At 38.2% G+C, this 144,179-nt stretch overlaps 1 protein-coding gene, 1 long non-coding RNA gene and 1 other non-coding gene across 5 annotated transcripts; 1 reads left to right on the top strand and 2 right to left on the bottom strand.

Annotated features, from left to right (window-relative positions):
* Positions 1-33,667: 33,667 nt before the first annotated feature.
* On the bottom strand, positions 33,668-33,831 carry LOC125249799. Its single transcript, XR_007180652.1, has one exon. It is a non-coding gene; the product is annotated as a U1 spliceosomal RNA (small nuclear RNA).
* Positions 33,832-62,634: 28,803 nt separating this feature from the next.
* On the bottom strand, positions 62,635-66,433 carry LOC125249577. 3 transcript variants are annotated; one of them, XR_007180585.1, is made up of 5 exons: positions 65,900-66,433; positions 65,490-65,586; positions 64,773-64,890; positions 63,038-63,090; positions 62,635-62,658 (listed from the first exon to the last, which is right to left on the bottom strand). It is a non-coding gene; the product is annotated as an uncharacterized LOC125249577 (long non-coding RNA). The 3 variants fall into 3 exon arrangements; XR_007180583.1 differs by having other exon boundaries at positions 62,636-62,658; positions 65,490-65,547; positions 65,900-66,430; XR_007180584.1 differs by lacking the exon at positions 62,635-62,658 and adding an exon at positions 62,829-62,861 and having other exon boundaries at positions 65,490-65,547; positions 65,900-66,430.
* Positions 66,434-69,504: 3,071 nt separating this feature from the next.
* Positions 69,505-132,915, top strand: si:dkeyp-9d4.3 (caskin-1). The gene is made up of 22 exons (XM_048161368.1): positions 69,505-70,132; positions 101,356-101,407; positions 104,656-104,753; positions 105,029-105,174; positions 105,261-105,356; positions 109,722-109,843; positions 111,886-111,994; positions 112,743-112,851; positions 112,950-113,044; positions 115,582-115,696; positions 121,071-121,310; positions 122,387-122,488; positions 123,311-123,510; positions 123,636-123,717; positions 124,170-124,279; positions 125,517-125,627; positions 125,972-126,073; positions 126,457-126,595; positions 127,860-128,806; positions 129,082-129,715; positions 130,015-130,849; positions 130,997-132,915. Exons 1-22 carry the CDS (start codon positions 70,039-70,041, stop codon positions 131,091-131,093), a joined length of 4,635 nt encoding a protein of 1,544 aa, XP_048017325.1. The 5' UTR covers positions 69,505-70,038; the 3' UTR covers positions 131,094-132,915.
* The last annotated feature ends 11,264 nt before the right edge of the window (positions 132,916-144,179 follow it).

Genomic DNA, 144,179 nt, shown 5'->3' with positions numbered 1-144,179 from the left:
TCTGAGGTCTTCTTAAGAGGCTGGATCCAAACTGAAGCTGATGTCCTCTCTAGTCACCTCGGGGCGGGTGTTCCGAGGTAAAACAGAAAAGCAAATGGAGAATAATTAGCGTAGCTGCTGTTCATAACATTAAGCAAAGATAGTCATGTGCAATTGATCTGGTATGAGATGCATTATGTGAATGCTTGGCTAAAGAGATGCAACTTTAATCTAGATTTAAACTGGGTGAGCGAGTCTGAGCCCCTAACATTATCAGGAAGGCTATTCCAGAGTTTCAGAGCCAAATGTGAAAACACTCTCCCTCCTTTAGTGGACTTAGATATCCTAGGTACAACCAGAAGTCCAGAGTTTTGTGATCTTAAAGAGAGCGTGAAGGATTGTAGGGCGACAGAAGATCAGTTAAGTACACAGAAGCCATAAACCATTTAGAGCCTTATAGGTCATTAGCAATACTTTATAACTGATACGGAACTTAATGGGTAACCAGTGTAGAGATGATAAAATTGGTGATATATGATCATATTTTCTTGACCTGGTGACTAACTGTAGCTTATTTATTGAAGAAGCAGGACAACCAGCTAATAATGCATAATCTAGTCGAGACGTCATGAAAGCAGGAACTAACTTTTCTGCATCAGAAATAGATAACATATTCTTAGCAATGTTTCTGAGGTGGATGAAGGCTATTTTTGTAACATATATGATTTTCAAAGGACAAGTTGCTGTCTAATATAACACCCAGGTCTTTAGCTGTCGAGGATGGAGTAACTGTACATCCTTCTAAATGCAAATTTAAATTTATATATGAAGAAGCCACTCTGGCAGTCAGTGATACACAGTTGAAGATAACTAATTCTTATCTCTGTTTATGTGTGTTTACAGGTAAGATGAGTGATGTGACATCACAGTTTGTGTTCACAAGTACATTAGTTATATGTGTTAGTTTGATGAATTTGCATATTAACTCGATAAATTAGCGGTTGAGATGCGGTCGGCGGTGCCCACGCGATGGATTGCGCAATCGTGGCTGGGAGGTGGCCAACCCCGCTGTGCTGGTGGAGGCCGCGCGAGACATCACGACATAATAATAGTGCTTAATGTCGTTAGACAATATAATTGCAATCACTCGCTGTTATAAAAGAGTTGATATTTGTTTATTGTTACGTTTGTGTTCTGTAAATCTGTCATGGGTTAGGGACAACTAAATTGCTGATACAGATCGTTTACAACAGAGCACACAGAGAGAAATATAGCCTACTAAAAAGGAAACAGAGTGCTTATACACAGTTTGTGTATGTTTATTGAGTATTGTCTGTTTGATGTAATGAAAGTGTGTTAGAGACCGTATACAGCAATGTATTCTCATTTTCTTTTGATGTATTGTCATAAGATTGTGCAAAGTGAGTTTATTGAAAGAAAGCTTCATATATTCATTTATATATGAAGAAGCCACTCTGGCAGTCACTGATACACAGTTGAAGATAACTAATTCTTATCTCTGTTTATGTGTGTTTACAGCAATAAAACAATATACGTGCCACCAGAAGTTTCCGCCTCTTCTGTGTGTGCAACAAGTGCATAAGATATATAAAATACAAGTGATTAAAGGGGTGAGAAATCAGATTTTCCTTGAGCTTTTGACATAAAGGTCATCATACTATACGAAGGTCATCATCATACTATAAGAATATCCTGTACATTTTAGAGAAATGAAAAACTTCCTTGTTAGTCCAATAAAAGCTTTAACCCTCTATGGTACGCAATATGATATCAATGAGGAAAAAAATTATTTAATAATTATTATTTCTTTAACTAGACACTTAAACAAACAAATTTATGTAGTTTTTAATGTACTAAAAGTTTCATATTTAATAAAAAGTAACATTTTATATCCAGCTGTTTCCCTCAGGCAACATTGTACCATAGTGGAACGCATGTATTACCAAACCATCATATTTTTATGTTATTATATTAAATTATCATATCCATCTTCATCCTCATCTCAATCTTCTCTCTCACCCTCAGTATCTCCCTGATGGATTGTCACTATGATTTCATCTTCCTCATTACAGTATGACCCCTCATTAACTCCTCATACTTTTATACTACATAACACAGTTTTTTGTAATTTTCTCTAAAACATTTGATGATATATAATGTAAATTACTTAAAAATACTTCTTTACTTGCCAGTGAAGGTGACTAATATTTTTTTGGGTGATTAAATGGTTAGAAACAAGTGAAAAAACACTTTTCAATGGAGAAAATATGGAGTCATGTGATATGTGCACATGTGCTGAAACAGGACACAAAATGGACCCCTGTTAGTCATGTTTTGGTCTTTTTTGCACTTTTATTGATTAGTATTTGAGTTATTCTGTCCTGAGATATGCTTGATCAATCAATTTGTGCTTTATTTTATTAAAAACAAACTAAAATAGACCATGTTGCCTGGAGGCAACACCGTACCATAGAGGAATTGACACCAGACCCAGAAAACTACAGGATTTACAATGTGGGGATCTATGACGTCAAAGGGCAGCAAGCACCTCCTCTGCAGAAGAAAATCAACGCCTACTTCATCACTGCCTGTTTAGCCCCCCCCCCCCCACATGACATGCAATAGTAACATAGGCCTATGTGGTGCTAAACTAGATCGAGCAACCAAGCAATAAACATGCTGTCGAGGATTACAAAATATTGTGCAGTGCCTGAATGCACAACATGTAAGTAACTGTTAAATACATACAGCTGCAGGAGTAGGGACATCCAGTAGTGGTACTCCAGGGACCAGTGACACACAGGCCAGGAACACACAGCCTGCATCAAGTGAGTCTATTTAATAGTATTTATTCAAGCCACATCCATACTTTAAAGTACAACAGAAAAAGGTTAGCATGTATTAAAATACAATAGCTTGTTTTCTTAAAGAAGTTTAACCACATTCATCATTTCACTCACTGCTTGTCTGGCTATACAATATGCTTGTATACAGGTGAAGGTGAAGGGACACCCAGGACCACATCAAGCACTCAGGGCACCAGTGAAAGACAGACGACTGAGACCAGGGACACGCAGCCTGAAGGAAGTTAGTCCTTTGAATAACTAATTCAAGCTTACAACCATCTGACAATATGTACTAGAAGATAATGAAAACACATGGAAATCACAATAACAGCCCATCCCTATGAATCTAATTTCAACCACAGTTTTATTAATTTTCACAAATTTAATTTAGGGATGCACCGATCCGCCTTTTCCGCTTCTGATACGATACCTGGGATTCAGTATCGGCCGATACCGATACCGATCCGATCCGATCTTCAAGTAATAAGAAAAGTGCTAAATTACCTAATAAACTATGCCTCACTTAGGGCTGTGACGGTCGGCATGACAACCGCGCCACCGCGGTCGTGGAGTGTCACCGGCGGTAGTGTGGCGTGTATATAATATATAATCTCAAAGGTCGCGTTAACCGAAAATTTTCCCTCATTCATTTTTTTTTTAGCAGTGACGGAAAAAATCTGCAGCCTGTTTGTCATTTTGACAGATTACTGAGGCTGATATAACTTGTAACTGTAATTCCCACCCCTGTCCAGTAGGTGGTGAGAGCGCGAGTCCAGAACAAAATGAAAAGATGCGTTTGATTACACACACCCAGTTTTTCCATTTTATTACATATTATATTATAATACTTATGCTTACATAATTAAGTTTCTAATCCGTTTTGTTTTAAATAGTTTATTTTTCTTGCTGCTGAGTCTGACTATAAGTTTATGGTCAACGAATGGCTTTTCTGAGGTAAATACGTGACATTGTTTACAACACTGATTGAACTGACGTGATACAGATTTCGGTAAGGTACTGTATCTTTCAACATATTTTTATTTCCTTCTGTAAAGTAGTAAAGAGGAAGAGATGATCGCGTTCACTCACGATCCTCAAAAAGTGTTGAGATGAGATGAAAGATGAAAACTGAAAAGTGACGCAGACTTTAACTTTTTTTTTTATAATAGTCAAGTCAAGTCAAGTCACCTTTATTTATATAGCGCTTTTTACAATGCAGATTGTGTCAAAGCAGCTTTACATTGATAACTGGTACATAATTGGCTGCACAGCAGCTCTTAAATAATAGTGTCAATGCAGGCAGATCAGAAGCACTGTTGAATAAATGTCAAAAATACTGTTGAATATCAAATGTCAAGTGTCCCCAACTAAGCAAGCCAAAGGCGACAGCGGCAAGGAACCCAAACTCCATCAGGTGACATCAGGTGGCAAACAAGTGGCAAATAGGTGTTAAAATGGAGAAAAAAAAAACCTTGGGAGAAACCAGGCTTAGTCGGGGGGCCAGTTCTCCTCTGGCGAACAGTGCTTTGTTACAATCAGGTTGCTATCATAAGTCTGATAGGATCGCAGCAATCAAAGTATTTATTTCAGTTCCATCTAGTTGAGGATCGTATTCATCACGCCGGTATGGACGGTCTGTTGAGGGACTGTGCTACTGGCTGTCGTGTCGATGAGGCCTTCACAATGGATGATCCAGTTGACTCGATCTCTGCTGATACTTCAGGGCTGCGTTGTGGTTGTGTCATGGCACCGGTCCATGGTCTCAGCTGGATACGGCCCGGATCCGGTTGACTACGGTAAACCTCGGGATAAACAGAAAGACTAATATTAGCGTAGATGCCATTCTTTTTCTGATGTAACGAGTACATCTGGTGTTATAGGAAGTGTTCCCGGTTCCGGCTGACCTAATTTATGCAGCCTAATAATCCTTTAACGGATTTGAAAATATAAATTGATAATGTGTTATGTGTATGCCAGGTTAAAGAGATGTGTTTTTAGTCTAGATTTAAACTGACAGAGTGTGTCTGCTTCCCGAACAATGCTAGGAAGATTGTTCCAGAGTTTAGGTGCCAAATAGGAGAAGGATCTACCGCCTGCAGGTGATTTTGATATTCTAGGTATTATCAGCTAGCCTGAATTCTGAGATCGCAATAAACGTGAAGGACTATAATGTATTAAGAGCTCACTTAGGTACTGGGGAGCTAAACCATTTAGTGCTTTGTAAGTAATTAGCAAGATTTTAAAATCTATACGATGTTTAACAGGAAGCCAATGCAGTGATGACAAAACTGGGCTAATATGGTCATACTCCCTAATTCTAGTAAGAACTCTAGCTGCTGCATTTTGTACGAGCTGTAGTTTATTTATCAAGCGAGCCGAACAACCACCCAGTAGAGCGTTACAGTAATCTAGCCTTGAGGTCATAAACGCATGAACTAACTGTTCTGCATTTGTCATTGAGAGCATATGTCGTAGTTTAGATATATTTTTCAGATGGAAGAATGCAGTTTTACAGATGCCAGTAACATGGCCTTCAAATGAAAGATTGGTATCAAAGAGCACACCCAGGTTCCTAGCTGACGACGAAGACTTAACAGAGCAGCCATCAAGTGTTAGACAGTATTCTAGATTATTGCGTGAAGAAGTTTTCGGTCCAAAAATTAGAATCTCTGTTTTTCCTGAATTTAGTAGTAGGAAATTACTGGTCATCCAGTTTTTTATATCAGCTATACATTCTGTTAATGTAGCGAATTGGTGATTTTCATCAGGGCGCGAAGAAATATAGAGCTGAGTATCATCAGCGTAACAATGAAAACTAATGCCATGCTTCCTAATGATATCTCCCAAGGGTAGCATGTACAGAGTAAAAAGCAACGGTCCTAGTACTGAGCCTTGCGGTACTCCATATTTAACTTGTGATTGATATGACATCTCATCGTTTACTACTACAAACTGATAACAGTCAGATAAGTATGATTTGAACCATGCCAATGCAATTCCTCTAATGCCAACATAAATTTCGAGTCTGTTTAGAAGAATATTGTGATCAATAGTGTCAAATGCAGCACTAAGATCCAGTAACACTAATAGAGAGATACAACCACGATCTGATGATAATAGCAAATCATTAGTAACTCTAATGAGAGCAGTCTCAGTACTATGGTATGGTCTAAATCCTGACTGGAAATCTTCACAGATACTATTTCTTTCTAAAAAGGAACATAGTTGTGATGAAACTGCCTTTTCTAGTATTTTTGACAGAAAAGTGAGATTTGAGATCGGCCTGTAATTGACTAATTCTCTAGGATCAAGTTGTGGTTTTTTAATAAGAGGTTTAATAACAGCCAGCTTAAAGGTTTTTGGTACGTATCCTAGTGATAAAGATGAATTAACAATATTAAGAAGAGGATCTATGACCTCTGGAAGCATCTCTTTCAATAGCTTAGTCGGTATAGGGTCTAACATACATGTGGATGATTTTGATGATTTAACAAGTTTAGACAATTCTTCCTCTCCTAAAGCAGTGAATGAATTGAATTTTTCTTTAGGGACACTACAATGCACTGTCTGACACAAGACTGTAGTAGACGGTTGCATGGTTATAATTTTTTCTCTAATATTATCAATCTTGCAAGTAAAGAAGTTCATAAAGTCATTACTGCTGTGCTCTTTGGAAACATCAGAAGTTGAAGCTTTATTTCTTGTTAACTTAGCCACTGTATCAAATAAATACCTAGGGTTGTGTTTATTTTCTTCTAAAAGTTTTGAAAAAATAGGCAGATCTAGCAGTTTTTAAGGCATTTCTGTACTCAGTAATTTTCTCTCTCCACGGATAATATTTTAAAGGATAATATTTTAAAGATAATTTTGTACAATCCAAATAAGCTTAACAGATATTTAGAAAAGGTTTTAACAATGTTTGTCATGTTTTTCAATTATTCACATGCACCTATAGGTCAATCAAGGTCACAGTTACAATAACTTAGGACACTAAAGAGACCTTTCTACTGACTCTGAAAAACACCAGAATAAACATGCCCAGGGTCTCTGATCACCTGTGTGAACGCGCCTTAGTCCTGCTGCAGGAGACAAGAGGACTGCAGATGAGAACAGAGCAATAAACTGCAATGTTCCTAAATGAGGTCTATGAGGGGTGGCACCACCAAAGCAAGCGCCCATGCATAGTTTTTGGAGATTTATGGCCTGATATACACAATTGTGTTCACAAACATTGCATTACCAAAATAAATAACAAGATTTCAATATCCATCATGGCACCAAGTAAAGGCACTATATGAAAAACATCAACAGATTTAAAATGAGTCTGAGCTTGTATCACTAAAGGAGATGAGCAGTTTTATTAATATTACACAGGTTACTTCGATGGCATAAATCACATGTTTAGTGCAAGTTAAAGAACAATAAAAACTTGTTTTTTGCAAACAATTTTTTAGTTTCTGTTATTAACACAGGTGGGAATGTGTGTTCACCCAGAAGACCCTATCAACCACATACTCTAGCAACACCCCAGCAATTGCAGCAAGAGCCTAGCAACCACCCAGAATCTCCTAGCAACCACATAGCAACACTTTAGCATTCACCCAGAACATCTATATTCTGGCCTAACTGACCAAACTATTTATGTTTTTAAACAAGATTTTAAGTTGGCTTTATGACATGCCAGCAAAACTTTGTCTTTCAAACTTTTAATCTAGTTGAAATGAAACAATTCAACATTTTCTCACAACTATATAAACACAGTCTCAAAACTATATCTCTCTCAGAACTTGTACAAACCTCAAACTTCCAGGTCAAAATAAAATGTTTTAGTCAAAAACTTTCATCATCAAACTTTGGCCTCAGATGACACACAAAACTTAACAAATACACAGACTACTGCACTGCCCAGTGAACACTAGTGAGATCAATTTATATAACAAATACCTCTTACTGGGATTCAGGAATTATTTTGCATCTCACTGTCTACTACACTATACAAAAATACATTTACATTTACAGATGCAGTAAAATACAGCAGTGATTTATTATTTTATTTTTTTTTACTATTGTAAATTGATCTGGCAGTAGATATGTATGAACTTGGTATGCACCACAATACAGTATCCTGTCAATTACAGTAAAACTAAATTCAGCATCTTCTGCACATTTGGCCAAATTTTATTACAGTATATAAGGTATTATATCAGTGTATTGGTCTTCTGACACAAGACAGTCATTTCTCAGTTCTGCAAAATACAGTATAACAAATGGCTACAGAGAAAGTTGACAATCAGTTTGAGGGTGTACAGCGTGCTACAGTTTACTGTACATAGTGAAATTTCCCTCATCTAAAGTACTGGTACTGTGTAAGTTTAAAACCCCTGTAAATATTTCATTCAGCTCTCTCTCAGATTTTGACTGGTGTGTGTCATCAGTTTTGCTACCTAATGTATCGTTAGTCATTGTTAAACGTTTTGAGAAATGTGTCATTTGAGAACTGAGCGAATGGTTTGGGAAACTGGGCCAACTGAATCACTTATAATGTGTTAGCAATCGAGAAAAGATAAAATACATTTAGATTCTTACCTAACTAGTTTCTGTGATCGGGATCTTCTTATTGATTTCATGTCACCGTTTCATCGGATGGCAAAAAGACTTTTATCCATGATGAAAGTGGAGTGGGCGGTCGGTGAATCAGCTCGCAAAAAATTACGAAAATTCGAGGACTTCTGAGTTAGCCGAGAAGCAGTAATTTTCCGATTCACGAACAAATGGAAAACAATTCGTAAGTGAACTTGGCTGCGCTGTGTTTTTGACTCCCAGAGAACTGGTTCATAAGAGTCATTTGTTAATGAAGCGGACTACACTGGGCGCGCTGCGTGCGCGTGCAACCGTCATGCAGCTTATTGAAAGACGTGTTTTCTTGCCATTATTTTGCAATACGCTGTCTTTTTTATGTCATCACATTTAAGCGCTGCTGCTGAAAAGCAGTAGTATTTGAAACACTGCTAACATTTATATTTTATTCTCTGATAATTTTGGGGTGGCAGATGGGGTGGCAAAACTTTTTCTTAGGGTGGCAGTTGCCACCCCGTGCCACCCCGGTAGATCCGCCCCTGGCTCTGATGTATCATTATGTTAACTGTTTATCTGAATGCCTGTCCTGTAGCCTACTCAATCAGGCAAAATAGCTCTGACGATTTATCATATTACACAAACAATGCATTGCTTTGAACATGTGAACTGTTGTTTAACACTGAATATTTTATTACCTTTTCAAAATAATCCATTAAACCGATGCGATTTGAGGAGCGTGTTCTAATATTTTCAGTTCCATTCACTTGCGCGTTGTCTCAAGGACACGCCCACAATAGAAGGATATCATGAATATTCACGTAAGTGCCACCCAGTGGAACAGAATATTTCAGGAACCGAATATATTGTAACACCGGTGAATGGAACTGAAAATATTAGTACACGCTCCTCAAATTGCAACTGTTTAATAGATTATTTCGAAAAGGTAATAAAATACACAATGTTAGGTCAACAGTTCACATGTTCAAAACAATGCATAGTTTGTGTAATATGATAAATCGTCTGAGCTATTTTGCCTGATTGAGTACAGGACAGGCATTCAGATAAACGGTTAACGTAAGGATACAGAGCAAACATGAGCCAATAACCTTGTTTTGCACTGATGTGTTTTATGTTTAGCTTTTTTATTATTATTTGAGGCTTTAATTTTTTTTTTTTTTTTTTTTTTTTTTTTTGAATAGTTTGATTAGTCTGCTTTCTGCGTTGTCATTCTGTGACTACAGTACTGCATAGTGTTGACAACTTGAAATAAACCTCAAATGTATCTGTGTCCTAATAAAAATAAGGTATAGACCAGGGGCACAGGAAACATTTTCAAAGTGAGGGGGACCAAACTGCGTTCCGGGGGAAGGACAATCAGCTGTCCTTCTGTCTTCCTGTAGCACTGTCTCAGGCATCTTACAGACATTGCAGTTTATTGCTCTGTTCACATCTGCAGTCTTCATACCTCCTGCAGCAGGACTAAGGCACGTTCACAGGTGATCAGAGACCCTGGGCATCTTTATTCTGGTGTTTTTCAGAGTCAGTAGAAAGGTCTCTTTAGTGTCCTAAGTTATTGTAACTGACCTTGATTGACCTATAGGTGCATGTGCAGTTGAAAAACATGACAAACATTGTTAAAACCCTTTTAAAGATCTGTAAAGTTTATTTGGATTGTACAAAATTATCTTTAAAATATCCTGAAAATTGACTTTTTTTTTTTTCTTAGTTTTTTTATTTCAATTTTTAAAACAACAAATCCAGTTGTAGCCTTTATAAATATTAATTACATTAAATATTATAGTTATTACTCTATGAATGTAACTCAAATTGAAAAGACATTTAAAAATTCAAAACAATGTGTGAAAAGAAGCAATGCAAAATGTGAGGTTCTGAGGTAAATATTTAAACAGGGCCTTGACACTCGAGAACAGCCTTCATGCATGTCCAGATCACACACTGCCAGAGCTATCCAAGACTTCAGCTCTCACATCCAATTTGAAACAGACAGCGACTTTCAAGATGATGAGTATAATGTGGAATCACAAAAGCAAAACAAGACCATATTATGACATTGTTGATAATAACAAGTAGGCTATAACGTCATCTTGTAAAGTAGCTGTCTATTTTTTCTGTGCATTTGTGCTGTATTACCTCAGAATTATTATCAGAATTATTTTATTTGACTGCTTTTGAAATTGTTTTAAATTAGGCTACATAAGGTTCTTTGAGTATGTGTTATGTTTGACACATTTCAGGGTTTTGTGCTGCAATATCCTGCCTTGTCCAACTTTAAGTAAAACGAAACTAACTATAATTTCCTATCATAATTATAATATTTTAAACAAAAATAACATTCTTTAAGTAGCTGCTGGCATGAAGACTGTCATCAAAACAAAGCTCCAAAGGTTTATATTTCAAAAGAATATTTTATTATCTTTTCGAAATAATCTATTAAACAGTTGCAATTTGAGGAGCGTGTACTAATATTTTCAGTTCCATTCACTTGCGCGTTGTCTCAAGGACACGCCCACTATAGCAGGATATCATGAATATTCACGTAAGCGCCACCCAGTGGAACAGAATATTTCAGGAACCGAATATATTGTAACACCGGCCCGCGATAGATGACGTCATCGCGGATGACGTCATTATGTCGGAGCGTAAAAGAACCGGTGAACCGTTTTTTTCAACCGGTTTATTGAATTGAACTGTCCGAAAGAACCGGTTCGCAAAAAAGAACCAAACTTCCTATCACTACTCAGAACTTGGTCAATCCGCTTTTTTTTCTCTGTAGTCGTTAAGTCAGGTCAAGTCATCTTCATTTACAGTATATAGCGCTTTTCACAATACCGATTATTTCAAAGCAGCTTCACAGTGATAATAGGAAAATTAATGGACAGATTGTTTTGGCTTTACAGCAGCTCTAGGAAAAAGTTATTAACAAGCTAAAGTAGGTTTTTGATTGAATCACTTCCGTTGTAAAAAATAATTATTACACCTTTTTAACTAAAAACAGAAGACTTTTAATGCATTCTTGCCATTCATTTACGTGTTTAGTCTAGATTTGCACGTTTGAATGTGTATGTGCACAGACACTTAGTCTTTTTTACAAAGTGACATTGCCAAATTACTTGTCTGGCCTGCATAATACATAAAAAAATGTTGTTTCTGCGGATCTATGCAAACTGGAATCATTTTGATAACGTTTTATCTATACATAGGGACAGGAAAGGTTTCTAGGTGCAGGTTCTTCATCTCATCTGGATACAGCCTGGCAAACCTCGGGGATAAACAGAGAGAGACTAATATTAGCATAGATGCCATTCTTCTTATGACGTAGTGAATACATCAGGTGTTATCCCACTGGGCAAATTACGTCCAGAAGACGTCTTTTTCAGGTCTTGTCTCAGGTTGAAAAGACGTCCACTGAGGGGCCAGAATGAAAGTTTTTATGACGTCTTTTTTGGACGTCTTCTGAACATCCGATATAGACGAACAAGCAGAATCACCAAAGGAGAAAAATCACAATTTTTAAGCCACCATCGTGGAGATGAGTGTTTGCTTTAGTTGGGCTCTTGACCCTTGCTTTATTAATGTTAGAATTTGTTTGGGCTGTTAACTCAGTCATAACAGCCAGACAAGCAAAAAGAAATGATCAGGTGTTGGTTATGTTTTCACATAATCATTGTTTGACCTGAATCACTGAACTCATCTAGAGCCCAATCTCTGAGTTAGATTTACATTATTGATTACAGCAGCACTGTGATGCTATAGCGGAAGATCAGCTTTATCAATGCGATTCACATGATTTCAGAAAAGGTGTGTTGAACAAAAAAAAAAGCTTCTAATTTAGGCACACACAGACATCAAGAATCATCCTGTGAATCTCAACAGTGGTGACCATCAAAAAGCATGTTGCAGTGCATTCTGGGAGCAACCAATCAAAATTCATCCATGGCTCCCATCATGCATTGCTGCATGAATAAATTATGAGCGTAATTTTTTTAGTAATTTCCTTTATTCTCATATTTTATTTTGTTCTGTTTATGTGACTTTTTAGTAGCTTGTTTTCTAATGTTCAGAGTTGATCTGTTGATCAGAATATGTTGCTTGTCACCGTTGTTGAGATTCACAGGCTGATTCTTGATGTCTGTGTGTGCCTAAGAGAATTTTTTTTTTTTTTTGCTCAGAACAACTGTTTGTGAAATCCTTCAGATTACATTGATAAAGCTGATCTTCTGCTGTAGAATCACAGTGATGCTGTAATCAATAATGTGAATCTAACTCAGAGATTGGGCTCTAAATGAGTTCAGTGATTCAGGTCTAATAATGATTATGTAAAACATAACCAACACCTGATCATTTCTCTTTACTTGTCTTTACTTAACTGCCCAAACAAACTCTAATATTAATAATGCAAGGGTCAAGAGCCCAACTAAAGCAAACACTCATCTCCACGATGGTGGCTTAAAAATTGTGATTTTTCTCCTTTGGTGATTCTGCTTGTTCGTCTATATCGGATGTTCAGAAGACGTCCAAAAAAGACGTCATAAAAACTTTCATTCTGGCCCCTCAGTGGACGTCTTTTCAACCTGAGACAAGACCTGAAAAAGACGTCTTCTGGACGTAATTTGCTCAGTGGGTATGGGAAGTGTTCCCGGTTCCTGCTGGCCTAATTTATGCAGCCTAACAATTTACATATTTTGTGTTGTGTGTATGCCAGGTTAAAGAGATGTGGTTTTAGACTAGATTTAAACTGACAGAGTGTGTCTGCTTCCCAAACAATGCTAGGAAGACTGTTCCAAAGTTTAGGTGTTAAAAGGGAAAGGATCTACCACCTGCGGTTGATTTTGATATTCTTGGTATTATCAACTGAGATCGCAATAGACGTGAAGGACTATAATGTGTTAAGAGCTCGCTCAGGAACTGGGGAGCTAAACAATTTAGTAGTGATGGCGAGATGAAGCCTCATGAAGCATTGAATCTTTTCAGCCAAGTGGTTCACAAAAGGGTTCATTTCTCGAGGCTTCATTTGCTCACAATACCACCTTGTGGTCAAAGAGTGTAAAACAAGTAGACACATTACAGATGACCTGATGTGATACTTTATTTTGCGGCAGTTATGGCTTAGAAATAACAGTGAAGAAAAAAACACACATTTCCACAAAGATTTAAATATTTATTTGAATGTAATGTGTATTTTTTGGTTGTATATAATGACGATTGTATAACATAACTTTGTAATAAACATATTGGCTTTAAATGAATGGGGCTATTAAATGAAATAATAAATTCTTTGGTCATTATATGCAGGAGGGGATATATTATTCTAAAACCACACAATCTGTGGTGATCTCATGGGTTTATATATCTGTCAAAATATCGCGCCAAGATTTGAACCGCATCCAGTCGAACCATTCGAACCAGTCAGGTTCAATGACGTCACTGATCTAAAACGATACAATCTTCGCTTCACTGAAAGCTATCGGGATTTCCCGATACACGCTCCGAAGCCTCGGCACAGACTGTAACATCACTACCATTTAGCGCTTTGTGTAATGATTCCACTGGAGTCGAGCGTAGTGAGAACCCATGTGCAGTTTTTATTTAACATAAGCGTGTATAAAATAAACAAAGACTTAATCATAACATGACGTGACATGACGTGACGTGACGTGACATGACGTGACGTGACGACATGACATAAAACTCACCAAACAGCAGATTACAGAGAACAAAGCTAGACAAGATAACAATGAAACATGAGGGCTATTTATACAAAGAGACTAATGACAAACAAGGAACACCTGTGAACAATGAGACAAAGAACCAATGACAGAACAGGGCTGCGTTCAACCCCGACAAAACTTTGCAAAACATTTTTTTTTTAACTGAAACAGTGGTGCGTTGAACACCCCGTTCTGATGACGCAGGAGTTGCAACTATGGCAGCTGAGAAAGCCATTCTTTGTGTTCTTTTTGAAGAATTTCCTGAGCCTGATGAAGTCGGTATAAATACGTGTTTAATACTGCAAAATACGATCAATATTACAGTCACTGCCCTTGCCCTCTAGAATAAAAGAGAACATCCCAATCGAGTGAAGGGATTTGTGGAAACTTCTAATTATTGTGATACAGCACTTGCCTTGCAATTCAGGATGAAAAGACAAACATTTCAGGTGAAGGATAATCCACTTCTTACCTCCGAGACTGTGTTGATCTATATTATTTTTATTGTAAGTTAGACTTATCATTATTGCTGATCACAGTTGTGCTATGATATTTGTAATATTTGCCATTATATAATCAGAAAGGAGTATAGAAAAGTTTTTTAAAGTGTCACTTCACAATACAATAGCAAAATATATAAGTAGCCTATAGTATTTTTGTTACATTAATACCCATTGTGCGAGCTGTCTCTTTAATACCACTTGGCTTATGTACATCTTGCCGCTGATTGGGATGACATTTCTGACACACCCACCAAACAAGAGAAAACGTATCTCAAACCTGTTACACACCGTTGCACACCGTTTTCAGGAAACGTAGCAAAACGTTGCGCACCGGTTTGAGCTTGAACGTGCCCCGGAACTGAGAAACCACATGACTAAATCAACCAATGAGAACATAACACATGAGCCTAGGGAAGCACATGACATGATCACATGAGGACAAGGGAATCATATGACATCAGGGAGCTATTGTGAAAAGCAGAGGACCCAGAAACAAAAAGGCAGTTCAGATACAGTTTATTAAATGCAAAATCCCGAAATGCAAAATCTAATTATTCTAATGAATGTTTTTCCTATCATTGCAAAAATCTGAAGCAGTTTTGGAATAAAATTAAAAGTATTGTTAATACAGCAAATAAACATTCAATTAATCAAATTAGAGTTGATAATACAATTTTTCATGATTCTTTATCTATTGCTCAAGTATTCAATCAGAATTTTTCTTCTGTCTGGTCTTCAGAATCCATTTCTTATTTGAATTCTGGTATCTTTAATGATAATTCATTTTGTAATAGCTCTTTTTCATTTAGGAAGATTTTACCAATTGATGTTCAAAATGTCATTAATGAATTAAAGGTGACTAGTGGTGCTGGGTTGGATGGTATTGAAAATAGGTTTCTTAAATTATCCTCTCATATTCTTATGTATCCACTTGCTGATTTGTTTAATCTATGTTTGACTACATGTGAGATGCCAGTTATCTGGAAATGTGCACGCATTACTCCACTTTATAAGGGAGGTGATGTACTTGATCCTAATAATTATAGACCTATATCTATTATATGTTCTATATCTAAAGTTTTTGAAAAAAATATTTATAAACAGCTATCAAATTATTTATCTGTTAATAATATCTTATCTTCAGTTCAATCTGGTTTTAGGTCTAATCATTCTACAACTACTGCTTTACTTAAGTTTACTAATGATGTGTTTTCAGCTTCAGATGATGGCAAACTCACAGGTGCAATTTTTCTTGATTTAACTAAAGCTTTTGATTTGGTTGATCATTATTTGCTTTTAGATAAACTTCATGCAATTGGTCTTTCTGAAAAAACAGTTCTGTGGTTTAATTCATATTTGCACAACAGAAAACAATGTGTTGTCATAGATGGGAATAAATCAGATTTTTTAAATCAAATAAATAAATCAAAGAGGTGTGCCACAAGGTTCAATATTGGGACCACTTCTTTTTTCTATTTATGTAAATAATTTATCATCAGTTCCCAAAAATTGTCAGGTAACAACTTTATGCTGATGATACCGTCATATATGTTTCTAATTCAGATTCTATACAAATTCAGTTATCTCTTCAGTCTGATTTTAATTTATTACAAGAGTGGCTTTTGGCTAATAAATTGGTGCTTAATAAAAATAAGTCATATATTATGGTTTTTGGTTCTAGACAGAAACTTAAATCCAAAACTACTAGTGTTGTATCATGTATTGATGGTACATCCTTGCATAAAGTTGATACTATTAAATATCTTGGTGTATGGCTTGATTCTGATCTCTCTTTTAAATCGCATATTAGTCATGTTTTACGCAAAGTCAATATTGGAATTAGTACTTTATATCATTCTCGAAAGTGTTTTCCATATAATGTTCGTAAGAAACTTGCTTCTCAACTAATACTTCCATTTTTTGACTATTGTGATGTGGTTTATCAAACGGCATCAAAATCAGATCTTGCCCCACTTAATACAGCATATAATAGAGTTTGTAGATTTGTTTTGGGATGTTCTTTTTTTACTCATCACTGTACAAAGTATGATGCGCTTCAGTGGTCATCGCTGTATGTCAGAAGACATATTCATTGGCTTCAACTTGTATTTAAATGTATTCATTTTGATTATCCCAGTTACCTGCAGCAATATGTTGTACCTTGTTCATTAAATTATTTAGTTAGGCATTCTGTTCAGATTTACTTTTTGGTTCCTCGTGCAAAAAAAAATACTTGGTAAAAGAGCATTTAGGTTCAAAGCACCAATGGATTGGAATAATTTACCTGTAGATATTAGATCCATTACATCATTTGGGCTGTTTAAACAATGTGTAACATCTTATTTTAAGAACGATTGTACATGTTACCATTGTCGCTGTTTTTTTTTTTTTTTCTGTGTGTGTGTGTGTGTGTGTGTGTGTGCTGTTGTGTTTGTATTGTTAGTTATAATTTATGATGTTTGTATGTTAAGATTGTGTAATTTTGAATGTTGGGACCCCCTCGAAAACGAGATGTTACATCTCAAGGGGTTTATCCTAAATAAATAAATTTCACATTTATTAACCCTCTGGAGTCTGAGGCTGATTTGGGGCCTGGAGAAGTTTTGACATGCCCTGACATTTGTGCTTTTTCAGTTGTTCATAAACATATAAATGACAAAAGTGTCATTACACTGTATTCAGCACAAACTAGGCTACCATAATATGTGAGGAACATGTATGTACATGTTTGTGTTTTTGAAGGAATAATGTTTATGTGTGGTTATTGAAAAAACAAAAAACTTAAGTCACTGAAATAAGGCCAAAAAAATAATATTAAATCTGTGTTCACAAGACTTCTGGGTATTGGAGGTTGTAAACTAGAGTTTTTACTTCAAAATTATGTAAACATTATCCTTCCTACTCCTTCATATAAAACAATAGAGAGATTTAAATTTTCTAAAACATCTTTGGTCAAGAAACACAGTATGCGTGGAGGCGTGAATCATCATGCATAATGGGTGATTTACACCTGAGAAGACAAAAGAATCGCATAAAGAGCTCTAATGACCTGCATAAATAATGAGCTCTTTCAGTCAGGTAGGCTGTGAAAAAACCCTCTGTGATCATATTTCAAAGCTTATCATGGTGTAAATCAAACATACAGAAAAACAGCAATACTGTGAAATATTATTACAATTTAAAATAATGGTATTCTATTATATACTTTAAAATATAATGTATTTCTGTGATTCAAAGTGTCTGAACAATTATGTTACCTCTATGGCATTTTATATAGGCTTTTAGCTTAAAAGCATGCACATTTGGAGAAATATTGATGGATTCTCATATGTTTGTCAATTTTCTATACAGAGGAGTAATATTGATTCAGGATTTATTGTCATTACTATGAACGCTGGATACTGTGTTTCAATTCATACTTGCAGCCGGAGGGCGCTCTGTGCACCGTTAGTCCACAAATGCCTGCTAAAGAAGAATAGGCAATCCAGAAACTAACCGAACTAACAGAGGCCAGAGATCGCTAACTATGGCTATTCAAAACACTTTTCAAGACAATAAATACACGATTGAGACGATGTATGCATGTATTGACTGAATTAGCGTCAGAATAGCGCTCGTTCTGTGGGCGTGGCCGCATTAGCAGATAATGAGCTGAATCACAGACTTCGGACATGGCTCTCTTTTCATACAGATTACATAAACAGAAAATTTGTGTTTTCGATTTGACTTACACGATTTAAAACCTGACATTTCAATGTTTTTTTAGACATAAGTCTAATTTTTTTGTGATTAGTATTCACTAAGTTATAGTTCATTTTCTGAGAACTATCAGATTGGAGTTCGTTCAGAGGGAGACAAGAGATCACACATCATGTTAGTTTTCTTTATTTTGCAAAAAGCACAACATTGTGTTTTTACTCTGAGTGTACACAAATAAATGAAGATATTCCACAGATTAAAATGGTGTATAGCTCTTAATTGTATGTGCAACATTGACGGAGTATTTTGAGTCTCTTTCACACTTGTAAGAAAAAAACCGCGGTGGTATCGCTGGCGATAACTCAGACCTCACGGTGTTAAGGATAACAGAAAAAACTCAGGCAGTCTGCCGAGCACCAGCTCCTAGGGTGCTCGTAGCTGGGAAACTGTTTTCAAAAACAAGGTCAACAGAAGAGATCCATGTCTTGGAGGAGGACTGGCAGCAACACAGGGGCTCTGTCCCGGACTTGGAGAATCTGTACCGCTGGTGGCAGGTGATCCACACATTCTCTGGCTGCAGGGAGACTGGGCAGAGAACAGGTATGACGTACACAGAGGTGCAAAATTAAGTCTGAGACTTTGACTGTGACTCAGACTAGGACATACACACAATGAACACAAAAAGGAATCCAGTAGCATGAAGAGCTGAGAAACACGTAAGATAACACGTAATAAAAATCTGGCAAAGAGGCGAGAAAACAGCAGAGAGAAATAGCAAGGACAATTAGAGTAGAAAGGGAACAGGTGTAGAAATGATCAGCGTGAGCACTGATTGTAACGACAAACAGCTGAGACTAAGTAGCAATAATGATAGAGGAAAAAAAGAAACAGGGAGAATATCAAACCCGACTCATGACAGGAGCACGTGGCAAATATAACAAACAAGGCAATGAAACAAGGCATGAACTTGAAAAGTAAACCATGAAACATGCAAATGAAACATGACACCAAAACAAGACATTACACTTTGTAAGTAATTAGCCAGATTTTAAAATCTATACAATGTTTAACAGAGAGCCAATGAAGTGTTCACAGAACCGGGCTAATATGGTCACACCTTCTGGTTCCAGTAAGAACTCTAGCTGCTGCATTTTGTACCAGCTGTAAATTGTTTATCAAGCGAGCAGGGCAACCACCCAGTAGAGCATTACAGTAATCTAGCCTTTAGGTCATGAACGCATGAACTGTTCCGCATTGTTCATTAAAGGGGTGGTTCAGTCTTTTTTTTTTTTTTCTAGGCTTGATTGTGTTTTTGGGGCACAGTTTAACATGTCTTAATTCTTCGTTTTTTTGAAAACGCAGTATTTTTCAAATATTTTACCTTTATTTTACACCTCTGTTTCCAATGTCATATGAACGGCTCATTTGATTTCCTGGTTCTATGAAGCCACTCCCTCCGAAATACGCAATGTGCTCAGTGTATTGTGATTCGCTGAAGCGTCCGGAAACGCCACACCCCTTACCATTCATTGTTACGTGCTTCAGTGGAAATGTAAATAATAGCGTCTATATGCTGTATCAAATTGAGCCCGAATCAGACCCAGATGAAGAGGGTCAAGCAGAACCTCTGCAATCGCAGATTTTAAAGGACGTTTATGAATGGTATTTAATTTTGTATTTGTCAAAGTGTTTAGATATGCTGTCACTGCTGTTTGTTAGCTTTCAATATACAGATTTATCCTGATTAAAGCTTTACTGTAGCTGAATACATGATTGAGTAGTAGCATTTTTGTAAAGGTAACGTTTAATTTATAGCATGAACAACTGTTTGTCTATGAACATAGAAGTTTGTTGGTGTTTGTAGAATTTTGCTAACTGGCTAGCGAAGCAAAAATGCATTGATCTTTATGTACTTGATGCAACCAAAAAATACCAACAGAACTATACTTTAAAAGACATGTACAAACAATAAAACATACTTACAGTTTGAAGCCAATAAACAGCAGCTTCTGCTTTTAAAGTGGGAACTGCTTCATCTTTCAGTAACAGCCTTTGTGCAAATCCAGCATTGAACTTGTGTAGATTCTGGAAGCTGTCTTTCAAGGCGCATCCAGTGTAGAAAATATCACAGACTATAATGGGTTATATTATCTTTTGATACGCCACGTTGCTCACGTCCGGTGTACATCAGCAGCCATATCAGCCTGTAGCCCAACACTGGTTGCCCACTGAAGCTAAGCAGGGCTGAGCCTGGTTAGTACCTGGATGGGAGACCTCCTGGGAAAACTATAGGTTGCTGCTGGAAGAGGTGTTAGTGAGGCCAGCAGGGGGTGCTCACCCTTTGGTCAGTGTGGGTCCTAACGTCCCAGTATACTGATGGGGACACTATACTGTCCTTCAGATGAGACATTAAACCAAGGTCCTGACTCCCTGTGGTCATTAAAAATCCCATGTCTTTCGAAAAGAGTAGAGGTGTAACCCCTGGCATCCTGGCCAAATTTGCCCCATTGTCCTCTGTCCATCATGGCCTCCTAATCATCCCCATATACTGATTGGCTTCATCACTCTGTCTCCTCTTCACCAATAAGCTGGTGTGTGGTGGGCGCAATATGGCTGCCGTCGCATCATCCAGGTGGATGCTGCACATTGGTGGTGGTTGAGGAGATTCCCCCTTCTATATGTAAAGCGCTTTGAGTACCCAGAAAAGCGCTATATAAATGTAACTAATTATATAATTATAATTACACAACTCTTCCCCTTCCATTATGCCGTGCGACATGGCCTTGCCCACTTTGTTGCGTGTTCCGGGGTGCATGTTTTGCAGGGTTTATGATGTCACCAACCCGGGAAGAAGCTCGTTGTAGTCCAAACTGGTCATTTTTGTAGGCATTAAACTTCCATAAATTTTAAAGACAATATCTCTGTTTGCATTTAACGTTAAGCGCTGTAACTTTGCAGATACTGTTCATGCTCAAGCAGCAACATTACACAATAACTAAAGTTAAAAAAGTGAAATCGCAATGAACCACCCCTTTAAGAGCATATGTCGTAGTTTAGATATATTTTTAAGATGGAAGAATGCAGTTTTACAGATGCTAGAAATGTCACTTTCAAATGAAAGATTAGTAGTAATATGATGCACCTTGTGTCAAAATGATTTATGGCCCCTTTGATTGATGACTTGACAGGTGTGACCTTTTGCCCTTCCGTTTCCGGACTGTGTTTATGACAGGAAGTGTGACCTTTTGCCCTTCCGTTTCCGGACTATGTTTATGACAGGAAGTGTGACCATCTGTTTCTGGATTGTGTTTATGAGTGTCATATGTTTTTCTGTTCAGGAAGTGGAATGGTGTTGGGGGTGTTTATACAGGTGTGGTGGGCAATTTGAGGATTGCACTGGGTGTTTAATGGTGTGGGAATGTTCATACAGACTGGGGCAATTTGATGATTGACCGTTTTTGAATGTTTTTGTCAGAATGTGCAGCATCCAGCCATAATGTCTGTGAATGAAACAATACAAACAAGATTAATAAATAAGAAGCACTGTTGTTAAAAACATATGAAAGTTTATTGAAACAATAAAGAAAGCATGAAAAAAGACTAAGTCTCAATATGACTTCTCCTTAAATAAAGGAATAATAAAATATGAAATGGTGTTTATATGAAATAAGTGAAATAAACTGAAATTATTATTATTAAACCTTTATTTAAAATAAAACTTGAGATTTAAAATAAAACTTGAGATTTAAAAAAGGAAATAAAACTTGAAATTTAAAATCTCTTTTACAAGACAGGCAGCACATTTAGTTGAACATATAGCAAAATACAATCATTTACCGAAATACACAAAATCACTTACAATCAAACAATTACAATCAAATGACTCAGAAACTAGATCCTTTAAAATACCCTTAAAATCATTTAGTGATACCAACCCTTTTAAACGTAAAAGAAATAGAAATTAAATGAAAAAGTATTTTGAAGCTTTGAAAGTTTGTTTTCCATCTTAAAAAAGTACTGATGTTAAATAATGCAGTTGAAATATCAATTTTATCAATTAAGATAAGAAAAGTATGATGATAAATGAAACATATGAAAGGGTTTATATGAAACAGTATTAAAGGTGCCCTTGAGTGATTTGAAAAAACATTTTAAATTGTTCCCTGATATCTACATAGAGGGTATGTGGCTTTTTTATGGTCGAAAATTGTCCAGATATGGTTTTACAGCTCCATTTATAACCCCACAAATAGCCCCTAGAATGAAAAGGTCTGTTTTTGCCTTATTTGGAAGGCTCATGAATAGTAATATGGTGCTCCGCTCTGATTGGCTGTTTCACTGTTCGGCTCCTTCCAATTACTCACACTGATAGCGAACAAATCTGTACTGTACGGCGTGAACGATGGAGAGTTTTGGTATTCAACCTTATATGTTTGAGCCTGTTTCTGACGAAGATGCAGATGTAGAGGAACAACCAATTTTGTTGCGATTGGCCATGGACGTTTCTGAGTGGTAAGTTAGTCTTTATTTTCAGTATGAACCTGCAAAACGTAACTGTTACGTCAATGGAACTAGCATATAGCGTTAACTTTACACTATAACTCATAACGTCAGTATTTGCAACTTTGTTTTTAGCATTGTAAAAAAAATTAATTGTAATAATGTGTCGCTGTATGGTTTTACAATGATAGCTTCTTCACTTTGCAATAACAACTCTAAACAACGCGAAAATTTGTTTCTAATATATTGACATTACCGATATGATTTTAAATTTGATTTATTTAGCCAACCAAAGTAAAGCATAGAAGACATTCCAAAAAAGCAGTGTCATGTTTACTACTCAGCTGCTGTAGTGTGATTACGATTTAGCTATTAGTAACAAAACTTACATCGTCTATAAATATCTTTTTCCATAGGTGTACGCATACAAGTCATACAAGTTCTCAAAAATAAAAATATTTGAAAAAAAAAAAAGACTAAATGTCTTGTCAAATGACTATCGTTTCAGCTTGAACGGTGTAGAAAGTTAGCTAGAAGGATCGAGTATCTGTAGCTATCTGTAAGCAAATAAACTAACAGTTAGCTTCGGTGTAATGTGTTGTTGGTTAAATATAGGTCAAATTATAATTATATCCGACAAAAGAGAATTGGCATATGTATCTACGGTTATGTTATAGATTTATATAACAAAGACAGTAATAAATTTTAATAGTAGTTACGTAAACTTTGCTATTTGTTACTGTACTAGCATCTTGCATTGGATCTAGACAACACTGGGTACATGGTAGTTAATGTTGTTAGCTCACTAAGAAACTTTACATTTAATCAGAATAGTTTCTACAGCCAAGATGTGATAAAAGCACTACTTACTGCTTGCGGGAATATAGTTGGAATTGCCCCTTTCTTCAGTGTCAAACCTATGTGTCAAACGCTGAGCGAAGCCTGCTTGATATTGTCCCAGGTTAGAAAAGCTGTCCGCGGTGAAATGGGCAGAGCAAACTAACAACTTTGAGTTAAATTGTTCCGGTATCCGGTTATAGATAAACATCAGCCATGCCTTTTGACAGTTTTTTTCTGGAGGAAGACTATGAAAAGTTTTCACATCCCCTGCACAGCCTGGAACATAACATTTATTTCCATGATCTGCCATTTTCGCTGTTATCCTCGCTTGGCTTGTTTCTTCACTCTGCCTGCAGAACTTCCGATGATTCCGCTGGGCGGTTCCGCCTGGCCTGGATCATGAGCATATGCAAATATTGGGGGCGGAGTCCCCGACTGTTACGTAACAGTCGGTGTTATGTTGAGATTCGCCTGTCCTCCGGATGTATTTTAAACAAATGAGATTTATATAAGGAGGAGGAAACAATGGAGTTTGAAACTCAGTGCATGTCTTTTCCATGTACTGAACTCTTGTTATTTAACTATGCTAAGGAAAATTAAATTTTTGATTCGAGGGCACCTTTAAAGCATATGAAATAGTGTTTACATGAAATAAGATGAAATAAACTGAAATTATTATTATTAAACCTTTATTTAACCAGGAAATAAAACTCTTGAGATTTAAAATCTCTTTTACAAGAGGGCCAAGAGGCAGTACATTTAGTTGAACATATAGCAAATACAATAATTTACAGAAATTACACAAAATCACTCAAAACAATTACAATCAAATGACTCAGAAACTAGAACCTTTAAAATACCCTTAAAATTACTTAGTGATACCAACTCTTTTAAATGTAAAATAAATAGAAATTATTTGAAAAAAATATATGTATTTTGAAAGCTTTAAGAAGTTTGTTTTCCACCTTAAAAAGCACTGATGTTAAATAACGCAGTTGAAATATCAATTTTATGAATTAAGATAAAATAATATTTTTGAAGCTTTAAGATATTTTTAACTTTAAGAAAAGTATGATAATAAATGAAACATATGAAAGGGTTTATATGAAACCGTATTAAATAGTACTGATGTTAAGCAACGCAGTTGAAATAGTAATTTTATGTAATAAGCTGAAATAGTATTTTAAGGCAACTTACTAGTTGAGTTGAGATGCATGCAGTCCATTTGCTAAACTGAAAATGAGTTTGTTTCCCGTATTGCTGTGGGCCGGTCCAACTCTGTCTGCGGATGTGATTGGTTTGCAATGTGTCAAACTATTAAAAGTGAGTTAGGGTGGATATAACACCTCTTATGGTTTATTATCGAGGGATGAAAGCTAAATCTTTCTTCCTTCCTTCCTTCCTTCTTGGCTCCCCTGACACTGACAACCTGGGAGACCCCCCAAAAAATGACACCTCATTTCTGACACCTACTGAAGATATTCTATTTGTTTTATTTTGATTTCACTTTTTCTATTGCATTACATATTTGTAGTTTACATGACAGAGATCTTACCAAACATTTTAATCTTACAGTTTTTAAATTGTTTACACACTAAAAGTGTTACTCTAGGCCTGCTCAATGAATCTTGTCAATACCTTCTCTCTATGTTGCAAGTAACAAAAATAAGATTCTAATGAAGAAACAGTCAGATAAACTCCAGTGTGAAATGATGCTTCAGACCCTCACATGGACGGGTGGAGTCAGACTACATGAGCCTCTGTGTCACAGCATATTTTAAGACCGCCAACTCCTTTCCAGTGAATGTTTTTGTACTAAATTTATTTCAAAGCACAATCTTAAAAGTTCAAAAATGATCTTTTAATTTTAAAAGGTTGTTTAAATCCAGTCTTTAAAGATTTAATAATCTTTTTATCTTTCTGGAAGTCTGCTGTATGAAGATAACATCTGACGAACGATGGTAGAAATGATTTGCATAAATTTTACCTAAAGTATTATTTTTATTTTTATTAATCAAGAACTGTAAAATGTTGAAATCAAAAACCTGTACTTGGTTGTCTTAGATCTTATTTCTCAAAGATTGAAACAGTATTTTCGTCCATGCAACACACAAAGTTTTTGAAAAATCTGTATGTTTTTAAGATAAACTGCGAATGTTTAATTCGATTTTTAAAAATCCAAATGTGAAGGTGTCTGTGTGTTTGATGCCTCACAACTCTCACGTAACCTCGAACATTGCTCTTGTTTAGCTTAAGTTGTATCTTTAAGAAATTCACACATATTCAAACAGAGACCAGGTGTTCCTTTGTGCTGTTCCCATGAAAAAATTTGTCTTGAGTGAATATTTAATTTTACTCGTCTTAATTCGAAGCATTATATTATTTTAAACTTCAAATAAAAAAGTGGTCATATGTTGTCATATTCTTATGGTGTGCCTGAACTCAGCATCTGACATAAGTGCAATACTAGATCATGGCTACTGCAAAATAAGTTACATTCAAAAATTAACTTTCACTGTTGTTAATTTCACTCAATCCATCCCTGTTCACATTACTAAACAAACAAACAAACAAACAAACAAACAAACAAAAACAAAAACAAAAACATGCAACTACATGAACTTAATTGTTAGTTGTTTTTACTAAAAATGAATATTGTCAGGTTTACTTAATAAGTGTTTGTTCAGTCAACTTAACATTGCTGAGTGAAACACACAAATTAATGTAGACATAACTAACTGGGCAGTGGATCCATAGTTCCTGGCATGCTTTGCAAGGGTCTGCATTGGGAGAGAAAATTTTCCGTTTTCAGTAAAGGGAAATATGTTGGTTGTTTATGATAGTGTTTAATGCTCAGTTATGTTGGACATTTAGAGAAGTTTCTGTAATGTTTTTGAATTTTGTGGATACCATTATGCAGAAGAGTGTCGCCTGTGCGCACTCGTATATGCATGCTTAGGATGGAATTCTTGCTTGCAGTTCAAACGAGTTTGATCAATGAGTTAATTTTGAGTGCATTTTGTATAACAAATAGGTAACTCAATAAGGTAAATTAAGTCAAAAAATGTATTCACTATACATAATAAACATGACATAACAATAAACTGCACATATATATTATGTAACTGACAAATTCAAATGATTTGTATTTACGTTCTGTCAGCTTTAAATTGTTATTTGTAATATAGCTGCAACACTTTTTATTTTTATTTATTTATTTTATTTTTGTAAGTAAAACCAGCAGTTCAGTTTTTGAACGTGGTCTTTATCAGTGTAGAAACATACCCTTTACTGAAAATATACAAAGATGTATAATATCGGTTATCTACTCAAAAATAGATGTAGAATTTTAAAAATGCTGATGTGACAGTTTGTCTGTTGGTCGCAATGATGACTCTAGCAGGAAGAATGCCCTTTGACACCCAACGCTTTTGCAGGGTGTTAAACACCCTACAAGGTAGTCATTAATTTCAGTTGTTTATTTATTTATTTTTCAACTGAGTGAATTCACACATGTGAGGTCTTTCAGAAGAGTTCCTGAGAGAAAATTTAATTGTGCTTAAAAACCAAACATTAGGCCAAATCACTACCTGGCATGTTCGCATTAGACCCTGATGTACTGCAATAGAATATATATATATATATATATATATATATATATATATATATATATACTGTTACATACTAGTATATGATGTCTGTTAAATATGTTTATTTGTGTTTAAAAACCTTACATTTAAAATTACATTTTAAGGTGACGCAGGTCACACAAAGCCACCTGATTTTACTTTTCTTATTTCTACAAAGTTTCATTTCCTAGTAAATATTAATTAAACATGATAAAACAAAAGAATAATGTTGACAAATATGTTTTTAAAGAAATAGGGATTACCATAGTCCAAACAGTTCCTCACATAATGACATTAAGGAAGGTCGACACATCTACTGTCTGTGTGTGTGTGTGTGTGTGTGAACGGACGTGCTGGCCAGATGAACTGCCGCTGTCCATGAGTAGCTAGTTTTACCCCAAATCAAATATTGTATTACACTTTTTCTTTATACCTGCGTTCTGACACAATGTCATTAATTAGTGCTTTTTGTTTTATAAAATGTTCACACTACTTTTATCAGCCTGATAAATATGGAGTTAATACATGATGAAACAAGAGAGTCATACTACCAAATTATTTTGACACAATGTTTTTAAGAATAAAACACAACTAAACCAGATAGCACGTCATTTTTCTTTTTGACAAACCCCCATTTCAGATGCAACCGTGAAGTGGAATAGGTCTTATTCTCAAAGTTTTGGAACTGATGCAAACATGCGATCCAGGTATCTGGCTAAAACCTCGTACTAAACAAAGAAGGGAATATGCCTCAGCATGTATAATACAATATTTTTACACAAAGTATCATGGTTTCAGACCATTTTTAAAAGGTTTTAGTACGATGTCTACATTTGGTCTCTTTGTAGTTTTTAGATGAAGACTACTCTTTGAGCATGGTAAAACATGCATAGGCATTAATGAACAAATACAGCATAAGAAAATTGAATGGCAGTCCTTATACATTAGACACCTTATACATTTTTGTTTTGTTTTTTACATATATGACTTTTACACAAGTTACAAATTACAAGTCAATGATGTCATGGACATACAATTTGACATGTTTGTCTTAATAACTTGTTCTTCTGTAAGAAAACCAAAATGTTTTAACATATCGTAAATTTCAATAGTTAGCCAGCAAATGCAAGTGAACTGTTTATTACTGAGATAATTTACAGTTATATGTGAAACAAGCTCTGTCACATCAGAGTTGAATTCTAGTTGAACATTGTTATTTCCCCCACATGTTTAACAATGCTAGTGTTCTTGGTCACAAAGTTCTCATTGTAGCATACTGGCTCTGAACCCAGACCGAATATTTGCATGTAACAGTTTGCAGACATTTGTGTTTTTTATGTTTTCTTTGATTTTGTTTACATTTTTCTGAAACACACCGTTTTACCACGGGTTCACCACGGGTTCATTTTTAACATCACCATTCTTCTTCCGTCTGTAATTGTTTTCCTTTATCGTTTTACCCATTCCATTTTGACTGAAAAACTGTTTCCTAGAATCGGTTGTAATGTTAGTGAACTTTAGGTGTTCTCTGCATCTCTTTGTTCGTAATCATTTGATTGATTTAATAAAATGACGGTTTAAATCATCGTCTTGGGTCATTTTACATACTATGTTATATTTTGGGTAATAGAATGCAGAGCAAAGAAAGAAGACATTTTTTTTTAAAAACATTAAAATAAGGCATTATCGATGTGTAGTGTTATATACAATATGTAGGCCCTACATTGTGTTTAAATTTTACTCGAGACACTTTAATATGACGATGTCAATAAAAGTCTTTAACCCTTAAAAACCTTTAGTTTTGAACCATTTTTAATATCTTAACATCTTAACTTAACTCTTAAGTAAAAGTTAAAAGTCTGCACAAAAATAAATTCCATCTTATCTACTTTCTAAATGCATGTCATGGATCTATTGCAACAATTCATAAGTGCTTGTTTTTGTTTTGTTTGTTTTTGATAATTTTATTTTATTTATTTTATTTTTTTAAACTCGTATAGAATCAGGATTGCAAGTTGTGTAATACTGTTTTTAATGAGCTCATACATGGTCGTAAATAACAAGTGATTCAAACTTTATTTGCAGGGCAGAGGTGGTGTGCAGGGCAGGGCAGAGGTGGTATGCCCGTAGCACTGTGACCCCACCCTAAAGGGTAGTGAGAGAGAAAAAACTTGTAATGCAGATTATGGCCCCCTTGGCGTTCCATATTTAACACCAAAGAGGCTACAAAACTGCCAAGTTTTTCCATGCACGTCCGGGCACAGGGGGCGGGGCAAGGCGAGTGCGCGTCACACAACGCCCCCAGGGGCCCGGGAAAGCATGGTTGTCAAGTCTGAATCTGATTCAGCATGAGCACATCACGACTATGGGACGCTCAGCATCATCTTCATTTTCAGAGCCCAACAATACTCTCTCCAATGTAGCAGTCGACATCTGATCCTCTGCTGGAGTTCCGACTAAGATGCTAGGTCCCTCATGAGAAGGACCAGCAATCCAAGCAGAAGCTACCAGCCATGTTGGACAGTGAACGTGGCCGTCCAACTGGACGACACACGGCGCACTGGGCGCCGACGTGGCCATGTTTTATTAAACATGAACCACCCTGTTTACGGTAACATAGTCACAACATGTTTGCAATGCACTAGAGGAGTGGGGGGCCCACGGAGAATGGCTCGGTGGGTATAGCCCCACTGTGATCCTCTGGTCATCCAGGCTTATTAACCAAAGTAGTATTTTTCTTATTCAGAAAAATAAACTAGATCGGGGAATAAGTGAGGGGACTCCACCTCATTAAAGGCGCTCGAGTCTCGACCGTGCATCTAGAGCGGCAGATGACGCGCAGGGTTGCCATGGCAACGCGCGCTGTCAGCCGGCAGCTCGACGGCACACGGCGCGCTGAACGCTCAAGCCCTTACGAGAAAGGCGAGACAAACAACGCGCCGACGTGGGCATATTCTCATAAGAAAATATGAACCACCCACAAACACAGTCTCAGCACGCTAAGCAGACATGAGAGAAAGTGATTGTGGCCGTCAGTGAGGATAGGAAACGACCGCCTCCAGAAATGCACAGACAGAATGACGTCTTGAAAAAGACGCAGTGTCTGTCTGTGAAGCGCTTTTAGAAGGGGAAGAGTCAGCTCTCTTCGTGCTGAAGCACACAGGGAGTGACGCGATGTGTTCAGGTACACCACTCCCCAAACACACCGGGAGGAACCAGCCCAAATCGCAACAGACAACTGCGTTTTATATGGGAATTCAGTTGCTGTTAAAACAGCAGTTGAGAGCTTAAGCTCAGGCTCCCCGGGAAGCTCGCGACCTCGCTGTTGTGCCTTAACGCCAACACAAACAGACGCTGAATCTCCAAGGCTGTTTAGTTTCACTCTTGTGACGTCTGAAGCTGGACACCAACTGTTGGCTCCGAAGCAACAGAGTGCGATTGCATCTGCTTCCTATTTATATACACCTGTCGGAGGCGGTGCGCATTATGCAAATATCGCACGCCAATTCCATTGGCTTGTTTTAGTTCACTCGAAGCTGATAGGGCTCTCTAGCGATATCCCAATTCGTCGGTCACTACTGACGTACGTCGAACGTGACCGACTGAAAGGGAACACTAATACATACACAAACATCAACTGACAAATAAAGACTGAACACAGAGGAATTAAATACACAGGTAACTAAATGTTAAAGCTGTGGTGGAAGATTAGTGTTCATTGGAACAGATGAGTGGTGGGAAACAAAGACAAAGAAACATGTGACTGATAAAAACAAACCAAAAAATACATGAAAGTAAAACTAATGATGAATGAGTCTTGCAAAGCAATACAAACAGAGAGGAACCTCAGGCAAAAAAATAAATCCACAAACAGGCAAAGTCCATAAAACCAAGAGACAAGAACAGAAGAGAGTGTGCAGAAGAGCAGCATACCATTTGCAAAACCTCAATGACAATGACAGAGAGAAATGTGGTTAAGTAGGCTGAGACTAAAGCCGAGTTCAGACTGCACGATTTTCAAAGCAGTCGGGTCACTGTTCTTTTCACACTGCATGACTATCTTGGCCAGCATTCAGTCGCTGCTGTGTTCAAACTGCACGATGGATCGGCGACAGAAGGTTTCACACTGCATGATAGGAAGAATCGCCGACAACTCTGTCTGGCACGCAAACTACGTTTCACAACCAAAAACACGCGAGATGTGACAAGGAAACAACGCGATATCACGTGTGCAAGACCGGAGTTATTATTATTATTATTAAAAACGGTAGCCCGCAAGAAGCTTGCAATACGAAATTGCCTGTGCGCTGATTTGCAGCGAAAACAAGAAAAAGAAAAGAACGAATATGGAGGAGGAAATGGTTGAGGAGACTGTGGATTGTGTGTTCTGCAATGAGAGTTGGAGGTAAATAAATAACTTTTCAATGTGCTGCTGTTGGATGGTAAAGCAAATGTTTGTGCTTTGGTTCTGTTTGATATAATTGTAATGTTTATGTGTACAAAGCCATGCTTGCTGATATTGTGGTCTATAACTCCTCCCCGAACTCCCCGCTGCTCTGCATCTTACTCTCTCATTGGCTGTCGGTCATCGCCGATGTAGTTTCCAGTCAGCACCTCAGAACACTTTTCACACTGCAGGATTTTGAATCGCCGACAGGTCCAGATATTTAGCACGCCAAATATCTCACGGGTGTCGGCGACTCGTCGGCGATTCTCTCAGATCGCGTCTTTGCTCATTCACACTGCGTGATTGTCACTCACGTGAACGAGCACCGATTTGCCTGTGATTTCGGGCATTTGTCGGCGATTTCTCAAAACCTGTCGGCGAGCCAAAATCGGGGCTAAAATCGTGCAGTCTGAACTCGGCTTAAGACTAAAAATGTAATGAACAACAGCTGGACTCATCATTCATGATAAGTCCGGGCAAAGAATTATGGGGACTAAAGTTAATGGCTGAGTGGCAAAGGTCAGGGAAGGAGTGCCCTCTAGTGGTCAACCTGGGCACACCAGCTGGTGATTATGATAGGTTATCTATTTCACAAGTTCACACTTACATGATGTTTTATTAACAAAGTTCGGGAGGAACAGGTGCAGATAATTAACCTAATCAGCTCAGGTGGAGAGAATTCAGTTAATCAATGCAAACCAATGGAAAGAGGTATAAACAAAGCAGACTTACCTCTGTTCATCTGACAGTTCATCAGCATCCCTCTTCCACCCCTTCTCCTCACTTCAGTTCTATGTACTTTTACAACAACTGGGGGGTACTCTGGGTTCGGGCCAAAACTTCCAAGCTCGGAGCCCTCCCCCCGGACAGCACGCCAAATACACATAACTCTTACTGTATTTAATTTTATGTAAATGTGAACTCGTGAAATATAATTAGATAAAGGTTATGCATATTTGGCGTGCTGTCCAGGGGGAGGGCTCCAAGCTTGAAATTGGGCCCGAACCCAGAGAACTCCCCTGAATCGCTGGTCCGATTCAGTTCTGTTATAAAGATCATCAATTATTAAATTAGTTCATTTTATTTCATCTATGAAGCAGTTCTTCAGAAAACAGTGATGTTATCATCCACCTCAGTTCAGTTCTTATCCAATAGTGTCAGTGACACTAGTGCCAACAAACGAGCATGGTATGATTATGATTCAGGCTGCATCACAAGTTAGAAACAGGACTGTGGATGGTAGCATTCAAATATTTCATCTTCATCAGTTCCTTTTGCTTGAAGATCGGATTCATCATGCCATTATGGAGACGAACCTGGTCATGTTTGTGCAGAGGACTTGTTCTTGTGGACTTTGCTGAGGATCTGTGCTGATGGGTGTCGTGTTGACTAGGCTTTCACAGGGGATTGTCTAGATTGTCACTGCTGGCATTAAGGGCTGAGTTGTGGTCGTGTCTAGGTGCAAGTCCACCATCTGGATATGGACTGGATGCGGCTGACGACAATAACCTTTGGGATAAACAGAAAGACTAATGTTAGCGTAGATACCATTCATCTTACTTTATAACAAGTACATTGGGTATTATGTGAAGTGTTCATGGTTCCAGTTGACCAATACTTTAACGGATGAAAATAGTAATTTTGTCACGCTTTGAGCCGGTCGTGACAATAGCTATCACAGGGTCATTTAGAAAATGGCCGTGGTCAAGTGCCCCGCCCCCCAAGAGCCTATCGTCCCTAAACGAAAACTCAGAACTTTGCAAAACCAGGTGAGCACATGCAACACGCAATTCCAAAAAGGGGCATGCAAACGGAGACGGAGCCACAGACAACGCTACAACTGTTAAAAACCACATATTCCCTCAACACCACCTAATCTGCTTTCAACCAGTACGTCCAGGGGAGAGCATGAACGCAGTCCCCCACTACCATAAATTATGCAGTCGAGATTCCCACATTTGGGGAAATCGCACGGGTCAGTACAACCAGATTGCAATGGCCGAGCCTCGCCCTGGGTGAACCACCTTCCTGATCATGGTGTCTCCCCTGCCAGGTAAGTATGAGTCCCCAGGCCTCCAGTCAGAGGCTACCCTATCCCTCTTTGCCATCCTCATCAACGGTGACCCCCCTCCCCCACCCCAAGCAAAGGAAGGGCGTGTCCCTGCCATTACTTGACTGCGATTTCCGTGACCATGCCTTCAAGCCGGCAAACTGCCAAGCACCTACAGGTGCTGGTCATGTAATTAGAATATCATCAAAAAGTTGATTTCTTTCACTAATTCCATTCAAAAAGTCAAACTTGTATATTATATTCATTCATTACACACAGACTGATGTATTTCAAATGTTTATTTCTTTTAATTTTGATGATTATAACTGACAACTAAGGAAAATCCCAAATTCAGTATCTCAGAAAATTAGAATATTGTGAAAAGGTTCAATATTGAAGACACCTGGTGCCACACTCTAATCAGCTAATTAACTCAAAACANCAGTAACATTTTACAGTAAGGTGTCATTTGTTAAATATATTAACTAACATGAATTACCAATGAGCAATACATTTACTGCAGTATTTATTAATCTTTGTTAATGTTAGTTAATAAAAATACAACTATTTTTAGGGCTCGGCGAAGGCCGGAGCGGGCTCAGCGAAGGCTGGCTCTGTCCAGAAATCTATTAGCCAGCCATTTCCTTCGCTCACTGGGGAACTGAGCTGTTGGCGGCAGAATTCACTGAGACTTGAGTTGCTCTGAGACAGAATTCTCTGGGGACTGGGGCTGCCCGGAAGCAGAATTCGCTGGAGACTTGGGCTGCGCAGAGACAGAAAACGCTGGAGACTGGGGCTGCTTGGAGGCAGAATTCGCTGGAGACTTTTTTTGGCCGTCTGGGCCTAGCAGTGGATTTCTTTGGCCGGCTTGGGGTTTGGGTCAGGCAGGACCACCCGGGAAAACCCACTGGAGGGGTAGGTGGAGATAACTGGCGGTTGGCGAACTGGCCAGGCCGCCCATATTTCTGTGGGGACTGGACGAAGAGAACACGATTCTTTTTTTAACCTCTTCAATCTCAAAATCAGAGCCATTCAGAAAGAGAATCAGATTAATAGTCTCGACTAGAGAAAAAAAAACAAAACATGCAGGTTCACTAAAACGAATCGTGTCCTCGTCCAGCCCCGCCAGAAAACAAGCATTTAACGGGGCATCTGGCCAGTTCACCAAGCAAGCAAGCTCAGAAAACTCCTCCACATACCTCTCCAGCGGGCGACCGTCTTGCCGAAAACCCCACAGGCGATCCACCGCTGAGGCATATTTTTCACTGGGAGGCAGGTGCTGGCAGTTCTCTTTGGGCACAGGGACAAGGAAAATGCCCATATTCCAGCTTGTTGAAGTCCTTTGGTTAGGTCAGTTCTTCTGTTACAGATGTGCGTTGCTGAAGCAAGGATTAGGCAGATAACGGACTTCCACAAACGTAGGACATTTATTAAGCAAGTAAGCAGAACAGCAAACACATAAACCAGGTATATAAAGAACAGATAACATCAAGAACGGACTGGGAGTGCAGGGAGTGAGTCCAACTTAAAGGGAGTGCTGACGATGACAACAGGTGCAGGGAATCCAGGAATAGCGGGAAGGCTGATGAGAGAAGTGCAAACAGGTGTGCAAACAAGGAGGATCATGGGAACTGGAGTCCAGGACAGGCGTGAATGTAACACATTGTTTGTTCATGTTAGTTCACAGTGTTTTAAAGTAATATTAACAATTGCAACTTTTGATTTCAACTAATGTATTAGTAAATGCTGACATTAACTCCCTCGGGTCAGCGGTCATGCCGGTCACACCACCTCGGTTTTTTTTCTTACCAGTGTGAAAGAGACTCAAAATACTCCGTCAATGTTGCACATACAATTAAGAGCTATACACCATTTTAATCTGTGGAATATCTTCTTTTATTTGTGTACACTCAGAGTAAAAACAAAATGTTGTGCTTTTTGTAAAATAAAGAAAACTAACATGATGCGTGATCTCTCGTCTCCCTCTGAACGAAGTCCAATCTGATAGTTCTCAGAAAATGAACTGTAACTTAGTGAATACTAATCACAAAAAAATGAGACTTCTGTCTAAAAAAACATTGAAATGTCAGGTTTTAAATCGTGCAAGTCAAATCGAAAACAAACATTCTGTGTTTATGTAATCTGTATGAAAAGAGAGCCATGTCAGAAGTCCGTGATTCAGCTCATTATCCGCTAATGCGGCCACGCCCACGGAGCCAGCGCTATTCAGACGCAAATTCAGTCAATACATGCATTCATCATCTCAATCGTGTATTTATTGTCTTGAAAAGTGTTTATCTGGATGTTATAGCGATCTTTGGCCTCTGTTAGTTCCTGGTGAGTCACATGGTTGTCCTTCTTTAGATGAATTTGTGGACTAAAGGTGTACAGAGCGCCCTCTGGCTGTAAGTATGAATTGAAAACACAGTATCCAGCGTTCATAGTGATGACAATAAATATTGAATAAATATTACTCCTCTGTATAGAAAATTGACATAAACATATGAGAATCCATCAATATTTCTCAAAATGTGCATGCTTTTAAGCTAAAAGGCTATATGAAATGCCACATAGGTAGCATGATTATTCAGACACTTTGCATCACAGAAATACATTATATTTTAAAGTATATAATAGCTATTATTTTAAATTGTAATAATATTTTGCAGTATTGCTGTTTTTTCTGTATGTTTGATTTACACCATGATTGCTTGAGACATGATCAACAGAGGGTTTTTTCACAGCCTACCTGACTGAAAGAGCTCATTATTATGCAAGTCATTTCAGGTCATTGTTATGCGATTCTTTTGTCTTCTCAGGTGAGAATCACCCATTATTCATGATGATTCACACCTCCACGCATACTGTGTTTTTTGACAAAAAGTGTCTTACAAAATTTAAATCTCTCTATTGTTTTATATGAAGGAGTAGTCAGCATAATTTTTACATCATTCTGAAGCAAAAACTCTAGTCTACAACCTCCAATACCCAGAAGTCTTGTGAACACAGATTTAATATATATTTTTTGGCCTTATTTCAGTGACTTAAGTTTTTTGTTTTTTCAATAACCACACATAAACGTTATTCCTTCAAAAATACAAACATGTACATACATGTTCCTCACATATTATTGTAGCCTAGTTTGTGCTGAATACAGTGTAATGACACTTTTGTCATTTATATGTTTATGAACAACTGAAAAAAGCACAAATGTCAGGGCATGTCAAAACTTCTCCAGGGCCCCAAAAATCCTCAGACCCCAGAGGGTTAACATTAATTAGACTAATTGCTGTAAAACTATTGTTCATACTTAGTTCATGTTAACTAAAGTATTTAACTAATGAACCTTATTGTAAAGTGTTATCAAAACTGTATGTACACATTTAGAGAGAGTAAAATAAATACAATAAATACAATACATGCACATGTACAGCTTTCTCCTTCATTCTGTGGAATACATCCTCTGTTTTTCTCTAGATGAGGCGGACCAGAATTAACTTTCCATGACTGAAAACATTTTGGGTTACTTGACTGTAACCCTGTTCCTTGAAAAAGTGGGAACAAGATGCTGCACTTGATTAAGCGCTATTGGCAAAACATCTTTGTTGTGAAAACGTGTGGCAAACACGCCAAAGAATTTGGCGTAAATATTATCTGATGATGACGTTGTAGTGAACAGCAGACATGATGGCACCAGAGCTTCACAACAGAAGTTCACACGTCAAAACAAGAATCCTTTTGTCCCACCATGCTTAAGATAACAGGGTGTGATGGGACCATCAAAATGACCATTGTAATCAGGACTGCCAAAGGTGCAGGGCAAGAAAGATGACATCAACGGCCCATTGATCAAAGGCTAATCTCATCACGAATTGCCTCTGTTCACCTCAGCCCTCCATGCCTGAGTCCGAGGTGTGAATGGCCATGGACTCCTAGAGCTACCAAACTGGTTCTGGCTAGAGCACAGCAAGAACAAAGAAAGGCCTCAAGAGAAAGACAATTTCTAAACATACTGGCTTGAAACCACCACCAGAAATGGACAGGAATATTGCAAGGAACATGTCCTATACGTCTTTTTACTCATCCAGGAAACTGTGCACACACAGTGGAAACCGCACCTGGAATAAAAGACAATGCAAGCGCACCCACTGAGACAAAAATGTGATACCTCAACCAATTCACATCAAGTTTGGACTTTGAGTACAGAACACTGCCACAAGGACTTTAAGAAATGTTTGGAAAATGAATAAAGCATTTTCAAGGTCTTAAAGACACCGTTTTATTTAACTGTGTATTTTGGGACAAAGCCACAAGTTTCACAGGATCAGAATGTGTGTGTGATGGGCAGACACCTTAAATGCTATGACTCAATCACATCACCACAGCAGGAAAGGTGGGGATTAGTACCCAACGGGAAGGAATAAAAGCTTTCCCAAGTGAACAAACCCTTGTTCTGAGTTTCTGACCTGACGAGGGAAGAACAAAAGCACGACCAAGGTTATACTCTTGCGAGTAAACCTTTCACTGCACAGACCTTCCAGCAGTCCAACTGCTTCTGCAGAGGACTTTGGATCCTGACCTGCATAACTTAAGTACCTCCAACCTACAGAAGATCCTGCAGACCGACCACCATCTGACCTACAGTTCTCTGGATTACACAAAGACCTCCAGCACTTAGTGCAGCTCTGCAACTGCTGGAAAGCAATCCAGTCTCCCACTGCACACGGAAGGATACCAGTGGACGACGTTTCCCATTCGTGGACTGATCACGTGACCAAGTGAAACGTAAATATAAGCTAACCAAACCTTTTCCCAAAGGCCTTGGCTTTGGCCTTAGGTTGTTGCTATATGAGATTGCTATTTGTGTAGAGATTATTTATCAGCATACACAGATAGATACATTAGACACGTTATCTGTATTCATAGTAAATGCTTGTTTACTATTTCATACCAGCATCCAGAAAGACCACAATTGACTCCCCCATAGACTTCTAATTACCCATTCATTGCTTTGTCCAGTCCGTTGCTCATCTAGTTAGCATTCAATTTTGTTAAACGTCCATTTGTGTTGTAGTTTGTAGTTTCTGTTTGTTTATTGATTCAATTTTCTTAGTAGTTTAGTAATTTTCCTTTGTAGTATTTAGTGAGTGTGATATTTTACTCTTTATCTTTTTGTTAATAAATTCATTTTTATTGCAAACTGTGTCATTCTTGTGTTGATAATCAGAGGCTCTACAAGCTCGCCCGAATCTCACTAAATCCTTCAGATTGGTCAGATGATAAACTTCCTCCAATTTATAAAATTCTAATTCAGTCAACAATCTTCCATGATTGTTCTTTATTGTAAAGGTGAGATTCCTTGCTGGTGCCCCGAAATATTGGAAGGAATCATCTGACTCAATATTAATATAAATATTTAAGACCATAAATAACTACATTTGTGGTGAGCTTGTGTGAGGCTAATCCAAAATCACTACAACATTATTAGAATGTGCACGTCAGAGGCTATAAATAGACGTGTGACAAGTGTGCTCATCAGGTCATTTTGTTTGAAGAACGTCCTGAACATGCCCTCAGTGCTCTGACTCACGCCACTGGCTATTGTGGTGGACGTCAATCTGAAGAGCACAAACTTGACACAGTAAGTGGAGTCTCTCCTGCTTCGGTGAAGTGAATGGCGGAGGACAGAAGGCTTCGAGGATGACTGGATGTATGGTTGAATATGGAACTTTTGGAAGATAGTCAGGGTGAGGGTGCAAAAAGCAGGATGCAGGATGCGGGATGGCAGGATGGCGAAACAGACAGAGCTTGAAAATCCCCAAACCTCTTTAGTGATGAGATAGCCACAAGGAAAACCATCTTTAGGGTCAGAAGCTTGACCGGCACTGACTTTAGTGGTTCAAAGGGGTTTGCTGACTAGCCCCTCAAGGACCACAGCTAAATCCCATGAGAGAACTTTCATTCTGACAGGTGGTCTCAGTCTCCTAGCTCCACGAATGAAGCGGGTGGGCTAGTGTGCCTTTACCTTAAACATGATTTTTAGAAAGAGTACGAAGCACTCTGCGCATACCCTTACCAAAAACATGGATTTTAAAAGTGATTAATCCCTTGCTTTGAACCACTATGTCATGGGAGTGAGTGAAGTGTCTATTGTCATGAACAATGGAAAAACTCTCCTAGAGAGGGACCCATGGTTGCAATCATATAGAAAGGGCATGAAACACTCAGCGCATGCCCTTACCATAAACATGGACTTTAGAAAGTGCACAAAGTGCTCAGGGCATGCACTTACCATAAACATTGATTTTAGAAAGGGCACAAAGCATTTGGCATGTGCCCTTACCCTTATTTGCCTCTGGGGATTAGCCTTTAGATGAAATCCCTTGGTTCTGAGCCACAGCTGAAACGGTCTCACGTGCAGAAGTCCCAAAGGTATCACCATGGACACAGTTGCCATAAGACCTTGAACTCCTTGAAAGTGATGGAAAGTAATTTCATGACCTAGCATAATATCACTCAGGGTGCTTAAGATGGACTCTGGAAACCCCCAAAAACACTGTAGGTGGTGGGGAAGGAACAGTGGTGTTGTGAGGATGCCGTTTTTTTTTTTTTTTTTTTTTTTTTTTCCAGCAGGTTAGCTTGGTGAACCTGCCATAGTATTCAGAGCAGCACCAGCATGACTCGATGACTGAAACACCTTCCCTACCAGCATGAATGTTGCTCTGTACAGCTTGGAGGGGAGTGCTGACTTTTTAAGTGATGATGAGCTCCCAGGAGAGATAGCCCACAAGCATCTCTTCCAACTGGGTCATCATCATATAACCACATGCCCTTTGTAATGACTGAGACAAATCAGACACAATTATTTGTTAGTTCACCAATAGTTTTAAGCTCACTCTGGGATTTGACTGTCCCCATCCCCCGAGAAGTTCTCAGTTACAAGTTTATTGCACCGAGGAATGTGCTGCCACATTGAAAGCAGAGAAGAGACACAGGAAATCTGCATCTTCCCTGCATTTTCCACACAGAACAAAGACGTTACTGCATTAATTCTATAAATGAACAGGCATATTCCCAGGAAATGGTATCTATTATTACTGTGTTGTATTGCAGGCATTGTATTTACATGTTTTATGATTTTTAAGTTTTATGACAGGTAACTGCCATAAACTGCCTGCCCCCTCGGCCTACAACCCAGCCATGTGCTCAACACAGAAAACATAGAAAAGACTGACAACAACTTCAGACAGAATCCTCAAGATCTCTCCTCAACCTGCCGATCCAACGCTCCTCAGCCTAAAGGCATTGTGCAAGTATCGTACATTTTAACACTAAACAGCGATTTAGTATTGATTTGTAAGACTTACCTTTGCTATGGCTAAAAGAAACTGATGATTCCTTTCCAGATTGTCTTTGACTTTTTCCTATAGCTCTAGTAACAGTATCTCCTCCGGTTCAACTATATCATTACTCATTCTTACCTACAATACGTATGTGTGTGACCTTTGTTGTATGTTATGTGTTTGTTGTGTTTGTTAGTTAGTTAATAAAGATTGTGCACAATACATGTTTGGTTCTGACTCCGTCTGCTGATAAATTGCCTCTGAAGTGATTTAGATCCCGAACCTATGCTCTAGGTAGCACGGTGCAATAAGAATGTTATTTTTCCATAACCTGGAGATGAACATTTCTTAGAATTATTAAACAATCAACACTAAGTGTTCCCTGGACAACAGGTTAATTGATTGTAATATTAAGATTAATGTAGCTATATCCAGTAAATCTGATTAACAGATTTACATATTCATAATTAATCATAATTAATAAATCATATTGAGTTATGAATAATTATTAATATTTCCCCTTTGAGTTAATTCGCTACATATTTGGTGGAGAATGCGGGCATAATTTTAAGCAATTGTTTGCAGATGGACCAGTAATCAATCATGTGTTTTGATAATCTTTATTGACATCTTATACATGCACATACAAATTTCTGATAAAATCAGCAAAACTGGGGCTTGAATGCGCATTCCCTTGAACAGCAGAACGTTCCTTGATGCTATAATGCATATTTAAATTGTACGAAGAAGCTAACCTGAAATTATCGAAGAAATCATAATTTAATTTGCTAAACGAGTGTAAGACTTTTCTGATGACGGAATCGCAGATTAGCAGCGCATACAAAGTGTATTAGAAAAAAATTACCTGAACTTGGGCAAAGAAACCCCCACTTTCAGCTTTAAATGCATAAGTCTTTCTGACGATCGAATCTCAGATTAGCAGCACGAACAAATAAACTACCCTGATCTTGGGCGAAGAAATCCCCACTTTCAGCGGTAAATGCATAAGCCTTTTTCTGATGACGGAATTCCAGATTAAGCAGCATAAATTTACCTGTGTGATGAAGAAATCTCACTACAGAGTTTGTAATGGTGTTCTGGGCGAGACTCCCCATTCACTGATTAAAGGCCTTTTTACTATTCGTTACGTCACTGTATTTATATTAATGCGCTGGACCGCACATATGAAACACACGCAACAAATTTGTGGTGTAAATTCTAGCTTAGCTAACTAGCAATTCACCACTCTCTGTGAAGTGATGTGTTGTTGTGATTTGTGAGTTATGCATCACCACACTGGAGTTCTCAATGCGGGCTTGCAGCACGGTTAGAATTCTGCTCTATTCTGATCGTGTTGCAGGCTGGCATTGGTCTCCTGGCAACGCATGACAACAGAGCGTGGAGAAGCAGACACCTCTGAAAGTCTGATAACAGCACCCACCTCACAGACTGTTGTGCAAACAACAAACCGCATGTAGCCTAGCTCAATGGAAACCCTACACGTATACCCTACAAATTAAAACCCTTTTTCTCGACTAAAAGCTACTAGCACCCTGCTAGCACCTAGACACGTATGAGCGTGAAAGCATTCAAGCCGAAGACTTTATAGACTTTGGGATCCCTTTCAGGAGGGATTTTGATTTGAACTGTTGATGGGAACACAAAGCGTTGTGAAGCTCGGAATCAAATGAATCAATTGAGTCACAAACGATTCACTGAACCGCCAATTGCGAGTCAGAACAGTAAGCGCTACGACTTAAAGAGACATCTTTAATAAACCATTCACAAATGTTTTATTGAAGTTGTAATCAATTAAAATTGATCAACGAATCATCTAATATCCTTAAACATGAGGTTTCTGTTAAGACATGATATTTCAGTAAACTGTAGAGCTTATTAATGAAAACTGGACTATAGCAGACAAACATGACAATACGTCTCTTCTCGTTGTCAAATGCATCATTTAAATGTGATAAACACATTTCATATACAAATCAGGTATAGACATGGGTTCATGGGACTTAGAGATGAACCATAGACATTTCAAATCACTTTGAAACCGCTATGACGCATCATGAAGCCCCGTTTACTGAAATCACATGACTAGCAGTTCGACACACGCTCCGAATCACTGGTTCAAGACAAATGATTCACAGGCGTCCGAAGCTTCACAAGGCACGCCTCAAAGGCGCCCATCTCTGGTTTAAACCATGTGTGTGTGTGTGTGTGGTGTCACTCACTGTGTTAAGTCTGAGTATCTCTATCCAGTCAAGTTGAATTTAAATTACATTTAAAATTTAATTAAAATCAATTTGTTCAGTTTCCAATCTCCTAGAGCTCCAAGTTTACTCTTTATTTATTTTTATTTTTTTACCCTATTCCTCTATTTTATTTCCACTTCATTCTAATACTTCATTCACCTGACTATCCCTATGCAGCCAGTTGAATTTAAGTTAAATTTGAAAATTTAATTAAATCAATTTTGTCTATTTACCTTTCCTTTTAGATTTCTAAATCTTATAAGGAAATTCTAAGTTCATTTTTATTTCGACTTTATTCCTCCTCTATGTGTCATTTTATTTCATTCTTCTTTTGCTTAAGCCTGAATATCTCTATTCGGCCAAGTTGGTTTTAATTAAACGTAGCATTTAATTAAATCAACTTGGGTATTCACCTTCCCTTTAGGTTCCCTAGAGCTAAAAGGATCTTCTGTTTTTACCCTCTTATTTTTTTTTTTTTTTTTGTTATTTCACCATCTTCCCTCTTTTTATAGGATTACAGTAGTTCTAGAAACTGTTGTTTCCTTAATGAGGCATAATGAGTTATATGTTATTACTATCCTAATGTCTATCTCTTAGCTACCCTCCTCACTCCTTAGTGCCAATTACATGAAGTACGGCCGCCGTCCAGTGCACTTTTGGCTCCGGAAAGGACTAGAAACTCCCGTGTTCCCTGTGTTTCTTTTCCTCTGACCTCAAGGCATCTGGCGTTTCTCTGTTAGCCTAGAGATTAGGTCATTACTTGAACCAGTGACACCTGCTTAACCATATTTCCTAGCAAAACTAAATAGGTAAAAACCATCTTTCCTTTCCTTCCTTTCCCTTTTCTTATTTCATTTTTTTTTTCTCTCTCTCTTCTACCAGTTTGTTCTATTCATTTACCTTAATGGTGATAATTTCTGGAAAGGAACCATCAGTATTCTGAGTAATAGTTTAATGACGTGTACCAGCCCCGTCATCAGTCAACACAGCTTACAGCCTGTCATCCAAGATAGTTAAACCCCTTAGTCTCATATCGGCTTCCCCCACTTCAGCCATTCACTCCCTACATGGCCCACATAGCTGTACGAACTTGCATTTGCCTGTGCCACCTCTCTCTCATGTCCCCAAAGTGTGTAAGTCTGCCCCGGACATCCAGCCCTGCCATCCAGGACCCCCTGGAGACCAAGCGGAACAATGTGATGGTTGCCCTTCAGCTAAAGCAGTCAACGACCATGCAACAGCAGAGCAAGGGACAGCGAGATTGGCAGCACCAGCGGACACTGGACACCTGGCCTGAGCCACAAAGAGCTTCATCCTCTCCTTAGCCCATGCTTATACGGGCTTCCAACAGGAGGTAATTGAACGAACGCTGCAAATCACTGAGTTCCACAGAGAACCAACCCACTCAGCGTGAGAAGGCACAGGACAGAGGCAAGGACCATGACAGAGTAGAGCAAATGAGGGAGGTCACCACTCTTCAGGAAGCTCGGACAGTTGTTGAACTTTGCCATTTAAAGAACGTAAGGAACTGTTTGAATTTAAAGAGACACTAAAGCTAAGGCCCTTGAAGGCCATCCGCATGCAGAACTGAAAGTCAAACACTGACTCCACAATTCAGCAGTGTGAGAGACAAACACATTGTGGTCCGAAAAGAACTGAAACAGTCCGAACAACTGCAAATGGACCACACAAGGAACCTGCAACCTGATGGACTTCACAGCAGCAGCAACAGCAAAAGCTCCCCCAGCCCTACACAAAGGGGGGAGGGGCCAGAGCCTGCAGCTTAGAAGACCACAGCGCCAATACCAACAAGACCTTTCCTTCCTAAACCAGTTAGTCACCTTTTTGGGCAGCACCACCTGCCCTCACACAATGCCATTCATGTGACCTAACGCAGAAGGCCTGTAACACACAAGGCCCCTCAAAAGGGGTTCTCCCAATGACTTTGAACTGCAAACACAGTGCCTTCCACATAGCTTTTACAAAGGTTCCTAGTTAGCATAATGCATAAAGCACACGGTACATTGATTTCCATGACAATGACTTGTCAAAGGAAATGGTAACTCCAGCTACGGCACTATGACACTAGATTGAACTGGTTAAGCTAGCACGGCCTAACGCCACTCGCTTAAACCCCCGTCCAACTAAAAGAGTGTTTAATAATGTATAGCTCTCCGAAATGACATTTGACACGACGTTCGATTCGCATGTAGATCGGTGGTTCTGGCTTGCTAGATGCAGATAAAACTATAGCTTGAATTGACACCTCTGCTGTAACAGAGAGAGTCTTGCCACATTTGAATAGGTCAAATGGTATCGGTGTAAAGTTAATCTGATTTTAGCGAAGAAAACCTAATTTCAGTATTAGAGCATAAGTCTGTTTTGACGAAGGAATCTCAGCTCAGCAGCATGTAAACTATACCAGTAATTATTCTACTTTGGTTGAAGAAATATCAGTTGCAGAATTGCTAAACCTGTTTCTGATGAAAAATCTCAGTACAGTGTTATATGAATGTAGATTTAGGTGTCGGCATCCTTTCTACAGAGCAAAGGCCTTAGAAACTACAGTCAGAGAGATTCATTCATCTAAACTTTAGCTGCATCTACAAGCATAACCACCGGGTGATCAATACTATGTTTCATTGGCCAATAGAAACATCAGTATCTATTCACAAGACGAGACTTTAAATTAAATTAAGTCAAAAGATGTTTCAGGTAGAGAGAAGAATTTTACATGAGTAAAATTTACAAATGTCAAACCATATTTGCATCTGACTGAATTTAAGGTTGAATTATTGAAGTATAAACACTCTATTTTAACTTGATGCGTAACTCGTTTCAAATGACAGACATTCTTCACGAACTGTAGAATTGCTCGGACATGCACTGCTTATCATGACAACAACTTGTCAAAGGAAGTACTAACTTGACACCTTGTGACATCATATTGTAAACAAACCAGGCTAGGGGGCTAAGCTAATGCGACCTAGCGGCCCTCCAGCTAAGGTGGCTAACTAAACTACTATAGTAACGGTTAGCACTATTTACTTGAAGCCTTTAACTACAGCTTGTATGTATGCAGTGTGAATTGATCTAAACCAAATTCCTTTAACCACATTCCTGGTTTCCTGACCTTTCACTTCCCTTACCTTGAATTCTTCTCAGCTAATTTCATCTGCACTTAGGTGCATTTCTCCCTGAACACTGTTCAGCTAAATCTGCATTTACTAGGGTAATTAAATCTAAATTTAATTACATGTAAACTGTTTAGTTAAAGAATTCTAGGAGTTATTGAGACTTGTCAATAGCACGCTAAACTAAACTTCAAAACACAAATGGTTTGGTTCTGAACATGCTGCGGCTGTTAATCACTAGTGCTATTGACTATTCCCAATTGGTGGTCATTCTGCTGTATTAATCACTTCTTTAACTCTTTTTATTGATTTGTAATCATAATAGCCATCAGCTATTAATTTTTATTAGTATTATTTCCTTCATCTATGTGATTTATTTACATTTTCCTTTCTCCTCGTGTGGTTTAATTTCCCCAATAGGACCACATGTATCTAGACATACTTTTCTTCTTGATTTTGTTAATTTACAACAGTTGCTTCAATTTTATGAGCCAGTTACAAAAGTAATCTGAACGATTGCTATGGCATAATTTTGAGCACCACTAATGAACACAATCCAATAGGAAAGCTCTTCTCTTCCTCTCCCTTTCTCTCTTCCATTCGATCAGAGGTCGAGCCTGTTGTGAGCCATCAGTAAGTTCTGATAAATAATTTGACATTAAGAACCATCTTAAGTCATTTATTAACCTAGCTGTATTTTATACACCTAGCTGCACACTGTGCCTTCAGCTCCAAACTCTGTTTGATCTTATATTAGTCCCTTGCCCTTACTCTCACCACAAGTGTGCCAAAATGTTGCAGAATGCTCAGCCTAACTGCCCAGATGGCAGACTAAAGGACTGGCTAAGTGTCGTGAGGAACACCCTCCTAACCAGGGCTGCTGATCACTTGCAGCACCAGAGCCAAAAGCAACTGGACAACGATGGGAGCGAAGTAAAGGCAGATTAGTCCAACCCGAGGTATGATCAAAAGATCTGGCTGAAGCCAACTTCTTCCTGGCCAACAACCTCACATGTTTGAAACAGGAGGTAAACGACCTCAAATTCCAGATAGCAGGATCTCACAAGGAGCTGACACATGCTAAAAGCTGCATAGACCAGCTAGAAAGGAGGGGGGGGGGGCTCAGGACAGAGACAATGTCCCTGGCAGAGTGGAGTCACAGGAGAAAATCCACAGACTTCAAAATGCTCTGACAGCTTAAAAGACAGCCAGAGAGTACCTGGAAAAAAAAGGAAAAGGAACTTTTTCCAGAAAGAGTCACTGTTAAAAACAGCAAATTCTGAACGCCAGAATCAGGGCCTGTAAATATCACCTGGATGTGTCCAGATCTGGGACCGAAGCTCTGACCAAGCAGCTTGACAACACCAAAGATGAACTTGACATGACCCAAAGAGAACTGAGACACTCTTACCCGCAGCAGAAAGAACCACGGCAGGAGAGACATCGCTCTCACCCACATGGAATCAGCAGGAGAGCCTCCAGTAGCCAAAGCCTTCTACTGGACCCCTTACCTGCTCATTTCCTGAAATCCTCTGCAGTCGCAGGAGGAGAAGGATTAATTCAGATGAACCCTGAAATGGCACATGAAGTGACATTCAGAGACTTCCAGCAACAACCTCCTCGTCCATTACACAGCAGCCACCCAGAGGCTGCTCAAGGGCAACTGGAAATGCCTGCATCAAACCTGTAGGAGCTTCTAACACTAGTAAGAGAGCTCCCTGAACAGCACTTACCTGAGGAGTGCTCAGAAATACAAACTTCTGACCACTCACACAACACCACTCAGACCTGCTCAAGTCGGCGCTGCCACAAGAGCAGCGGGACACAACAAACTTCAGACTCCATCTGTCATCAATCCCAAATCAGTCCTAAACACTCTTCACACTACAACTTCCATAACCTCTTCCTGCAACCACCTGCTTCACGGGTGTCCAAATGACAGGTGACACACTGTCAAGGCACCTGATACCTCGACACCTGCTGAGCAAGCCCAAAGACCTGAACCTTGCCACCAGCAAACGTCTCTGACTTTATGGTGACAGGTGACACACCGTCAAGGCACTGAATGCCTCGATTCCTGCAGCACCAGCTCAGAGAACTTAGCTTGCCCACTGTCTGAATCAGAAATGAACATTTCTTAGAATTATTAAACAATCAACACTAAGTGTTCCCTGGACAACAGGTTAATTGATTGTAATATTAAGATTAATGTAGCTATATCCAGTAAATCTGATTAACAGATTTACATATTCATAATTAATCATAATTAATAAATCATATTGAGTTATGAATAATTATTAATATTTCCCCTTTGAGTTAATTCGTTAAACCTTGCACCCACGATCGTTGAATAAGTCATTGTCAAGGGCACAAAGACATGTGAAGAACCATCTGGCCATGGTTACAAAAAATTTCTGCTGCACTTAAGGTTCCTAAGAGCACAGTGGCCTCCATAATTCTTAAATGGAAGACGTTTGGGATGACCAGAACCCTTCCTAGAGCTGGTCGTCCGGCCAAACTGAGCTATCGGGGGAGAAGAGCCTTGGTGAGAGAGGTAAAGAAGAACCCAAAGATCACTGTGGCTGAGCTCCAGAGATGCAGTCGGGAGATGGGAGAAAGTTGCAGAAAGTCAACCATCACTGCAGCCCTCCACCAGTCGGGGTTTTATGGCAGAGTGGCCCGACGGAAGCCTCTCCTCAGTGCAAGACACATGAAAGCCTTCATGGAGTTTGCTAAAAAACACCTGAAGGACTCCAAGATGGTGAGAAATAAGATTATCTGGTCTGATGAGACCAAGATAGAACATTGTGGCCTTAATTCTAAGTGGTATGTGTGGAGAAAACCAGGCACTGCTCATCACCTGTCCAATACAGTCCCAACAGTGAAGCATGGTGGTGGCAGTGTGGTGACTGTGGGGGTGTTTTTCAGCTGCAGGGACAGGACGACTGATTGCAATCGAGGGAAAGATGAATGCAGCCAACTACAGGGATATCCTGGACGAAAACCTTCTCCAGAGTGCTCAGGACCTCAGACTGGGCCGAAGGTTTACCTTCCAACAAGACAATGACCCTAAGCACACAGCTAAAATAACAAAGGAGTGGCTTCACAACAACTCTGTGACTGTTCTTGAATGGCCAATTGAGCATCTCTGGAGAGACCTAAAAATGGCTGTCCACCAACGTTTACCATCCAACCTGACAGAACTGGAGAGGATCTGCAAGGAGGAATGGCAGAGGATCCCCAAATCCAGGTGTGAAAAACTTGTTGCATCTTTCCCAAAAAAACTCATGGCTGTATTAGATCAAAAGGGTGCTTCTAGTAAATACTGAGCAAAGGGTCTGAATACTTAGGACCATGTGATATTTCAGTTTTTCTTTTTTTAATAAATCTGCAAAAATGTCAACAATTCTGTTTTTCTGTCAATATGGGGTGCTGTGTGTACATTTAATGAGGAAAAAAATGAACTTAAATGATTTTAGCAAATGGCTGCAATATAACAAAGAGTGAAAAAATTAAGGGGGTCTGAATACTTTCCGTACCCACTGTATACATGACTATAGTGCAGTTGTCTCAAACTCAGTTCCTGGAGGGCCACAGCTATGCACAGTTTAGCTGCAACCAGCTCCAACTCACACCTGCTTGGAAGATTCTGAAGAACCTAAAGAACCTGTTTAGCTTTATCAGGTGTGTTTGATTAGGGTTGGAGCAAACTGTGCACAGCTGTTGCCCTCCAGGAATTGAGTTTGAGACCCCTGCTATAGTGCAAATACAAGTGTGGGATGAGTTATGCAACATTTACAATGTTATTGAACTGAACTGAATCAACATCGAACTGGCAATAGCGTCACTTTTCAGCTTTAATCTTCTGTAGAGCTACTTATAATAACTGAACTTGTTTCATAATTAATTAACTTTGCACTGTTATTGAACTGAATCAACAGTGAACTGACTTGAGCTATCTTCTGTAGAGCTGCTTTAGTTTATTGATAAATAACTGATGAACTTTGTAAAATTGATACTGTTGCTGAACTAAATTGAATCCACACTGAACTAAATTGAGCTGAATAATGACAGTATTGTCTTCTGTAGAGCTGCTTTAAAGCTGAAATTGAATTGAAATTTTTTGTAACAGAAGAATTTGGCAACTTTATCAGTTAAGTTTCTGTTTATAACTGTGAAGCTACTTTGAACCAATCTGTATTAAAGCACTTCATAAATAAATGTGGCTTGATTTGTGCTTCATATATTTGAGATATGGAAAACCTAATATGTAAATTCTATGTATCACCTTATTTCCATGGTGAATTGTCACACAGACACAATAGCGCTGTATGACAGATGTAACACTTTTATTTTGTTTTTCCTTTTTTATAAAAAAAATTCCACAAACTTGTTAACTTATCACATCCACGCCTGTCCCGAACTCCGTTTCCCAGAATCTCCCTTTAAGTTGGACTCACTCCCTGCACTCCTTGTCCGTTCTTGATGTTGTTTAATGTGTGTTATGCTGTTTGATATTCCTGGATTGCTAATAAAGCCTGTTACACTGTGGATTTCCGTACTCACCTCGTCTTTACAGCAGCACCCGTAACAGAAGAACGGACCAAAACCGCTGGAATTCCACATAGAGAGGATGGGCTTATTCTTCATTGCTGAGGTCCCTCCCTGTGTCTCCCGTACCTCCCAAGCCATCAACAGCTTTGGATCGCCTCTGTGGGTTCCGGCAGGACGGTCGTTCGCTGGAGAGGTATGTGGAGGAATTTGTCGAGCTTGCTTATTTAGAGAATTGGCCAGATGCATGTTTGAATGCCTGTTTTCGGGCGGGGTTGGATGAGGACAGGATAAGTTTTAAAGAACCTGCCTGTTATTTTTCCCTAGTCGATGCTATTAATCTGATTTTGTTTCTTTCTGAGTTTGTTATTGAGGAAGTTCTTGATAAATCGTGTGATCCTCGTCCAGTCTCTCCAGAAACACAGGTGGCCTGGCCAGTTCGCCAATCTCCACTTTCCTCCGCCTACCCCTCCAGAGGGCATTCTCCTAGTGTCCTGCTGGACCCAAACCCCAGAATGGCCGAAGTAAGATCCTCCGCTGGGCCCAGACGGCCTGAGAGGAAAAAGAAGGCCGCCAAGCAACCACAGTCTCCTGAGTTTTCTGCCTCCGTGCAGCCCCAGTCTTCTGAGTTTTCTGCCTCCGTGCAGCCCCAGTCTCCTGAGTTTTCCCAGTCCCCTTGACCTAAGTCCAGCCTTCGCCGAGCCCGCGCCACGCCGAGCCGAGCCTGCTCCACGCCGAGCCAAGCCCACCCCAGCCCACGGGACCACACCATGCCACGAGCACCTTCCAGCCCCCCCTGAGTCTCCCGAAGAATTTTTTTTTTTTTTGTGGGGGGGGATGTACCTGTGGGTGGGCAATATGTGGGTGGGACTGGAGACCTGCTGGAGACCTGCCGTTGCCACCCAGGACTCCTGACCCGCTGTGACGGCCCGAGGTCCTCCCTGGAAACCTCCACACCCGTCTGCACCCCCGCACACATCCTGTCACATCCACACCTGTCCCGAACTCCGTTTCCCAGAATCCTCCTGTTCTGCACACCTGTCTGCACTTCCCTCATCAGTCTTCCCGCCATCTCCCCAGATTCCCAGCACCTGTTGTCCTCGTCAGCACTCCCTTTAAGTTGGACCCACTCCCTGCACTCCTTGTCCGTTCTTGATGTTGTTTAATGTGTGTTATGCTGTTTGATATTCCTGGATTGCTAACAAAGCCTGTTACGATGTGGATTTCCGTACTCGCCTCGTCTTTATAGCAGCACCTGTAACATAACTATAGCCTATCATCAACTATATTATAGGCACTGAGCACCCATGGAAAAACATGAGACTTTCTCCATTTATTTTAACCAATAAAAAATGACTGCAGCTTTCAGATGCAACTTTCTTCTCATTTTTATAGTTCACTTGAAGCAGATTCTATGGCAGTTTTTTAACAACACATGTAGCGTGCACATCAGTCAAATACATTAACGCGAGAGCGCATCAGTGTGCAGCACAAATCTTTTCACAAAACTTGGGTGCTCTCAAATTGTCCTCATGGCTTTACTCTGGCTCAGATATTATGTGCCCGCTCGGTTATGGAGTGTGGGCACCAACCAGCATAAACATAAATTGGCACATACTGTCAAATATTTGAATGTGTTTTGTCTTTTATATCATGTCAATTGATCTATATTGCATGATGGGTGTTGCCACCGCAGTTCAGAGAATCGGATCTGTTGAATTAACATCACCGAAATTCACTAATTAAGTAAGGGACCTGTGAACTGGAAAAATAACAGAGTAAGCTTCATAGTTAACTACACAATGTGTAGCTGATATAAAACACGTCAAATTTTAATTGAAGAAAGGATTATTGTTATCACTTTCCATGAACATCAGTCTGTATTTAACAAAAAGTATTTTTGGCTAGTAGCCTATTTAATGTCTATTTAAATGTCTGAAACTTAAAATAAACTTTATGTGGTTGAAAACACTGAATAGTTGTGATATGAACAGCACTGAGCGCGTCCATCTCTGGCTCAGCGCCAACCAAAGCACGAAAGCATGTTTGAATTTAACAGGAAAAATGATACCGATGTTGTCGTAGGCTACAAAGGGTTCAAATTGATTGCCTTTTGGGAGTGTAGAGTAGACAAATTCAGATCTGAAGGGGCTAAAAAGATACAATATTATAGTTGGGATTTTTCTGTATTATGGGCCTTACAGTGAATCACAGAATTTTTTGTGGCACATATAACATTCAGCCAAAAAGTTTAGACCCTTCATCATCATTGTCATAAAATGGAGTGTGTAAATGAGGGATGATCCCTATCTCAGAGGACGCTTTGCTACACTCGCCCTAGCTTTAACTGAAATAAAGTGCCTGCCCTTTTTAGTACTCCTTGGGTAATTCTAACTCTGCAAGTCTTTCATCACTGTTGGCACAGACTGAGTCTCAGAATGTGGCAGGGACAGGCACACAGGCATCCGCAGCTACGTAACTGATATTAATAGCTGGACTGGGGATAGAGAGAGAGAGCAGAGGAGAAACCAGTGGCAGATTAAACAGCAGAGACAAGGTGACCTTTCATTATGATGGTTATTATAGACCACCCGTATATGTCGGGTACTGTGAGATGTTAGTGTCTGTTTGTGTATGTGCATTTCAATGTGCTGGCAACTCCTAATGGAATCTACTTCTGGAGGTGGTAAACTCCATGAAAGCAGCCGTGAATGTCTTTTTAGCAGAGGAAGGATGTTTACTGCATGAAACAGCTATTTGGCCCTGATGACTACAGTGGGTTCTACAGTTTTTTGTAATTACATCTAATGATGGTGCCAACGGCGAAAGTCAGTAAATAAAAACAGCAATTGGCAACTCTAGCAACAAAAAAAGACACCATAGTACATACAGACCATGAGTCTAAATAGGGATGCAACAATACAGTTAGCCCACCGTTCAATACATGCCTCGGCTTTTTAACAGTTTCCGGTTTGGTTCGGTTCTGATGGCTTGGCACATCAGAGTGTTTTTTTGTTATTCTATGATTAGGCAACAGGAATAGTAAAAGGTCAAGGAGAAGAAAAAAAAAAAAAAACATCCACTTGTACAGGTTCATATTGTATTGTATAATATAAAATAAATATATATAGAAATAAATATATATAAAAATTAACACTGGCAGTTCACAAATTTATACATTGTAAGAAATTTGAGACAAGAAATGCATCACATAACTGTAAGATTAAAAAATACAGGAAGTAACTCAGAGAGGAATACCATATGGTCTGGCAAGCATACTATGTGGAGTAGTAGTCATGTGATTTCTACACGTGCAGATCAGATTTCTTTTTATGTAGTATAGTGATTTTTTAATAAAGATTTTGTTTTAATTAGAATCAGGTCCAAAATATAAATCATTCAAAAGTGCCAAAAGTTGGCACACTGTTTCTCCCTAAAACATTTAATGCGCTAACTGACCTATAACACATATGGCGTTTTGAGCTACATGCCCTTCGCCTGACATAAGATTATACAGCAATCAAATCTTTTTGTTAAGGCTGTCAAGAGATTATTAATTATGATATGCTGATTAATTACAAAATTAATCACAATTAATATTTTCTGAAAAGCCCCCAAATTAAGATAATTCAACGACATTGCATTATTGTGGCAGAGGAAAGGACCAGAGGAAACTTAATTACCAAAGTGGCTTTAGAAATCAATGGATTGTTTTATTATTGTATTTTTTTATTATTATTATTATTATTATTATTATTATTATTATTATTTTATTTCACTGAAAATAAGCCTATAACTTGCCTGCAGTTAAAATAAATCTATTTTTCTGTCAAGTTTGTGAGTCTGTTGACTTAAGGCTGTTATACTTTACATGACCTTTACCCATATGCAGTCTTGGACAAGTTGGCACTAGTTGCCTAAAGTCAGAGTCAGTCTGCAGAGTTTCAGCAGTCGGTGTCAGAAAATCACATATATGTATAATGGGCACAGTCTCTGATTTTTTTTGCTTCTAGTTAACTTACTTAACACCACTAACCTCCTAATAACATCCAGTTGTAATCTGTACAGACCTTACTCACTGCATCTACTGACCCAAGGGTGCATCCAAACGTGACTTGTTTTTTCATTACTAACAAAGAGACACTACAATAACTACTGCAGACAGCTCCTGTACATCCATGTTTGTTTTCATTTGTCATGCATCTCCTAGCAATGTGGTACATATTTTTATTCAAGATTTAAAGTCATGTAGTGTATAAAATCCTTTCTTCTGTATTCCAATGTTCTTGTATTCCATCTGTGACACTTGCTATACATACAGCTATAGTTGTGGACTGCTGCATTGTATCTCACAGCACCATCAATAAGCATTTTTACAAATGCATGCCAATTTAACAGTTCAACGAGGTTTAAAACATTTAAAACGAAAACATGTCTCTCGCTATTCCTATATCATATTCAATTTTTATATAAAATAGAACGCTTGACCCTATTACAGAACCCACAGTGTCTGTCTTCACTACTTCACAGTTATATTAAAAATCATTGTGCAACAGGCAAAGCAGGCATATTTTTCTTCATAAACATTGCTGTAACACAGTTCGTAAATGTGGGAAAAAGGAGGCGGGAACCGGCGAACGTTCAACAAAACTTTAATTCAAAATAAACAAAGAACAAAACGAAAGTAATGCCGGCAGACCCTCGCGGACGTCTGCCGGCCACACAAACATAATAAAACATAAAATAATATCCAGGCCTGGTCCTCTCTCGTCCTTTACTGACGTCGCTCCTCCTTTTATGCCTCCGGAGCTCCTCCGTGAGAGACTCGAGGCCGGCGCGCCTCGCAGGTGATGCTCATTATCACTCGCGTCACCGGCCTCGCGCCGTTCCCTCACGGCTCTCGCCCGCCCTGCTCGTCACATACCCCCATCGCCCCTCGCAGGCCGGGGGGTACTCCCGCGACTGCGCTTACTCCCCCCGGGGCCTGTCTCGGCGGCCGCAGCACCTGGGGGTAAGGACAGACGAGACGAGAGAAAGGAGACGGAAGCAAGGGGAGCGACAGGACGAGAGAGGAGAGATAGGAAAAAAAAAAAAATTCTTGGTCCGGTTCCCCGACACACTGCCGCTCGGTCCTCAGCCTGCCAAGAGGCTCTTCTTCGCGGTGCCATGCGGTGGCACTGGACACTCGGTGGACGGCCCGATCCTCGACCGCCTCCTGGCGGCCGGCGATGGCTCCTCCGACTGAGGGCAGCCGGCAGCGAGTCCCCCGTTCCCTGCTCCTCCCCTTTATGGCGGACGGCAGCAGGCTCCAGCCCACGGCGAATGGCGGCGACTCCTCCGCTCCCTCTTGGATGGCAGCCACCCCACCTCGTCCCAGGGGCACGGCCTCGAGCTCTCTGTCCCACCTGTCACTAGGCTCCAGCACCACCGCCTCGGGCAGCCTCTCGCGGTCTTCACACTCCCGCGCTGCCCGAACTCCGCAGCACCGCGATCCCCCTCAGCAGCGAGGGCTCTCCGACAGCATGTCCCTCCTTCCTCCCGGGTTTCGGCACCAATGTAACACAGTTCGTAAATGTGGGAAGAAGGAGGCGGGAACCGGCGAACGTTCAACAAAACTTTAATTCAAAATAAACAAAGAACAAAACGAAAGTAATACCGGCAGACCCTCGCGGACGTCTGCCGGCCACACAAACATAATAAAACATAAAATAATATCCAGGCCTGGTCCTCTCTCGTCCTTTACTGACGTTGCTCCTCCTTTTATGCCTCCGGAGTTCCTCCGTGAGAGACTCGAGGCCGGTGCGCCTCGCAGGTGATGCTCATTATCACTCGCTTCACCGGCCTCGCGCCGTTCCCTCATGGCTCTCGCCCGCCCTGCTCGTCACAATTGCATCATCTGGTCCTCAAATATTAGTGGAACATGTTCATAGTTAAAGGGGTCATAGGATGCTTTTCAGTGTTTTTCTTTAGTGTGTCATGCATCTGTTTGTGCATGTATAAGATCTGCAAAGTTACAAAACTCATAGTCTCAAAGAACACTGCTCCTGCCAAAAACACCTTGATTGAAGTTTAGATATTACTTCCTGAAACATCTAATGTGAAATATTAGCACAATGCCCACCCAAAGGCACACACAAAGAAAGAAAGCGAGGCTTCAGTGAATTGTAGTGTTGTCGCCATGTTGTGGAGAAGCTGTGTGTGTGGATGCAAAAGCAAAAACCATTTGTTTGGCCTTCAAAAATGGATGAAATTAGGAGTGGTTAAGATTAAGATTTATTTATAATGCTGTTCCTGAGTTAGCTTGTGTACAGGACATTTTATGGACAGCTTCCTTCTGGGAGAGTACAAGATATCTATCTATTAGGGGTGTGACGAGACAGGTATCTCATGAGACGAGACGTGACTCGAGATTGAGTTCACAAGACGAGACGAGACAAGATTTTTACACACTATTTTTAAGAAATCCTCAATGGCGAAATACGTAACTAGAAAAAATATTCTGCAGGTGTATTTGAAATGTTTTAACTAATCATCTTGTAATGAATGTCATTTGAGTTCTACTTTCTGAGTATGAATTATCATATGCAGTAAAAGACAATACTCAAGTACTGTAAAAGGTTTTGCCACAAACTCAACTGACTGACTTCTCTTCTGTATGATTTCAGTCTCTTCAGACCTTACTGTATATGATTTATGAGCTTCTACAACTTTTGACCTCCTAACTGAACTCCTTTCCACAAACTGATCATAGAAATAAAAAGAGTATAAATAAAAATGTTAACACTTTACAATAAGGTCTAATTTATTAACATTAATGTATTAACCAACATCAACTAACAATGAGCAATATATTTGCTACAGTATTTATTAATCTTTGTTTATGTTAGTTAATAAAAATAGTCATTCATTGTTAGTTCATGATAGTTCACAGTGCATTAACTAATGTTAACAAATTAAACCTTATTGTTTGTGCTTAATAAGATTAAGAGAAAACTGTTATTCATTTTTATGGTAACACTTTACAATAAGTCAAATTTCAAAGTGCAAATAAGACCAAATTTTTCTTTGACACAGAGCTAAGAGATGGTTACAACTACACTGCCCAGTCTAAAATAGCTTTTATATTGAGAGATATTTGCATTCATCAGGGAGCCGCTTTCAAAATGCGGGGTATTGAAATTGCGTTTGAATGCGCGCTTTCGTTTACTTTAACTTTAGTGATCGCGCATAACTCTGAATATGGAGCAGCGGCGACCGTTATCCAACTGAATTAATTGTTTTTTATTTAAATACAAAGCAAAACGATAGTGGAGGCGTAATGTAAACGAAGCGGTGGCATATTCTTTCCTAATCATCCTAACCACTCTGTCATGGCAACATCACGAGACGTCACAGTTTAGTCTCGCGAGATCTCGTCACACGAGATCTCGTCACACCCCTACTATCTATCTATCTATCTATCTATCTATCTATCTATCTATCTATCTGTCTGTCTGTCTGTCTGTCTGTCTGTCTGTCTGTCTATCTATCTATCTATCTATCTATCTATCTATCTCAATTACCTTTTCAGTCGTATCCAACTCTTGGTGATTCTATGGCCATCTCTTGCCATACACGAGAGACTGCCCATTAATTTTCTTATCAATAATTTTTGAGGGTAGGTTGCCAGTTCTTTCCCCAACCCTCCCCAATACATGACAAACAACACCAGCTATACACACCTAAATAAAATAGAAATATATACTTCAGTATGTTTTTAAACTGTATTTTACAGTTGCCACTTCAGGACAAAGTTGTTACAGTGAAGAAGACAAACTGTTATATATCTTAAAGAGAGTTGGGGCCCATGTCCAAATCCACTTTTGCTAGTTTATGGACGGGAAAAATGGTTGGCATGCCCAGCACATGGTCTAAAAGGGTTGTCCCTATTCTCTTAATGAGTAATAAGTGTGTTTTGGGCGTAACGTGCAATAAACCAATCAGTCTCTCATCTCCCATTCCCTTTAAAAAACAGTTACGCTCACGCCATGGCGGATTCACTATTTACATGATGAAATTTGCAAGTGGAAAAACTGAACTCTTCTCAGCTAGCCAATCAGAGTACTCTGGGCTTTTCTTAGGGAGGGGCTTTGTAGAAATCAGACCATTTCAGACAGACTGGGAAACTGAGGAACTGCAATAATACACAGTATATGAAAAACAATATGTTTTTTTGAACATTAATGCATGTTAACCTATTCTATAACAACCAATAATCAAAACAATGAACTTTTTAAAATAGCATTATATGACCCCTTTAATATGTTGAAATACCTGTGGTTACACTGTTAGGACAGACGTTTTAACTTCTGTTAGGACTTTTAAGACAGGGTGTCACTGTTAGGGCAGCATTTTGACGAAAACTGATATTCACTAAAAACCACATTGAGACCTGGGGCCGGTTGCATAAACCGCTAAGGCTAGTAGTCATCAAATCGTTTTTTTTTTTCTTTAAGACTGTTCATAACTTTTTTTAAAGTCAGTTACATAAAACGTAAATTGGCCTAATTTGATACCAAAAAGTAAGATTAACTGCCCCTTGACTAACTGCTATGGGTTATACTATATCTTAAAGAGGTACTTCACCCCTGGAAAGATGAATGTGTATTTAAAATTGGTCATTTATGATGTGAATGTGATATTATTTTTGAATTTGGAGCTTTCTAGACTGAGAAAAGGCAGAAAATGTATTTTTGACTAATGTGGATGAAAGACAACAACTCTCAGAATGCACTTGTTTTGTTGCCCTTGCGAGGCCACGCCCAAACCACGTCTATCGGTTACAGGCCGCATTACCAGGAAATTTCAAACAACTAGGCTTGCTTTGTTACATATTAATTCTATAAATCGTGAGTTAGTTCATATATTTACAGCGAAATGGTGCTAAATTGCTTTGTACCTGGATGTACACCCAAAACCAGGAAAGGACAAGTAAGTTTCCATCATTTTCCGATTAAAGATTTGGAGAGATGTAAACAGTGGCTGTGGGCCATCAAACACCCGAAGTTTGGAGATGACACCGTTATAGAAAACCTAAAAAAATGCAGAATATGTAGTCTCCATTTCAAGCTCGAGGACTATGAACCAAATATCCTTGCAATGAAGAGAATCATACTGAAGGACACCGCGATACCATCGATATTCACTTTCCCAGAGGACGAACAGCCTCTGCCATCTGGTACTAAGCGTATTCGCCTAGAGGTAAGACTCGCTGATACTAGACTCCATTTCTGATAACAGAGTAGCCTATATGTAGTGTTGTAGGTAGCAGTAAAACTGCAAACTTAGCAAAGTAACGTTAGATAGACAATCACATATAAGTTGCATATAAGTTGACTGTTATCAAAGTAAAGCCACTGTTCTGTAAATCTGAGTTAGTCTATTTATCTATTTATGCTAACGTTACCACAAAAGCCTGTTGCTGTATTGGTTGAGATGACTGCAGAGACCGATAAATTTGCGAGATGAACCACTGATGTAGTGCAGACTATAACAAAATAATGTTAATTACTGTAAGCTTAAAAATATAATTGACACCCACTTTTGATAAAATATTTGATCTACGTCCGTGAGTAACCTCAAACGTGCATATGTTAGAGGTATTGCCTTCTTATTTGGGCAACGACAAACCCACATTTTTTCACTTCAGAATAACTTCAGTTCCTTGAAATATTATGTAACGTTATTGAACTTGTCATTTCAGACTCCAATCGCGTCTGCTGCGTTAGTGAAACCCCATATGGGCGTGGTGAAAAAATGCGGAACTACCTGCTATTACTGGCTGTAGTTTTAAGCCTCTGGTCTTTTTACAGAATAAAAATGCATAAATCTCTCATCTCATGCTGATATGAAGGGGGAAAGCACGGTAATTCGAAAATACTAGTGGTATTCTACTAATACAAAGCTTAATGCTAAATCCTGAAGTATCCCTTTAACCTCTTGAGACGCACTGTCCCAATCTCGGGTTTGACTTCACTTCGTTTACCATGGTAAACATTTACTGTATAGACCACTGTCTAAAAATACTAAGAATGTTAAAGAGGACATATCATGAAAATCTCACTTTTTCAATGTTTAAGTGCTATAATTGGGTCCCCTGTGCATCTACCATCCTGAATACATGAAAAAGCACATCCAAGTGACTTTGTTTTGGTTAGCATTTCTCAGCAAGTATGTGAAAAAATAAGCCGTTCAGATTTCGCTCCCCTTGTGACATAGGAAAGGGATCTTATAATATTACCGCCCCTTAATCTGTATATTTCCACCCATGGCGCCACCATTTTGTTTTCGCAAGTGACAACGGTATACCAGTAACTGGTCCTGGAGTGCAGCTGTCCTGCACTGTTTAGCTACACCCTGATCAAACACACTTGAATGCCTTCCGGATTACTAAAGCTACGTGAAGGAAGGTGAGTTGGGTCGGAGCAAAACTCTGCAGGACAGCAGCACTCAAGAATGACTGTCCCTGAGCTTGTGATACTGTATGTCTCAGCTATGTAAACATTATCACTGATTTGTTAACGGCTATAATAGTAAACATATGAGTCTCCATAAACTCCTGGCATCTGAGCCACTAAGGATGCAGTGGTGTAATTTTATTTATGAAGGGAATGTGTCTAAATAAATTAATATACCAGTATGTGCAAGTCATTTTTCACCAAAATGCTTTGCACACAGGATTTGCACAGAAGTTGATTCTCAAAGATGGATCGATACCAACTGTTCATGATCCAATTTCATATATATTTTGTGATGTCTGCAAATTGTCTTTCTGAATGTTTTTTTTTTAACACATTGCTAATGTACTGTTAAATATGGCTAAAGTTACCTTCTTACTGTATTCATGGAGATCAGAGCCATGTCATTTTCATTTTTAACCCGAAAACACTTGAAGTCTGTATAATTCATAAACGCATCTCCATTCTTATTGAGTCTCTTCAACAGTGTGTATCTTTAGCCACATTAGCCATACAGTAAGCTATCAAACACATTTAGAATCAAAAATTAGCAAACATTCACAAAATACATGCCATACCTACATGATCTGATATGCTGCATCACAAACAGTTTGTAATGATCCATTTTGAGTTATATTTGCTGTGTAAACTTCTCCTGTTTATTTATGCCTCAGTGTATTGGAATTACAGGCTTGGGGGCGGGAGCACAAGCTCATTTGCATTTAAAGGTACACCCACCAAAAAAGCACATTTTTTCTCCCACCCAAAAATAGGCAGTTAAAGGTGCTAAAGAGGATCTTTTCGTCGACTGAGAAACCAAAGACTGTTAGTGAGTTTTTGAAATGAGCGCATGCATAAGAACAACCCCCCTCCTTCACAGCTCATTTCGAGGGAACGCCTCCCAAAACTCGTGCACGAGTATTGGAACACGAGTGTTTACCACCGGCATTCGCTGTGTCGTGTTAGTGGATTCATTATGTCGGACTCACCGCAGGTAACTCATAATCTGCAGTTGTTACTCCTGTCTCCTGACAAAAACATTGCATGCGGCGCCTGTAGAGTGTGGAAAGTTACTGGAGTGCGCAGCCGTGCGCGTCTCGCGTCTCGCACAAGTAACGTCATGGCAGTGATTGACAATCCAGAGGGCCAATCCGCGCACGTCTTTCACAAGGAACGTAATGGCAGTGATTGACAAGCCAGAGGGCCAATCGTTTACGCGATGATCGCGTAAACGATTGGCTGATGTTTTTAAGGCCCTACCTCGTGCACAGATGATGTATATTAATATTATTCCTTTCAGTGCACCTAATAAATAGTCTTTTATCAGTTAGTAAAGACAGTTTCAAGTAATATTGCAAAAATGTATAAAACAAAACATCCTCTTTAGCACCTTTAAGGGCTAACTCAATTATTACTTTACTTTATTGGATACCTTTATTGTTGCTGTATCTTATTCTTCTGAATCTGATTCTTCTCAGTTACCATCTGAAAATAAGAAAGAAAAGCAAATAAAAATCAAATCAAAATAAAGAAAAACAATTATTCATTGCAGTATTACTCATTGAAAGTCAATTTAAACTGAGGGTGCTACTTTTTACCTACTTCTAAAATGATTATATCTAAACTAACAAACGCAATTATGAGTTTTCAATATTGACATTTGCTACAGTGAGCTGTGAATTATGGGTTATCAGTATCGATCCCAATCTTCCATATGGGTGCACCCCAGAGTCCCGGTAAAACTAGTGTCCTCATAGACCAGGCTTCTGTCAATCTAACAACACACTGAGATTCTTCAGTCAAGTCAAACATAAAAAACATGTTCTCATGATGTCCTCATAAAACACGTGTCCTCATAAAACAGGTGTAAAGCTACACACAACCTCACATACTGCCATGAACACGCATGTAATGTGATGCATATTAGGGCTGCACGATATATCGCATGAGATTGTCACGCGCATTTCGTCAGTAAAGCCGGTTCCCTGATTACCGCTAAATCTCCATCACCTGCTTTCAAATGGAGCGGCATTTAATAGACAGAGCCGTAGTTCACTGAAAAGCCACGCAATATCGCGTTCAATATCGAAGGCGATTCATCTGCGATATGAACGTGATATTGCGTAGCTTTTCAGTGATCTACGGCTCTGTCTATTAAATGCCGGTCCATTTGAAAGCAGGTGATGGCGATTTAGCGGTAATCAGGGAACCGGCTTTACTGACGAAATGCGCGTGGCAATTTCATGCGATATATCGTGCAGCCCTAATGCATATATAAAGCCATGTAGGGCTGCACAATATATAGTTTTGTCACTGATACCTATCCGTGGGTGTGACATTGCAGTATAAATGAAGTCAAGTAGGCTATAGGGATTATAGTTGATCTGTGATCCGTACAGACTAGGGCTGCATGATGTATGGTTTTAGCATTGTATCCCGATGTGTGCATCCACAAAAGTCACATCACAGGATGTGCAATGTCAAGTAGGGATCGTAGTTGATCCGAACGGTCCAGCTGCCCCCCGGTTAAGAGCGCATGTGATTCACGTATTAACTGCAAAGTTTAACCATCATAGAGTGAAAGCTTATCATTTGCTTGTGTTTTTAAGTCCTGTCAATTTAAACATCAAACGCAATATGAACTCGCACTGTTTTCTGACAGACAGACAGCACGTGAACACAGAGTTCAGTTCTCTTTCTCTTATCTTTGAGCTTGAACAAACACTCTCAGCGAAAACAGTCGGTTCTGTATTGTAAACAATTAAGAAAATGGATGCATATAATATTGGTCCCATACGTGCTTTCCTCAATGTGTGTACCTCAATACAGATAGATTAACCTGAAAAACATAAAGCACTGCTTATTTTAATTTGTATCTTAGTTTTATTGTGTTTATCTAAGCTTGTAATTCGTTTATTATTCTCTAAGCAGATGCACTACCCTACAAAATTATCCCAATCATCCTAGAATGATTAATTATTTTCAAATAGAGCTATTCAATTCATCTGGTGGAATTGTTTTCATATCGCAATATATAAATTGCAGAAAAACTAAATATTGCAATGTCAGTTTTTCTGCAATATTGTGTAGCCCTATTACCCTGAGTAACATTTAACCTTTAATAATAAAACAAGTAAAATCATGACTGTAAATAACATATAATATACCTGACACAGGTGAAATCACTGATGAATCTTTGTGAATACTGTATGTCTTCCTCCAGAGCTTGGGCTTTCTCCATCACTGTTTCACTTCAGCATGATCTGATGTGTCTTCTGTCATCTTCTGTTTTTAGTATAAACATCAAAAGATAAATTATAGTAAACAGCAAGTTATTTTCATACTTTATTGTATGATATTTAAGAATTATGTATAATTGAGGATCAATATTCCTTCATAAATTTTCACAATTGATAAATTATAGACAATAATACTGACAGTATTAATTTGACTGAATAAGACTGACAGTTCTGATACATCTTATCATAGCCAGTACATCTTTGTTTCTTAATGTCTTTAAATCAAGCAGAACTGTAGTAATATTTACAGTAGGCTGGTATGTGAGGATACTGTACTGGGTGAAATGCCGTCCCCTTCATAGACTGTAGTCATGACAACGCCTTATTATGATGGCTTGGCTAGGTTATTGCATGTGATCAGAAAATGATGCAGTTACAATTATAGTTAAATCGAAAACCAGTTTAAAATGACAAGCATCGCTGATTCCCTCCTGACAGTCTTTAAACACAATCACAATCTCGCTAGCGCCGTTAGCATCGCGCGCTAGCTGCTTTATAACTGTAAAACGAGCTGCAAAGAGCTTACAAGACATGCACAAACAAGCCAAACTGACCCACAAGCATTTAAAAAGCAGAATAACTTACCTTTAAAATAACAGCAGCCTCCATCAGGTGCTCAGATGTCTTCTCAGGTGCAGAGTTTCTATCCGGTCCAAACAGGAAATGAACTTGAAGCATGACTCTGATTAAACCATACTTATTACATTATAAACGGGATTAAAATAATAATAATAAATATATGTGATGTGAGCGCACGAGTTAATGTGTGGTTGTGTTTACATGAATAGCATATGCTAACGAGCTAACGTAAATAAACTGTATAAATACTGAGTAAACAGCGTTCAAGTTACTTTTATACTTTATTACATGACATTTAAGGGATATTTTTAATCGAGGATCACTATTTATTCATATATTTAATTCACAAATGAAAAATTATAGGCAATAACACTTAAATAATTAGTATTTTGCATTAACTTGCTTGTTATACAGACCTACGCTGAAGCTGAATGAGGCTCCGCCCACCGGCGCCATCTTGTCTCGCTTGTTGTTCATTGCGTATGCAGCCAATAGGGGCTGCGGAATTAGACTCCGCCCGTCGGCGCCATCTTGTTTTCGTGATTTCCCGCCTACCAGTACCGATCTGACCAATCACAGGCCTCAATACTTACACTTGTGTGAAAAATGCAAATTTTCGATGACGCCGGTACAGTACCAGGACCCGGCTGCAGGGGCGCACTCTCGTACACAGAGGATACACAGTGTATGGTATAAAATCAGGTTTTTGTGGTATATAAGGACATGCCGCGAAAATTGGAGAGGGTGCTTCTGGGACATAGAGAAAGGCATCTACATTGCCGGAATTACAAGGACATGGCCTGTGTCCTCATAAACCCAAATGTCCCCGTAATGCCGGTGCGTATTCAGGTCAAAAGTCCTCGTAAACCACAAAAACCAACACACACACACACACACACACACACACACACACACACACACACACACACACACACACACACACACACACTGTGGCAAGCTGCTTTAACATTTATTCCAGTAATGTGTTTTTATGTTAATAGTACTTACTTTACATATAGCATGTGACTAGTATTCTGTTTTAATTAGTCACTAAAAGAAATTCAGGAGACACATTACTGCAATTTACATAAATACATGGTTGCTTGCAAAGTTAAATGTACATATAAGGAACAGCTGGAGGACCAATTTGCAACATGATTGGGTATAAAAAGAGCCTCTTAGAGTGGCAGTGTCTCTCAGAAGTCAAGATGGGCAAAGGATCACCAATTCCCCCAATACTGTGGCAAAAAATATAGTGGAGCAATATCAGAAAGGAGTTTCTCAGAGAAAAATTGCAAAGAGTTTGAAGTTATCATCATCTACAGTGCATAATATCATCCAAAGATTCAGAGAATCTGGAAAAATCTCTGTGCGTAAGGGTCAAGGCCGGAAAACTATACTGGATGCCCGTGATCTTCGGGCCCTTAGACGGCACTGCATCACATACAGGAATGCTACTGTAATGGAAATCACAACATGGGCTCAGGAATACTTCCAGAAAACATTGTCAGTGAACACAATCCACCGTGCCATACGCCGTTGCCGGCTAAAACTCTATAGGTCAAAAAAGAAGCCATATCTAAACATGATCCAGAAGCGCAGGCGTTTTCTCTGGGCCAAGGCTCATTTAAAATGGACTGTGGCAAAGTGGAAAACTGTTCTGTGGTCAGACGAATCAAAATGTGAAGTTCTTTTTGGAAATGGCCATGTCATCCGGACTAAATAGGACAAGGACAATCCAAGTTGTTATCAGCGCTCAGTTCAGAAGCCTGCATCTCTGATGGTATGGGGTTGCATGAGTGCGTGTGGCATGGGCAGCTTACACATCTGGAAAGGCACCATCAATGCTGAAAGGTATATCCAAGATCTAGAACAACATATGCTCCCATCCAGATGTCATCTCTTTCAGGGAAGACCTTGCATTTTTCAACATGACAATGCCAGACCACATACTGCATCAATTACAACATCGTGGCTGCGTAGAAGAAGGATCCAGGTACTGAAATGGCCAGCCTGCAGTCCAGATCTTTCACCCATAGAAAACATTTGGCGCATCATAAAGAGGAAGATGCGACAAGAAGCCTGTATTAGACAAGAATTGGACAACATTCCTATTCCTAAACTTGAGCAACTTGTCTCCTCAGTCCCCAGATGTTTGCAGACCGTTATAAAAAGAAGAGGGGATGCCACACAGTGGCAAACATGGCCTTGTCTCAACTTTTTTGAGATGTGTTGATGCCATGAAATTTAAAATCAACTTATTTTTCCCTTAAAATGATACATTTTCTCAGTTTAAACATTTGATATGTCATCTATGTTGTATTCTGAATAAAATATTGAAATTTGAAACTTCCACATCATTGCATTCTGTTTTTATTCACAATTTGTACAGTGTCCCAACTTTTTGGAATCGGGTTTGTAGTTGGAACAAGTTCATCTTTTTGAGTAATTATCTTAAAAACTTAAAAAACAACAACAATTTGTTGGTTGAACATAATTTCATTGGAATTTGTCATAGTTCAAAAGATTGATGGATTAATTGCAGTTGTTTGCCAGTGAATCCTAAGGAAATCTTTGTTTCAGATACCACCTGTTTACTTCCAACCAGGGCGGTAACCACCATAAACATTGAGGTGGTCCCTCCCAATAATTAGAAATGGCCAAATTGTCCCCCCTAATATTCAATATTACTGATACTGCTCTGCTGCTCTCCATTATGCATTGCTCTGTTTGTTGTTAGGATGAAAAAAAAGTTTTAAAAGTTACATTTTTGGGCTGGTCTGCCTCAGCAGTCTAAAGGCCTGTACACACCGGGATGAATATCGCACGCGTTTATCACCAGCGTTTTTCGAGACGTTTTTTTGTATTCATACCCAAGCGATTTTCACTAGTGATGCACAGAGTGAACATGCAAATTCACTCCCTGACAGTGTGTGGTGCTTGTTCTAACGGTGCAAATAAACATACTTATGATATTAATTACACGGTATACTGATACACGACGTAGGAAGCTAGGGAGCTGTTTGAGATGCAGGGATAGTTTGTAGGGGTCTTCCTCATCTACTAACTTCCTCTTCGTCGTCTTGGTATCAATGTGTGCTCAGCAAGAGCGATTTGTGCTTGAGTGCCACCAAGTCGTGTTTTACTGTAACTTCAGCATCTCCAGGCATGTGAACAAAAGCACCACTCTCATTGGTCGGCCAGTTTTTAACACGGCGCGTCAAACCAAAAAAATGAACCCGTCAAACATTAAAAAAATGTGTGCACACTCACATTGGCGCCCTTTGTTTAGTCACGAGGTGTTAAACGTCGGTGATAATCGCGTGCGATATTCATCCCTATGTGTACAGGCCTTAACAGTGCTCATCACTGGCAGAATGAGTGAGCTGACCAATCAAATCAAAGAAGGCGGGGCTTACTGTTCACAGAAGATGAGTGCGAATTCCAATGCAACGCTTTTGTTTTAGCAGTGAAAGAGTATGTAGCTAAACATTTAATATTTGACGACTGTTTATGATTGAAATATTCAGCGACTGACAATAATATCCAGTGATGCAAACTACTCAACATTTTTATGAAATTTACCCATTTTGTATTGAAAACACGCTATTATTTGATTAATATATGATTAACGTAATTCATAACTGAATGTGACAAGACAAGAAATGTTTCGCGTTTTTGAAATATTAGACATACAAATAAGAGCGAATATATATAAAAAAACTTTGCAAATAGTTTAAATTAAATAGTTTAATTCCTTTTAATTAAAAAAAATTACCTCCTCCCCACCCGTTACTGCCTTGCTTCCAGCTAGCATTTTTTGTTGGTACCTGGTTGTAGTTTTACTAAGAATTTTTCTAGTACTAATTGAATAAAGATCTATATCTATTAGAAAATAATGTTTTTATATGGTAAAACTTAAAAATATTATTCACTATTTTGTCATTTACTAGTATTAAAAAGTAGCCTGCATATAGTAACAAAATTTATACCAGTGTTTTAAAGAATAAATGTTAAAACAGCTTGCCATACATACACAGATACACAGACACACACACACACACACACACACATACATGCGCACATGAGAAAGCGACAGCGGATTACAACCTCCAGCGCCCGCGCGCACATCTGCCTGGATGTTTACGTAATATATACAGTCTCTCTACGAGCTTCGGGTCAAAGAGACGCCTTCCGTTTTGATTTACACAACATCTGATATTTTTGTATCGAGCCATGTCACCGTGCGTAAATACGCGCAAGGTTTCCGCGCCGTCCCTTTAACCTGAAAACGATTGGATTCTGTCACCTCAGTACGCAATAAGACCGTTTTTCATCGTTAGCGACTGCGTGGACGGCGCTGGTCACTCCACTGGGCATGTAAACGCGTCCTGCGCGTCTCTGCGCACTCGACCTTTTTATGATGAACGGCGAGGATGTGCTGGCGTTAACGGCACCGCTATGGTCGCCCGGTCCCCTGAAGATGCACTGGATGTAGAAGTATAGCCATGACTGCATGTGTGAGAGAGGGTGCTTGAGTGTGTGATTGAACAGGATGGGGAAAGAACAGGAACTCTTGCAGGCGGTGAAGACGGAGGATCTGATTACCGTCCAACGGCTCCTCCAGAGACCCAAACAGGGCAAAGCGAGTGAGTATCACACCCACCGATCTTTAAATGTCTCATCACACCCTTCACACACCCCCTTGCTATTGCTTCAATGACCACTCTGGCACGGGTTTTGAATATGTGCTATTATATAGCAAAACACTTTGCTTTAGCCAAATAAATAAATGTGTGGTGAAGAATTTCGTCTATTTTTAACCAATTCCCTCTTAAGAGCATGTAGAAAAATGACTTTGTAGGCCTTCTGCATGTCAGTGTCGTATACGCGTCTATGATTGGGAACCGAGAATCGGTTCTGGTAAGGATCCGCTTAAATACATTTTAAAACGCACCGAAACTAAACGATTTTTGTGATGTTCACGTACGGTTCTCGTGCACGCACCAGGCGCGTCCAGTCCGATTTTTAAACGAACGACTCTTATGAGCACCATTCCTTTTAGTGACTCAAAATCATATAGCGCGGCCAGGGTCGTCCGAATGACTCTTGAGTGAGTCGGTTCTTTTTAGTTATTATCAGCGCAGATATCAACATTCACTGATTATAACGGAGGCGTTCCACTTTTGTCGCGTCGCTCAGTGTAGATGGGCTGTCAATACTTGATGCTCGCTGTGTGTAACGGCATGAAAGTGGCGGGCCGCGCCAAATCCGCTTTGATGTCCAGATGAGCGCGCGCTCATATATGGCAGGTGGCTCAAGATCCCCAAAGATTAAAGGGATGGAGCATTGAAGGAAACATGTGCAGAAGGATATTGTCTTCTACATTTATGGTTCATTCAGTGTTACATCAGATTTTATTTCTAAGTACCTGACTGTTCTTCATTTTATGTCAATCATAAATGATACAATCTTTATTTTATATCAAAGTACCTGTTATTCCTATCAGATAGATGTCCTAATTTTATTTCCAGGTACCTGTTCTTCAAATTATTTAGATAGATAGATAGATACATAGATAGATAGATAGATAGATAGATAGATAGAGACCATCTTGTTTGTCCTTGTTGTGAAGGCTTGGGAAGGGAAGAGGGATTATATTAGTGAAAAGCGCCAGATGTCAGAGTAATAAAGTGTGTGAGTACATGAGAGAGAGAGAGTGAGAGGCCACTCACTCAGCTGTTTGGGCGTCTGTCCATTATGACGTGTAAAGAGGCGTTCACGCTGACAGTGATTTTATCATTGGCGGTCGCCAGGTCATATTACTGTTGGTTGCAATAGGTAGGCCTATACTTACTGCTAGTTGCCATGATTTTATTGATGTATATGTAGCTTGTTTTAGTGAACGTTTAGTATTGCATGACCAAATGCTTTATGGTAAGAGATGAGCTCAATGAAGTAAAGAATACATGTTGTTAACAAATGATTAGGATATATAGAAAAAAATGTAGCATTGGTGCATGTTGATTCAGTTTTCCATCATATGAAGTCCTCTTGAGTCGTCTCTTCACTGGTGTTGGGACATCTGAAGTTCTCGCAGGAGTAAAGAGATGCATCTTTAATCTAGATTTAAAGAGTCTCCATTATCAGGACGGCTATTCCAGAGTTTAGGAGCTAAATGTGAAAACGCTCTCCCTCATTTAGTGGACTTAAATATCCTAGGTACTACCAGAAGCCCAGAGTTGATGGTGGATTGAAACCATTTATAAATGGTTTATTCAATTATAAAGAATTGCTACTGACATATAAGGCATAGGTCAGTAGCAATACTTTATAATTGATACAGAACTTAATAAGTAACCAGTGTAGAGATGAAAAAATAGGTGTTATGCGATCATATTTTATCTCTAGCAGCTGCATTTTGGACTAATAGTTGCTTGTTTACTGAGGATGCAGGACAACCAGCTAGTAATGCATTACAGTAATCTAGTCTAGAGGTCATGAATGCATGAACTAACATGTTCCGTAGCTTAGCGATGTTTCTGAGGTGGAAGAAGGCAGTTTTTGTAAAATATGAAATATGATTTTCAAAAGACATGTTGCTGTCTAAGGTCTTTAACTGTAGAGGATGAAGTAACAGTACATCCTTCTAAATGCAAATTGTATTCTAAGAGATTCTGTGTACAGGTTTTTGGCCCAGTAAGTAATACCTTAGTCTTATCTGAATTCAACAGAATAAAATTACTGGTCATACAATATTTGATATCTTTAACACACTCTGTCAACTTGGATATTTTAGAGATTTCATCTGGTCGTGATGAAATAAATAACTGAATATCATCAGCATAACAGTGGAAACTAATTCCATGTTTTCTTATAATTTTTTCTTACCAAGTGGCAGCATATATATTGAAATAGCAGAGGGCCTAACACAGATCCTTGTGGCACTCCATAATTTACTGAAGTTATCTTCGATTTTTCTTAGCTTAAATAAACAAAACGGTAACCGTCTGATAGGTATTATCTAAACCACCTTAATGCCTGTCCCTGAATACCAGTGTAATTTTGTAGTTAGTATCACTATGATCAAGTAAACTAATATTGAGATTTGAGCCTTGGTCAGAAGCTAAAAGTAAGTTATTTGTCATTTTAACGAGCGCAGTTTCTGTGCTATGATGAGTTTTGTCATCTGTCACTTTAAATGTTCAACTAGGATGGATTCTGATTGGCTGTCAATGTTTTTATTGTTCATCAGCTGGAAAAATAGTTTTTAAAGTGATTCCAATGATATCAATCCTCTGTGGAGTTATCGTTATAGTTGTGGTGTGAACTCTGCTATTCCTTTACATTTAGAACGTTTTTTAGAACTATATTGTACAATAATAACGTACAATATATTATCATCCTTGGTATACACAGACCTTAAAACATTTTGTTATAGTTATCGTCCTTGGTGTGAACCTGCCTTAAAACAGACCGTCCTTGCTGTCTCAACCCACAATGAGGATGCAGATAGTATAGACTATTTTGGTACAGTAGGTCACAAATAATGCTCGGTTGGAATAGCTTTCCTCTTATTTATACAACAAATCAATGAATCCTATACATACAGTTATACTATACATACAGTGAGTGTTGCACAAGACCAGACACACACCACACAAACATACGTGCCTATAATTGAAATGCAATTACCACTTCCAGTGCTGGGTAACATCCCAGGTGGTGAGAGATGCATCTCCTGCTATGGTAGGAGGGGCGGCCTGAAATGAAAGCAGGCCACTCTTTCTGTGTGTGTATATGTGTGTGCGTGTGTATGTGTGAGAGAGAGAGTTTTACAATAATAGCTATACTGAAGATGTCCTTCTTTTACTTGTGTTGGTAAAGAAACATTCACTCTTTTCTCTGGTGCATTTCTAGACATAATCATCTTTAGGAAAAAAAAGAGCACTGAATTTATATATACCTATAATTTAACAAAATTATAGAGTGTGTGTGCTGAATAAAGACATGAATGAAGGCATATTTACTTTTGTAGATATTCTTTTAAGAGAGTAGTTACTGTTTTCCTCTGAAGGCATAGTAAAAGTGAGGATCAGTTGGTGTGTCGGCCGGTATGCCAGACTGCATACATCCTTTCTGTGATTGTTGCTAAACCCTTGCTAACACCTTTACGTCAATGTCCAATATGGTCTGCTGTTGGGATGTTTTCATTTGAGAAAGCTACATCATCTCTCAAGAGACTCATAAATGAAAATATATGTTTTCTAAAGGTATATTACATGACATCCTTGAACTTTCTCTTCATTGACCTTTGATTGATACCATCCCCCTTATGCCTCCTCTGAAAATACATCAGAAATAGTGAATATCTTAATATAACATGTGTATGAATATGAACAAACTTACTGTATTTCATTGGCTCTTGCATATGAATATTTAATTAGGTAGGCAGGACAAAAAATGGAGGCTTATAAGAATTGTAAATATAGTTGATTTATTAACTAATAAGGCTAGTTGTTTATAAAGGGGAGCAATTATGCTCCTTTTTACAAGGTGTAATATAAGTCTCAGGTGTACCCCAAAAAATACCCCACAGATCATTTATTATACATTTATTATTGAGCATTTGCTATGTTGTAAATGCTCAGTTTTGAGTGGAAGGAAAAACATGATGTTTTCGTGCATGTATCTTTAAATGCAAATGAATTGCTGCTCCCCGTTCCGCTTTCCAAAAGAGTGGCGGAGCCTGTACAGCTCTTGCCTAGGATACTCTACCAAAAACTAAAATGTCTGTTTGGTTTTGAGTATCATCTCTATTGCAATCATGCTCACATGACACTACAGTTCTTCATCATCATGAAAGTTTATTCGTTTTAAAACCATATCAGTCTAAACTTCTGATATATGGTTTTCTGAGCGCACACATCCAAAGCACGCACACAGAGAGATGGATGTCAGGCAGAACGTCCCGTGAGTATCAAACTAATGCTGGGTACACACTAAAAGATTTTTGAAAACTTATAAGATTTTCAAAATGTGAGAGACCACAAACATGAGGACAAAAAAATCCTAGATTTAACCATTTTGCTCCTATAGAGTGTGTTGTGTTCTGTGATGTGACAAACACACTACAGATTTTCAACCAGAGTCCCGACTGTGAACACGAAATCTCTCGAGACTTCAGAGTAAACATGACGGATGATAGGCAGGAAGAAATTGCGTTGATAATGTTTGGAATGATTTTGGTATGTTTTACAGGACACGTTGTATAAACACTCGACAAGCTGATCCTCCATCTCTGCTGTCTAAATTCATTTAACTTTGTGCTGCGCCATGACTGCATTTATTATGCTTCTGTCTTCTGTCAGCTCACGTTCTGATTGGATATTGTTTTGTTTCACGTGATAATCTCCAGAGCGTGCGTGCGTTTTTCCCCCCACACAACAGGATTTCGGATTGTAAATATTCAACATGTTGAAACGAAATGAAATCGGGACGCCTCCGACGTTCTTCCAAGCAGATTTAGTCACTCTTAAAGGTGCCCTAGAACTTCTTTTTAAAAGATGTAATATAAGTCTAAGGTGTCCCCTGAATGTGTCTGTGAAGTTTCAGCTCAAAATACCCCCATAGATTTTTTTTAATTCATTTTTTTAACTGCCTATTTTGGGGCATCATTAACTATGCACCGATATATAGGTTACGGCCCCTTTAATTCTCGTGCTCCCCCTCCCCCGGAGCTCGCGCTTGCCTTTAACAGCATAAACACAGTTTACACAGCTAATATAACCCTCAAAATGGATCTTTACAAGATGTTCGTCATGCATGCTGCGTACATCGGATCATGTAAGTATAGTATTTATTTGGATGTATTACATTTGATTCTGAATGAATTTGAGGCTGTGATCCGTGGCTAACGGCTAATGCTACACTGTTGGAGAGATTTATAAAGAATGAAGCTGTGTTTATGCATTATACAGACTGCAAGTGTTTAAAAATGAAAATAGCGATGGCTCTCTTGTCTCCGTGAATACAGTAATAAATGATGGTAACTTTAACCACATTTAACAGTACATTAGCAACATGCTAACGAAACATTTAGAAAGACAATTCATAATAAACGGAACAATTCCAATAGGGTCCTCACACCATCGGTGCTCGGGCCCTAAATATCACTAAAATATCATGTAATCATGGATCATGTCAGTTATTATTACTCCATCTGCCATTTTTCACTATTGTCTTGCTTGCTTACCTAGTCTGATGATTCAGCTGTGCACATCCAGGCGTCCTGCCCTTGTGTAATGCCTCGATCATGGGCTGGCATATGCAAATATCGGGGGCGTACACCCCGACTGTTACGTAACAGTCAGTGTTATGTTGAGATTCGCCTGTTCTTCAGAGGTCTTTTAAACAAATGAGATTTATATAAGAAGGAGGAAACAATGGTGTTTGAAACTCAGTGTATGTCTTTTCCATGTACTGAACTCTTGTTATTCAACTATGCCAAGGTAAATTCAATATTTAATTCTAGGGCACCTTTAACACACATCACACCACAGGAAAATCTGATAAGATAATCTGCAGAACCATTAAGATAACCGGGACATTACCTAGGATTGTCGGAAGGGGAGAATTCGGCCCAAAATCAGAAATTATCTTGTGGTGTGTACACAGCATAAGTTCTCTTTCACATGTTATTGCACTTAAACTCACTCACTGCTCTTGACTGAATAATTTTAGTAGCTTTAATAAGAATACATTTCTTGAATGCTGCTGTTAAATGCTCTGGCGAGGAGATAAACATGGCAGACTGTGTACAGGCAGTGTCAGTCAGCAGCCGTGGGCGTGGCCTATCCAATGTGATGTCACATTGCAAAGAAACTGCAAACAGCTTATTCTGAGACACTGCTTTTGATTTATGGGGATTAATCCAGTGGGTGGATTTTTGCCATTACAGGGTGGTTGTGTACACACACTGCTGACAGACATTTATGTTTAAACACCATGTAAAAGTGAATTTTGCATAATAGGTCACTTTAAAGTGTTACTAATGCGGTTAATTTACAGTATGCTGAAGTCACCATTATGGGGGTTAGCGCTTCTAATCAGTCCAAACCTTGTTCACATTAGGTAATTATTCTTATATTGAATGAATGGTGATTTTAAATTCATTGGCGATACTGGGTATTTTTTCTGTCCTAGATCCCTTTTAAACAACACGTGTTCCTCACCAGTATCTGAACAAAGTGATTTAGTAGAGCAGATGTACATAGACCTCCCAAAAGATTAAATTAGTGCCTGTAAGAGTTCATTTATCTTAAGCATGTTGATTTGACACTGCTGCTTCAAGAAACTCCTTCCTCTTGTTCTAGAGCAGTTAAATGTTATTCTTGCATGGGCAGTTAAACACTGATCGTTGACACCAGGGCACTTAAAGCACCTGGTACTGTGATTAGCATATAGAGCAGTAAGTAGCCTTCAGTTCCCTTTTGAGCAGTTTTCCCATTAAAATGTGGTTTAATATGACTGAATTAACCTGACTACATCACATACATCAGTTCAATAGCTTCATTATGTAACAACACATAGTTGCATTTTTTTTGTATTTGTAATAAAGTGTAAAAATAAAAAGTCTTATTTGATTTGGAGATTGTGGAACTATTCATTACTTCTCATGTTATTCCAAATCTTTTATGAATGACAAGCCACCCACAGATTCATTCAAGCTGCTGAACAGATGGAAAGCAGGGTAAAATCAAAGCATTTCAGAAATGTTTGTTCACAGCATAAATGATTCTCAAAAATCCACACACAAGGTGGCACATTTGACCTATTTTTAGTACATTTCTGTCACTGATTTCATTGTCACATGTTTCCCAAAGGTCTTAAGAGATAAAAGAAAATCCAAGTGGACCAGATGTTTAATAATTTACCAGCTAACAGCATTTGTAATAGTTTTGTAATTTATTTTAAGAATGAACGAACGTCTAGATTTGCATACAATTGACCTGATGTAAAGTAAGCGTGGCCTAACTAGTAATTTGACCTATTTTTTAGTATATTTCTGTCACTGATTTCATTTTCACATGTTTCCCAAAGGTCTTAAAAGATAAAAGAAAATCCAAGCAGAACAGATGTTTGATAATTTACCAGCTAACAGCATCTGTAATGGTTTTAAATGGTCATTTTTATATATGCTAGTTTGTGGTTGCAGTTATAGTTTAGCATATAGCATTGTAATATAGTCATAAAATGAAAGATGGATTGTTGCATCATAAAATACGACTGCAGAAAACTTGCTTGAGGCTAGTTTTCTTGGGTGGATTATTAGTTTTGTGGAAATGTAAATTTTCTGTGAGTGTCACTTTAAGAAGTGATGGAGATTGAATATCAAGTATTAATCATCTGTCAAATGTGACATTTTTCAGCTGGGGTCCAATACTGTGACGTGTTCATTCCCAGAAAAAAACTCAAGACTACAATCAAGGCGTTTCAGGGTTCAGAAACAGCGTGCACTGATCTAGAGAATAACTCCTTATTAAGTGAACTTTGTGCTTTTTAACTTTGTAGAGCTCAAACAGCAACATTAAACACTAAAGAAATTTGAAAATTTTTGAAAAATGAAAAGTTAATAGAAAGAGTTTCTTGAGTTGGAAAAGGTTGACATCCTTTGGTCAAGTGTTATCACTTTGTGTATGAAGGATCTGTTTTCTAATCTTTCTTTTTTTAATGATCCAAACTTGCATCAGTGGATGTTTATCAGGAATCGAGGCACATTTGTTTGAATTTTGTGTTGTGATTACAGTACAACAGATAGCGAGACGCAGAAAAAAACGCTGATGCTTTCTGCTACTGATAATAACCTCATTGAGCAGTCAGCAAAATATTAAAAATAACAAATTCCAGCACTGACTCATTCATTATCGCAAGCACAAACAAAATGAAAGCCATGCTTGACAATTGGAAATGCTTCCCCTGTATCAGATAAATCCCTTTCGAGGTGGAAGCAGGCATTGGTAGATTCCCAAACTTGAGTGATGTTTTTGGACAACAGTTACATTTCTTACCATGAACTTACCTCATTCATGTGTAACAGTTTTTCTGCAACTGTGCCTCCTCACAGGGCCTCATCTCTTCTCAATGTGTGTGTGTGTTTCTATCCACCGTGTATGGTGTAAGCAGGACATTCCCAAACCAGCGAAAAGAAAATGCCAGAACACATCAGCTCAACCAGCCATGAACATCAATGCACTCTCAGAAAAAGAAAGAGGGAGGGAGAGACAGAGAAGGAAATACCATTTATCTCACCCTAAAGGGGAATACATGAGATCAAGCAGGACTTTTTAGACAGAACTTTTTGTAAGTGTATCTCACATTCAGGAAATATATATCACTACAGTTATTCACCTCGCTTGAGACTTGGGCATTTACATCTTTTGCATTTAACTCTCCGATGCATAAAGCTAAATAAAAACTAATAAAAATGACAAAACCCACATAATAAAATTACTAAAACGTATTAAATAAATACTATAATAGTATATAAATAACACAAAATAACACACTGATTAATATTATTATTATTTTTTCTATTTTTAATTTAAAAATTCCTGCATCACAGGTTCCGCCATCTTGGATCTTTTCTTTGAAGCATTGACATTCCCTATAGATATCTGTTTTTATTAGCTTCATTATTCAGTCAGAATTGCAGTTGTAAGGCCACTGGTTATGAGATTGCCTTGTTCATTCCAATATTTATTGTGTATTTTAAAATTTTTGGTTCCTTTACTGCTGTCTGACCTTGAGAAGTAGATAAAATCAGAAGATGGAGTGAGACTGTCTAGCAGCAGTTCAATTACTTGCGTCCAGCTAGAGTTATTACAGTTTTAATCCAGCTCTTTTCATGCATTCATAACTGTCGAATCTTTAAAACCCAGTGCTAAAGTGGGTTTTACGATGGCTTCCTCAGTGCTGATTTTGTCGTTGTCATTGTCAGAGCTTCGCATTGTAAACTCAGACTGATCCGTCCGCGGTTGCAGCTGACACTGATTGGTTGGGCCGTAATTTTCCCAGACAAGGAGGTTTCATTGGACTTGAGGCCAAATGTGGAGCTGAGAATGCGAACGCTGAAGATTCATCTGTATGTACAAGGCCAAGTGTGTGCGGTGCTGCAGGAGGAACCTGCACTTTAACAGGGTGACACAGATTCCTGCGCAGGCCGCTTCCTTTGACCAGAGCCCTTGTGTCCTTGAGAAGTGCACTTAACCTTTTGGTTCCATTCTGTGTATCAATGTTCCTGTTAAAAGTCCTTAGTTTCTAATATCTGTATTAAATATCTATCCAAGTCATAAAGGTGAAAAAGGCAAAAGATCATCATTCAAGTTTTTTTCAACCTTTGTCTAAATTTCTGATTCATAATGAATCATGGCTAATATGAAGCATTTGGTGGCAGATGTATTTCATTCATTTGTTTTGTGCTTGCAAACAGTCAGTTCCTTCCTTCCGAACATCCAAACTTCCTTCCGAACGTCCGTTTTTTTAATTTATTTTGAATTGGCTTTTATTTTTATTTTTTCATTTTCATGTTTTATTTAGATTTTATCTATTTCATTATGGCCTTTTGTTGTTTTAAAATATTGCTGTTTAGGTGCCATTTATTTCATTAGTTAGTTTTACTTTTGATTCATTTCTAGTTAATAATTATAGTGCTTCAAGGTGGTGCCAAGGCTATAAACTGAAATATTTTGTTTAGTTTTAGTTTTTCAACTAATATTTATATTTTATTTTATTTCAGCTTTATTGTAATTAACAAATATTTTTAATAATTTTAGTTAACATAACAATAACTCATTAGTTAACATTAGTTAACTACTTTAGTTAAAGGATTAGTTCATTTTAAAATGAGAATTACCCCAAGCTTTACTCACCCTCAAGCCATCCTAGGTGTAGATGACTTTATTCTTTCTCATGTACACAATCAGAGTTATATTAATAAAAGGTGCCCTAGAATTAAAAATTGAATTTATATTGGCATAGTTGAATAACAAGAGTTCAGTACATGGAAATGACATACAGTGAGTCTCAAACACCATTGTTTCCTCCTTCTTATATAAATCTCATTTGTTTAAAAGACCTCCGAAGAACAGGCGAATCTCAACATAACACCGACTGTTACGTAACAGTCGGGATCATTAATATGTATGCCCCCAATATTTGCATATGCCAGCTCATGTTCAAGGCATTACACAAGAGCAGCCAGTATTAACGTCTGCATCTGTGCACAGCTGAATCATCAGACTAGGTAAGCAAGCAAGGACAACAGCGAAAAATGGCAGATGGAGCAATAATAACTGACATGATCCATGATTACATGATATTTTTAGTGATATTTGTAAACTGTCTTTCTAAATATTTCGTTAGCATGTTGCTAGTGTACTGTTAAATGTGGTTAAAGCTACCATTGTTTCTTACTGTATTCACGGAGACAAGAGCCGTTGTTATTTTCATTATTAAACACTTGCAGTCTGTATAATTCATAAACACAACTTCATTCTTTATAAATCTCTCCAACAGTGTAGCATTAGCCGTTAGCCATGGATCACAGCCTCAAATTCATTCAGAATCAAATGTAAACATCCAAATAAATACAATACTCACATAATCCGACGCATGCATGCAGTATGCATGACGAACACTTTGTAAAGATCCATTTTGATGGTTATATTAGCTGTGTAAACTTTGTTTATGCACTGTTTAAGGCAAGCGTGAGCTCCGTGGGCGGGGAGCGTGAGCATTTAAAGGGGCCGCAACCTGAATCGGCGCATTTCTAATTATGCCCCAAAATAGACAATTAATTAAAAAAATCTATGGGGTATTTTGAGCTGAAACTTCACAGACACATTCAGGGGACACCTTAGACTTATATTACATCTTGTAAAAAAACGTTCGATGGCACCTTTAATAAATATTATATATATAATAAATAATAATAGCTTAAGCTTTTTGAACTGCAAGAGGCGATACACTTTCTTTGTAAGTTGAATACGGAAGGCGGAGAAGCTAGATATTTTACTTTATAACTTGTTAAATATAGATATTTTTCTTACACAAACTCATCGCTTCGCTTCAGAAGGCCTTTATTTTCCCCTGGAGTTGTGTGGAGTACGTTTATGATGGATGGATGCACTTTCTTGAGCTTCATACTCATTGGTCCCGTTCACTGCCATTATAAAGCTTGGATAATTATTAATATAACTCTGATTGTGTTCATGAGAAAGAAGAAAGTCATATACACCTAGAATGGCTTGAGGGTGAGTAAAGCTTTTAAAGTGAACTAAGAATGAACAATACATAATTTATTAATCTTAGTTAATGTTAATTTCAACATTTATTATGGAAATCAAATGTATTTGTTAACATTAGTTAATGCACTGCCAACTATTAAGAACAAACAATGAACAGCTGGATTTTTATTAACTAACATTAACAAAGATTAATAAATACTGTAACGAATGTATTGCTCATTGTTCGTTCACGATAGTTAATACATTAACTGATGTAAACATGATACCTTATTGTAAAGTGTTACCACAATAACCCTGTATAACAAATGAGCTTGTTTTGCATAATCAGATGACGTTACTTATTAAATTAGGCAATAAAATTGCTTCAGAGTTGCTTCTTCAAAAGAGCAACATTTATTTACTCTCAAGGGCATTGAAAACCTCTTCTGTCCACATGTTGGCAGAAGTAAAGGTATAGGCAAACAACGCATTTCCTTGAACAACATTGTCTAAATGGTATGCGTGTTGTCTAGCACCTGAAGCTGTTGATGTTAATGTGTAGTAAGATATTTCAGAGGTCATGGTAGGTCAGCTGGGGTCTGGACAGCACAGGTTTTTGCTGCACTGAGCTGAGCTTGACAGGTCTTGTCTTGGAGATGAAAACAGAACAAGGCAGGCCTTCAGTAAAATGACTTGTGCTGGTTCCACTTGTGTCATTTTATAAAGCTGTTGTGGGTTTATTCTGGAATTTGAAAAAGAACTTCTGAAAATATGCATTTGTATTTTGTTGTATGTTGTAATGTATTTTAAGGAATAGTTCACACCAAAATAAACGTTCTGTCATCATTTACTCCCCCTCATGCTGTTCCAAACATGTATGTGAGCATTTAAGTCGCTACTCACAGTACTGTAAATCTTAGCTATTTTATGGCTTCAGAAGACTTGGAATTAAGCACATATTCTTTTTATGTTGCTTCTTTGCCTGGGTAGGGTTGCATCAGACGTTTGTAAGTTTTCACTTAAATTGGGACATAAAGTCCTCACTGGGTACACAGTAACTAGCAGGTTTGTAACTGACTCATACTTAAAGTCCCACTGAAGTGCCTTGAAGCACGCTGCTTTATTCACTGTGTTGATGTAATTTCCACTGAAACAGGAAGACAGGGCAGAGAATATCGAGCAGCTCCTCCCCTTTTTAAAAAAATAGGGCAATAGTGTTTTCACATCTTAGCCAGAGCCGTTGAGCTTGGTAAAGCCGCATTTGACAGTTTATGACAGCCACAGACTAAGAGTCCCCCTTTTAGATTTAAAGGTGCCATCGAATGGAAAATTGAATTTACCTTGGCATAGTTGAATAACAAGAGTTCAATACATGGAAATGACATACAGTGAGTCTCAAACACCATTGTTTCCTCCTTCTTATGTAAATCTCATTTGTTTAAAAGACCTCTGAAGAACAGGCGAATCTCAACATAACACCGACTGTAACGTAACAGTCGGGATCATTAATATGTACGGCCCCCAATATTTGCATATGCCAGCCCATGATCGAGGCATTACACAAGGGCAGCCAGTATTAACGTCTGGATCTGTGCACAGCTGAATCATCAGACTAGGTAAGCAAGCAAGGACAACAGCGAAAAATGGCAGATGGAGCGATAATAACTGACATGATCCATGATATCATGATATTTTTTAGTGATATTTGTAAATTGTCTTTCTAAATGTTTCGTTAGCATGTTGCTAATGTACTGTTAAATGTGGTTAAAGTTACCATCGTTTCTTACTGTATTCACGGAGACAAGAGAGCCGTCGCTATTTTCATTTTTAAACACTTGCAGTCTGTATAATGCACAAACACTTATTTATAAATCTCTCCAACAGTGTAGCATTAGCCCGTTAGCCACGGAGCACTATCAAACTCATTCAGAATCAAATGTAAACATCCAAATAAATACTATACTCACATGATCTGACGCATGCATGCAGCATGCATGACGAACATTTTGTAAAGATCCATTTGAGGGTTATATTAGCTGTGTGAACTTTGTAAATGCACTGTATTATAGTCGAGAGCTCGGGGGGCAGAGAGCGCGAGATTTAAAGGGGCAGCAACCTGAATTGGTGCATAGTTAATGATGCCCCAAAATAGGCAGTTAAAAGAATTAATTTAAAAAAATTATGGGGTATTTTGAGCTGAAACTTCACAGACACATTCAGGGGACACCTTAGACTTATATTACATCTTGTGAAAGAACGTTCTAGGGCACCTTTAATATGAAACTGTTGCTAAAGTAAAACTGTGATCATAATCATTCTGAGTTTGAAAAATGTGTAATTTATGCTAGTGTGTGGCACCAGTGTTATCTCTTCTACTCGTCAGTGCTGTTTCTAATGCTGAGTCTAATTGTTTCTCCTCCTAATCTCCTACACAGCACTTTAAAATATAGCATTCTGTGCAGAATATACGTTTTGTGGTCTGCGCAGACTCGTACATATGATCCGCTCTGTGCTATCATGTCTCTGGACTGAAACAGACTGTGTTCATGAACTTCATTCGCCTCAATGGAAAGCATATTTACACTGTCTGAATCATTCACTGTCCCCTATATAGTGCACTATGTGCCATTCATCATATAGAAAATAGTAAATATGTGAAAAGTGACCGATTTCAGCCGCAGCTTCAGCATCTATTTATAGTGAAGGGGGCGGGATACTTAAGATTCTAGAGAGTGTTTGATTGGACAGAAAATCTAATGAGAACTGAAGTGCAGAATGATGTCATCAAAATCTTTCAACATGTTCTCCAACCAATACACCTATATAGGTCGTTTGTCACTTCCCTGAAATATGACCCATAGGAGCATTTGCTAAAGTTGATCCCTATCGACAACAGGACACTTTCATTTTAATTCATGAAATACGACGCATAGGAGCGTTTGCTAAAGTTGCACCCCTATCAACAACAGGACACTTTCATTTTAATGCATTGTTCCCTTTTGTTTGCGTCATATTTTAGGTTTCACGTAGCTCAATTGGCAGAGCATTGCAATATCGATATGCAATCATGTGATCATGCGATCGTGGGTTCGATCCCAGGGAATGCACGTGCTCGTAAAGTGTATATGCACTATAAATCACTAAGGGTAGGTTTAGGGGTGGGGTGGTTGTAGTCGTTAATAAAAAAATGAATTTTGCTAAATGGAAATAAGACAAATGGTGTAAAATGTCCACACATTGCATTTAAATGAACATGCATTTTGATTGGTAATGACAGTCATACATCATTTCATGACGACAGACGTAACACAACACTGTCGTTATTTTTATGCCAGCTAGAGGGCGCATGAGGTCGTAATAACGTGCTTAAAAAACCTCCTATAGGGTCATTTTTTTTGGAGGACATTCTGAAATCTTTGATCCATATTGGCAGAAGTGAGAGACTATAAGTTTTGAATGCTTATATCTTCTAAATGTGAATTTTGTCATTGATTTAGTGCACACTAGCTTATAGATAACAGTAAGGCTAACTTATTCATGCTAAAAGCCAAAAAAACTTCAATTTTGATTTCATGGGGACTTTAATTTGATTGCACCATTTTTTCTTAAGGTAATAAGTAGCTATTAGGTTGTAAAGGCTCCATAAATAATGTATATTGTTGCATCGGGATTCTGGTACCAGTACGAGGTACCAGAAGTGGGCCCCCCTCGGTCCGTTCGCGATTGCGAAGGTAGTAGCAACTTGGTGCCCCTTCACGTCAAAGCTAGGCTAAGTTAAGTAACTCACAAGCGGCTCCTGGTTGCTATATGCTTAAACTGAATGGAATATATCTGTGTCAACATTCTGCTTCTCTTTTTGTCTTTAATGTAAGAAACAAAGTCATACAGTTTTGGAACAACATGAGGTGAATAAATGGGTGAGATTTTTTCATTTGATGCTGACTTCAGGAAGCTCTACATTCTGTTAGCTGATTCTGTTATGGAGAAACGGCAACAATAGCACAGCATGAAAGTACTTCATAATCTCCTACAAACATAATTTCAACTCGGTTGTAATTTTGTCCTCAGCTGGGATTGTCTGTTAAATAACTCAGTGACTTTAATGAGGATATTATCAATATGATTCAGGTAATAGGGATATTACCAACAAAAACAGGGTGTTTAATAATCCTCCACACAAAGGGTATATAAGCAATCGCTTTGCTCTTCCAACAGTTCTTCCAGTAAATATATTTTATATTGTAGCCTATACTATTTTTCAAATACATTTTATACTCAAAATATTGTGATATTGCTTGTGAAATATTTGAGGTCTAAGGCTATGTGGAAAATAATATGCTGATTGTTTTTATGTTGTTGTTCTCACACCTGAGATGAACAACTGGTGTTTGTGTATGTGGAGACAGTGTACATGCTTACAGTAAGTACTGTTATGCATAAAACTATTTGTCGATTGAGTGACCGTGGCAATGCTGAGCATCTGTATTGGCTCAGACTAGAGCCGTGTGTCTGGGCATCAACATATTACACATCCTTTTTTTATCCTCTTAAGGCTCTTTGTCTGTGTGTGTGTGTGTTTTTGGTGGGGTAGGCTAATCCCTGAGGTGACGAGAAATGACCAGAGGAACACGACAACACTGTAATGCTAAATCTCGAGATCTGAAGCCTCCTTTTCTTGTTGTTAAATTGGATGTTAGTAATATTAAATTACATTCACAGCCAATCAGCATATATTTAACATTTAATAGAGTGCAGCAGTTTCCACTTTCCCAGTATTTTTCCCATTCTTTTTATCCATAGCGATTTATAAAAAGTCTTTGTTAGAGTCATGAACCAAGCCAACTAGCTATGAGGTGAACCACAACATTACAAATTTTGATTCGTAGCAAAAATGTATTTGAAAATGGTACAACACTGTGTACATAAAGGCTTTTTTGAGAGAAAGAACTACAATCCCACGAAGCACTGCAAATGACGTAATCAAATTAAAAATGATGGAGAAATATAAAGCTATTGATTTAAAGATTTTGATTATAAATCTTTAGAATCACTATATTTTATGTTTATTGCAAAATAGGTATACATCTACAAATATTTTTGGAGAGCGTAGGGCCACTGTCATTTGTTGATTCTCTGATGGTGGAGATTTCTTGGCAGAATCATGGGAAATGTAGTTTTTCACCAATAATTATGCTGTTGAAATAAGAAGTTGAAATAATGCTGATGGCTTCAACAAAATCATATGTCATCGATTAAAGGGTTAGTTCACCCAAAAAAGAAAATTCTGTCATTTATTACTTACCCTCATGCCGTTCCACACCCGTTAATCTTCGGAACACAAATTAAGATATTTTAGTTGAAATACGATGGCTCCGTGAGGCCTCCATAGGGAGCAATGATATTTCCTCTCTCAAGATCCATAAAGGTACTAAAAAAATATTTAAATCAGTTCATGTGAGTACAGTGGTTCAATATTAATATTATAAAGCAACGAGAATATTTTTGGAGCGCCAAAAAAAACAAAATAACGACTTGTATAGTGATGGCCGATTTCAAAACACTGCTTCAGGAAGCATTGGATCATAAATGAATCAGTGTATAGAATCTGCTGTTCGGAGCGCCAAAGTCACGTGATTTCAGCCGTTGGCAGTTTGACACGCGATCCGTATCATAATTCTATACGCTGATTCATTTATGCTCCAATGCTTCATTAAGCAGTGTTTTGAAATCGGCCATCACTAAATAAGTCGTTATTTTGTTTTTTTCACCAAAATTATTTTGTTTTTTTTCACCAAAAATATTCTCGTCGCTTTATAATATTAATATTGAACCACTGTACTCACATGAACTGATTTAAATATGTTTTTAGTACCTTTATGGATCTTGAGAGAGGAAGTGTCCATTGCTCCCTATGGAGGCCTCACGGAGCCATCGGATTTCAACTAAAATATCTTAATTTGTGTTCCGAAGATTAACGAAGGTCTTACGGGTGTGGAACGACACGAGGGTGAGTAATAAATGACAGAATTTTCATTTTTGGGTGAACTAACCCTTTAACAACCTCAGAGCTCACAGTAGGTCTTTCTTTAACGGTTTAAAAGTTATTATTAAAAATTAGTTCCCCTATGGAGTAAATTATTAATTTTTGTACACATTCGGAACCCAACTATTGCACTCTATTTAGACCTTATGTGCCAGAGAAACAAGCGCACAGCCATCTTTAGAATTTTGTGTTTGTTCTTCCATTTTTGCGGTAGCCTTTGGCAGCGCTGTCGAAGAGTAATTAGATTAGCTAGTGAAGTGGATTAACTTATTGCAGAGTAAACTAAAGTTATCATGAACATTGTAATGTTTGAAGCAGATGTCATTAATGTCAGTGGACTGGGAAGATTTTATTCATAAATTTGTAAGATCTTTCCTTCATGCTGTGGAAATACAAACTGGAAGACAGAACACAACGAGTGCAGCGCTGAAAGTGGGCGGGGCTACATAAGGTCTATAGAGTGGAAAGGAATTTTGGACCAATGAGATTTTTTGGTGGGCGGGGCTATGCAGCACAACACCTCAGAAATAGAAACCAAATCAATTGACAAAATGTCCCGAAGCTCACTGTGACTAGTTTGGATAAAAACTTTTGGATTTACATGGACAAGATATAGCTATCTAAGCCGAAACATAAATGAGACGTAAAAGTATAAAGCTATCTTTTTGATTATCAATGCATTTTTTTTCTGGAGAACTTTTTAAACAGGTCTCTATTTAAAGGGTTAGTTCACCCAAAAATGAAAATTCTGTCATTAATTACTCACCCTCATGTCGTTCCACACCCGTTCATCTTCAGAACTCAAATTAAGGTATTTTTGATGAAATCCGAGAGGTATATGACTTTTTAACGGACACTTTCAAGGTCCAGAAAGGAAGTAAAGACATTGTTAAAACAGTTGACGTGACTACAGTGGTTCAACCTTAATTTTATGAAGCGACGAGAATACTTTTTGTGCGCAAAAACAAAACAAAAATAATGACTTTATTCAACAATCTCTTCTCTTCCCTGACATTATCCTTACGCAGTTGACGGAGTAAGCACAGTGAAGGCTTGCGTGTTTACGTCCAAATGCCGGCTCAGTATTGGCCAAAGCTGATCATGTGAGCAGCACGACGCATGCTTGTGATGCTGACGCAGGAGCAGGCCAATAATGAGTCTTCGTTTTGACGTAGAACCTGGAAGCGCTGGACGTAAACAACGTATGAGAATGGCACAGAAGAGAAGATATTGTTGAATAAACCTGTTATTATTGTTTTGTTTTTGAGCACAAGAAGTATTCTCGTCGCTTCATAAAATTAAGGTTGAAACACTGCAGTCACGTCAACTGTTTTAACGATGTCTTTAGTACCTTTCTGGACCTTGAAAGTGGTGGTTAAATTGCTGTCTATGGACGAGTCATATACCTCTTGGATTTTATCAAAAATATCTTAATTTGTGTTTCAAAGATGAACAAAGGTCTTACGGGTGTGGAACGACATGAGGGTGAGTATTTAATGACAGAAATTTCATTTTTGGGTGAGCTAACCCTTTAATCTCATTGCTGTCTAGGAGGAGCAGTTCAGATATTAAAGAAAATTACAAATGAAAAATTCTTTTCTATGGCTTCCCTCATATGTATTTTTAGAGTCTAGTGTGAAACAGACAGTCACGTGTACGGCATGTGAGGCCAAACTAGTGGAAGAAAATTGTTGTTCTCTCCATGTTTCTCTCTCTCTTTCATTTTCCTTTCACAGTCAGCTTGCTCAAGCTTCAGGCCATGGCTGCTTTAAACTGAACAGAGTTAGATGATGCTGAGGGATGCTGAGGGTTTGTGTGTGTGTATTGTGAGAGTGTGTGTAAATATGCAGTGCACACTAGTCCTTTTTTGGTGGTATTGAAGAGACCGTGGTACATTTACTTTGACACAAAGAACCAAATGTAACTCGCAGAATTCAAAGGGAGTAAAGTGGTAAATGTGGCAGGATATGTTCAGCATGTGTTTTGCCATTCTTCCCACTTATATATAGTACTCATGCTTTCAGGTCATCTTAAAATGATAATCATTAAATATCTATAATTATAGCTGTGGGTTAGAGCCTGAGAATGGGGGGGGGGGGGGGTGTATATGTGTGTGTGTGTGTGTGTGTGTGTGTGTGTGTGTGTGTGTGTGTGTGTGTTTCTGTGTGTGTGTTGTTCAGATTACTGTGCTTGTCCCAGATTATGCTCCAGAGCTGAGAGATTAAATTACTTCCTTTAAAAAAGAAAAAGAAAAAAAAAAAGGCATGGTGGAATGCCATTATTATATGCATGCTTTCTGAATTATATGTTTGGTTACTCAAATAAATTTACTCACTGTGCCATTGAGTGCAGTTGTTTATGTTTTTAAAGGTGAATCTTACATCAGTCTAAAATGAGGGATTGTATTTTTACATTACATTTTGCATAAAGAAAATAAGTTGATTTTCTCATTAAATTAAATAAAAAAAATTAATAAAAATTAAATTATCATATATTAATGTATAATTACAAATGAAATAATATAAATAATATTAAAAATAATTACAATAAATTAATTTAAGTTAATATATACAACTGAAATAATATAAAATTTGTTTAGCCTTACATTAATGAGAATATTTATAAGAGTTAAAATAATACTTATTAGATTCTCATTACAATTAAATAATTAAATTAAATTAATTATGAATACAACTGAAATAATATAGAATTTGTTTAGCATTACATTAATGGGAATAAGATTTATACGAGACTTTTTGCATTAGATTCTCATTACAGTTAAATTAAATAATAGTTTTATATAATAGTTTTTAAATTACATTATTGACAATTGATGTTTCTTTGTAATGATAATAATGGCCCAATGCAAAAAGTTTTAATGGCTTTAATTTCATAAAGCAAAATATCAGTTCTTTTTTTTCTTCTTTTTGATTTTGTTGTGACATGTACCCACGCTCTTGACAGGTTTAGTGAGATTCACCCGTAAAGCATATCACATCTCCAGAGCGAACCTTATCATCTACTATAAATTATACTCCCTTTCCATTTCCTCTTGGGGGAGTACACTTGTGTAACCTTAATCTAATCCTGAATTGTGAATATTAACCTTGATGTCAGTTCCATGAAAGGTTTGCAGCTCTTGTCACCTCTTTTGTATTGAACTTGTGTTGTATCCTTCACTGTATCTTCATAACCAGAGATAAGGCTGGATAAGTCTTAGACTCGTCCCTGCAGGGGATTTGAAGCTCAGTAAGTCATGTTCTGTGTTCACCCTATCCCGCGTATAGCATCAATATCATGCAGCTTGACAGATTAATGTTGCATCTGACTGGAATGTTGAACGTTGCGAGGTTCTTGAGTATCAAATGTAACGTTTCTTCACACTAACACACAAACACTGAAGTTTTCAAACATAAAACAGTAACACTTTACAATAAGGTTCATTAGTTAACATTATTTAATAACATTAGTTAACATGAACTAATAATGAACCGCACTTCTACAGCATTTATTAATCTATGTTAATGTTAATTTCAACGTTTACTAATACATAAAGAGTTGTACTTGTTAACATTAGTTAATGCATTGTGAAATAACATGAACAAACTATTAACAGCTGTATTTTTATTAATTAACGTTAACAAAGATGAACAAATACAGTAACAAATGTATTTCTCATGGTTAGTTCATGTTAGTTAATACATTAAAGTGCCCCTATTATGCTTTTTCGAATATTATCTTTCATGGAATGTGTAACGTAGCTGTCTGTAAATGTAATCGATCTGCAAAGTTGTGAAGTCAAAAGTGCACAATAAAGTTATTGTCTCTCAAAAGAAAGAATCGACTCTGAACTGCCTAAACGAGCCGTTAGGAATTCGAATCTCACTTCTCTGATGGCCACACATCACAAAGTAACAGATTTGCCTAATGCCTGCCTTCATTGGCTGTCTGCGAACAACGTCTTTGAACCGTCCTCAAACGCTGTAGCTGGTTCGTGTTGTGAACATGTCGAGAAGGCGCTGTTTTCTGCTCAGCAAAAGCTAATTCTCTTTGTAAACACTCCCAAAGGATGAGGATATGAAGAGTCAGTGGTTAAAGGTGCCATCGAACATTTTTTTTAACAAGATGTAATATAAGTCTAAGGTGTCCCCTGAATATGTCTGTGAAGTTTCAGCTCAAAATACCCCATAGATTTTTTTTTATTAATTTTTTTAACTGCCTATTTTGAGGCATAATTAGAAATGCGCCGATTCAGGCTGCGGCCCCTTTAATTGCTCGCGCTCTCCGCCCCCTCCCGAGCTCTCGACTCTATCATTGCATAAACAAAGTTCACACAGCTAATATAACCCTCAAAATGGATCTTTACAAAGTGTTCGTCATGCAGCATGTCTAATCGCGTAAGTATGGTATTTATTTGGATGTTTACATTTGATTCTGAATGAGTTTGATAGTGCTCCGTGGCTAACGGCTAATGCTACACTGTTGGAGAGATTTATAAAGAATGAAGTTGTGTTTATGCATTATACAGACTGCAAGTGTTTAAAAATGAAAATAGCGACGACTCTTGTCTCCGTGAATACAGTAAGAAACGATGGTAACTTTAACCACATTTAACAGTACATTAGCAACATGCTAACGAAACATTTAGAAAGACAATTTACAAATATTACTAAAAATATCATGTTATCATGGATTATGTCAGTTATTATTGCTCCATCTGCCATTTTTCGCTGTTGTCCTTGCTTGCTTACCTAGTCTGATGATTCAGCTGTGCACAGATCCAGACGTTAATACTGGCTGCCCTTGTGTAATGCCTCGATCATGAGTTGGCATATGCAAATATTGGGGGTGTACATATTAATGATCCCGACTGTTACGTAACAGTCGTTGTTATGTTGAGATTCGATTTTTCCAGAGGTCTTTTAAACAAATGAGATTTATATAAGAAGGAGGAAACAATGGAGTTTGAGACTCACTGTATGTCATTTCCATGTACTGAACTCTTGTTATTCAACTATGCCGAGGTAAATTCAATTTTCAATTCGATGGCACCTTTAAAATTACTACAGCAATACAACAGCAGAATAACATTTTCATGATTGCTTCTCAAATCTCGATGAGGTCTAAAACGCCATTAAATATAGGACAAAAGCCACTTTATTTGGACCAACTTTCTCCTCAGAATCACAACCTGTAAGTATGATTAATTATTGATGTGTATATTTTATACTGGGTGTTCAAAATGCATAGTTATATGTTTTATATTATGCTAGGTCTCCAGCTAACTGGCTAACTCATGTTATCACTGTCTTACTGAAATACTTCTGCTAATCATCTGTGGCCCACTACACTCTAAATAATGCTGGGTTGTTTCAGCCCATGTTTGGGTCAAATATGGACAAGCCCAACAGTTGGTTTATATTTTTAAATTAAAATTTTAAACCCAACAGTTGGGTTTGTCTAGTCTGGGTAAACCCAGCCTGATCTGCCGGCGATTTGATTTCGCTCTGCAACTCAGTCTGGAAACCCGTGCATTCATTTCTACTGCGCTGTTACACTTTTGCGGGAACCAATCACAGACTGGCTTATCCACCTTGCTCGCTATTGGCGGGTATAACACGATGACGATAGAGAAGCGACGGCAAGCAGCTTTCAAACTCTATCTGATCTACCCGTCTCTCCAAAATAACAATGCACAATCACAGTGACGCCGATTGTGTTAAGCATTTACCTTATCTGAGAGAAATGTAGCAGAGCGTTGATCCGACAGTCTCTTCATAGGAAGATTACAAACGGCGATTAATGACACACGACGATTCTCTGCTGTTATTCTGGTGGTTTGCTTCACGATGTGAGTACAGGACTCTTTTACTTCAATGCCCCTTAATGGTAGACAATATTTTTATTATTTGCTCTATATGTTTCGTCTCCCTGCTTCTTGAATCTCGCGCCGCCTGAGCTGACTGGAATTCTTTTTGGTTGTCATAACATTGACGTAGTTTAGGGCGGCTATATTCCGCGTTCATTTACACTGAACCAGAACAGTATCAGAGTCGCCTTTTAAACTCTCGACGATGCTGAATGACTTCTTTAGTTAGCAAACAAATTGCTCGAGTGGGTGTAAATACCGATCACTTTCATGTTTTTTTGCACAACCTGCAAAAATCGCTCGATGCCATTGCTGCTTCTGCAAACCGCGGATCAATGCTACAAACCAATACAAACTAAACCTGCGTCTCAATCAGCTCCCTAGTTCCCTAGGTCGTGAATCAGTATATCATGCAAGTGAATGTGGCTGATTCCCTGATCAGTGCCCTGACTACTGAACTAGGGAGCTGATTGAAACACACGGTAAACCTGTCTGGAGTTTTCGCATCGCTCTGCAAAGTACGTCACCCGGATCGTTGATCTGATTGGTTGAAGGACTATCCAATTGCATGACTAATGCTCGTTGATCATGCCTCTTGTGCAGTAGGAAATACATAGCAAACTCCCCAGACGAATATTCAATTTTAAATTGAGCTTGGTCTGGTGATAGCCAGACTAGGGTTTGTCCATATTTGACTCAAACATGGGCTAAAACAACAAATAATATATTGCTTAAAATTGTTTCCATTAATGTAGATTGTCTGTCGTTCTCACTATTTTGAGTAATGACAAAGGATGGAGCAAGATTTTTTTTACAAACTTTAATGTTACATCAGTCATTCATGTTAGTGCTCGGCTAGTCTCAGCCTCAGACGTCACGCCCACGCGGACTGCTGGCTGAACATCTGATGCATATGGCACATTTAACTGGAAACGCTTCAGGATTTTCGAAGTCGTCATCTGGTTTGTTGAATTCTACAGGATGTCCGGGAGACGTGTGTATTGTGTTCTTTAACGGTCCACCTGGAAACAAATGCCGTGACGCCAAGCCCCTCATGCAAGAAGAAAGCCGTTGTGTGTTGTGACAATGAGCGCTTACCAGGATCAACTAAATGCTGGATTTTCAAAAGTATGTGAAGTTCGCGGCTCCATTGTTGCAGTAAACTTGCACAACATTTTTGAATGAACAACTTATTAGATGCAATCTGGTCTGTTGTTCAACTTTACATTTTCACGCCCCTAAACGTGACGGGGAACAAAACTAACTGTGTTTGGTTGCGTTACATGTCAGTCAAATGTCCTCTTGGGCCAATGAAAGTTCCCACATGTGCACATTGGTTTGTTGATGGACATACACTTGTTAATGCTGATGTAGAGGAATTACAGTTCCAACATCTCATGATGAACGTCAAACGGTGTAGTGTATCACTGAGAAACGTCCTGCTCAAGTCGTTCTTGCAATGAAGGTTCTGGTTGAATAACTAGTTCTTCCAATGTTTCATCATCGGACTTGCACTCGGATTGATATGGTAAAATCAACGCCATCGTTACGGTCTTTACACAATTACTGAGCTTTAGGAAGCCTCTGGAGCTGAATCAGTTATGGTAATGGGTGTTTGTTTCTGCACGCGCTGTAAGCTGTAGACCAATCACAACAGACTGGGCCGTCTGGCCAATCAGAGCAGAGCAGGCTCGCGGAAAGGAGAGATTTAGAGAGACTGAAGCATCGAACGAGTCGTTTGAGAATCATTGAAAAATGTGATTATGTGCAATGTATATTATGAGAAAATGAAAGCAGTTTTTAACCTTTGATGCATGTAAAACTGTTATAGGAGACCTCCAAAACAGAATTAAGAACCGTTAAAATAACATAATTGGGGCACTTTAACTAATGTTAACAAATGAACCTTATTGTAAAGTGTTACCCATAAAACAGCTGATTTATACCATTAGATGCACAGGCAAACAAGTTATGAGCAAGTTATTAATAAGGATACCATTATTATATAATTATTTAACCTTTATAATTAATTAATCTGACAGTTTAAGGGGGAAAAAAAGAAAATCATGTTTTCTATACGAATAATACCCAGAAAGCACAAAACATTTTTACAATGTTGCATTTTGTTTGCAATTTGGTTACATAACACTATAACACTTAAAACATTCTAGATCCCTATTATTATTATTATTATTATTATTATTATTATTTTTGAATATTACCTTGTGTGTGTGTTTGTGACTATAAAAGGTCTACAAAGTTTTTATTTTTATTTCACTTTTAGTTATTTTAGCATCACATTAAACTAAATGAAAATATTCCCTGGCAACCAACCTAAATAAAATATTTTGAAAGGTTTTTTTTATATATATTTTATTTTATTTTAGTTTACATTTATTTTATTTCCTTTTTTAATGGTTTTAGTTTTAGTTAACTATAATAACACTGGTCCTTAATAACCTAAAGCGTCCTTGTACACTGATTAGCATTTATCCATAATGTTCCTATTGTAAGCCACATCGGGTGAATTACAGTGAAGTATCAATATACTGATACATTACTGTCATTCGGATCTAGTTAGATCCTGCGGGCTGCGCATGTGCTCTAGAATTGATCTGTGATTGTGGAGCTGATGTCAGTCACATACTTGTCTAGGCGAATGTGTCGTAGGCTGTCAATGAATTGATTACTTAATTAGTAACAAAATGAAGTATAATATAAGGGCTTTAAAACTGCTGCTTTATTGCAACGATTATCCCCTTTTCTTGAGAACTAGAGACCACATTAAGCACAATAGCACTAAATGTTAACAAGGTGTGAGGTAATTTATAGGCTATCATGCAGCACTGGAGCTGGATTAGAAAGTTCAGAACAGGCTTGACAAAAACTGTGCATTTTGAAAGTGAAGTGTGTCATTTCTGTGTAACTAGCAGTGCCAATTGTAAATGCAAAAACAATTACCCATATGGTTTCTCTGGCCCACAGCCTAACTTTGTCTAATTTAATAATAAAAAAAAGCAATACAGCTCCTTCACCATTAATAGAGGGCAATGAGGGCATCTAAATTTTATCCACTATTTGTAGCACGAAATCATGAAATTGCCATGCTACAGGTGCTTTTTGTTAAAGATGGAGCAGCCGGTGGCCTCCTATTGGCTGGATGTTTCAACTGTCTTGATTTCATGTGGTGAAGAGACTGATATTCAAAAGCCAGAGAAAGTACAGATTCATGGGTAATCAGAGGGTCTGAGTGCTATACTTGGATTGCTGCAGTGAGAGACTGTAGGCTTATTAGGAACTATGAGAGCACTTTTTAATGTTTCCCAGCTGTGACTTTCTGATTTATCAGTGCACTGCATAGCTAATGAACTTAACTGGTTCATGTCATGATGGCTGTCTTGCTGTAATACCTACTTAAGTCCAAAAACATTACCTTACTTGTGCGCAAAATTGGAATATCGCATAAAACTTTTGCAAATAAAGCAGCATTTCCAGAAATAAATCGCCACTTCCTGGGAAATTGGCACAACATATCTGTAATAAAAATGGAAGTTGCTGCAGTCAGGGAAGCCACTGTGGCTCTTTTTTTCCTCCATCATAAATGTCTTGTCTCTCAGAGCTCTCAGACAAAACACAATAAACTTTGTAATTAAACCAAATCATTCTGATGACAGATTTTGGCTCAGGCATTTCAGAATGACCAAACCAACATCTGAGATGCTGTGCAATGAAATTTATTCGGTAAACATGTTTCCATCATAGTTTATGGGCATGTTGTCTTATCGGATAAAAAAAAGTATCCGCCTCAGTTAAGTGTAATTTATGCATTTTCACATTTTTTTTAACTTTTATGCACATCTTGGCATTTCCATTATAATGAATAAAGCAGCTCAGACATTCCGCTAAACATTTCATTTTGTGCTCCATGGAAGCAAGAGTTTGGAACGACGTGATGGTGAGTAAATGATATCAAGTTTTTCATTCATGGGTGAACTAATCCTTTAAAAGGCCGTAAACTGTATGCCAATATAATGCCAAGGATTTGAGTTCTTTTTGAGCATTACTTGGGGAGAAGTCTTGTTGAGTTTCAGAGGAAAAATATGATTTCAGCATTTTGCCATGACAGATGATGGATTATATCATCTTAACCTTTAACCTTTTGTAGATTTCCAAGTCTTGCAAACACTCCAGCTGGGTCTGCTGTGAATACACTGAATGCATTATTGAAAGAAGATCCAAAGGAAGATGAGTATTAAAGAATGTTTTGTGCGCTTGTGAGCAGGAGCTGGGCAACACTGATTGTTATTGTCATGGTTAAGGTCAATGTTTCCATAGCAACAGGCACCATTGAGGTTGCAGTGATAATGGTATGAATAATTTATCACATGGAAGGATTATAACTGAGTTCCAAAACACCCCATGGAGTGTGACTGTATGTGCACCTGTTTGTATGTATGCAAAATGTATGTTTCTGCCCTTAACTTCTTCATATATCGTGATACCATCACCACCGTTACTAGAGAAACACTGCATAGCAACTCCAGGTGAGGAGTTGCCATGGTATTTCTGTCACATCCTCTAATTAGCATCACAGTGACATTGAGTCGTCATGGAAATGCTCATTTGCGTTTTCTCATTGCATTCCGTAGTGATTTTGAAGGTGCCTTAGATTGAATGTCTGGGAAGATTGAATGCCTGGGAGTGCGTTTGTCGAAAATGAGATGCTTAATTAGTTGTCGTATATTAAATGTGCACTAATTACGTATCTATTAATTTACTGTTTTCAAGAGATAATGTTGAATAGGGAAATTAATGAACTAATTCCTCATCATCACCACCGCGTAAGCATAATTGATTAGGCTGCGATCAGCCAATATGAATAATAATATAATTTATACATAATGAATAGCTTCTTAAGCATGTTTAGTAGAATAAGACTGCTATTAAGGTCAAATGAGCAGCACACACACATACAGGTTGTTTATTTCACCATTTAGTGATATTTTTTCTGCATTTTAAATTTCTCTCGCTTTCTGTCTATCTCTATATTCCCATCCCCTGTCTCACCCTCTGAGAAGGCTGCCATCTGGACCACTTTCATTTAGCACACACACACACACACACATACATCTGGAGATTAATGTATCAAGCCATAGACATTTGATGGAAATATCACCCAGAATTTAATGCAGAACTCTGGTGATTTTGATTAGGATCGTCAGTGTTTTACTGTAATATGTCATTGTTTGAATAGGTGGCTTATAACCAGCTGTGATTAAATAGTTTTGCTTGAGTTTAATGAATGGAAACTCTACCTGCTGGCTTTGGCTTAGAGGAATCCCCTCTGTGACTGATCCACTTCTCCCTTTGACCTTAGTCCTCAATATAAACATGGTGGGAAGGTATTTTATACCTGCTAATTAGGATCATGCTTTAAAGTTGTCAAAGGGTTGCACAAATGAGAGGAAAGGATCTATTTGAAGCAGTGTCAATATATGTTAAACACAACTCAAAATACTCAGAAACAGGAACAGAACAACCGTACGATGAGAACTGACAAAGAACAGAATGAAAATCAGGCCTAAATACACAGAACAAACCAATCAACAAAATGAACAACAGGCATATCTGATAATCAAACAATGAATAACCAAGGAAACCAACTGAAAACACATGAAACAGAACTAATTGCATGCAAAACTCACCCAAACAGAAACAAAACCCAGATAGTTCCTTACAAAAGTATGACATAATTCATAAAGGAATTAAGAATGCCTTTTAAATTGGATTATATTCATATAACTTAAAAGAGTGTCTATTTGCAAATAGCGTCCCTTGTTGGCAAACACTATTTACACTAGCTCCGCCCACTAATGTCTCGTTGGGCCACTTAAGTTTTAAAAAAAAGACACCCAGAATTCAACATCAGTGGTGCAGCAGTAGCAAATAAGGCTCACAGATCTGGCTTTTAATGCGATCGACGCGGGTTCGAATCTGCCTTTTGCCAAGCTCGCATTTATTTTCAATAAAAATGAAAATAATGTTCTAAAAGAGGAAATTGAAAAGCGTTTATTGGGTAGGGTTAAGGGAAGGTGAAGGGAGGGTTTTTATTCTCCCAATAAGGCAGCATCTATTTAATAATTTTAGTAAATATAATCATTTACACTCTATGATATTATTGCATCTAATTACTATTTACTCTTATTGCAAAGAAAGAACTGATACTTTACATGGTGTAAATAGAATCTATCGCTATTTTAACCTAGTGTAAATAACATCTATCACTAAGAAAATATGCTATTTTCACTTAGTGTAAATAGCCACTGTCATAACTTAAAGGTTCCATCGATCGTTTTTTTTACAAGATATAATATAAGTCTAAGGTGTCCCCTGAATATGTCTGTGAAGTTTCAGCTCAAAATACCCCATAGATTTTTTTTTAATACATTTTTTTAACTGCCTATTTTGGGGCATAATTAGAAATGCGCCGATTCATGCTGCGGCCTCTTTAAATGCTCGCGCTCTCTCCGCCCCCGGAGCTCGCGCTTGCCTTAAACAGTGCATAAACAAAGTTCACACAGCTAATATAACCCTCAAAATGGATCTTTACAAAGTGTTCATCATGCATACTGCATGCATGCATCGGATCATGTGAGTATTGTATTTATTTGGATGTTTACATTTGATTCTGAATGAGTTTGATAGTGCTCCGTGGCTAACGGCTAATGCTACACTGTTGGAGAGATTTATAAAGAATGAAGTTGTGTTTGTGCATAATACAGACTGCAAGTGTTTAAAAATGAAAATAGTGACGGCTCTTGTCTCCGTGAATACAGTAAGAAACGATGGTAACTTTAACCACATTTAACAGTACATTAGCAACATGCTAACGAAACATTTAGAAAGACAATTTACAAATATCACTAAAAATATCATGTTATCATGGATCATGTCAGTTATTATTGCTCCATCTGCCATTTTTCGCTGTTGTCCTTGCTTGCTTACCTAGTCTGATGATTCAGCTGTGCACAGATCCAGACGTTCTGCCCTTGTGTAATGCCTCGATCATGGGCTGGCATATGCAAATATTGGGGGCGTACATATTAATGATCCCGACTGTTATGTAACAGTCGCTGTTATGTTGAGATTCGCCTGTTCTTCGGAGATCTTTTAAACAAATGAGATTTATATAAGAAGGAGGAAACAATGGAGTTTGAGACTCACTGTATGTCTTTTCCATGTACTGAACTCTTGTTATTCAACTATGCCAATATAAATTCAATTTTTAATTCGATGGCACCTTTAAAGTGCAATTTTATGTGTGATTTTTGTAATTTTTCAGCATTAAATACACATTAACATTTAATCATGTGAATATTTCCAGAACCATTAAAAATGATCAGTGTTTGAGATGCATATTTATAAGTATTATATTTAAAACATTTTATTTTAGATGACAAGGTGGAAGAACACTTCATTAAAAAATTTATTTATACTAGTTATACAATTATTATTATTATTATTTAATTATTATTATTTATTAAAAGTAAACACAAAGCATTCCTATTATGATTGACTATTTGTTGTGCCATCTTTTCATATGTAATCATTGCATTATGTTTATGTCTGACCAAGAATGTTTTAGAGTTCTAAACGTTCCGTTTCCTCCTGCAGAGCTCCTGGGTGCTGCTAAGAAGGTGAATGTGAATTTCCAGGACACAGACGGGTGAGTTTCATCTATACTACAGTGACATCACATACTCACACATGATGTCCATCAACTAAATTAAGTCGTGATCAGCTGATATGGGCTTTTCAGTGGCCAGTGCAAAGGAAGCAATACACTGTAAAATATAATTTTAATGATTTGTTATCATAACATTTTTTTCTTTTGTCAAATCAACTTAGATTGAATCATAATCACCTTCAATGTATTAACTCAAATTTTAAAATTTCAATGAACTCAAAATTTTAAGGCAACCAGGTAACTTACTTTTTTAAGATGAACCAACAATTCTTTTTTACAGTGTAGCTGCGTCTCATTTTGGAGGCTGCGTCCTCTGGAGGTTGCATTTGAAGTCTGCATTGTCATCAAGGATGTCTTATTTAAGAAAAGTAACCATAATAAAATTGAGGTGTAAAATACTGTAATTTCTTTCTTACTTTGCAATCTAATGGTTACTTTTCTTACATGAGACCGCCTCAATGACATATGGAGCCATCAAATGTGACCTCCGGAGGACGCAGCCTTCGAAATGAGACACAGCTTTAATGTAACTTATTTCCAGGTGAAATAGGGCAGTACTTTGTTTTATTCATCAGCAATTGATTTATTTTTGAAAAGTGCACGTTATATACTGAAAAGGCCATTAGGTGGTTGGAGGGAAAACTATGAGTGATCAGTACCATGCAGTCTATTTTGAGTTCATGGTTAAATTATCTAGTGGACAGTCAGTTATGATGTTAAATTAACTTTTGTATGAATTCCCAAGATTCCTACAGTGCAGATTACAGTTAAAGCAGAGGTGTGTTGTTATTAAAATGTTGCAGTGAAGTTACTAGAGTAGGAGAGAGAGATGTGTGTGTGTGTGTGTACACACGTGGTTTGGGGAGAAAAATCTCTTACTCATGGAAGTAGGTCATAGCCTCCTGCTCAGTTAGACAGTGAGGGATCGGAGTAAAGTGGCAGAGTTGAGCTGCAGCGAAGACCGATTAGGGACTCTCTAAAAAGTTACGCACAAGTCTTAAAGTACCCAATATGACTCCATTGAAAAATTACTTATCTGTTCCTCACATAAAGTGCTTTTTCGGATATAGTAATATATAATAATTATATAGCTGCCTGTGAGTGTAAAAGGTCTGCAAAGTTTCAAAGATCAAAGTGCATCATGGTAAATTGAGTTAATTAACAATTTTTTTCAGTATGAAAATAAAATAAAACCAATTCAGACTGTATGAGAAAAGAGGTTATGCTGCAATGTATATTGTGAGAAAATTATGTGTTTTTTTTTTTTCACCTTGGATGCATGTAAACCTATTGTAGGAGACTTCCAAAACAAATGGCAACCTTTTTTAAAGCATATATGCACACTTCAAAGCACTTGGATTGGAAATAAGAACTGATATATTAGGATCGGGGTATTATAAGGAGGACATATAAGCTATTTTGAAGAACATATCTTGACCACATAATAAGAACAGGCCTAGAAATTAGTAGACACACATATTCACCTCAAGATTTTCTGCAGAATAGAAACGCCTGTCATTCACTCCCTGTTTCTGCTCACAAGTTCTACACACCATGTTTTTCCTTATTTAATTGCATTTTAAATACACGTTGATGCAGGTTGTTCAACATAAAAATGTCATTATTTTTAGCTATTCTAAATAGAATCAATAAAAGTATAGTAGAGGTAAATTCGGGGACAATTTCTTCAAATTTCAGGACACATGCACAGTTGAAAAATGAATGACTTAAAGAGAACATTAATCAGAAACTTTTTGAGAGTCAGAAAGATTTTGAGAACTCCAGTACTTTTCTTCTGCTGCCTGAACTTCTATTGTCTTTGAATGCATAGTAATATCTATCTAATCTCTAGGTTGTTGGTTTGAAGTTTACATGAATGACAGATGCTAAAAGATTTAGTACCAAATAAAGGTGAAAACTATTCAATAATATTGATAAGTATTACTTAAAGGTGCCGTAGAACGTTCTTTCACAAGATGTAATAAAAGTCTAAGGTGTCCCCTGAATGTGTTTGTGAAGTTTCAGCTCAAAATACCCCATAGATTTTTTTTTAATAAATGGGGCATCATTAACTATGCACCGATTCAGGCTGCGGCCCCTTTAAATCTCGCGCTCCCTGCCCTTGAGCTCTCGACTATAATACAGTGCATAAACAAAGTTCACACAGCTAATATAACCCTCAAACAGATCTTTACAAGATGTTCATCATGCATGCTGCATGCATGCTTCGGATCATGTGAGTATAGTATTTATTTGGATGTTTACATTTGATTTTGAATGAGTTTGATAGTGCTCCGTGTCTAAAGCTAACATTACACACTGCTGTAGAGATTTATAAAGAATGAAGTTGTGTTTATGAATTATACAGACTGCAAGTGTTTAAAAATGAAAATAGCGACGGCTCTCTTGTCTCCGTGAATACAGTAATAAACGATGGTAACTTTAACCGCATTTAACAGTACATTAGCAACATGCTAACGAAACATTTAGAAAGACAATTTACAAATATCACTAAAAATATCATGATATCATGGATCATGTCAGTTATTATTGCTCCATCTGCCATTTTTCGCTGTTGTCCTTGCTTGCTTACCTAGTCTGATGATTCAGCTGTGCACAGATCCAGACGTTAATACTGGCTGCCCTTGTCTAATGGTTTGAACATGGGCTGGCATATGCAAATATTGGGGGCATACATTTTAATGACCAACAGTCGGTGTTATGTTGAGATTCGCCTGTTTTCCGGAGGTCTTTTAAACAAATGAAATTTACATAAGAAGGAGGAAACAATGGAGTTTGAAACTCAATGTATGTCTTTTCCATGTACTGAACTCTTGTTATTCAACTATGCCAAGGTAAATTCAATTTTTGATTCTAGGGCACCTTTAATATGTTTAAATGCAATGATAATACCACTTTGACATAATTATTATTTACTAAAAGCATGACTTTTTCCTCCTTATGTGACAGAAATTGGCAGCGAATTTCTTACAATTGCACCCAACCACTCTTATTGTAACAAATAACGTCTTGTATTAAATTTGAGTCATTTAATGGTATAGTACTTTAGCCATATGATGTTTCTTATACCAAAAGATTCTTCTTAATTTAACATTTTACCATATTTAAATCTATTTCAAAGTTTTCCACCTTAGAAACCTGTGCAGATTCTATACGTCACTAGAACTGATTAATGCATAGTGTGTTTGTGTGCTTTCGTTTTATAGGTTATCTGCCCTGCATCATGCTGCTCTTAATGGTAACGTGGAGCTGATTGCACTTTTGCTCGAGTCACAAGCCGTCGTTGACATCAAAGACCAGAATGGTACAAACACACACAGTACCTTTTTATTAGCAACTGTCTCATATGTACAATATGCATAGTATTTACTTAATATACTTGTTGTTACTTGCATCCCTAGACTACCATTGAAATATTTTTGAAAGGTCTCTTATTCTCACCAAGGGTGTATTTATTTGAATACGATTTAAAACAATTGTTTTCTAATTTCTATTTAAAAAGAAAAAATACTGTCCCCACACTTTTGAATAGTAGTGCATTTGTTTTTCATTCAAACTACCGTCCTTTTTTTTCTGAAGGCATGCGGCCCTTACATTACGCTGCTTGGCAGGGCAAGTGTGAGCCCATGAAAATGCTGCTCAAGGCCGGGTCATCAGTCAACAGCCAATCAGATGAGGGACAGATCCCTTTACACCTCGCATCACAACACGGCCATTATGAGGGAGTGAGTAAATGCACATAAACAGTCAGCTGTACACACACACACACACACATACTCACTGTACTGTGCTGTACTGTGTGTGTTTGCAGAGTGAGATGCTGCTCCAACATCAGTCGAACCCCTGCCTCAGAGACCACGCTGGGAAAACCCCTCTAGACTTGGCCTGCGAATTTGGACGAGTCACGGTCAGTTACGCTGTGTTTGTGTGTCTGTCTGCATGTACGCAGGGGTTTGTGATAGATGGACGAGAAGCAGTGCTTCCCTGTGGGAACTACACCTCTACTCACGTTCTCAGCCAAATGTAGGAAGCCCCATATGCTCTCACACCCCGGTTTCCACTGCTTGCAAATGAGCACAAGAGACTATTCCATAACAGTTAATTCAGACTTGGGTTTTGTTAAAGGTGTAGTTCACTTAAAATTAATATTCTGTCATTATTTACAAACTCACATTGCTCTAAACCTGTATGACTTTTTTTTTTTCTTCCTGGGAACAAAAGTAGAATTTTTAAAATTGTACTTGATGCTATTTTCATGTAAACTGAAGTATGTATGTACGTATTTATTTATTTATGTTTATTTAATCATTTCAAATTTCCTTGTTCACTTATTTATATATTTATTTATGCATTAATGTCTTCATTTATTTGATTATTATCTCTTTTTGTTAATTTAATAATTTGAAATCCCGTCGTTTCATGCAAAATAACCATAATTGTATTGTAAATGTCCATGTACACTTTATTTCAAATCTTATTAACCCTTATCATTTTGTGTGAAAAACAGAGCAAAGTTTAATCATTATTCACTGATAATCTTCACATTTTAACCATTGCAACTGGATTATTCAGTTCTTTGAGATCATTCATTGCTGTGTCCGAAAAACTTAAAAATGCTGCCTTCAGAGGATGCATTCCAAGGTAGGAAGGCATTAAGGCACGTCCGAATCCAGTGTTAGCTTCACTTCCTGTCTCCTGAGATACCTTCATCTGATTCATTTTTAAAGGCAGCATAGATGTATCCTTCGCTGCCTTTGATATCCCGCAATCCTGTGCTTTCCATTCTGTGATAGTCAAGCTAAATAATAAAGATGGCATCTAAAAGATGCAGTTGGTGCTCAGTTTGTGTGTAAATGTAAGTTTTGGCCAATGTTTTCCACTTCTGATGTCATTTCTACCGAGAAATTTCTATTGCAGTAATCAGTGGGGGAAAAAAATGCCGGTACTCCCGATGCTCGTTTCAAAACGCTGAAAAAGGGAGGGCATAGTGGGCTTCCATACGTGCAACTTAGAAAATAGAGAAGTACCGGTCTGTACCGGCCCACTTTGAGCACCGGCAGTAATTAAATATATGCTTAGTTTTTACCAAAGTTCGCTCTGTTTTGCTGTAGATCATTAAACTGTTACGCTGTCTCAGAAGTCTGTCCGAAATCAATTTCGTGAGATACCTTTGTGCGCAAACACTGCCTACAAAGTCATTGCCTGATAAGGGAGCTAGACAACAAGTCAGCTGTTTAAAGGGTTAGTTCACCAAAAATGAAAATTCTGTCACCATTTACTCACCCTCATAGACTTTCATTCATATTTGAAACACAAATCAAGATCTTTTTGATGAAATCTGAGAACTTTCTGTCCCTCCATAGACAGCTACGCAACTGACACTTTGACGCTTCAAAAAGTTCATAAAGAGATCATAAAACTAATCCATATGAATTGAGCGGTTTAGTCCAAACTTTGTGAGGAGACTCGATCGCTTTATATGATGAACAGATTTAATTTAGGCTTTTATTCACATATAAACATTGGAAAGCAGACAGAAACAGAAGCTCAACCGAACCTGCTTGACGCACGAGAATAAACCTCTTGCAGAAGCTCAGACGTGCTGCGTAACACAAGAATGAACCTCAATGGTTCATCATATGTCAAGCGAACATGCTTGAGCTTCTGTTTACCACAACTGATGTGTGTTGAATGTTTACATGTGAATATAAGCCTATATTCAATCTGTTTGGACTAGAAAATTTGGACTAAACCGCTCAATTCATATGGATTATCTCTTAATTAACTTTTTGAAGCATCAAAGTGGTATTTGCGTAGCTGTCTATGGAGGGACAGAAAGCTCTCAGATTTCAACAAAAAGAGCTTCATCTGTGTTCCAAAGATGAACGTGAGTCTTACAAGTGTGGAACGACATGAGGGTGAGTCATTAATGTCAGAATTTTCATTTTTGAATGAACTAACCCTAAGTTTTCGGATGCAGCCGAGATTTGAGAAGTGGGGCAACCAATTCACTTAGGAGATTCCACTCAAAATGATGATTCATTCACAGATGAATCACTGCTTTGCTCATACATACTCCAAGGAAAGCTTGGGCAGATGTCTGGATCCATTGAAAAATTACTTATCTGTTCCTCACTTAAACCTATCAACTTTAGTTTTGATCTATACACGAGTCTATATATGAATTACGAGTTTGTGATACTTTTATGGTGTTTGGCATCCCTTTGAAGCTTAAAATCCTTCTTTTGTGTTCTATGGAAGAAATAAATTCATATGGGTTTAGAACGACATGAGGGTGAGTCATTGGGGAAACTATTCATTTTTGTTTTATTTGACACATTACATATTGTTTTGAAAGTGAAAGTGAAAGTGACGTGACGTGTGTTCCATACTCGGAATTTGTGCTCTGCATTTCACCCATCCAAGTGCACATACACAGCAATGAGTATTGAACACACACACACCCAGAGCAGTGGGGAGCCATTTTTTGCTGCGACACCTGGGAAGCAGTTGGGGGTTATGTGCCTTGCTTCGGGCACCTCAGTTGTGGGTAATGTGAGTGGAAGAGAACGTTGTTCATTCACTCTCTCTGCTATATTTCCTGCCAATACTGAGACTCGAACCCACGACCTTCGGGTTACAAGTCAGACTCTCTAGCCATTAGGACTCAACTGCCCCTATTGTCTTATTTGTCAAATTAAATAAATTCTTAGGCCATGAATGACCTTTTTTTATGTTAAGTTGCTGTAAGTGATGTTCTGTTTCGCTAACTTCCAGCCAGATTTAGAATCTGAATTAGATCACTCCCTCTCTCCAAAATATCTTGCTCCAAAAACATGTCAGCAAACCTGATGTCAGCTTACCCGAATGCTCGAAGTGACTGACAGGCAGTGAGCGCCTCAAAGTCCTCTGGCTAAACAATAGCGATCAAATTCATTTTTGCTCTTAAAGCTGTCACAGAGACAGGTGAGATGTCTCATGATACCTATTTCAGTGATATATACTGCATGCTATTCTATCAAAAATATTTACAGCACTTTTAACTGATGTATTTTTTACAGTGTAATAATAATAATAATAATAATTAGATTATGCAAATTAATAAAACACTGATTCTAATGCACTTTTATAGTTGAAACCATTTGCAGTTACTATAGTGTACATGCTAATACCACATATACCATAATATTAATTGAATTACTATTTACACTACTGTTCAAAATGATCGGTAAGATTTTTTAATGTTTTTGAAAGAAGTTTCTTATGCTCACTGCATTAATTTGATCTAAAATACAGTAAAAACAGTAATATTGTAAAATATTATTACAATTTAAAATAACTGTTGGTATGCGGCAGCAGGGAAGAGATGGTGTGAGGATCGAATTGCAGCAAAGTTTATTCAAAAACACAAAGAAACATAATCCAAACCAGGAACATAAATCCAAAGAAAAAACAGCTTCACAAAAGCATGCAAAGACAAAAACCGACAACGGACTACAGAAACACAGGGGTATAAATACACTGGGACACAAGGGGCTAACGAGGAACAGGTGTGAACAGTTAATCACTATGGAAATTAATGAGGGTAACTATGGAAACAAACAAGGCAGCTATGGAAACGAAGGCAAACAGGAACTAATCAAAGGAAACGAAACACTGGAACAAGGGGAACAGAAAACACACTTCAAAATAAAAGTCCTAATAGCAAAACCAAGAAACACAAAACCTGGGAACATGTGTTAACTGTTTTCTATTTGAATATATTTTAAATTGTAATTTTCAGCATCATTACTCCAGTCTTCAGTGTCACATGATACTTCAGAAATCATTCTAATATGCTGATTTGCTGCTCAAGAAACATTTCTTCTTATTATTATTGTCAATGTTGAAAATGTTGTGCTGCTTAATATATTTGTGGAAACCATGATACATTTTTTTTTCAGGAATCCTTGATGAATAGAAAGTTCAAAAGAACAGCATTTATTTGAAATAGAAATCTTTCGTAATGTTATAAATGTCTTTACTGTCACTCAATCAACTGAATGCATCCTTGCTGAATAAAAGTACTAATTACAGACCCCAAACCCATGAATGATAGTGTAAATACCATGCTGTATGAGTATGACATCATTCAGTAACCATATATCAAAGCAATCAGATAACATAACTTTACTATGGTATTACCACAGTCTGCTTTTTGTTCTGGGATAAGGCCTGTACACCTGTACACCACTGTGTGTGAATGCATGCATGTTTTCTGTGTGTTCTACAGGTGGTGCAGTTGCTCCTGAGCAGTAACATGTGTGCTGCTATGTTAGAACCGAAGCCCTCTGATCCCAATGGCATCAGCCCGCTTCATTTGGCTGCCAAGAATGGGCATATCGAGATCATCAAGTAGGTGTTCACTGGACTTCATGGCATTGCAACTATGATTGCAATGCCATGCCTATGATATGCTGAAGTAATAACCACTGTAAAGATGTCATTTAGGTTATAGTCAGCCAATCTTTACTTAACTGCATGGTCTTTTTTTAGCTGCCACATCATTCAAGTAAGGACATTGTTATAAAAGTGCTCATATGTTGCAGATGTCCTATAGTCAGATAAAGGCTTTGGCATGATTATATTAGAACTTTCTCAAACTATCCACTGGTTAGATTAGTTGATGAGAGCACAATTATAATCTATACTTTTGAATATCATGATTGTATTTTTACATTTGGTCATGAATCTCACAAAAAAATGTGAATATATGTGAAAAATGTGTAATATTTCACCCCAAAGGCCAAAGAAGAAAAATAAGAAATTATATCTTGTGTAAAGATAGTGAAGACTGTTTAAAGGACCATTAACTTTAAATTACACTCTAAATTAACAATAAAAAAAATATTTTCTTTACAGGTTTTATGAGATTCACCCATTTACAGTTTGGACTCACATGACTTTTGTATATAAACAATTTCATGCAGTATATATGCTAAGTCTGCAAAACTGAAGAGGCTTAGTGAGGATGTTGTGAAGTTATTTACGGGAAATTGTTTTATATTGCTTTCATTTAGCAGTAATAAATTATGTACAAGAGGACAGACATTGATGGTGCAAAATCCTGACACAGCATTTAGCTCAGTGACACAAAACTGTCTCTGTTGCATGACTGATGTGGTGAGACAGGTCAGGAGCAAAGGGATCGGAGATGATGGGAGAAATGAAAGGCACTGTGGGCTGTCCGATCAGTCCCTGGAGGCTTCATTCATTAGATTCGCACACACACACACACATTCAAACCGAGTGTCCTCATTTTCCCCTTTGATGGACAGTGCAGTCACTGCCTGATGACGCACATCGTTAATTAGTGATTTCATCATTCATCACACATTTTAGGCTCCTTGTGGATCATGAATGTGTGTTTGGTTTGACGGATGTGAAAGACGCATTTTAAATGCCCATCCTGGACATCAATTCCTACACCACGGATCCTCAACTAGCAGGCCAAAACTGACCTGTAAATCACTATTATATGGCCCTCCAATTGATTGAATCGCTGCACAGATCTGGACCAAGCAAGCATTTTGTTCATCTACCTTAGTTTTACACAGGAATTAATATATTTTAAAGGTGTCCTATTATGTTTTTTTTACATTGTGCAATGTTGCTGTTTGAGCATGAAAAAGGTCTGAAAAGTTACAAAGCACACTCCAAAGGGAGTTATTCTCTATATTTGTAACTCCCTGAAACTCCTCAACTGTAGTCTTTCTACTAGATATGAACACGTCACAATATTCCTCATTTTAATAATTCCTGCCCATATTCCCGCATACACAAAATAAAGGGGCGGGGCCTGGTTGAGTCAGTAGTGTGTTGAAATTTGTGGTTATGGTAAGGGGCGTGACACTTCGCAATCACCAATCACAACACACTGGTCCAGCCAGCCAATCAGAGCAAATTGGGCTTTCCAGAAGGAGGGGCTTCATAGAGACAGGCACTAAAAAAAGCGTTACTGACAGACGGGGAACAGAGGTTCTGCAATAATGTAAATTATGTGTAAAATAATGTGTTTTTTGAACATTCAAGCATGAAAACCTATTCTTGTAGACCCCAAAAACAAAATCAAGAATTGAAAAAGGACATAATAGGTCTCCTTTAAGACCTGTTGAAAAGTGCATTATATCACCTATTGTACTGGAATGAATTTTTGTTTTCATTCTGCCAGATGAATATTTGTTTCACATTTGGTGTAAAAAGTCAAATAAATTTTAATAATCTTTCCCTGGAAATAAGTAGAAGTAAGACTGCAAAAAGTCTGTAAGACTCTGACTTTATTTTTAATGTTCATATTGATAAACTTTCTACTCTTTAGAATAATGTTGTGAACGAGAGCCTTTTAATGTGTTTAAATAAAATCTTTTATAAAGAATTTTTTTTGTGTGCATTTTCAGGTTACTGATCCAGGCTGGTATAGATATAAACCGACAGACTAAATCAGGCACAGCGTTGCATGAAGCTGCTCTCTGTGGGAAAATCGAGGCTGTACGGCTGCTGCTGGATGTGAGTATTTCATTATTAAATTCATTATATTATGTGTGGTGTCCAAAATGAACTTTTTTTTGCCACCAATGACATTCATTCATTTTATATACACAACAATACTCAATATATAAAATATTACCGTTCAAATGTTTAAGGGTCAGTAAGATTGTTTGATCAATTATTTGATCACAAATACAGTAAGAACAGCAATATTGTAATATTATTACAATTTAAAATAATCTTTCTGACCCCAACTTTTGAACTGTAGTGTATTCTGTCACTGTCACAATGGATTTTTCCCCTCTTGCATACTAGTGACAAAAAGCGCAGGTCATTGAGTCGCTCAAATCATCATGCATTGTACACCATGAGTCAGTCTCTGTGAACCTTATTGTGATAAATATTCCAAATCTGGTGCCACATGGATTTAGGCAAACTTCAGGCAATATGAGCCTTTAATCTTAATGCTCTGAGGTAAAAGTTTTTAGAAGACACAAGAATAGAAGAGTCGTAACAGATGTTTTCTAGGCTGTGTGGGTTTGATTTGAACCATATATTATTTTGCCGTCAACTGCACTTTATTTACTCGACAAAGGCGACTTTTACTTGCGTTTAGTGCTTGTGGAGTGTTAATTTTGGTCCCTGGTTGTGTTTGGGAGTTTGCTGGTATGTTTATGTTCATCATATATGTGAATGTGTGCATGTCTGTATTGACAGTGTATGCACTATGTAGCATGTGAATGTGTGTTCTGGCTTTTCTCTTCAGAGTGGTATCAGTGCTGGGGTGAGGAACACATTCTGTCAGACAGCGTTGGATATTGTTAACCAATTCACTACTACCCAAGCCAGCAAGGAGATCAAACAGATGCTGAGAGGTGCAATGGGAGGGAGTTTTTGAAAACATAAATTCACACAGAAAGGTAGGCTTTCTGAACTCACGGGTATCTGTGTGTGTTTGTGTTCCTGCCTACAGATGCATCGGCTGCCATGCAAGTGAGGGCTCTGAAGGATTACTGCAACAACTATGACCTTACAAGCCTCAACATTAAAGCAGGCGACATCATCACGGTAAAGAAGCAGTTATTTTACTGTAACAATATAGAAAGTTGTGCATTTTTTGAAGCTTAACTAACCTTTAAACTCTGGAATGTCATGCACATTTTTTTAATGCAGGAGTACTACTATTCAAAAATTTGGGGTCAGTACCATTTATTTGGAAAGAAATTATTACTTTTATTCTGCAAGGATGCATTAAATTGATCAAAAGTCACAGTGAAGACATTTATAATGTAAGATTTCTATTTCAAATAAATGCAGTTCTTCTATTGAAGTTCTTCTATTTAAATAAATGATCTTTCTATTGATCAAATAATCCTGAAAAAAATGTATCCCAGTTTTTTTGTTTTCCACAAAAATATTAAGCAGCACAACATTGATAATAATAATGATGTGACACTGAAGTAATGATGGTGAAAATTCAGCTTTGGCATCACAGGAATAAATTAAATTAAAAATTAATTATAATACAAAATAGTTGTAACAATTGTAATAATATTTCATAATATTAGTGTTTCACTGTATTTTTGTTCAAATAAATGCAGTTTTTGTGAGCATACAATACTTATTTAAAAAAAAAAAAAAACCTCACTAACCCCAATCATTTGAACAGTAGTGTGTAAGACATGAGTATTATAATTTTTGGAAACCTGGGTTTCACTTAATAGTCTTTATACTGTAACTTTTTCTTTTTAGTAAGACTATACAATAAGGCTCTACTGTATATGTTAAAGGTGCCCTAGATTCAAAAATTTAATTTACCTCGACATAGTTGAATAACAAGAGTTCAGTACATGGAAAAGACATACAGTGAGTCTCAAACGCCATTGTTTCCTCCTTCTTATATAAATCTCATTTGTTTAAAAGACCTCCGAAGAACAGGCGAATCTCAACATAACACCGACTGTTACGTAACAGTTGGGGTGTACGCCCCCAATATTTGCATATGCCAGCCCATGTTCCCAACATTATGAAAGGCATTAGACAAGGGCAGCCAGTATTAACGTCTGGATGTGCACAACCAAATCATCAGACTAGGTAAGCAAGCAAGGACAATAGCAAAAAAATGGCAGATGGAGCAATAATAACTGACATGATTCATGATATCATGATATTTTTAGTGATATTTGTAAATTTTCTTTCTAAATGTTTCGTTAGCATGTTGCTAATGTACTGTTAAATGTGGTTAAAGTTACCATCGTTTCTTACTGTATTCACGGAGACAAGAGAGCCGTCGCTATTTTCATTTTTAAACACTTGCAGTCTGTATAATGCATAAACACAACTTCATTCTTTATAAATCTCTCCAACAGTGTAGCATTAGCCGTTAGCCACGGAGCATAGCCTCAAACTCATTCAGAATCAATGTAAACATCAAAATAAACACTGTACTTACGCGATTAGACATGCTGCATGACGAACGCTTTGTAAAGATCCATTTTGAGGGTTATATTAGCTGTTTGAACTTTTTTTATGTTGTTTAAGGCAAGCGCAAGCTCTTGGGGCGTGGAGCACGAGATTTAAAGGGCCACACACCCTGAATCGGCTCATTTCTAATTATGTCCCAAAATAGGCAGTTAAAAAACTGAATTAAGAAAAATATATGGGGTATTTTGAGCTGAAACTTCACAGACACATTCAGGGGACACCGTAGACTTATATTACATCTTTTAAAAAAAAGTTCTAGGGCACCTTTAAGATAAGTTAATGTAATAGGTATCATGAACTAAAAATGTATTACAGTGTTAATGTTAATTTGAATTAAAGATATTAGTTCGCTTCAGAATTCAAATTTCCTGATAATTTACTCACCCCCATGTCATTCAAGATGTTCATGTTTTTCTCTCTTCAGTTGAAAAGAAATTAAGTTTTTTGAGGAAAACATTCCAGGATTTTAAATAAAAATTATATACTTTTTAACCACAAATACTCATCTTGCACTAGCTCTGCGATGCACCACGCATTACGTAATCACGCTGGAAAGGTCACGCATGATGTAGGCAGTAGTACCGAGCAAGTGTTTACAAAGTGAACATGCAAAGATTAAGTCAAACAGCCTTTACAAATAAAAAGGTAAAGTTTTTGAAGTTGGAGGAGAAAATGAGAGTTTTTCGCTCTACCGTGGTACATCCGCCTACGTCACGTGTGACCTTTCCAGCGTGATTACGTAATGCGTGGCGCATCGCAGAGCAGTGCAAAATAAGCATTTATGGTTAAAAAGTATATACATATGTGTTTTTTTAGAAGATGACTGATTGTTTCACTAGATAAGACCCTTATTCCTCGTCTGGGATTGTGTAGAGTCCTTTGAAGCTGCACTGAAACTGACATTTGGACTTTTAACCCATTGATAACTGTTGGTAACTAAATGGAGAAAAATCCTAGAATGTTTTCCTCAAAAACCATAATTTCTTTTCGACTGAAGAAAGAAAGACATAAACATCTTGGATGACCCCCATGAGTAAATTGTGAAACTAATCCTTTAACAATGAACAATAGTATGTATTTATATACAAATAACTTTAATAATAAAGGCACATGCTCCTCAGGTCTTGGAGCAGCATTCTGATGGACGATGGAAGGGCTGTATTCATGACAACCGTACAGGAAATGACCGTGTGGGTTACTTTCCGTCCAACATGGTGGAAGTCATCAAAAGGGCAGGTGTGCCATCGCATCGTCACATGAGCCTTCTAGAATGTCATGTGACACATGCATATTTTAATACACTTTAAAATCAAGGTCAATCTGAAGCTCATCTACTGTACCTGGCACTTAAATGTTCATGTATGCGTGTATGTGTGTGTGTGTGTGTGTGTGTGTGTGTGTGTGTTCTGGTGAGTTTGTATCTAGTGCATGCATTTCTGCATACATATGAGTGTTTGTGCATTTATTGTTGTGTGTGTAGATTAGGGATGGGCATTTAGTTCATTTTGTCTTCTAGAGAACTCAATTGATAAATCGATCGAGTAGGGAGTACACATCATTATTACTACTGGAACAAATCTCTAAGTTTAAGTATATAGTGCGTTAGTGCCCGCTACCTTTTTCAGCAGTGCTGGTTGCAGAAGTATTTTTTCCATTAATTTTTCCCATAGGGATTTTTAAAAAAGTGTTCATTAAAGAGTTACAAGCCATGAACCAAACGAATCAGCTAGGAGGTTAACACTGTTTTACGCGAGCACTGATTTGAAGCAAAAAAAGTATTTGAAAATTGGACAAAATAAAAAATTTACAAGACTGTACTTAACTGCTTTAGTGAGGGAAATAACTATAATCCCATGAAGCACTGCAAACATATATATATATATATATATATATATATATATATATATATATATATATATATATATATATACACACACAAACATTTAAGTATTTTGAGAGTGTATAGAGATCGACTCGTCATTCGCAGTGCTTCATGGGATCGGGCAGAGCAAATAAGATCTTTTGGCGTGTGTTGCTTTTTTGACTCTCTGATTGGTGTAATTTTTTGTACAGCATCATGGGTAATGTAGTTTTTCACCAGGAATTCCACTGTTAAACACAATTATTTAAAAAAAAATAAGCTGAAATAATGCGGACTGACTTCTTCAGTAGAAGCAAACAGCATCGAGTAACAACCTCGTAGCTCACAGTATGGCTGTCTTTAAAGGTTTATAAGTTACCGTTCAAAATTAATTTCCCTATGGAGAAAATGAATGCAGTTTTTACTTCCGGAGCCTAACTGTTGCACTATTAAACTTCCAAAGTACTGTTTGTGCTACTGACATGAATGATACCTCAAATTATGAAGCTTGCTGTGATCAGATGATCGTTTCCCTGAAGGATTATAAACTTACATTGATGGAGCTGCTGTCTTCTGTGTCTTCTGTGTATTTAAATACATGAGTACTCACTACTCAAGCCCAATCCTAGTGTATGTGTGTGGATGTGTGGGTGCCTGTTCATTCGCTCTATATCAGGGTTGCCAGGTCTGCACAACAAAACCAGCCCAACTGCATTCTGGCGGGGTCCCCCGGTAAGATCACTTTCCGGGGTGTAAAAATCGCAAATGGGGGGTCGCTTCAACCCACGGACTGGAAAAAACAAAACAACTTGCGGAAACAATGTAAATGTAGCCCAGTTCTGCAGGAAAACTGCGGACTTGGCAACACTGCTCTATATCCAACTGTCCTGCCCTTTATCACCAGTCAAGTGATTCTAATTAGAGGCGTCAGGTCGAAGACATGAAAGAGAGGGAGTGGAAAAGAGGGCAGATGAGAGTGGCTCATCTATCTGTCACTGTTCGGTCATCTCTGCGTCCACCTGTACCATCGTTTCCATGCCCCCCTTCATTTCCTTTCAACTCACATCAGTGGATTCACACTTCTGCACATTCACGTACTTGCAAACAGGCTTTCACACATTTATACATGCAGATAAGTGGCGGCTGCTGCTTCTCAAGAGTGAAGAAACAACATCACTTATCGATGTCAGAATGTGTACTCAGATTTACTTTTTTCTGGTGTCTATAATTTGCTTTTTTAAAAATATTTGAGAAGCTGAGCTTCTAGTTAAGACAAAAATTACAGTGATTAAAACGGGCTGCAAGATTAATCGAAAGAAAATGCGATGTGGCTTTGTGCTCTTAATAAATCCCAAAGGTTGTGATTTAATTATGTAAATATATGGGCCGCATGTTACAGAGTGAGGTGCGGCACTGTGTTACACTCAAGGAGTTCAGATCCAGGATTTTTTTTTTTCCCAGGGCAGTAAAAGCTGCTCCACACGAGCTCGACTCTGCATCAAGTTTGGCTGCTTAATGTGCATTTGGGAACGCAGCATGTGCCAACAATCTTCCAAACTTGAGAAGCACTTATAAACCAGCTGATGTCAACAAAAGAGAAGCTTTAAGGGTTCCTTTAAGGGACTTTTTTTTTTTTCTAGAATACCCTTTTTTTTTTACATTGAAATATTACTGTATAATAAATTATATTATTTCTTATTTTGTGTAATATTTATTATGTTTTTGTAGTCATATTGATATATAATCACACATTTTTTGGCCAAAATTGTGCATCCCTACTTTTTATTAATCAAAATGTAAAATACAATTGCAATTTTATGAATATATATATATATATATATATATATATATATATATATATACATATATATATATATATACAGTACAGTCCAAAAGTTTGGAACCACTAAGATTTTTAATGTTTTTAAAAGAAGTTTCATCTGCTCACCAAGGCTACATTATTTAATTAAAAATACAGTAAAAACAGTAATATTGTGAAATATTATTACAATTTAAAATAACTGTTTTCTATTTGAATATATTTCACAAAGTAATTTATTCCTGTGATGGCAAAGCTGAATTTTCAGCATCGTTACTCCAGTCTTCAGTGTCACATGATCCTTCAGAAATCATTCTAACATGCTGATCTGCTGCTCAAGAAACATTTAATGTGTACAATTGTACAAAATATTTGTGTACAATATTTTTTTTCAGGATTATTTGATGAATAGAAAGTTCAAAAGAAGTGTTTATCTGAAATCTAATCTTTCGTAACATTATAAATATCTTTACTGCCACTTTTGATTGATTTAATGCATCCTTGCTGAATAAAAGTATTCATTTCTTTAATTTCTTTTCAAAAAAATAAAAAATAAAAATTCTTACTGACCCCAAACTTTTGAACGGTAGTGTATAATGCTACAGAAGCTTTGTATTTCAGATAAATGCTGTTCTTTTGAACTTTCTATTCATCAAGGAATCCTGAAAAAAAAAGTACACAACTGTTTTCAACATTGAAAATAATCATAAATGTTTATTGAGCAGCAAATCAGCATATTAGAATGATTTCTGAAGGATCATGTGACACTGAAGACTGGAGTAACGATGCTGAAAATTCAGCTTTGCATCACAGGAATAAATTACTTTGTCAAATATATTTAGATAGTACACAGTTATTTTAAATTGTAATAATATTTCACAATATTACTGTTTTTTACTGTATTTTTAATTAAATAAATGTAGCCTTGGTGAGCAGACGAAACTTCTTTTAAAAACATTAAAAATCTTAGTAGTTCCAAACTTTTGGACTGTACTGTATATATATATATATATATATATTTATTTATTTATTTATTCATTCATTCATTCATTCATTCATTCATTCATTCACCCCTGAATCAGCCAGCCTGAAGCAGCCACTATTGAAATATAATGGTCTTTTTCCAATGTACAGACCACTTATGATTCTCTCATAAACTTCTATTGAAGTCTGAGGCCCAAAATAGTGTGTTTAGAGACTCTTGCTGGATGAACATCAATATTCGTATCATTTAAAATCAGTGATATACAGGTATGTGCCATAGACTCCCAGTGGGACTCTATACTTTATACTTTTAAAAAAAACGTACTTCAATATTTCAGTGGTGTAAAGAGTACATGAAAACCACTTAAGTAAAAGTAAAGATACCTTACAGTGAAAATGACCCCATTACAAGTTAGAAGTCGGCAAAACCAACACCATCTGAGTAAAAGTCTTAAGGCCCTTTCACACTGAATGCAGCGTGAAAAAACGAGGCGAGCCGCGGAAGAACGGACCTTTCGCACCAAACACGAAACGACTGATCATCTTCTGCTAATTCACACATTCTGCCAATTTGTCTTAATGTTTGTCCTCAGTCCTTCATATTTCATCTGTAGAAAAATGTTTTATTTACAGAAGAGCAGGAGATATGATTACATGATTGACAGATCCAAACGCACTCTCATAATCATAACACTCACGCACATGGAAGAAAATGAACAGTGATCACATAATTCAGTGGAAAATGAATAGAAGTGATATTCTGTATAAAGAACATGTGAGAATAAATCTGTTCTCAGATACAAATGATAATCTCCTCTTGAATACTCTTCTTCGGTGTTTGTTTAAACTAGTTTTTAGTTTTAGCCCTTCTGTGCAACAGCAGCTGCTCCGGGCACATGATCTAAGGTGCAACACCCAGGTCGAAAAAAAATCCTTGTTTTTTCACGTTGCGAATGTTCACGCCGGTGTGAATAGGCTCATAGGGATCTATTGTTTCAATTCAAGAGCATCATCGTGGCAAACATTGGTGCCGAATTTTGCGTTCAGTGTGAAAGCGACTTGAAAGGCTCCATAGAGAACAATTGTTTTGATTTAAGAGCGTCATCGCGCCTAACATTCCCGAATTTTCACGTTCAGTGTGAAAGGGCCTTTAGAGTATCTTTTGGGGGCCTGAAAACGCAAGCTTTTGAAAATAGGTTTCAAAGTGCACGTTTTTGAACCAGATTCAGGCTGGTCCTGCCTGAAGATGATGGCAGGGGTGGAGCCTACCACAGACGGATGGACAGGGACCAACCTGGTGGTGGTGGGGAGGATGGAGGGGAACGTCAGCATCATCAACTGTGAACGTAAAAGAGAAAGTTCAGTACTTATTTACTCCAAATTTGTCAAGCAGTGATTGGCCAGACCTAATAGTTATGAATGAATGACGTGGCATTAGAGTCTTCCTGATAGATCCTACTCTAAAGCTAACATATCTTTAAAACTCAAAGTAGCCAAAAAGATACTTAAGCACAATAACCAATTACATTTACTCAAATACTTTACACCACTGCAATATTGAAATGCACCAATATTGAAATGTAACCCACACACTCCAACACACTTAAAACTCCCATTTTCTCCCTTTTCATGCATGAATGTAGTCTGCATGCACATAACATAGATCAGTTATAAATTTGGTGTTTTTTGGGAATGCATTGCAGGTATATATTTTGTGAAAATAGTATGCATGAGTATAGTTGTTTTTTTATTTAATTTTCTAAACGTAAATGTACATAAGTTCATTTTCACCTTGCATGTTAACTTACAGGGTAAAGATAAGCTCACCTATAGAGTTAGATATTTTTGCTTGAACATGTTTTGTTTTGTGTTTCCTTTCCTGTTTTTTTGTTGTTCTTGTTGTTGTTGTTTGTGTTTTTTTGGTGTTGCCGTTCTGTTGTGCCTAGGTCCCTCAACCCAACAGTATCTTAAGATACAGATCCGTCCGCCAGCAATTGGTTCAGTTGTCATGGTGAACGGTGACTTCTCCCACATTTTTTCTCTGCCCCTCACTCCCCCACCCCCTCCTACCCAGCCCCTTACCCATCAGCCCCTCTTCACCTCATTTGGCTATAATATGCCTACCTGCAGCACAATTGGGTATGAACCAGCCTCCTCCGGCTCAGAGGAGCCACAAAAAGAGACAGGTATAAACACACGCATACACAGTCAGAAAAACACACATTTGCCCATCATTAACGTATCATATCATACCTGCCTTTTTTTTTTTTTTACTTCATGACCATAGTAAAATGCAGTAAACAGGATGTATATCTGAGTGTCTTTGAAAAAGTTGGATGTTTAACCGGTGTAATTGGCAATATCAGAGATATTTGTCCAGGGCGTATTTCACCAGAAAAAAGTAAAAATTAATACTTTTCCCTAAAGAAAATGGAATAATCTTTTTACCGCTGACATTATTTTTTTTATGTCTGTTTAGCATAGGTTCCTCCAATTCTCTTTACCATACAATGCAAAAGTGATCATAATCTGAAAAGGGACATATTTAGCATTTCATGATTATACTGTGTATTATATACACTACTGTTCAATGTATTTTTTAAGAAATTAATGCTTTTATTCAGCAATGATTAATTAAATTGATCAAAAGTGACAATAAAGACTTTTATATTGAAACAAAAAAAAATGTTTTAGATAAATTTCAGGATTAAATTACATTTAAAATATATTAAAATAATAAACAGTTATTTTAAATTGTAATAATATTTCCCAATATTACTGTATTATATTTTCGATCAAATAAATGCAGTCTAGGTGAGCATAAGAGACTTCTTTCAAATACATTAAAAATATTTCCGACCATAGACTTTGGAACAGTAGTGTATTATTTGTTACACTCTCTTTTTATGCATATTTAAAAAAATATATATATATACTTTCTGTAATACTATAGAAATTACTATATTAGAGTAATGAAAATCTTTTCTTTTTTTTCCCCCCAGTGCTAGACATAATATTTCACAGCTAACAGGGGTTTGAATATTTTTTTGTTTTTTTTGGTACTGTATTCACAAACATAACATACATTTTCATCAGCAAGGATCCCAGATAACTGTTGGATATGCTACAGTCCATTTGAACTGCCCCAAATGTTCCCTTTACTATCTGCTCCCTCGGTGTGGATCTGTTTTTGCCAATTAGGAGTTTGCAAAGCAATGTATTTAATTCTTACCTTACTATGTTTGTGTGTGATATCTTTCAGGTTCAAGAGGCTCCGTTTCCAGCCCTCATGGTTCTCCGACCCTCAGCGGCCAGCAGAGCGGCGCAAATGAGGATATTTGGGTACTGAGAAAACCTTTAGCTGGTAAATACAAAGTTTTTCAATGGACAGTTAATGTGATGTGAGCAGTGTCCTGTAGTGTGATATACTTTATCTAAAACTATTTTAATTTATTTATGTTTATTATGTTTGCAGCTATTATGGTCTCTTATTAATTAGGATACTACATGAAATATTTATAGATTTAAAAATATACACTACCATTCAAAAGTTTGGAGTCAGCACAATTGTTTCAATGTTTTTGAAAGAAGTCTTTTATATGGTCAACAAGAATGCATTTAGTTGATCAAAAATACATTAATGCAGTAATATTGTGAAATATTATTACGATTTAAAATAACTGTTATGTATTTGAATATATTTTAAAATGTAATTTATTCCTGTTATCAAAGCTGAATTTTCAGCATCATTACTCCAGTCTTCAGTGTCACATGATGCTTCAGAAATCATTCTAATATGCTGATTTACTACTCAAGAAACATTTTTTATTACTATCAATGTTGAAAACAGTTGTACTGCTTACATTATTTTTACATATAAGTAACTAAGTAACGCAATTAGTTACTTTTTAGGGAGTAACCTAACATTGTAATGCATTACTTTTAAAAGTAACTTTCTCCAACACTGCTTATAGTCAGTAGAATGTCTGTTGGGGACCATCAAAGTAAAGTTATAGCAGATATTAAGCAGACTGCTATAGTTGGCATGTAGTTGCAAAGTTACTTGCAATTTTAGTAATTTTAGCAATGTCTGAAGTGTACTATATAAATAAAGCATATGCACAAACATGGACATAGTCAACAGTTTTTATTTCTGGTTTCTTGCATGATAACGTATACCTGCCAGCAGGGGGCAGTGTTGGCAGTATGGGCAGCACAGGCAGTCTAACCAGTGGACGTTCATCTACTAGCGGACAAAGCAGTAATGCCAACGCTCACCTCACCAACTCACCAGTGCCCGTGCCGACCACCCCCACACACTCGCCGGGAGTTAACACGCATGGCCTCAATGTGCCAGGACTGCATGCTCAGGCCGAGGGCGTGAAGGTGCGGCGCACACAAAGACCATAGATGCACATGAGGACAGATGTGTAAATTCTCTCTTTGTCTGTCTTTCTCTCTATTTCTCACATTACTGATCATGTATGTGTGCATTTGCGTGTGTGTTTTAGCTGTTGGCCACGGTGCTGTCCCAGTCAGCCAAAGCAAAAGAACATCTTATGGACCAATCACAGTCTTTAGATCCTAATTCAGGTACTACGATATGTATACCAACATTTTCAGAACTAACTTCACTTTTCTTGTTCAATTACTGGTGTTCAGATGAATTTTAGGGGATGTATGAAGTCATTAAACCTGCAAAACTATTGATTTATAATTTTTTGAAGAGTGTGTTTGTGCTTTATTTCTTTAAAATAAATGCCATTGGTTTGATATTTTGCTATAAAATGCCATAAGATCAGTTTTAGGTGTGTGCAAATACTTTTTGGGGCCATTGTGTTGTTTTTTATTTTATGCATTTAAAGCCCTATATACATTCAAATATTAGACTGATCTTAGAATACAGGTTTGTCTCATATGTCTCATTTGTACACATCTCATATGTCCATTGTTCTATGCCTCCAGATGTTTTAATAAGCCCATACATGTATTCCTGGTGAGTAAAAATATGTTTTCACATTTTATTCACTTTTTTTTTGCTGTAGTGTCTTCTCAGCGCACTCAGAGTGCAACTGCTGCCCCACGTCAGCAAAAGAAGAAACCATTTGTGGATCCATTGCTGCAGAGGAAAGATGAAGCTTCAGCTGAGAGCAAGGCAAGTGTGTGTGTGGTGGTCCAGATTTGTTTATGTTAATCTTAAAGGATTAATTCACTTTAAAATGAAAATTACCCTAAGATTTACTCACCCTCAAGCCATCCTAGGTGTATATGACTTTCTTCTTTTATATTAATAAATATCCTGACACATCCAAACTTTATAATGGCTGTGAAAGGGAATAACGAGTATAAATCTTGAGAGGTGATACACTTTCTTTGTAAGTTGAATACAGAAGGTGGTCTGGCAAAAGCTAGATATTTTACTATCTTTATTAATGGATGCACTTTCTTGAGCTTCATACTCATTGGTCCCGTTCACTGCCATTATGAAGCCTGGATGCATCAGAATATGTATTAATATAACTCTGATTGTGTTCATCAGAAAGAAAAAAGTCATATACACCTATATTGGCTTGAAGGTGAGTAAAGTTTGTGGTGATTTTCATTTAAAAGTGAACTAATCTTTTAATGTTTCTATATTTGTCTCTTGTATGGTCAGATATTTGGTGGGTTAGTCTTTTAAAGAGAATGAATATTGTAAGTATGAAAGTAAAGCTTGATTAATCACTTGTAAACATATGCTACTGTTCAAAAGTGTTTTTTTTTTTTTTTTTTTAAGTATTTTATGCTCACCAAGGCTGCATATATTTGTTCAAAAATACAGTAAAAACAGTAATATTGTGAAATGTTGTTACAATTTAAAATAACTTGTTACTGATTGGATATATATTTTATATGTAATTTAATCCTGTGATGGCAAAGCTGAATTTTCAGCATCATTACTGTGATCAGTATTATTATTTTATTATCAATATTTTTTTTTTTTTTTTTTTTTTTTTTGTGGAAACTGTAATACATTTTTTTAGGATTCTTTGATGAGTAGAACATTCAAAAGAACATCACTTATATGAAATAGAAATATTTTGTAACATCATGATTATAAATGTGAAGGTGTTTCAAAGAATACAGGTATGTCCAAAAACCACAGTATTACTATGGCATGCTTGGTTTGTGTATTCTGTATGATTTTGAAACAAGAATATTATTTGCTGCCACACAGTGGTTATACAGTGTACTACCTGACACACTTTTATACCAGGACTTGGAATCATGACTCTGTCAAAGCAATGTCTGAATTATTGATGCGTTTCTGTCTTTCCCTGCCATACTGTGTGTGTGTGTGCTTGTGTGTGTGTGTGTGTGTGTGTGTGTGTGTGTGTGTGTGTGTGTTGTAGAGCTCAGAGGCTGTTGTTGAATGGCTCACTAGTGCACAGCTGCAGTTCTACACAGCAAACTTTCTCACTGCTGGTTATGACCTGCAGACCATCAGCAGAATGACACCAGAGGTAACACAAACACAAAGCTACGATAAACACTGTCAATCATCATTCCATATAGCTCTATAAGAATTCAATATATGATTCAAAGTATCTTGAAGTAATAAGTGATCAATTCTTTATTCTATTAAAGATTGAATAAATGTTTCATTCTGTACTTATTTATTCATTTCTTTATTTATTTGTACTGTGGCCTCAAAATGTATTTTAACACTTAAAATATATCATTATATTTTGGATAGTGACTTAAGTGTCCAAATTATTTTTGGGGGCCACTGTGCATTATAATAATAGTCAGAATAATCAGCGTGTGTGTGTGTGTGTGTGTGTGTGTGTGTGTGTTTGCCCTACAGGACCTCACTGCTATTGGGGTGACAAAACCAGGGCACAGGAAAAAAATGCTTTCAGAGATCGGCAAAATGAACATCCCAGACTGGATACCTCAAGAGAAACCTGTAAGAGAAATAAAGTCGGGTTTCAGAAGTCTGGAACTCCTAATAAAAATGTATCTATTATTAAAAATAATAAGAAAGCTTTATTATTTTGAAAAACAATTTAATGAGTAAGAAATATTTAAGATACTGTACTATTTCTGTTATACATGAAGCAAAAGAAGAACAAATCAATTCTCAAATTCATTTAAATTGTTTATATAAGCAGTGTTTTGCTGATTATCTCATTTCCACTAATAGTAATAATTAAAAACATCATAAAATTTGTAAAGTCAAAATTACTATTAACCTGTTTTCACTGGGTTTTAGACTTTTGGACCCCACTGTATGTATATGTAAGAATACATCTTACATATCAGTTACTAAATATCTGTGTAACCTTACAGTCCAGTCTGGCTGAGTGGCTGTCTGCAATTGGTCTGAATCAATACTACCAGACTCTGGTTCAGAACGGCTACGACAACATGGACTTCATTAGTGATATTACTCTGGAGGACCTTAAGGAGATTGGCATCACTAAACTAGGCAAGTATACTACACATACTTATGTTTATATGTATAATAAACATATTTTTTCATGATATCCCAGCTGAAAAGATTTGCATAGTTGGTCACCAGTAAACTGTGTTTTGGATGGTCGTCTCAAGTGAGGGATGCATAAGCTGGTGTGCCCAATCAGACATTTTAACTAATTTAACCAGCAAGACATTCTTGATCAAGCAGCTTCACCAACTACATTTTGCTTTTGAACACCATGAGGAATAAGAGGTAGTGATGTTACGTATGACACTGAGGCTTCGATGTGCGTATCGCGCATGCGACACAATTTCTAGCGAAGCCCCGTATCGGGGTGTGTATTGGTCACGTGATTGATGACAAATGAAGCCTCACTTTCTATCCAATCACGTGCGCGTTTCGCTTTGCGTATCAGAAGGTTCGAACCCCAGATCTTACTTAACGAGTCCTCGTTGGCTCAGTCTGGTTGATGGGTCAATAAAAATAATTAACACAATTGTATCCCCTTTCTGTCTTTCCTACAGTTACACAAGCACTATCAAAGTGTCATAAGCACATTTAAAAACAGATAATCCTATAACACAATGTCCTTTTTCACTAGTGAATGCGTGTAGAGATAAATAGTACATTACATCATATTAAATCATGTAAGGTCATATTATATTTTATTGTCACACTTTAAAGGGTAAATTAATTTATTTAATGGACAAATGAAACACACAGGTAAGGCTTTTATTTGTACACATAACATTGAAACTGTGGAGCGTCTGGTGGTTACGTTATCTGACAGAGCTTCTTCCAAAAGCTTCTGGCTGATATGTTTTAAATAAGCACCAGATGGCGCTGTTCTCGACACTCTTGAAGCTTTGAATCTTTTCCCGGAACAGTCAGGGGAAAGCCTCAGTGCTTCATGAGGCTTCATTTACCCATCCCTAATAAGAGGACATTTGAACACTCAGGAGTGATTTTTTCTTTCTGTGTTCCTCTGTGGTGGCATGAGTACTTTCAAGAAGAAGCTAGTAATAGTGTCTGCTAAATGTTAATGTGTATATGGTTTCTTTGTGTCTTCTTTTATACATGTTGTTTTTGTCTTATTTTACATATATCTGTTTTAATGTTTATGGTGCATTTTTGCCTGATGTCAATGTCAGGGTACCAGGTGTCATTAATGCTGTCAAAATAGGGAAAAGTTTACAGGAAAAAGATTACAGGTTCAACCTCACAAACAAAAATAATAACTGTCCACTGCTTTATTTTTTTCTTTCCCACCAAGGACACCAGAAGAAGTTGATGTTAGCCGTCAAACGACTGAGTGAATCTCCAGAAGCAGACATTCCCACCAAGGAAAGCCAGATAGAAGAAAGCACAGACTCAAAACAATCATTTGAAACCAGCACAGAACCAGATGTGAACTCTGCCCCCTCTGTTCGAACACGCAAAAGAACGGAAGGTCGTAGCTCTCCCCGACAGGGCACCCAAGGCAGAGGCATACAAAGAACTAATGCTCCTCCTCCTCTGAAGAAACCTAGCTCAATTGAGAGTCCCACTCCAACACCTCCACACACCCCTACTAAAGGCAGAAGCTCATCTTCTGCTTCAAATTCTCCTTCACACATCCCTTCCTCCCCGCTAAAAACACACAGCAGGGCCAGAGGGCCTTGTGACTCTCCCCGTTCGCATGCTCACGCTCGTAACGTTCCATTACTTTGCTTACCACATGAAGGAGAAACTGAAGAGGGCAATGGTCAAACTCCATCCCAGCCAAGACGTGGACATAGTGTTACTGATTCTGAGCATGACTTACCCTTGCCAGATTCCTCTGTGAAATACGCAACACTAGGTGGACATAGGGTCACTCCCAGCAGTTCAGCAAAGGCCTCTGGTGAAACCCTTGACATCAACAGTGTCAATCGCAGTCAGTCATTCGCTACAGCTCGGCCCCGCAGACGGACTCGTCCTCCAACTCCACCAAAACGCTCGTGCTCTTCCATTTCCACTGGTAACCTGGCTGACGAGACTGTGGCTGATGATGTAAGGTCTGGCGAAAATAGGGCTAACAATTTGCTACTCAATGTGACATACAGGGAGCGCAGACGTAGCGATTGTGGAATTGCCTCCGAAAAAACTTCATCTGGGGGCAGCGTTAGAGACATTGCTGCCATGCTTGAAATGTCTAATCTTGGAGGCAGTGGTAAAGGAAGTGGAAGTAGTTATTTGCAGGTAATTGAACAGTTAATCTTAAAATAAAACAAACATTCTGTGGTTAACTTTAAGATTCAGAGCAATTATTGCTGATAAAATATTTTGACAAAATATTTCAATCTACCTGACATTAGAATTGTTACTATTTACTATCTTAAAAAGTTCCTGGTATCATTTTTATTAGTTAAATAGCACTGTTTTAAGTCAATTTAAGTACTTTGAACTATGCAATGCATTTATATTTCTGATGGTGAGTATTGACACCTAACTGAGTTTTGATGTTTTACCTCTAGGCAAGCCAAAACCTCCTGCGGCAGAACCGTGAAGTTCTGAATTCCGACGCAGATAGTCGCCGCCGCACAATCAGTGAATTTTACGACTCTCAAAAGCAGCCTGACAATGATGTACAAGAGGCTGATATTAGCCGAGCCATGCATGACCTCGCACATCATGGACCAGCACCTTGTGAATCCCAACCAATTAAACAGGCCCCTGAGCCACGTCCACGTTCCATGATCACTCATCTGGAAGGGGGTGTTTCTTCTCTGCCACAAGAGGAGTGGTCACGGATGGATGCCACAGCAACTTTGAGAAGACCACGACCACCACATTACTCAGATGGTGAACATTTTAACCTGACAGAAACTAGCACGATAAAGCGAAGGCCCAAAGCATTGGCTCCACCACAGAGTAATGGCACTGATGGAGATGGGCCAGAGAACTTTCGGAGAAGACCTGTATCAGAAGCTTGCTTTGGAGATGGTGGTAGAGATGAAGAACTGCTACACGATGGCTTTGGCTCTCTTCCCAGACAAATACTAAAACCCCCAGTTTCACCTAAACCAGCAATGGCCCTTCGGAAACTCGATCCCCCAACTCCTACAAGGAGGGTTCCATTACCTGGACCAGAAGGTCAACATAGCCCAGGTAAGAATGTTATCTATGGGGTCATTGTGTTCCTCATATTATCTCACCCTTTGTCCTGCAAACTGGTATATCTGTAGCAAACTTGCAAGCAAGCATAAATCAGCCTAGTAAGCCAATATAGAAATGCACGCATGCATGAAATTCATGGGTATTTTTAGACAGCAGTTCAAGGAAACCAGGTCTCAACTTAGCTTGATAGCCATCGAGACCTTCCTGCTATCTGGTTGATGTAGTAAAATAAATTTTCTTAAAGGATTTGAATAAGTTGTACATTACATGTTTTTTTTTTCTCTTTATAGTGGAGGCTAAGAAAATCCCTCCTCCAGTATCTCCCAAACCAAGTCCTCCTCCTACACTGCCCAAACCGGTAAAAATCAAGCCAATCCATACCATTGGAACTCCCGGCTCTCCTCAGGCAGATGTTCTCAGCCCATCCAGTGCCTCCTTTAGTCCTGCTTCATTTGAACAACTGGAACATCCACCACAGACTTTGAGTCCGGTCACCACAAAACCAATGGAGGGAAGCATGCTGTCTCCACGTCCAACAACTTCTCCAGCTCAGAGCCCACAGACACCCCAGACACCCCAAACCCCACAAACACCCTCTACACCAGGTTCAGGTTCAGCTCCAGTGAAGCCCCCGAGGTCTTCCATGGCTGGTCTCTCAGTGGACATCCCAAGCCCTCTAGAAGTGGAGCTGCCTGGAGTGGATATGCAAAAGAGGCTGAGAGAAGTAGAGAAACAAAGAGAGGAAGATGAAGCAAGAAAGCAAGAAAGAGTAGAGGAAGTCGGAATTGCTAGAATGGAACGGACAGGTCTGATCCAGGTTGATCAAGGTGAACAAGGCCTGATTTCAGGTTCCTCAGCAGGGAGTCATTTCAGAGAGACAGGGGAGGGAGCAGAACCGGTGGTAATGAGAAGAAGGAAGGTAGGCGTAGCCAGACAGACACAAGTAGAGGGTGAAGCACAAGATGGAGATGGAAAAATAGAGGTGGAAAGCCAAGGATTATTGATAGTTGCTGAAACGGGGGGCTCTGCTTCAGGGAACATGGTGCAACTCAGACTGGAGGAGACCAGTGCGTCCCTGGCTGCTGCTCTGGAAGTAGTAGAGGAGAAGATTAAGAAGGATGACAGGTATATAAGTAGATGTTACAGGACACTAAAATAAATTCTGTTCTTCCTACTTGGCTCTAAACAGTCTCTTCATTGTATGATGATGATGTTACTTGTTGAAACTCTTCCATTCCGTTTCCCCTAATTTCTCTTTCTTTTCCTCTTCAGCTCCAATGTGGACAACAAGAGCACAGTTAACATTCTCGATGATATTGGCAGCATGTTTGATGACCTTGCAGACCAGTTGGAGGCCATGTTAGATTAAAAATGAAAAAGTATATCCGATTCTTTTGGGAGTGTGAAACAATCAAGCTTCTTGAAGTTTTTTCTGAAACCAAATTGGAAACCAATTTGGATGCCTCAGCAGGATTGGAATTTCGATAGGGCAATTTAAGGTTTTTCATTCTAACATGTGTAAAAGTCAAACTACAATTGAGCATCTCTGAGAAAAGCCTAAGATCTACATTTTGACTAACATCACTCCTAATCCCTTTTCATTGTCCACCAGCCTTTCGTCTTACTCTAGTGGCCAGAATAGGTACTGCAAGTACATATCCTGACCTGCAAATACAGGCCTGCTGTCATGCTGCTTCCAGAGATAAGCACAATTTTAAGAGAGACTATGTGACAAGCTTTCTAAATATCATTAAGCAGAGAAATGCTAATATGTGTGAGTATGTGTATATGTGTGTATAATATGTGGGGTGAGAGTTGAATATCGATGAATATTTCTTTTAATGGCAGTGCTAAGAGCAGTAAAGGTATGTCATATTCTCTTTGATGATGTTAGAAAGCTGTATTGTTCTTTTCCAAATCTCTGCTGAGAGCTTGTCCACAAGTAAAGGGGAGCTTTGAATTTCACCTTGTGGTCTTCAGCTGGACAAGTTACTGAAAAACACTTGGTTTGGACTAAATAAATATGAAGAGCACAGTCCCATTTATGACCCTGAAAATATTCTGACTTTTTTGGACTATTTCTTTGATCCCTTGAAGTATTATGAAGAAAAGCTTTGGACTTAAAGAGGTATATTGTAATCTTTATGTATGTTATTATTGTTGTTGCTGTTGCTGTTGTTGTTGTCAGTGTGTGTGAATGTTTGACTGTGTAGTGTAGTTTTTGCATTGACAAATCCCACCCTGCCCAAGGTGTAATACATAGATATAGACAGAATACAGAATAAGACGCTGGAAAGAGTAGTGTATATATAACATATAGGTTATAGTTATCATTGATAGTCTATAGTATGGAATGCATCAATATGGAATGCTACAGACACCTGCTCATTCCTAATGTGCTCTAATAAGTGTTTATGTGTGTGTTTGTGTGTTTGGAGGAGAGGTCTGTTTGAGAATGAGAGAATTAGAGAATTAGGAAGTGTGTGTTTATAGTTCTAGGAAAGAGAAAGTATATTTGTCTTCTCTTACAAAAATGTACCATGTTTTTGGACATGGTACCATGGTATTTTTGAAATATCTTGGATGACCATGTATTGTATTTTCTACAATACATGAATATGGTAATTATACAGTACCATGGTACAATACCAGGTACTGTTGTATTACCATCTGATACCACAGTACCAGCACAGTACTTTTTTGTAAGGGCTGAGTGTGTTGATCTCTTGGACAGTGCAATTATTCCTGTTTTGTCATGCAAACAAAAAAGACTTGCTGACAGGAGGTTGCATATTCCATACAAGTGGCTAAAATTAGATAATTTAATACTGTCATTGCAAGATGTATAAGACTACAGAGCAATATTTTTTATCCATGCACCATGTTATTAATTTAGCTTTATAAGTGATACTTTAAAACCAGCCATCTGGGATACAACAGAACTGAGCATTTTCCGACAATCGTGACAATGTTGTCCTTGATTATGACCCTACAAAGTCAATGGAATAGATGTTGGAGTATAAAATCTTTTACAGTGTAAAACTGTGTAATAATCCGTTGTTATTTTGTGTAAATCTTCAGATGGCTAATGTGTTTGTCTGACCCTGGTGAAAAAATCATCAAAGACCTCTTCCATGTAAAAAGCATTGAGAATATGTGGAATTAATATAAATAAATTATGAATAACACCATAGTGGCATCTGAGAGTTTTGTCAAGCATTTTATAATTGGCCATATATTATATCTGTAACATGTACTGTATAGTCAGTTTTGGTTTTGTGTTCATTGTGTTCAGTTCCTATTTGCCAGTGTTTCCTTTGCTACTTTGTTTCCATGGTCATTGACTGAGTTATGCATTATGTAGATGTTCCTTGCTACGTTAATTATCTCTGTGTAATCAATTAAGACTGTTAGTGTGATATACTTCATCTTTGTTGTGCGCTTATACAGCCATAGCGTGACAGAACACAAAACCAAGACAGAAAATCAATGGACTCACCAGCAGTGCAGTCACCTCTTGCACAATGGAGAATTTTCCTGTGTTCGCGCTGGTTCCATTCAGTTCACAGCTAGCCCTTCTCTCCTGAGTCCTCTTTCAAAATCAGCCAGTCCAACCATCAGCCCCATCTCCACTGTCTCCCGTAAGCCCCTCGTCTCCTCTTTGATCTCCCCTCTCAGGCCTTCCATCATCCAGCTCCTACCAGGCGAGTGGATCCTCTGACTCTGCCTCCAGCCTCTGTTCCCGTCACTCTACCTCAGGCTCCCTTGATCCGGCTCCACCTCAGTTGGATGTTGCCTCACCTGCACTGACTTGCGAGACATCCTCTGTGCTCCGTCTCTCCACCCCATGGCTCCGTCTGGCCAGCGGTGTTGCATAGTTCTATTCTGGCTTGTTTAACAAAACAGCTTTAAAGCCTGGATCCCATGAATTAAGGATGAAGCTCTTTTCCTCTTGAAATATGTTTTATGAACTTTGTAATAGTTTACATTTACATTTATTCATTTGGCAAACGCTTTTATCCAAAGCGACTTACAAGTGAGGAATACAAAAAGAATAGGGAGGGATTAAAGGAAATGAAAGGATAGGGTTTTTTTATGATGAGGTTAAGTGCTCACAAAAGAGATGAGTTTTCAGCTGTCTTTTGAATATTGCCAGAGATTCTGCATTCTGGATGAAGGCAGGGAAATCTTCCCACTAGAAAGGAACAGTGAATGAAAATGTTCTGGAGAGTGATTTTGTGCCTCTCTGTGATTGTCAAGTCAAGTCAAGTCAAATTTATTTATATAGCGCTTTTACAATTGGTAATTGTTTCAAAGCAGCTTTACATATTAGAAGCACAGAAAAAAGGGAAGTGGTTAAAAATAAGCTGTACAAACAAGCGTGGTAATATGTAACATATACAAGATGGTGCTACATTAAGCCAATGTCGGCTGACTCCCAGGGGTGGAAAAAACCCCCTAGGAGAAAAACCCAGCGTGCTAACACTGGGAAAAAAGTCCTAGGAGGGAAAAAACCCCTTGGAAGATATATATAATATATGTAAATGGATATGGAGATCAAAATCTGAATTATACATTTTTATTATAGAGATTAAAAATAGATTATATATAAATATATGTAAGCGGATACGGGGATTAAAAATCTGAATTATAGATGCAGCCAGAACTGGATCTGTAGGCCCATTGTCTCCTGGGCTACGTTGTAGTCAGGTCCAGACACAGGTTCTCCATCTGATCTGGATACGGCCTGGATCCAGCACCCGGCAAACCTCAGGATAAGCAGAGAGACAGATATTAGCGTAGATGCCATTCTTATTCTGATGTACAGGTATATCTAGTGTTATAGGAAATGTTCTCGGTTCCGGCCGACCTAATTATTGCAGCGTAACAATCCTTTAACGGATTTGAAAAATGTTAATGTATTGATAATGTGTTATGTGTATGCAAGAGCAAAGAGATGTGTTTTTAGTCTAGATTTAAACTGACAGAGTGTGTCTGCTTCCCGAACAATGCTAGGAAGATTGTTCCAGAGTTTAGGTGCTAAATAGGAAAAGGATCTGCCGCCTTCAGTTGATTTTGATATTCTGGGTATTATCAACTGGCCTGAATTCTGAGATCGCAATAAACGTGAAGGACTATAATGCATTAAGAGCTCACTTAGGTACTGGGGAGCTAAACCATTTAGAGCTTTATAAGTAAGTAGCAAGATTTTAAAATCTATACGATGTTTAATAGGGAGCCAATGTAATGTTGACAGAACTGGACTAATATGGTCATACTTTCTGGTTCTAGTAAGAACTCTAGCTGCCGCATTTTGGACCAACTGTAGTCTGTTTAAAAGCCGAGCAGAACAACCACCCAGTAGAGCGTTACAATAATCTAGTCTTGAGGTCATGAATGCATGAACCAACTGTTCCGCATTTGTCATTGAGAGCATATGTCGTAATTTAGATATATTTTTTAGATGGAAGAAGGCGGTTTTACAGATACTAGAAACATGACTTTCAAATGAAAGATTGGTATCGAAGAGCACACCCAGGTTCCTAACTGAGGACGAAGGTTTAATGGAGCACCCGTCAAGCGTTAGGGAGTATTCAAGGTTTTTTCGTGAGGAAGTTTTTGGTCCAAAGATTAGGATATCAGTTTTTTCTGAATTTAATAATAAGAAATTTCTTGTCATCCAGTTTTTAATGTCAGCTATGCATTCTGTTAGTTTTGTGAATTTGTAGGTTTCGTCAGGGCGCGAGGAAATATAGAGCTGAGTATCATCAGCGTAGCAGTGAAAACTAACACCATGCTTCCTAATTATCTCTCCTAAGGGCAGCATGTACAGAGTGAAAAGCAACGGTCCTAGTACTGAGCCTTGTGGTACTCCATATTGAACTTGTGAGCGATACGACATCTCTTCATTAACTACTACAGACTGATAACGGTCAGATAAGTACGATTTGAACCATGCCAAAGCAATTCCACTAATGCCAATATAGTTTTCAAGTCTTTTTAAAAGAATGTTGTGATCGATAGTGTCAAAAGCAGCACTGAGATCTAATAACACTAATAGAGAAATACAGCCACGATCGGATGATAAGAGTAGATCATTTGTAACTCTAACGAGAGCAGTCTCAGTACTATGGTATGGTCTAAATCCTGACTGGAAATCCTCACAGATTCCATTTCTTTCTAAAAAGGAGCACAGTTGTGTTGAAACTGCCTTTTCTAGTATCTTTGACAGAAAAGGTAGATTCGAGATTGGCCTGTAATTTACTAAATCTCTCGGATCTAGTTGAGGTTTTTTAATAAGAGGTTTAATAATAGCCTGCTTAAAGGTTTTTGGCACGTATCCTAGTGTTAAGGATGAATTAATTATATCAAGAAGTGGACCTACGACCTCTGGAAGCATTTCTTTCAGTAGTTTAGTCGGCATTGGGTCTAACATACATGTCGTTGATTTTGATGATTTGATAAGTTTAGATAATTCTTCCTCTCCTATAGCGGCGAATGATTCTAGTTTTACCTCAGGGACACTACAGTGCACTGTCTGAAGCGAAACTGTGGACGGTTGCATGTTTTTAATTTTCTCTCTAATATTATCAATCTTGCAAGTAAAGAAGTTCATAAAGTCATTACTGCTGTGCTCTATGGAAACGTCAGCAGTTGAATCTCTGTTTCTAGTTAATTTAGCCACTGTGTCAAATAAATACCTAGGATTATGTTTGTTTTCTATTAAGAGATTTGAAAAATAAGTAGATCTAGCATTTCTTATAGCCGTTCTGTACTCAATAATTTTTTCTTTCCACGAAAGGCGAAAAACTTCTAGTTTTGTTTTCTTCCAACTACGTTCAGTTTTTCTAACAGCTCGTTTTAGAGCCCGAGTGTGCTCATCATACCACGGCGTTGGATTAGTTTCCTTAATCTTCTTTAGACGTAAAGGAGCGACTGCATCTAATGTGCTGGAAAAGAGAGAGCCAATAGTTTCTGTTGCAGCATCGAGTTCTTCTAAGTTGTCAGGTATACTAAGGCGATGAAACTGCTCAGGGAGATTATTTATAAAGCAATCTTTAGTGGTAGACGTGATGGTTCTACAATATTTATGGCTGGGTGGTGGTTTTGTAGCCTTGGCTAATTGTATTATACACGACACTAAATAATGATCTGATATATCATCGCTCTGCTGTAGAATTTCAACAGCATCAATATCAATTCCATGCGACAGTATTAGATCTAAGGTATGATTATGACAATGAGTGGGTCCTGACACGTGTTGTCTAACTCCAATAGAGTTTAAAATGTCTACAAATGCCAATCCAAATGCGTCTTTATTATTATCTACATGGATATTAAAATCACCAACAACAAGGACTTTATCCGCAGCCAGTACTAACTCTGATAGAAAATCAGCAAATTCTTTGATAAAGTCAGTATGGTGTCCTGGTGGCCTGTATACAGTAGCCAGCACAAATGTCAACTTACATAATGTTACATAAAGCACCATCACTTCAAAGGAGTTATATTTGAAATTCTTTTGAATGATTCTGAATATATTACTATAAATTACAGCAACACCTCCCCCTTTGCCTTTCTGTCGAGGATTGTGTCGATAATCATAACCTTGAGGACTAGATTCATTTAAAGTAATGTAATCGTCTGGTTTTAGCCAGGTTTCTGTCAAACACAGCAAGTCTAGTTTATTGTCTGTGATAATTTCATTTACAATAAGTGCTTTTGAAGAAATAGATCTAATATTCAGTAACCCAAGCTTTATCATTTGTTTATCTGATTTATCTGTGATTTTCATTTTTTGAACATCAATTAAATTTTTACCCTTAAAAGGTTTCGGAAGTTTTTTGTATTTACTAGTTCGAGGTACAGACACAGTCTCTATGTGATAATATCTAGGTGAAAGAGTTTCTATGTGCTGTGAATTATTTGAGTTCTGTGACGTGAGGCGGCTAGCAGACGGTCGGTTTAGCCAGTTTGTCTGCGTCCTGATCTGGGCCCTGGTTTGTCATGTTTCAGCTCTAAGACTATTTGCCAAATTTCTAGAGAGAAGAGCAGCACCATCCCGGGAGGGATGAATACCATCTCTTTTCAACAGATCAGGTCTGCCCCAAAAGCTTTTCCAATTGTCTATGAAACCTATATTATTCTGCGGACACCACTTAGACAGCCAGCCATTGAGTGATGATAACCTGCTAACTATCTCATCACTCCGACGAACAGGAAGAGGGCCAGAACAAATTACTTCTGCTGACATTGAATTTGCGAGTTCACACACCTCTTTAATGTTAATTTTAGTGATCTCCGACTGGCGAAGTCGAACATCATTTGTGCCGACGTGGATAATGATTTTAGAATATTTACGTTTAGCATTAGCCAGCACTTTTAAATTTGCTTTGATGTCAGGTGCTCTGGCCCCCGGCAAACATGTGACTATGGTGGCTGGTGTCTCTATTTTCACGTTCCGTGTAATAGAATCGCCAATAACTAGGGCACTTTCAACAGGATTCTCAGTGGGTGCGTCACTGAGTGGGGAGAACCTGTTTGATGTTTTAATCGGAACGGAAGAGTGGTGTTTGTTCTTGCCATTATGCCGCCTCACAGTCACCCAGTTAGCCTGCTGCATGGCTTCTACAACCGGAACCGAATGTGCAGTGTTTACTAGGCTAGTCGCATCCAAAGCAGTATCTAAGGCCCTTTCATTCTCACTATCCTCAATTAAAGTTTGGATGCGTGTCTCTAATTCTGAGATTCTCTCTGTCAGCCTGACAATATCCCTGCATTTATCACATGTGTAAGGCTCACTGCTGACAGAAAGAGCTAAGCTGTACATGTTGCATTTAATACACATGATAATCGTCGGACATGACTGACCGTGTGTTTGATGAACGCCGTCCGAAAAACTGCAACGCACACGGGACTCGCTGGCTGGATGTCTCGGTCGCTTGCCGGTGCCTGGGGCAAGGGTGATGTGCGGGACGCTGTACCTCGCGGTGGATCGATGAATGCCGGGCAGCAACGTCTCCACAGCTTCCCGATCTGGCGAGGACAGATCAGAATAACATACATCTGATAAATCCGCCATTAAATCGACAAGGAAGGTTGGTTTAGAGGAAAAAAGAAAGTAGACGGTAGCTAGCAGGCTATGGCTAACACTAGGTGATTACGCTGGTGGATTGCTAGTAATAAATCGTTCCGTTTAGTAATACTATGCAATAGGTTAAGTAATCTAGTGAAAAATAAGAAAGTTATATTATGTGAATAGGAATAAAGAGAAGGATTTAGGATAAACTCCACGAAGCTCCGAGCGTAGGTCAGACAGCAGGCAGGCAGCAGCGTTCTGAGGGCCAAAGGGGAAAGCCAATCTGGCTCATTGTACCACGAGCCTTTGCTTCTTTAGAGATCGCAGGCTTCTGATCGGGATGTAGACTTGTAAGAGTGAGTGGAAGTAGGAGGGTGCTGAGCCTGTGGTAGATCTGTAGGCAAGTGACAACGCTTTGAACTTCATGCGAGCAGCAAGTGGTAGCCAGTGCAGAGAGATGAAGAGAGGGCCCTCTTGGGTTTGTTAAAGTCAAGACCTGGTGCAGCATTGTGAATCATTTGTAGGGGTTTGATTGCACATGATGGCAGTCCAGCCAGAAGAGCATTGCAGTAATCAAGCCTAGAAGTGACCAGGGAAGTTGTGTTGCATGCTCTTTTAGAAAAGGCCTAATTTTCCTAATGTGCAGTGCAAATCTGTATGACCGAGCTGTCTTTGCAGTGTTGTCTTTGGAGGTCAGTTGGTCATCAAAGATAACTCCAAGAATTCTGGCTGAATTTGATGGGGTAATTGATGATGTACCTAGCTGGATGGTGATATCGTGCTGTAGAGTCGGATTGGTAGGGAAGATGAGAAGCTCAGCCATTGTCCTATTTTCTTCTCCTTAAGGATGTGGATGCGCCCCTCAGGGTAGACACACTGGCCCACCCATTGCCCAAAGTGCTGCTGTATGCTTTTCCTCCCCTGTGCCTGATAATTCCCACACTGGCCAGGGTGAGAGAGAAGGGCCTGTTTCTCATTCTGATAGCACCCAGGTGGCCCAAAGCACCATGGCTGGCAGAGAGAATCCCCGTTATATGCCCAGCCGTGGCGCTTCCCCCCCACACAGATCTATTATCTCAAGTGAACGGGGAGATTTATCACCCACACCCGCACAGGGTGGCTCTCTGGGCCTGGCCCGTGAAAGGACAAACTTAAAGCACTAGGGCTTCCCACGTGTGTGGTTGCTACTATACAGAATGCCAGGGCCGTTTCTGCACGGTCCTTATTGTAAGTGGCAAGTGTTTGTAGGGGCGTGGTCTCACATCATATCAGTGCTCAGTTCCTGTTATTTTGTGTTTCTTACGAGACCTCATGGATAAAGGCAGGTCTTTTTCCACTATTAAGGTATACCTGGCAGATATTACTGCCTGTCATGTGGGCTTTGAGGGCTGAACAGTAGGGCAGCATCCACTAATTCACAGATTTATGAAGGGTGCCCATCATTCTTTGCCAGTCATCAGGAGAACTGTTCCTGAATGGGACCTCTCCGTCGTGCTGGAGGCTCTGTCTCAATACCTTTTGAGCCCCTTGAAAGTATTTCCCTGAAGCTGCTGTCCTTCAAGATGGCTTTGCTCCTGGCCTTGGCTTCAGCTAAACGTGCCTCATACATGTTTCATGTCAGGGTTGCCAGGTGCATGATTATGGGATATGTCAGACCATCCATCTCTGGCTTACAGAACCTCAATGTGAGTGTATTGGGCAATCGGGAAGCTGTCCATGTCTCTCCTATAGGTGGATCTTGAACATGAGATGATGAAAGAGAACAATAGTGTCACCGCGAGATGCATGCCAGTTAGAAATGTGTCCGAGGGTGGGCCGCCTTCCTCTAGCTGATGTCATGCCGATGTGTGTCAAAAACCTCACGCGAGGGCGAGACGGCCTCATCGGATTTTGCAGTTGAGCGCAGTTCCTCTCCACTGAATGCACTGAACAAAAGCACGATGGGAAACGACTTGCTGACGACACAGCTTAATGCTTATTGGTTTAAACATCCGTGATGTATTGTTCTGTTTTAAAATGTTTTATTTTAAACCTCTAATACCATGATTTTATGTGTATAAATTATGTGTGAATATTCATAAAGTCTCTGACAGTGCGATCTCTCTATGGGTTATGTGACTGTTTTCATATTTATACAAATATATAAAAACATGTCTGTAATTTAAAAAAAAAAAAGAAGATTGATACACACATCCTTCGAATGGAAATGAATAACAAGTACTTTGGGTGTATTGTTATGTTTATTTTCATATAAAAGCAACAGACCTTAAATTACATCCAGTTTATCAGCAAAAAAGCAAGAGTGTGAATATCAGCCTTTAATCTCGTATGTGTCTGATCCACTTTGAGAACGGAGAACTGTCCGTCTTGCCTGCGGTTTTTTCACTCCTCCCCGCACTGCAGCCGCCTACTCTCTCCAACAGTAGGCGAGGCTAGGCGCAACTCAAACAAGCCTTATGACACCGTTCTCTCATGTGAAAAAACTAAAACCTTTAATTTCTGTTTTATAGAATAAATAAATTCAATTTAAATGTACAACCACCCTTTGTGATTTATTCACTGCACACTGGGAAGTGTTACATTTGTGACACTATAAGTGTGGCCCATCGGGTAATCAAAAGTTCTACACACACTTGCGGTCTTCACGCCCACTTGAACACTTTGGCCAAATACAGGAAATACCACATGTAAGTAGACAAGTGGTCAAGTGCAAAGACCGCAAGTGTGGGTATTTGGACAAGGCTTCCGACTTGCCTGTACTTTGTTTCACTCCTCCCCTCACTGCAGTTACCAACATTCGCCTACATTTCAGGCGGGGCGAGGCGCAACTCAAACGAGCCTACTGGCATTTGGTGAATTTATTGCGTCTACAGTCTGCAGCAAGGCGCATCCCAATCGAGCCTTTTGTGTTTGAAGAGAATACAAGGGAAAACAGGAAGATAAAATGGGATCATCTGAATCAAATCAATCACAATCAACAGAATCACAAGGTGCGTTTGCTCAAGCTCAAAACTGTCAAAAACTACCTAGGCTATCTTTTTTACACTCTATGGTCAAAAAGCTTTGAAACACTAAATAGTCATATTTATCTGTGACAAATTTTCTGCTTTCTTCACTACAAATCTACTGAATTCTTGTTTTTGTCAGGGTATTACATGAAAGATGTGCTTCACTATCCAGCCCACTAGGGGGACTCAAGGAGTACCGTTCGGATAAGTTATAGATACAGAAGTGAATAAGTGTGTTCCTGATGAAAACACAGTGTTGTTCTATGGCTCTTCAATAAATCGCAAAAGACGATTAATGCCTCCTTGTAAGTGCATACTAGACATGGTGTCAGAAGTATAAAGACAAGTGAAGAGCAAGATGTCAAAATTTAATCCACCAGAAAGTTTTAATTTTGATCGTCCAACAGAGTGGCCAATGTGGAGGCAGAGATTTGCATGCTACAGGACTGCTACAAAGCTGAGTAAAGAAGATAAAGAGGTACAGATTAGCACTTTAATATATGCTATGGGCATTGAAGCTGAGAACATCTTCAAATCGTTCACCTTTACTGCAGAGGAAAGTGCTGAGGAGTACGAGATGGTTCTCGGAAAATTTGATGAGTATTTTTTGCCTAAAAAGAACGTGATACACGAGCGGGCATGTTTTCACCAGAGAGTGCAGAGGCCCGGAGAAAAGGCGGAGTGCTACATCAGAGCCCTTTACGAACTCAGTGAGAACTGTGAATTCGGTGCAAGTCGAAATGAACATATTAGAGACAGACTTGTAGTCGGAATTCGAGATAAAGAGCTTTCTAGAAGAATGCAGCTAATGACAGCACTTACACTGGAAACGGCGGTGCAAATGACGCGGCAGGCTGAAGATGTCGCGCAGCAGATCAGCCAGCAGGAGGGTCAGTCATCGAGCAGCGTGCAAGAGGTAGCCTCCAGACGTTCTTCAAAAGCAGCAGATAGGCCCTGGACGAAAGAGAAACACAAAAAAGGTGGTGAGAAAAGAAGAGAGGATACAGAGAATGAATGTGGCAGATGTGGTAAAACAGGACACAAAGACATCATAAAATGCACAGCAGCTGATACTGAATGCAGGAAATGCAAAAGAAAAGGACACTGGGCGAGAATGTGCAAATCAAAAACTGTGAGACAAGTGATGGCGAAAGAAGTGAGTGAAGAGAGCTTTTACCTGGGTGCAGTGAGTAACAAAAACGAGTCAGAAGAAGCTAAATGGACTGTGTTGCTTAAGATAGGTGATACTCCAGTTAGTTTTAAGATCGATACGGGAGCTGATGTTACCGTAATGAACATGGAGACATTTGAAAAACTTCACCCAAGAGCTCAGCTCCTTCAGTCAAACATAGTACTAGACAGCCCAGGTGGATCACTAAATTGCATCGGACAGTTCACTGCAGAAGCGGAGCATAAACGTAGAAAGTACGCCATTACTGTGTATGTGGTGGCAGGAGAAACTGTCAGTAACCTTCTAAGCCGACAGACAGCTGCTGAGATGGGACTAGTTAAAAGAGTAGAACAGATAAACACAGTTTTTGAAGGAGGTGGTACAATGAGAACAGAGCCGGTAAAAATACACCTGAAAGAAGGTGCCATGCCATATGCAGTACATACGGCACGGAGGGTACCATTACCGCTACTGCCTAAAGTTAAAGCAGAACTACAGAGAATGGAGGAACAAGGTGTTGTGGAAAGAGTCACACAGCCTACAGACTGGTGTGCACCTATGGTGCCAGTCATGAAGCCTAATGGTGCCATCAGAATTTGTGTTGGATTAAATAAGATGAATGACAACATAAAAAGAGAGAGATACATGCTTCCCACAACAGACGAGATCCTAGCTAAATTAGCTGGAGCAAGCGTCTTTACATCATTAGACGCAGCATCTGGATTTTGGCAGATTCCGTTATGTAATGAGAGTAGTTTGCTGACGACATTCATCACTCCGGTGGGGCGCTATTGTTTTAAGAGACTACCGTTCGGGATCAGCATAGCTCCAGAGATCTTCCAAAGAAAAATTAACGAGCTTCTAGCGGACATGGAAGGAGTTGCTGTATACATGGATGACGTGATTGTGTACGGGAAGGACAGGGCAGAGCACGACAACCACTTGAAGATAGTACTAGAAAGGATGAAAAGTGTGGGTCTCAAATTGAATAAAGACAAGTGCGTATTCAGGAAAGCAGAGTTGAGTTTCCTGGGACATGTCGTGGATGCACAAGGTTTCAAAGCAGACCCTGAAAAGGTACGTGCAATAAGTGATTTGCAAGAACCAAACAATGTAAATGAGTTGAGGAGGGCGTTAGGCCTCATAAACTACATGAGCAAATACATCCCAAACTTGGCAACGAAGGGAGGTCCTTTG

This window comes from Megalobrama amblycephala, linkage group LG16 (genome assembly GCF_018812025.1).
Source record: "Megalobrama amblycephala isolate DHTTF-2021 linkage group LG16, ASM1881202v1, whole genome shotgun sequence".
Classification (NCBI taxonomy): Eukaryota; Metazoa; Chordata; class Actinopteri; order Cypriniformes; family Xenocyprididae; genus Megalobrama; species Megalobrama amblycephala.
Note: the sequence above shows the minus strand (reverse complement) of the source record. Positions and strands in the feature narration are given on the sequence as shown.

Bases quoted from the DNA above. Each gene is read 5' to 3' on its own strand.
- si:dkeyp-9d4.3 (XM_048161368.1), top strand. From the start codon at position 70,039: ATGGGGAAAGAACAGGAACTCTTGCAGGCGGTGAAGACGGAGGATCTG. The intron at 126,074-126,456 runs GTAAGAGAAATA...GTAACCTTACAG, and splicing joins GGATACCTCAAGAGAAACCT to TCCAGTCTGGCTGAGTGGCT. The intron at 129,716-130,014 runs GTAAGAATGTTA...TTCTCTTTATAG, and splicing joins AGAAGGTCAACATAGCCCAG to TGGAGGCTAAGAAAATCCCT.